Here is a 144,179-nt window from a genome sequence, read left to right on the forward strand (position 1 = left end):
CTGCTGTCATACGAAATCGCACCCCAGACAATAACAGCAGATATAGACTCAGTGTGTTGCAGGCAGAAAGGTTCGCTGCACTCCCTCAGCTGGCTTCAACAACCACTGGCTTCGAGAAAAAAACAGCTTTCATCATAAAACACAACAGATCTCCACCCTGCTCTCCAATGAGCTCTCGCTTGACACCACTGAATTACCAAATGGCGGTGGTTTGGGGTCAGTAGAGTATACGCTACAGAGCGTCTGGATCGGAGCTGTGCTTGAAGTAATACATTTGTAAACGTTCGTTGTGTCACTGTGGTGACAACTGCTTCTCAAATTGCTGCTGCAGTAACTTTGCTCAACTAATTATTTGTTTCAGCGACGAACTGAAAGGAAAATGTTACGTACCTTATATTTTTTATGACTATGTGTAACATTATAATTCCGTTGACAATTATGTCTATGGTGTAAATAAGCCGCTAGCTCATACATGAACAGGGCTTATTTCCTCGTTGTGTTACAATGTCTGCCCTTACGCTAACATTTTGCTTCATATAATGTGATAAGGCAAAACTGTTGTAATTACAGATTGTCATGACGAGTTGTATGTGTGCTATGAAAAACTTCCATTTCTGTTTCAAAGTTGTAAGCAAAAGTTCAGGTGTCTCGTTCTACCTGACAATATAACTATTGCAACATTACTAGTATATTTGGATTCTTGGTATCAAAACTGACGGCGTTACATTGAGTCTAATGCGTGCTATACATCACCTCAGAAGCGGATTTGAGTTCAAGTTCACGTCAACATCTGGGTTTTAGGAGACGGAACACGCTCTTCAATTCAATAAACTTTACCAACAGCCGTAAACTTTAAGATATTTTATTTTATTTTGAAAGCAACCAGTTTCGGCATTTCATATTGTCATCTTCAGGCCCCACAAGCTTTTTTCAAATCGACAAGCTTTTCGTATAGCGACATAACCAGGATATCATGAATTCCAATCATTGTGCAACTACTTCATACGAAAGAATGACAGCAAATATGCGAACCAGAACAGACAATGAGTTAGTGTCACGCTTTCAGCTGCACAACGATTAGAATTCATGATATCAAGTTTTATGGCGTTATACGGTAAGTTTATTGATTTGAAAAAAGCGTATGGGCTTGTTGTTGTTGTGGTCTTCAGTCCTGAGACTGGTTTGATGCAGCTCTCCATGCTACTCTATCCTGTGCAAGCTTCTTCATCTCCCAGTACCCACTGTAGCCTACATCCTTCTCTATCTGTTTAGTGTATTCATCTCTTGGTCTCCCTCTACGATTTTTACCCTCCACGCTGCCCTCCAATACTAAATTGGTGATCCCTTGATGCCTCATAACATGTCCTACCAACCGATCCCTTCTTCTGGTCAAGTTGTGCCACAACCTTCTCTTCTCCCCAATCCTATTCAATACTTCTCATTAGTTATGTGATCTACCCATCTAATCTTCAGCATTCTTCTATAGCACCACATTTCGAAAGCTTCTATTCTCTTCTTGTCCAAACTATTTATCGTCCATGTTTCACTTCCATACATGGCTACACTCCATACAAATACTCTCAGAAACGACTTCCTGACACTCAAATCAATACTCGATGTTAACAAATTTCTCTTCTTCAGAAACGCTTTCCTTGCCATTGCCAGTCTACTTTGTATATCCTAGCTACTTCGACCATCATCAGTTATTTTGCTTCCCAAGTAGCAAAACTCCTTGACTACTTTAAGCGTCTCATTTCCTAATCTAATACCCTCAGCATCACCCGACTTAATTCGACTACATTCCATTATCCTTGTTTCGCTTTTGTTGATGTTCATCTTATATCCTCCTTTCAAGACACTATCCATTCCATTCAACTGATCTTCCAAGTCCTTTGCTGTCTCTGAGAGAATTACAATGTCATCGACGAACCTCAAAGTTTTTATTTCTTCTCCATGGATTTTAATACCTATTCCGAATTTTTCTTTTGTTTCCTTTACTGCTTGCTCAATATACAGATTGAACAACATCGGGGAGAGGCTACTACCCTGTCTCACTGCGCCCCTTGAAGATGGCAAAATTAACTGCTGAAACTGACTGCTTTCAGAATGAAATAAATTATCTTAATGTGTAAGGCAGTTGGTAATGTTTATTGAATTGAAAAGTACGTACCAGCCGATGTCTCATGGCCGTAATGGACCAACAGAGATTGAACACTAGTACAGTTGTACAGGAAGGGAAGAGTAAATTGCTTGCCGAGTCGTTAAAGGAACTATTCGAGCGTGAAGTTATTTGACGAAATCATGAAAACGTCAATCCGCGGTGGGGGACGGGGTTGGGGGCACTTTGGTCCTCCCGAATAGGAGTGCAGTGCCACGTATACTGCGCTACCTCAGTCGATGGTTCAGCCATTGCTATAGAGTAGGAAATGTGAAGCCATGAATGACATATTACACCTTACGTTACCTTTGCCACACCTGTAGTGCTTGGTCAGTAGTTCATTATGCCTCAGAGTAGGTGCATTGTCTGTTTTTATAATAATTGGAAGTATACATCACAAACGCTGATCAGACTATTGGTAGCATTGCCTTCATGGAAAACAAATATAGAATGTTACGTATTATTTATTGGTTACTTTTCCCAACGTCAGAAAATTTGCGGGTAATAAGTAGAAGAATTCTTTGGATACGTTCTTGAACGCAAAAGCTTGAGACTTATGCAGATCCATGGTGGATAAATCTACTGTGAATTAACTTTCTTATCAACAAACCTGCAGATAGCCCGTAAGATTATAGTGGTTCTCTACAACTGGCTGTAAGCATTCCTTTTCTTCGGAATAATCCGTCAGAATTGGAAGAGATTAGTCGTAAAAGTAAGTGTGTGTGGAAGCTAGTGCCGAGTTGTAGAAGTTTTAGCTGCATCAGCACGAGCAGCTCTTAGCGCCACATGTCGTTATCGATTACGTCAGAGGTATGAGAGGCTCTGACAGAGCTCTATCATATTTCTGCCCCCTCCTAACATTACACGCGCAGATGGTGAACGCACAGAAGGCTTTTTATATTCTGCCGTACACTGTTCCTGATGTAATAAATATTGCCTGCCTCTTCTTTACACAGATGGAGGCCAGACTGTCACCGAGGATGGGTGGGGGGAGGGGGAGAGGTATTTACTCTCCAAGCTTCTTATTCTGCACGACAAGTGAACGGACAATAAGACCAATGCGACATAACGTTACATGACGGGGAAACGCACCGGCAAAAGCAAGAGTTTTGTCCCCTTCTTTTCCATGCGTCTTGTCGATCGGAAAATTGCGGACGATTCTACAGATATTTGTTCCGTTCATTTATAAGTACATGCAGTATGCCTTATGTTCTAACAAACCATCACGCTTCTGGATCTAAGCAAAGTGAATTTAGATGTCGCAGATCGCTGCAACAAAAAATCCACTAAGCGTTCACTCTCTTTTTTTCGCTGTCTTTCTTCGGCAGTTCGACGTAGTGGATCCGAGCCAATAATAACATCTTTATTTTTACTCACGGCACGTAAAACTGATTCCTCGAGAGCTAAATGTGTCCAGATTAAAAGCCGTTCTGGAAGCTTGCCACGGCATCTATGCAACAGTGAACCTGCTACTAATTATTTGGCTGTGTTCTGCAATATACCACGCGACAGAGCATTCAACCAAAACCCAATGCCCTGGAGGCTACCAATAGAAATACAAAAATGTGATGACTATGTATTTCCAGTAAACTTACCCTTTGGGACAGAAACATTTGTCGCAAAACAGGGTTGATAGTTTTTACCTTCCTTCGACCTCCACCTTTTTCATCCTCGCGCCCTATAGTCAATGTAGGAAGACATAAAATAGTTTCGTATTGAATGTCACCTTTTTGTCGATTAGTCTCGAAACTATAATGGACTGTAACAGATCTTGATTCGGTATAAGAAGTAAATGTAATGGGTAGCTACTAGTTCACCTTTATACTTGTACTTCCTGCAAGAGGATGTTGTTGTTTAATTGTCGTTGGAGGCGTGTATGATCTCCAGTAAAACGATCCAGATGATCTAACGAACGAGAGAGGTGTAGTAATTCTACGTTTAGTTGATAGAAGTTGACCCTGAAACCAGTACTACAGACCAGTCATTTGCATTCATGAGAAACTGTTATTTAGACCAATATACAGTAAGGCTTGCGTGCCTCAACGATAGAGATAGCCGTACCGTAGGTGCAACCACAACGGGGGGGGGGGGGGGGGGGGGTATCTGTTGAGAGGCCAGACAAACGTGTGGTTCCTGAAGAGGGGCAGCAGCATTTTCAGTAGTTGCAGGGGCAACAGTCTGGATGATTGACTGAACTGGCCTTGTAACACTAACCAAAATGGCATTGCTGTTCTGGTACTGAAAGCAAGGGGAAACTACAGCCGTAATTTTTCCCGAGGGCATGCAGCTTTACTGTATGATTAAATGATGATGACGTCCTCTTGGGTAAAATATTCCGGAGGTAAAATAGTCCTCCATTCGGATCTCCGGGCGGGGACTACTCAAGAGGACGTCGTTATCAGGAGAAAGAAAACCGGCGATCTACGGATCGGAGCGTGGATTGTCAGATCCCTTAAACGGGCAGGTAGGTTAGAAAATTTTAAAATGGAAATGGATAGGTTAAAGTTAGATATAGTGGTAATTAGTGAAGTTCGGTGGCAGGAGAAACAAGACTTTTGGTCAGGTGAATACAGGGTTATAAATACAAAATCAAATAGGGGTAATGCAGGAGTAGGTTTAATAATGAATAAAAAAAATAGGAGTACGGGTAAGCTACTACAAACAGCATAGTGAACTCATTATTGTGGCCAAGATAGACACGAAGCCCAAGCCTACCACAGTAGTACAAGTTTATAAGCCAACTAGTTCTGCAGATGATGAAGAAATTTGTGAAATGTATGATGAGATAAAAGAAATTATTCAGGTAGTGAAGGGAGCCGAAAATTTAAGTCATGGGTGACTGGAATTCGAGAGTAAGAAAAGGGAGAGAAGAAAACATATTACGTCAATATGGATTGGGGCTAAGAAATGAAAGAGGAAGACGCCTGGTAGAATTTTGTGCAGAGCATAACTTAATCATACCCAACACTTGGTTCAAGAATCATGAAAGAAGGTTGTATACATGGAAGAACCCTGGAGATACTAAATGGTATCAGATAGATTATATAATGGTAAGACAGAGATTTAGGAACCAGGTTTTAAATTGTAAGACATTTCCAGGTGCAGATGTGGACTCTAACCACAATCTATTGGTTATGAACTGTAGATTAAAACTGAAGTAACTGCAAAAAGGTGGGAATTTAAGGAGATGGGACCTGGATAAACTGAAAGAACCAGAGGTTGTACAAAGTTTCAGGGAGACCATAAGGAAACAATTCACAGGAATGGGGGAAAGAAATACAGTAGAAGAAGAATGAGTAGCTTCGAGGGATGAAATAGTGAAGGCAGCAGAGGATCAAACAGATAAAGAGACGAGGGCTAGTAGAAACCCTTGGGTAACAGAAGAAATATTGAATTTAATTGATGAAAGGAGAAAATATAAAAATGCAATAAATGAAGCAGGCAAAAAGAAATACAAACTTCTCAAAAATGATATCGACAGGAAGTGCAAAATGGCTAAGTAGGGATGGCTAGAGGACAAATGTAAGGATGTAGAGGCTTATCTCATTAGCGGTAAAATAGATACTGCCTACAGGAAAATTAAAGAGACCTTTGGAGAAAAGAGAACCACTTGCACGAATATCAAGAGCTCAGATGGAAACCCAGTTCTAAGCAAAGAAGGGAAAGAAGAGTTTGACAGAGCACTGAAAGACCTGAATCGAAACAAGGCCCCCGGAGTAGACAACATTTCATTAGAACTACTGACAGCCATGGGAGAGCCAGTCCTGACAAAACTCTACTGTCTGGTGAGCAAGATGTATGAGACAGGCGAAATACCGTCAGACTACAAGAAGAATATAATAATTCCAATCCCTAAGAAAGCAGGTGTTGACAGATGTGAAAATTACCGAACTATCAGTTTAATAAGTCACAGCTGCAAAATACTAACACGAATTCTTTACAGACGAATGGAAAAACTGGAAGGAGCCGACCTCGGGGAATATCAGTTTGGATTCCGTAGAAATGTTGGAACACGTGAGACAATATTGACCCTACGACTTATTTAAGGAAAGGCAAACCTACGTTTCTAGCATTTGTAGACTTAGAGAAAGCTTTTGACAATGTTGATTGGAATACTTTCTTTCAAATTCTGAAGGTGGCAGGGGTAAAACACAGGGAGCGAAAGGCTATTTACAATTTGTACAGAAACCAGATGGCGGTTATAAAGGTCGCGGGACATGAAAGGGAAGCAGTGGTTTGGAAGGGAGTGAGACAGGGTTGTAGCCTATCCCCGATGTTATTCAATCTGTATAATGAGCAAGCAATAAAGGAAACAAAAGAAAAGTTCGGAGTAAGTATTACAATCCATGGAGAAGAAATAAAAACCTTGAGGTTCACTGATGACATTATAATTCTGTCAGAGACAGCAAGGGACTTAGAAGAGCAGTTGAACGGATTGGACAGTGTCTTGGAAGGAGGGTATAAGATCAACATTAACAAAAGCAAAACTAGGATAATCGAATGTAGTCGAATTAAGTCGGGTGATGCTGAGGGAATTAGATTAGGAAATGAGACACTTAAAGTAGTAAAGGAGCTATTTGGGGAGCAAAATAAGTGATGATGGTCGAAGTAGAGAGGATATAAAATGTAGACTGGCAATAGCAAGGAAAGCGTTTCAGAAGAAGAAAAATTTATTAACATCGAGTATAGATTTAAATGTCAGGAAGTCGTTTCTGAAAGTATTTGTATGGAGTGTATCCACGTATGGAAGTGAAACGTGGACGATAAATAGTTTAGACAAGAAGAGAATAGAAGCTTTCGAAATGTGGTTCTACAGAAGAATGCTGAAGATTAGATGGGTAGATCGCATAACTAATGAGGAAGTATTGAATAGAATTGGGGAGAAGAGGAGCTTGTGGCACAACTTGACTAGAAGAAGGGATCGGTTGGTAGGACATGTTCTGAGACATCGAGGGATCACCATTTTAGTATTGGAGGGCCACGTGGAGGGTAAAAATCGTAGAGGGAGACCAAGAGATGAATACACTAAGCAGATTCAGAAGGATGTAGGCTGCAGTCGGTACTGGGAGATGAAGAAGCTTGCACAGGATAGAGTAGCATGGAGAGCTGCATCAAACCAGTCTCTGGACTGAAGAACCCAACAACAACAACATACAGTAAGTACTGAAGCCTTTAGAAAACGCAGTCCGTCAACTGGCCGGTAGCTGTTCGTGTATGAAGCAGATCGAACGTATTCAATTGTACTTACTTGAGTCACTTTTTATCGAAAGTCAGAGCCCTCTCATTCCTTCGTAAGACAAACGTTACATAATTCTCTCCCAGAGAGAAAGTGTTAACAAGCATCGGTCTATGGCGGGCCTCAGGATATTCTCTATGCGTAAGGGAGCCCAGATTCGTGAAGTATGTGTATTTCGCAGCAACGTCGACACTAACACGCATATTGATAACACAACAAATAAACAGTAAGAAATACTAAATTAAAATTCCTACAGTTTTGTGATATAGCTGAGTTTGAAGCTAATACCCACGTGAACAGCACCAGAATTGGAGAAGTTCAGAGGTCAGCTGTGCCTCTTTATATATGTGTATTTGTCCAATGGCTGTAAAGTTAAATCTAGTTGAGTTAATTTTGATAATTTTATTGTAAGAAGATTTACTTAAAGCACGTCATGCAAAAAACAGAACTGTTTAAGCTAGTTACTTTCACTTCAGACAGCTTGCTCTTCATTTGTAAGTCGCACTCAGCAAACTTTATACATATATTCGTGCCACAACTAAAACATGCCTTGAAATATTATTGGTATCTCTGGTTCTGAAATCATATCATATCTGCCTCGATGCACTTCATATTCATCAGCGCTCCTGATGCTCTGTTTAGAATAATTTTGTTTCTGTCATGAATGCTGCTTGCATGCATGTGTTACTTTAGCTTCCTCGTTTGAAATGAGTGGACACAATCGTCAGTTCTACGATATTTATTGTAACTAAAGTCACCAAAAAATTACCATTTTCTTAATTACAATTAACTACATGGCTGTAAACAAATAGGCGTACTATCTTTTCCTATGGATCTCTTTTCTTCTGTCTCAAAATTGCTCTCTGCCAAAATAATGGAATAATTTCTGACTGCAAGTAGAAAGCTCTTCTCCTTTCTTGAAAATAATCATGCGTATTATCTCTACTCTTTTTTTTTTACCAGTACACAACTCTAAATAGATTTTCTCTGGAAATCCTTTGCTATCGCTTGCGACTGTCTCTCTCTCTCTCTCTCTCTCTCTCTCTCTCTCTCTCTCGCTCGCTCGCTCTTTCTCTCTCTCTCTCTATCTCTCTCTCTCTCTCTCTCTCTCTCTCTCTCTCTCACACACACACACACACAACACGCACACACACACACACACACACACACACACACACTTTCTCTCTTCTCTCTCCCTTTCACTTGTTCCATAAATTATGCCTTACACGTCTCCTTCCTTCGACAATAATCGGTTTCCAAGACCTTTTATTCACATGTATGTTTACAAATAAATTAAAAAACGAAACAAGAAAAATTATTTCCATCTAGTTACGTTCTGTGACAGTAGGAAAAAAACGTAAGTTAAACAACGTTACACACCTTTCTATACACTCGAGAAAATCGCTTCTCCAGATGCACAGTCATGCTCAATACAACCTTCTGGCAACTGTTTGAGGAATATTTGGAAACAGTAAATAGACTATATTTTCACAAAGACTAGTGAGTTCTTGTCATGTTCGCTCGCTGGAGTTGAGGGTTTTTGCTTGTGTATCAAAATTTGCTGATTAGACTAAGAGCAATCCGATGCAAACCGCTTTATTTAAAGAGGTAACCAGGTATCATACCAGAGACTCGCCAGTAGCCAACGACACAGATCACCGCCATTTAGGGTGTAGTGAAGTAACCTCCAACCGATACGGGCCACTTATATACTGTTACATATCCCTCCTTACTGGCAGAGTAAATACTGGCAAAAATATTTAGCTGTAACCAAAATGTATGGGATGCAGTTAAGAAAGGTAAGTATCGGGGAAGACACGTCACAATTACGATGACACGATGCTGTTATTTATTTAACGTTCATCACAAAACCTATTCTCATTTGGTTAACTTTCACCGATTTCAGCATCTTACATCTGTCATCGGTACTGTGATGTTGATATTGACTTCCGTGTACAAAGTTGCAAAAAGTATGAAATAGGATTTCACAAAAAGATAATGCAAAGGTTTGACTTTGTACGTACTGAATGCTAAAATGACCCGATGTCATAAGATATCACACACATTAGTAAGAAACTGCCATGTTATTCATCAGTAATTACAAATTACACAGAGCAATTACACGTACCTCTGTTCGCTAATGCAACACAAGAATAAATGAAGATCAGAAGAGCAAGCACACACTTCCTTACTCAGATATTGTCTTTGCTGGTTTTCGCTGTAACTTACACAGTCTGTGAGCTAAATAATCCTCTGATAGACATTAAATTTATCTTTGAAATTAACAAAAAAAATGTAAACATTTACGTTCTCCTTATAAAATATGCTTCAGTACTCACCAGTAAGTAGAAAATTTCTGAACATGTGAGGAGCGTAACTTATCGCGCCAATAGCAATCTATCAAATATGTAACGTCAAATATGTAAAAATACAGTAATGTAACATTACTGTATTGCTGTATAATAGTAACACGTACGTCGAAAAAATTAGAAAAGTTACAGAAATATGGTTCGCATTCGGTAGGAGTACACTACTTATTGTGAAATTAGTAGTTATAATTGGCGCTGAGCCCACATATTACAAACAGCTATATGAGGGAACAACTGAGCATTCAAAGCAACGATACACATAACTTAAGTCAGGAAGAAGAATGCTGAAGATTAGATGGGTAGATCACATAACTAATGAAGAGGTATTGAATAGAATTGAGAAGAAGAGGAGCTTAGCGCACAACTTGACTAGAAGAAGGGATCGGTTGGGAGGGTGTGTTCTGAGACATCGAGGGATCACCAATTTAGTATTGGAGGGTAGCGTGGAGGGTAAAAATCGAAGAGGGAGACCAAGAGATGAATACACTAAGCAGATTCAGAAGGATGTAGACTGCAGTAGGTACTGGGAGATGAAGAAGCTTGCACGGGATAGAGTAGCATGGAGAGCTGCATCAAACCAGTCTCAGAACTGAAAACCAAACCACAACATCTGAATCGCTCTGTTAAAGAAACTCTTCACATTACGTTAGTGTATCAGACAGATTTAAAATATGTGCCTTGGCAACGGTGTCACTGTAGTTGCAATAAAGTGCAATAAAGTCGAAAACAGCTGGGTTGGATTGGTTGACAAATATCACCACGAGTCATGAGTGGCTAGATCCTTTCAAACAGGACCTGTCAGGTGACTATGAAGGCTTCACCGAAGGGCTTGAGCGGCCAACAAAAAAACATCAGGAAGTGAATTGGTCGTGTTAGGCACTGAAATTTAGAAGTACTCATATACGAACTGGACTGCTATGAGCATAGATCTGAATTCCTCTCCTGTGCCAACCTCTTCATCTCAGAGTAGCACTTGCAACCTACGCCCTCCTCTACCTTCCTCTACATTTTTGCCTTCTACAGCTCCTTCTAGTACCATGGGAGTCATTCCTTCACGTGTTAACAGATGTCCTATCATCCTGTCCCTTCTTCTTGCCATTGTTTTTCACATATTCTTTTCCTCTCCGATTCTGCGCACAATCTCTTCGTTTCTTACCTCATTAGTCCACCTAATTTTCATTATTGCTCTGTAACACCACATCTCAACTGCTTCGAATCGCCTCAGTTCAGGTTTTCCCACTGTTCATGTTTCACACCCATACAATGCTGTGCTCAAAACGTACATTCTCAAAAAAATTTTTTTTTAAATTAAGGCCTATATTTGAGACTAGTAAACCCCTCATGGCCAGAAATGCCCTTTTTTCCAGTGTTATTCTGCTTTTGATGTCCTCATTACTCTCCCCGGCTTCGGTAATTTTCCTCCCTAGGTAGCCGAATTCCTTAACTTCATCTACTTCGTAACCATCAATCCTGATGTTAAGTTTCATGCAGTTCTTATTTTTGCTACTTTTCATTACTACTATCACCGTTCTTCGATTTACTCTCAATGTATGAACTGTACTATTAGCCATTCAGCAGATCATGCAGTTCTTCTTCACTGTAACTCAGGATAGCAATTTCATCAGCAAATCGCATCAATGATATCCTTTCAACTTGAATTTTAATCCCACTCCTGAGCCTCTTTTTTTCCATCATTGCATCTTCGAGATACAGATTGAACAGTAGGGGTAAAAGATTACAGCCCTGTCTTATGTACGTACTGTATATTATCTGTCTGTCCCTATACTTACCCCTATTTTTCTCAGAATTCCTAACATCTTGCACCATTTTATATTGTCAAACAACAAAATGTGATCACACACAATATGGATACCAAAAACGACATGAACGCACAAAAAGGTCACACTGAAAAATCATAACAATCTTTAAAAGACGAGATAGCACATCACCCAAAACGGGAAACTACACCAAGAGATAAACACCATGACACAATCATACAGAGTTATAAAACCATGAAGAAAGAAAAAAAAAATAGACTACGATAACATCGAAGAGAACTTGTGCCTAGGTCAACTGGAAATGAAAGCAGTTTTTCAAACTGCTTTAAGACTGGCAACAAGACTGAATCACCCATTGGGCGACACTATATGCTACCCGACGGACTGAACAGACAGAATGATTCTACGGACCGAAAACCTACCAGCAGATAAACTCGATCTCTGCAGCCTGTTTCATAAATCGTGTGAACGTAGAAATGAAAACCTTAACCTTGACAATGTCTACAAGGATCTGGTAAGGGCACATGGATGCGTTCAAAATGGTTCAAATGACTCTGAGGACTATGGGACTTAACATCTGAGGTCATCAGTCCCCTAGACTTAGAACTATTTAAACCTAACTAACCTAAGGACATCACATACGTCCATGCCCGAGGCAGGATTCAAACCTGCGACCGTAGCAGCAGTTCGGTTCCGGACTGAAGCGCCTAGAACCGCTCGGTCACAGCGGCCGGCTATGGACGCGTGTACCTCGATTACAACCATAGTGAAACCATAGTGAAAATCTTGCAGCTAAACTATATGGGTAGCACGACGGTGGCCGCAGAGCTTGGTAGGCTCATTAACGAGGTGTGCGCGGGCATGTTGTTCAAAAATGGTTCAAATGGCTCTGAGCACTATGGGACTTGACATCTGAGGTCATTAGTCCCCTAGAACTTAGAACTACTTAAAGCTAAGGACATCACACACATCCATGCCCGAGGCAGGATTCGAACCTGCGACTGTAGCGGTCACGTGGTTCCAGACTAAAGCGCCTAGAACCGCACTGCCACACCGGCCGGCCGGGCATATCGTGTTTGCAAGAACCGTACATACGAGATGGAAGAATTCCAGGCCTTTCGAGGCAGTACATGTCAATCACAGGCACGGAAAAGGCCAAGGATGCAATCATTGTAGTAAACGATACAGTTATCCACGCAACATGCTTTCTCTGCCCGGAGACTGGGTGTTTGTATTGTTCTAATCATTTTATTATCATCATTCGTGACAGTGGCTAGACTGGATTATGTAAAAATTGGACTGTGTGGAAACAGGGACTTTGTACGGGTGCTGATGACTACGACGGTGAGCGCCCCAAAAACCAAACATCATCCTCACAGCATGTAAACTATCTGAAGATTTGATATTTCTTCTTCTTTTACTGCATCAAGTGAACTGGCTCGACGTTTTACCGAGCCGTCGCACCTGATGCTGCTGACTTGACATTTTAAATCAACCCCCAATCTCAACTGTTACGGAACTACATCATAACGTAACTAATCTATACAATAAATTATTACCACTGTCAAGACAACGCCTGTAACAGATGTAACCATACAGTCAGAAGGTATAAAGGGAAGAACTGTCACACCATATCCAAGTCAAATTACCATCTCTTGTTTCGCCCTTTAAATACACTTTAAATTTTAATTTAAAATACATCCACAATCTACACTCCTGGAAATTGAAATAAGAACACCGTGAATTCATTGTCCCAGGAAGGGGAAACTTTATTGACACATTCCTGGCGTCAGATACATCACATGATCACACTGACAGAACCACAGGCACATAGATACAGGCAACAGAGCATGCACAATGTCGGCACTAGTACAGTGTATATCCACCTTTCGCAGCAATGCAGGCTGCTATTCTCCCATGGAGACGATCGTAGAGATGCTGGATGTAGTCCTGTGGAACGGCTTGCCATGCCATTTCCACCTGGCGCCTCAGTGGGACCAGCGTTCGTGCTGGACGTGCAGACCGCGTGAGACGACGCTTCATCCAGTCCCAAACATGCTCAATGGCGGACAGATCCGGAGATCTTGCTGGTCAGGATAGTTGACTTACACCTTCTAGAGCACGTTGGGTGGCACGGGATACATGCGGACGTGCATTGTCCTGTTGGAACAGCAAGTTCCCTTGCCGGTCTAGGAATGGTAGAACGATGGGTTCGATGACGGTTTGGATGTACCGTGCACTATTCAGTGTCCCCTCGACGATCACCAGTGGTGTACGGCCAGTGTAGGAGATCGCTCCCCACACCATGATGCCGGGTGTTGGCCCTGTGTGCCTCGGTCGTATGCAGTCCTGATTGTGGCGCTCACCTGCACGGCGCCAAACACGCATACGACCATCATTGGCACCAAGGCAGAAGCGACTCTCATCGCTGAAGACGACACGTCTCCATTCGTCCCTCCATTCACGCCTGTCGCGACACCACTGGAGGCGGGCTGCACGATGTTGGGGCGTGAGCGGAAGACGGCCTAACGGTGTGCGGGACCGTAGCCCAGCTTCATGGAGACGGTTGCGAATGGTCCTCGCCGATACCCCATGAGCAACAGTGTCCCTAATTTGCTGGGAAGTGGCGGTGCGGTCCCCTACGGCACTGCGTAGGATCCTACGGTCTTGGCGTGCATCCGTGCGTCGCTGCGGTCCGGTCCCAGGTCGACGGGCACGTGCACCTTCCGCCGACCACTGGCGACAACATCGATGTACTGTGGAGACCTCACGCCCCACGTGTTGAGCAATTCGGCGGTACGTCCACCCGGCCTCCCGCATGCCCACTATACACCCTCGCTCAAAGTCCGTCAACTGCACATACGGTTCACGTCCACGCTGTCGCGGCATGCTACCAGTGTTAAAGACTGCGATGGAGCTCTGTATGCCACGGCAAACTGGCTGACACTGACGGCGGCGGTGCACAAATGCTGCGCAGCTAGCGCCATTCGACGGCCAACACCGCGGTTCTTGGTGTGTCCGCTGTGCCGTGCGTGTGATCATTGCTTGTCCAGACCTCTCGCAGTGTGCGGAGCAAGTATGGTGGGTCTGACACACCGGTGTCAATGTGTTCTTTTTTTCCATTTCCAGGAGTGTATTTTGTATCTTATTTATTATAATTATCCAAGTTAGCACCAAGTTTGAACTAAGTTGTGTATATGCATTTCTATATAGTAATAAAACTGAATTTGTATGATATATCATCTAGAATCACACAGTGTACGACCTTTTATATAACTCCTATGAACTTGTCTCGATTTTTCTTTATTCGTGCTTCCATTATTAACTGCAATGTCAGAATTGCCTCTCTGGTGCCTTTACCTTTCCTAAAGCCAAACTGATCGTCATGTAACACAGTCTCAATTTTCTTTTCCATTCTTCTGTATATTATTCTTCTCAGCAACTTGGATATCGTTACGGCACTGGGCAGATTCAGTTACTCCTGCGTCCACATTTTTATGCGGTAACTTTACCTAAATAAATTCAGCAGATATCTTGTAAACTCAACTGCTTTTAAAATGAGTTATATTGTGTCAATAATATGCGGAACGTTCAAAAGTGACCCAGACTAGTAGTGCTAGAAGATAAATAACATCAAGTGGATTTTTGTTCTACCACAAAAGCAGCAAAAAAGGTAACACAAAGTCGAAATAATATTCAACGTTAGTTTCTTTCAAATAAAACATCAGGACAAAAAAAATTCAAAGAACAGACTTTACCGTAAACGAGAAAATTAAAAGCAATAGTAAAGATGTTAAAAGAATCTCAGAAAGACCAGTGTTTGAAAATTAAAAAAATAGTGCATAGAGATCATTTACTTCTGTATAACAATGTGCTCACATTCTTATGAAGAGACAGATTACGAACAGTTACAAAACATAAGGCAGAGTTTTAATGCGATAACAGGAAAACAACTAAAAAATAGTTCTCTACTAGGAGACTTAGGACTCGATTCCAGAAAAGACAGATATCTTTGCCCGTAACACATGTTCACCTAAGGAAACCAATGGAAAATAAACTTTCCAATAACTAAATGAAACTAAAAACTGATTAAATTTTACGAGCACAGTAAAGAATATCCATGTTGTTTGGCGTTCCTAAACCATTTAATAATTTCAGATAATCGTAAATTAGCAGAGACAGAATCGAAGTAGATGCAAAGTTAGAAATATACTCATTAGGCAGGAGTTCAGAACGTTGAATATGAGTACTTAGGAATGAAGAAGTATGCCAAGTCAAATTTGGCAACAACTTCAAAAAACAATAAATGTACAGGCATAGACGAATTATTCAAAAGGATATTGAGGGAAACAACAAAATATGTAGCTGTGAAGAAAGCGAAAGAAAATAAAATGTCAAACAAGGCAACTAAGAGACGACGAGAGATTCAAATTGACTATAAGAGGGAGGTGAAATAATAGGGAACATCACCAAAAACTATATAGAATTGTAAGAGAGCAACTGAAGGCCATAAGAGTATAAGAGAAAAAAATCAGAAACATATGTTGGATAAAGATCATATTTCACGTTAAAATGGCAGGTGAAAACTGAGAGAAAATTGTGTAAATATTACGAAGTTTGTTAAACGGTTGAATGGTTCAAGACATGAGACATAAAAATAATTAACAATGACAATATTAAAGAAGGAACAACATGTGAACTGAATGAAGTCATTATTCATGTCAGACGAAACAAAAGGCGCCTGCAGTTGGCGGTGTTTCCGGAGCAATGATTAAAGCTAGAGGAAAAGTGATACAAAAAATCTTTCAAAACTATTTTCTAAAAGTCTTATAAAGAAAAATGACAAAACATGTATACCAATTCCCATTAAACTAGGCAAACAAGAGAAAAGAAACTATAGACCCATCAGTCATCTTTCCGTAATTTAGAAGATATTCACCCAACTTTTCATCAACCGCGTGAGAACAACATTAGATTTTTAAACAACCAACGCAACGAGCTAACAGAAGAAGTACATGTAGCACAGTGGATGGTTTGTAACTTCTGAACGAAATTATAATACATAGGAACCACCTCACCAATTTGCCTGGGGTTCATTGATACTGAGCAAAATACTGAATCAGTTTCAACACATATGTACAAACAGTTCTTGACAAACAAGACTTAGATAGATTAAACGACGAATATTTATATCAGCTGCATAACTTCTATTAGTCTTGAACAGAACAGTATAGAAAGAAGAGTCGAACAAAAAGTTCCACATCAGCATAAATGATCATAGTAGCCCCAAAAACGTGTTCATATTCCTCAGTTGAAAACACGGAGACGTGCGTGACGCTGAAACTCGCCTGAGGCACCCTCGTTTTACTTATGACATTGTACTGTTCCCTACTACTACAGATAAATTGCAACAAAGAACGAGAGAAAATCAATTTTAAGTAGAGTAAAGTAATTTATGAACACCACATCTAAGAGTAAATACTACGATTTACCAATGAGGTGCTGCAATAGTTTGATGAATATCTGTTTTAAGGGCAGTTGTAAACAACAAATGATTGGACAACATTACTTGGTACGAGAGCAAAAATGGCGTGGACTAATTTTAGTAAACAGAGTTTTCTACGTTAAAGTTCAGACGTGTTTGGTAAAAGATGTTCACAATCAATGTATTTACATCAGTTTTTACTAATGGCAGTGTGGCAGACTTTCAGTGCGAATTCCATTCAAAGACTGAATTTTGTTTCGCAAGCAGAGGAGAGATGCTTCCCGAAAATTACTAGAATAACAGGACAGACTGGAGAGGAAGATCTAACTACAGCTAAATGGGTGGAACACGTAGCCAGTGGAAGATAAATTGCCGGAAAAAATTAATACATCCTTTTACATGTTTCTGATTCGCTCAAGATTTATTGTTGCAACCGTGCATGTGCAGTACATGAAATGATTACATTTACATATCACTGGCACAAGTAGTTCTGAGGTACCAGGTATCTAGGTACGAGGTATCGACACATGTTGTAATACCAACATTAACACATGGAGCAACCTCCACGGGTGACAATGCAGGCGCTGACTATGGCATCCAGTCGACTGTACAGACGGCGAATACTGTTTTGGGATACGTTACGCTACGCCTGTTCGACCTGTTCACATAATTCTGTAATGGTTTACGTCCCACAGAGCTCTACTGGAGACAGGTCCGGACATCGTGCTCACCAGGGAAGTTGCTGCACGTATCGCAGAGCACGTTGAGTTTCAAAGGCAGTGTGTGGGTGAGCATTATGCTGGTGTAACAACACATCACCTTCCTGTGGTAAGAACGGCAAAAGCACTGGTCTAACAACATTCTACTTTTTACTGACCCCTCCACAAACACCAAAGGTGAACGAGAGTTTTAGCTGATCGCGCTCTAGACCATAAGGCCTGGAATGAGGCTAGCGTTTCTTGGAACGAATGCACTCTACGAGACAGCGCTCATCAGGTCGGGTTCGTACACGCAGACCATCACTTGCGTTCAGGCAGAATCTTCTTTCATGGCTGAAGACCATGGCGCGTCATTCCATCTCACAAGTGATCCTCTGACGACCCCATTAGAGTCGTGCACGTCGAAGCAGTAGCACGAGAGACAGGGGTGTGCGTGCCCTTTGTCCAACTGCTAATGACCGGTTCGCAACAGTTCCTACTGACACATCTGGGCTCGCAACAACTCTTATTTGTGCTGTGTTGGCTGTACGCTCTGCCACTGCTGCCCTTACAACACGACATCCTGGCGGGCGTTCGTGCTGCGTCGGCGTCCAAACCACGTCGACTGGTGAGAGTACGTTCACATGATCACCGATACCAGCATTGTTGCACAACTGGCGAAACATGTCCGACTTGTGTGGCAACTCTGCGAAAGGACCTTCCCACCAATCGGAAGACCACAGTAGGCTGCAGGAAGCACAAGTTCGTCTCCGTTGGATGGTCGACTGTTTGCTTCACACATTTGCACCACAGTGAGCCTTCTGGCCGTGAGGATTCTCTGTTAAAGGGTAGATACAGATGGCGCTCTGGTAGCTATTCCAGCATACTATCTGTTGACGGAAGACGTAGAAACTATTAGCAGTACATGTGCTATACCCCAGGTGGCATATGGCATCATGGGTCCGAAATCTAAATAGTCTTTGCAGGTGTGCTAACATTTTCCGCCGGTGTAATGGATCCTGTACAGCATCCCAATAGACAACAAATGTATGAGGCGGAGATCTATTCGAAGATGAATAGGTGTAATTACGAAACATAAATGAATGAATATAACTGAAGACCATAAGGATACCCGTAATATATGGAAGTCTGCACCCTGTACGCACCTGTGTTTGTAAAGTGGTAGGTAAAGATTACGACGACGTCAAATGTGATTAGCGTGGGTCTCCGAAGTGTCATTTGACTTCCATGCATTCAAATGGCTCTGAGCACTATGGGACTTAACATCTGAGGTCATCAGTTGCCTAGAACTTAGAACTTTTTAAACCTTACTAACCTGAGGACATCACATCCACGCCCGAGGCGGAATTCGAACCTGCGACCGTAGCGGTCGCGCGGTTCCAGACTGAAGCGCCTAGAACCGCACGGCCACAGCGGCAGGCCGTGTTTCTTGACGTGATGCACTTTTCATAAGGTGCTGTGTAATATAGCAGCTCCGCAAATCTGTCAGGGTCCCACGAAGGTAGCTCTTGTGGTTGGAAAGGTTTCCTCGCTCAAAAGTCCAATGAATAAGATTGTTATCGGGCTCTTTCCATACGGTATTACGCCTGCGCAGTAGATCAGGTAGGCAATTACAAAGTTGAATTATTGCAGCCCAGATAAACAGTATCTGACACACTCGCTGGTCGACATTTGGCGTTGCCAGTCACCGCTTTTATCAGTTATGCAACGTGCGCGATAGCGGAAGTGCGAAGTTCCGCACAAACAACACTGCCGTTGAGCGCGGAACGCAAACGAGCTTGCTGATAGGGCAGACGGCGGTCGTTACGTCAGTGATCGGAGGCGGGGCCACGGAAGCGCCGAGGCCACAGCGGCCAGCAGTGTTCGTGGAGGCGGCGGCAGCGCTGCAGCTGAGCTGAGGCGAGGTGAGTGGCACGCATCCCGCCGCTGGCATTTCGATGAAGCCAGTCCTGTGCGCGAATTGGGTCGCTCTGATGTAATCGCTGGGCAGCCTATCAAGGCCCGCCAAATGCCTCCCCCAGCCGGTCCCAATATCGTGTCCCACGTCTCCAACAGTGTACAGGACGTACCCTATACTACATTCTTCTCTGTGTTTCGCGCACAGCGAGCGTTTACATTGGGGCGTGGGATTACAACCTTTAAGTAAACTATAACTGACAGGTGTGACAAGATGTTCAGGACGTTTGATAACTTTGAGACTAAGAAGATGTGCGAATATTCGGAATAAGACTTGTGTTTTTATGTTTACGCCGCGCTATTTTATGTTCTGATTTTTAGCAGTGTTATTGCCATGTTCCAAGGAATGTGAAAGTGATGGCGTAAAATCAAGTCATTGTATCTCGCATGAAAGAATTTTGCAACTGCCAACATCGACTAGGTTAACAGACTTCCATTTGTAGTTCATATATCTGTAGTGCCTAACTACACTCAGGAAGAAATTAACCAAAAAGTAATTACCTTAGACAAATGAAATTTCAGGAAAACATTTAACTAGGTAATGTATTAAAGTGATTAACATTGCCAGACCACAGTTTGATGTAAACGGGAGATAAGCCACATAAATGTGAAATGCTGCTACGTTAATAACCTGTGTAACCGTTAGAATATTGAGTGCATTGTGTTCTACAAGTGTCGGATGTCAGTTTCTGGGCTGAATTTCCATGCCTGTTGCACTTGGTCGGTCAATACAGGCACGGCCAATGCTACTTGTGGATGACGCTCGACTTGTCGTCAATGTGTACTCTATTAGAGATAGATCTGGCGATCGAGCACCTCAATACAACATGTCGCCGCTCTGTAGAGCATGCTGGGTTTGAAAAGCGGTATGTGGGCTAGTGTTATCTTGTTGGAAAACACCCCCTGAAATTGCTGTTCATGAATGGCAGCATGACAGGTCCAGTCACAAGACTGTCGTACAGCTTTGCAGTCTGGGTGAGAGGGATAACCACGAGAGTGCTCTGCTGTCGCACGAAATCGCACCACAGATCATAGCTGCAGGTACAAGTCCACTGTTTCTAGCGTCTGCAGCTCGTGGTGTAGTGGCTAGCGTTGCTAGCACTGCATCACGGGGCCCCGGGTTCGATTCCCAGGCGGGTTGGGGATTTTCTCTTCCTAGGGACTGGATGTTTATGTTGTTCATCATCATTATTCCTGACAGTGACTAGATTGGGTTGTGTAAAAAATTGGACTGAAACAATTGGGAGTTTGTACGGGCGCTGAAGACCGCGCAGTTGAGCGCCCCACAAACCAAACTGTTTCCAGCATTCAGACAGGTTGCCTGCAAGCCCTCAACTGGCCTCCTTCTAACCAACAAACGGCCATCGCTGCCACCAAGGCAGAAACAGCTATCATCAGAAATCACTATAGACATCTACCGTGCCCTCCAATGAGTTGTCGCGTGACACTACTGTAGAGCAAATGGCGGTGGTTTGAGGTTAGTAGAATGCACGCTACAGGGCGCCTGGGTCGGAGCTGTGCTTGAAGTAAGTGATTTGTAACAGTTCGTTGTGTCATTGCTGCTGCTCAAATTGATGCTGCAGATGCCACAATCCGTCCGAAACGCAGTCATCTTGGGACTGTACCGTCTCGTGACCACCGCTGCCAGCAACCACGTTCCTGCTAAACCTTTCAGCAGTATCGCAGGAGAAACACCCAGCTTCTCCTACCACTACTACAAGACCTCGTTCAAAGTGAGTGAGGCCTTGAAAATGGCGTTTTTGTCGACTTACAGGCAACCTTGACGACATCAGCTCACCACTTTCAGTCTCAAAGATAATTACAGTCTTGACTGAGATCAACTCACCACATCCAGTCTCAAAGATTATTAACGCTCACGACAGTTACATCATCTATTTAAAGCAAACCTGATTTGTATCTTTCATAGTGGCGCAGCTAGCGCCACTCTTATGCGACTCGCGCGAAATTTGAATAGTCATCATGTTTCAGATGTAGAAACATGGCTACTAACTTTTGTTTATGTCGCACAACTCCTTCTTGGTGTTGCGACTTGTTTTCGTTGATGTTTAACGTTATGTGGCGGTAACGTGACTTTAACATTGAAATTTGAATTTTTGACGAGTTTCACGAAAGAGATACAAAGATAATGGAACCGAATTTAATCAGTCGCTGCTGAGACCATCAAATTAAGATATTAGGCACTAAAAATAGTAGACGAAGTTTGCTATTTTGGCAGCAAAGTAACTGACGACCGTCGTTTTATAGAGGATAAAAGCTGAGGTCCGCCTAGATATAAAATCATTTCAGTAAGAGACTTATTTCTTAACAATGAATATAAATTGGCTTATTAGAATCTCGTTTCTGGAAGTATTTGTCTGAAGTGTAGCCTTGTATGGAAGTAAAATATGGACAGTAAACGCTGTAAACAAGAAGAGAATGGAAGATTTAGAAATGCGGTATTACAGAATAACGCTGGGTGTTAGTGTTTTGCATCGACTAATGAAGAGGTACTAAATCGAATCGAAGAGAAAACAGCTTTATGACACAACTTAGTTAAAATAAGTAATAGGATAATAGAACACATTCTGAAGCTTCAAGGAAGAGGTAATTTAGTATTTGAGGCAAATTTCGATGGTACAAACTGAAGGGAAGGAACGCGGCTTCAGTACAGCAAATGGGTTCAAGTCGATGTGGGCTGCAGTAGATGTGCACAAACGGAAACTTGCACAGGATAAACTAACATGAGCAACTGCATATAAACAGTTTGCGGAAGGAAGGCGGCCACATAAACAACAACAACATTTACAAATAGCAATGATACTTTATAAGTGCTCACCACCTTTATCTAGATTAATGATTGGCATATTATTGTAATTGACTAATGTATTAGACTAGAGACGTACGGTACCTCCGCCATTGGTAGAATATTTGTTTACCTTTCGGCTGTATGTTTTAAAAGAGCCCGGCACAGTTCACTTGTAGCTGATGCCCCCTATTTACTATCGAAAAGCTCACACTGCGCTTTTGCGATACTGCACCTGCCTTATCTAATTGTATCAAATTGCTATATCGCCGAATTTAAGCAAAATCCTGTACAAAATTAAAAGTAAATAAAAACTGATTATAAATCAGTCCAAGTCGCTATTTATTTGTATCTTTTGTAATGATTTTCAGTTAAATAACTGTCTTTAGAGCAAACTGTCCACGGTGAAGAGGTATCGTTGGCAGTACTGATCAAGTAAAGAAGTTATGTAAAGCACACATTGCCGAAACTTAGTGTGAGGTATTCCTTCATGAATGCAGCCAACATTACGTTTCCATCTTATGAAAAATTGTCCTGAGGATGGTCATTTAACTGAAATCCGTCTTCAAGTATAAATAAAAAGTGAGTTGCGTTATTTTTTATTAGTTTTTGTTAATCAGTTGCTGTGGATCCGCAGACTATGTCAAAATTATGAAAACGTAAAAAAAAAAAATCACGTGATGCTCAGTCAGTTACGCAACATTAGCTTGCCACAAATAATATCTACAGTAGGTCTCTCGAGATACTCGTAACTTTAGAGAGTTTTTCTAAATTGCTTCATTGTGTTACCCGAAACGGTGGATCAGAATGAACATCCTTTCTGTCCGAACGTGAAGTGGTGATGGCTGCATATTTGCATACATTGCTGACACATATACTAATCCAAACCAAACTGCATTATCCATTGTATTCCCATTCACTATTAACTTAAAATAACCACACCTTGAGATATTACGTATTGTTATTGTATATTTGCATATAATAAGCGAGGCGGCGCTCTCATGAACGCTAGAACTCCAAAGGGGGGATATGTTACACTGCTGCTGAGCCGTTTTATTCAAAGGAAGACATAATTTACAGATTATGCATTATTAGATCTCCAATGTTATGTTACATACCAAGTCAAGTAGAATATTTCTTGTTTTATAGTCAAATGTGATCGTAAAATTTTACGAGGGTTTAGGAATCTAGGGTTAAGATACTCTATTCGGATTCGGAAGCGACAAGATTTAAGTCACCGTCTGGCTATCATCGTTTAAGTTTCTCGTGGCTACGGCTGATGAGTGCCAAAACGATTTATGGAGTGAGGTCACAGTCGTTTCTACTACCCCCCCCCCCCCAACTCAGCGTGGACCGAGCATAAGATTCTTTGCTAACGTCACCATCCTGATATTACTTCCTTCTCTTTGACGTATTTTGCTGATGCAGCTTCGCTACTCGCGTCTGGTTCGGAATCAGTGAAATACCAAATGCTGCCACTTTCCTTGCAGTATTTTAAGTACTGAGATCGCCAGCGGCCGTTATTTGTAGTGCGAATACACAGAGTGATTCAGCCATCCCTACCGATGTCGTTTTAAGCAGCCCGCTATGTTATATCTGGCCTCCAAAAGCCGTGCTCGAGATTTTCGTATTCCCTCACTCGCTATGCGAAAACTGTTGGTTGTATAGGAGAAATGAACAGGACCTTCCCGTGGGAAATTTAATGTAGTTAGCTTTTGCACTGCGATGCGTTTTCGTTAGAGGCCACAGTTTTCAGGTTATTCAAGAAAAACATACAAAAGTGACCTTTAAACGCACCTAAATCCCCACATTCATCCCTCAACAGTCAGAATTTCTAGTATGTTGTTCGTGACATTGCGTCATACCAATGTACCAACATTTCCCACTACACGAACTGTTCCCGATATTCGGCCTTTTCTGGTCTGAGTTGACTGGAATTGTACGCCACCAGCTACTTCGTTAACATTATTAATTGAAATGTGGCTACGAGGGTAATAAAAGAAAACGACTTTTGTTAAGGTAACGCTGAACCTAGCGACCTTGACAATTCGATCCAAAGGTAAGCATTATAGGTACAGTACTTCCATAATTCCTGCAGCCGTAATTTTTTCCACAGTGGTAGAAGTGAGAAAATGATTCAAATGGGTCTGAGCACTATGGGACTTAACATCTGAGGTCATCAGTCCCCTAGACTTAGAACTACTTAAACCTAACCTAAGTACATTACACACATCCATGCCCGAGGCAGGATTCGAACCTCTGATCGTAGCAGCAGCGCGGTTCTGGACTGAAGCGCCTAGAACCGCTCGGCCACAGCGGCCGGCGGCAGGGGCGACAGCCATCAACATTATACTAGTTAACCTGACCGGTGGGAACTAAGTATGGGAGCGGGGCGTGCATTTAAGGTCACTTTTGTTCGTTTTTGTCGTATAACTGGAAAACTACAGCCTCCAGCGAAAATGTTTGACAGTATAAAATTGAACTACGTTAAATTCCCTACAAAAATATCCTGTTCATTTCTCCTGTAGGACTAATAGCTCGCGCAAAGAGAGCAGAGAATATGAAAATATCGCGCGTAGTTTTTTTGATACGAGATATAACATTGCGGTTTGCATAAAACGACACGGTAGGGGCAGCTGTATCAGTCTGTTTCCTCGGTAAGACATGAGGAGCTGTTGCTGCTATTCAGACCAGGTGAGTGCACGCAAGGCTGTTAGCCGGGCCACCGCTGCGCCGCGCCGCGCCGCGCTGTGTGCGGTTTCGTTGCGGCACCTCTACCGGACGCTGGGAGCCGCGGAGCGGCGCTGCCGTGGCGGCCTTGGGCGCGAGGCCGCCGGCTGACCACGGTCGCGCTCATCTGCGTCTCACACGTGGCGGCAGCCCGCAGCCGCGGTCCGGTGAAGAACGCGGATGCAGCTTCCCCTGCTGGAGCTGCTTACACTGCTTGCTGGCTGTACGATGCTCGCTTTAATCCTTCTTGTGGTGTCACCGCCAGACACCACACTTGCTAGGTGGTAGCTTTTAAATCGGCTGCGGTCCGCTAGTATACGACGGACCCGCGTGTCGCCACTGTCAGTAATTGCAGACCGAGCGCCACCACGAGGCAGGTCTAGAGAGACGTACTAGCCCTCGCCCCAGTTGTACAGCCGCCGTTGCTAGCCATGCTTCACTGAGAATTACGCTCTCATTTGCCGAGACGATAGTTAACATAGCCTTCAGCTACAGTTGCTACGACCTAGCAAGGCGCCGTATTCAATTGCTATAATACTACTGTATCATCAAGAGCAATGTTCTACAAATGTGGATTAAAGTTAAGTATTCCAGAAGCTACGTACTTTTCTTTATAGCATTCATTACGTATCCTGTTTCAGACCTCACGCCAGACTGCTTGAGTTTAACGCGTGCATTTCGGCCTTCTCTAGCTATACAACACTTCTCGTACAGAATTTTTTTTCTTTTCTACAATCACAACATATCCGCTACCAGTCACAACATCTACATCTAACCCTACATGATTACTCTGCAATTCACATTTAAGTGCTTGGCAGAGGGTTCATCGAATCACAATCATACTATCTCCCTATCATTCCACTCCCGAACAGCGCGTGGGAAAAACGAACACCTAAACCTTTCTGTTCGAGCTCTGATTTCTCTTATTTTATTTTTACGATCATTCCTACCTATGTAGGGTGGGCTCAACAAAATATTTTCGCATTCGGAAGAGAAAGTTGGTGACTGAAATTTCGTAAATAGATCTCGCCGCGACGAAAAACGTCTTTGCTTTAATGACTTCCATCCCAACTCGCGTATCATATCTGCCACACTCTCTTCCTTATTACGTGATAATACAAAACGAGCTGCCCTTTTTTGCACCCTTTCGATGTCCTCCGTCAATCCCACCTGGTAAGGATCCCACACCGCGCAGCAATATTCTAACAGGGGACGAACGAGTGTAGTGTAAGCTGTCTCTTTAGTGGACTTGTTGCATCTTCTAAGTGTCCTGCCAATGAAACGCACCCTTTGGGTCGCCTTCCCCAGAATATTATCTATGTGGTCTTTCCAACTGAAATTGTTCGTAATTTTTACACCCAGGTACTTAGTTGAATTGGCAGCCTTGAGAATTGTACTATTTATCGAGTAATCGAATTCCAACGGATTTCTTTTGGAACTCATGTGGATCACCTCACACTTTTCGTTATTTAGCGTCAACTGCCACCTGCCACACCATACAGCAATCTTTTCTAAATCGCTTTGCAACTGATACTGGTCTTCGGATGACCTTACTAGACGGTAAATTACAGCATCATCTGCGAACAACCTAAGAGAACTGCTCAGATTGTCACCCAGGTCATTTATATAGATCAGGAACAGCAGAGGTCCCAGGACGCTTCCCTGGGGAACACCTGATATCACTTCAGTTTTACTCGATGATTTGCCGTCTATTACTACGAACTGCGACCTTCCTGACAGGAAATCACGAATCCACTCGCACAACTGAGACGATACCCCATAGGCCCGCAGCTTGATTAGAAGTCGCTTGTGAGGAACGGTGTCAAAAGCTTTCCGGAAATCTAGAAATACGGAATCAACTTGAGATCCCCTGTCTATAGCGGCCATTACTTCGTGCGAATAAAGAGCTAGCTGCGTTGCACAAGAACGATGTTTTCTGAAACCATGCTGATTACGTATCAATAGATCGTTCCCTTCGAGGTTATCCATAATGTTTGAATACAGTATATGCTCCAAAACCCTACTGCAAACCGCGGTCAATGATATAGGTCTGTAGTTCGATGGATTACTCCTGCTACCCTTCTTAAACACTGGTGTGACCTGCGCAATTTTCCAATCTGTAGGTACAGATCTATCGGTTATTTATTTGTCACACGGCCGGTTTCGGACTTGCGCCTACCTTCAGGTGTTTATACATTCATGTACATGTTTATACTGTTGGAGATCATTGTATAAATACAAAAAAAATTATTTGCTGGTGACCACACAGATACAGGTCGGACAATTGTAAGTGGTAAGGCAGCATTTGACGAAAATACATCTGAACTTACATAAAGACAACGCACCATTATTACAGTTATGCTGTGGTGATAGTTTTGCCACTTAGTTACACACTTATTGTCATTTTCACTTTCATATTTCAGTTTTACCAAGTATAGCTTCATATTACACAATTATGATGTGCACTCGTGAAATACGCTATGTTTACATACAAACATGCGGGCTGTGGTCAAAGAACTTAGATGTAGCAGATGTAAAGAAGTTGCTCATACAGAATCTTGTAGGTTATGGTCAAAGAACATAGCCACAGGTTTTTTTTCATTCTTGTGAGTCTGATTTAGTAGGTGTGTACTGTTTCTTTTGATTTTGCTGTTAAGTTTATCAATCACATCTGGTTTGTATCCATTTCTCCGTGCAATTTCTTTTATAATGTTTATTTCTTTTTGTTCATCAGGGCGGCTGAGTGGGATTTTATGTATACGATTAAAATGTGTATCTGAAGAATGCCATCTTGTGTTGTGCTGGATGACATGAGGAGTTCTTAATGACAACGTCACTTCAGATTCACACTTCATAATCTTTTATTGTGGCTGGTAGCGCATTTTTTCTACACCCCATAAAGGAACAGTCACGGTGTTCGACAGCATCCACTATAGATAAAATTCATGAAATATGAAAACTTCGCAAGAGAAGCACACTGACAAAAATGGCAAGTGTTCCCTCATGAAGCACCAGTCCTGTATTTTTCAAACTTTGCAGAATTATGCAACAATAACGGGTATTCAAAGGGTTCAAATGGCTCTGAGCACTATGGGACTTAACTTCTGAGGTCACCAGTCCCCTAGAACTACTTAAACCTAACTAACCTAAGGACATCACACACATCCATGCCCGAGGCAGGATTCGAACTTGCTACCGTAGTTGTCGCGCAGTTCCAGACTGTTGCTCCTAGAAGCGCTCGGCCAACCCGGCCGGCTAACGAGTATTCAGTGCTTAAGTTTCATTCCGTTCGTAACAGATCCATCATCGATATCGTCCATCAATAATATCAGTACGAATTTATGTTATTTATTTATCGTGTGGTCTTTGCAGCACAATATTAAATGTATCGCACACAAATAATACATGTAATTTAGAAACAGACATAAATTTTTGATATAATCAATGGCGTCAGCATGGAAAGTACCGCATTAGGCCCTCATGGTGTATTCTCTAACAATGTGACGAACGGTTTGCCTGGCGGCTCCACAGTTGCAGTTTGAAGATGGAACCTTATCCCGTCTTTGAAGAGAGTCCATTCTTACGCCGTGACTGGTGCGTGTTCTGTTAAACATTGTCCACGTTCTGCGAGACAGGTCAAATGCAGGGTGTTTCTTTCTGATGCAGAGCAAGTTCTGGCAATGTGGAGGGCAAGCCTATCTGTCCAACCTCGGTCTCGTGAGTGTGTTACATCGAACTGAGAAGTGTGCAGTTCCATTGCTGATTTCGTTGACAGTTTTCTTGATCGAAGTCGGTTTCTTTCTAGGGTAATCATATCTTCAGGGACAAGAGTTGCATGTTGCCCTGTAAGCGTTTAAACGCGCGGAATAAAGCTGCTTTTCGTTGAAGTGCAGAATGCGGCTCTGTATGGACAACCGTTCGACGGGGGTTGATCTTACAAGGGGAGGCCACGACGTTCAGATCACAGATTTGCTTCAAACATTATATATCTTTAGTAGGCCATCAAAGCAACACAATGTGCAAGAAGTATGGTTCACTTCTTTGGCAATTCCGCGAAAATCGCAAGAGAAATTTTACTCGTCTATTATATAACTGATGTGCCTGTGCGTATGTGTCACGCTTTAAGATTTCACGGTGATCAAGTGGTGCTTGCACAGTAACTCAGCGTGTTCGGTCAGAGTGTTATCTGACCTCTGCAACTAAATACTGAGAGAATGGATCATCGATGAACTTGGATGGGTGACATGGGACGTCAGCCCCGAAAAAAATCCAGCCAACAGGTAGTGGCATATATACATGTGGGTGTGGGTGTGATTTCGTTGACAGTTTTCTTGATCGGAGTCGGTTTATTTCTAGGGTAATCACATCTTGAGGGACAAGAGTTGCATGTTGCCCTGTAATCGTTTAAACGCGCTGAATACAAATGCTTTTCGTTGAAGTCCAGGAGGCAGAATGCGGCTCAGTATGGACACATATATATATTCAGGCCGCCAAGTCGGGGCTTGTGTCAGTGCATTCCATGCATAGCTTCCACCACCCAGATCACACAATTTTCCCTTGACTAAGAAATCATTGTCACTCATTGAGTAACTAGAAACTTATTCCGTCTGCGAATACTTTTACGTGAAAACTCGAAAAAAATAGAGGAAACTGATACCGATGTTGGTGATGTAACAGATTTCAAACCAACCTTATAATTTACAAAGTCAACTAAGGTGTTCCTTATGTCTAGAGAACCTGCAAACGTGTCCTCATTGCAAGTTGTATCACCATACAGCGAAATCTTCAGAGGAATTGGTCCGGACTTCTGTACACACCGGTATCTCTAATACCCAGTAGAACGTCCTCTTTGCATTGACACATGCCTGTATTTGCCGTGGCATACTATCCACAAGTTCATCAAGGCACTGTTGGTCCAGATTGTCCCACTCCTCAACGGTGATTCGGTGTAGATCCCACAGAGTGTTTCGTGGGTCACGTCTTCCATAAACAGAACTTTTCAATCTGTCCCAGGCATGTCCGATAGGATTCACGTCTGGAGAACATGCTGGCCACTCTAGTCGAGCGATGTCGTTATCCTGAAGGAAGCCATTCACAAGATGCGCGGGGCGCGAATCATCGTCCATGAAGACGAATGCCTCGTCAGTATGCTGCCTATATGGTTGCACTATTGGTCAGAGGATGGCATCCACGTATCGTACAGCCGTTACGGCGTCTTCTATGACCACCAGCGGCATACGTCGGCCCCACATAATGCCACCACAAAACATCAGGGAACCTCCACCTTGTTGCACTCGCTGGACAGAGTGTCTAAGGCGTTCAGCCTGACCGGGTTGACTAGAAACACGTCTCCGACGATTGTCTGATAGTAGATATATGCGACACTGCGACACACACCGGTGAAGAGAAGGTGATGCCAATCGTGAGCGGTCCATTAGGCATGTTGTTGGGCCCATCTGAACAGCGTTGCATGGTGTCGTGGTTGCAAAGACGGACCTCGCCATGGACGTCGGGAGTGAAGTTGCACATCATGCAGCCTATTGCGCACAGTCTGAGTCGTAACATGACGTCCTGTGGCTGCACGAAAAGCATTATTCAACATGGTGGCGTTGCTGTCAGGATTCCTCTGAGCCAGGATCCGTAGCTAGCGGTCGTCCACTGCAGTAGTAGCCCTTGGCGGGCCTGAGCGAGGCATGCGATCGACAGTTCCTGTCAGTATGTGTCTCCTCCATGTCCTAACAACATTCCGAGAGCCCTTCCTGGCACGAAGTAACAATGCGGACGTGATAGAACCCCGATATTGACCATCTAGGCATGGTTCTACTACAGACAACCCGAGCTGTGTACCTCCTTCCTGGTGGAATGACTGGAACTGATCGGCTGTCGGACCCCCACTGCCTAATGGACGCTGCTCATGCATGGGTTTAGCGATATCTCTGAACAGTCAAAGGCACTGTGTCTGTGATACAACATCCACAGTCAACGTCTATCTTCAGGAGTTCTGGGAACCGGGGTGATGTAAAAGTTTTTTTGACGTTTGTAGTAAGGTGCTCTACTCTGGCAGTTCCGAGAAAATCGCAAGACATGTTTTAAGCGTCTATTGTAGTTGTTCGCAGACATTTTAAGACACCAAGGAAGAACTAATTTTGGAATAGAGAATTGCAAAGCGTAAAGTTGTAGAGAAAGATCAATGATTGAATACTGTAAGCAGACTAATGTAGATTTACTCTGGAGGGCATTAAAATTGTATCACCCTAAAAACGGAGTGCAACAAACGTCAAATTGGTGATACCTGTGACACATTTTTGGATATTTAAATGATTAGTATTTTAGTGCAACCGCAAGAAATGGATAGAAGTAACCACGTCTGCGATCTGTAATACAAGAATAGATTACACAGCGGAATTCTCATTTAGGATTCCATTTGAATGTTGATTGTGAGAAGATCGTGTAATGCCACGTGTAATAGAAATTCGACAGGGGCATAATTGTGGTTTATCGCTTTGATCGGAGTGCCACGACTGCCATGCAGTTATGGAATCGACGGGTACAGGAGGGTCATACTAAACGACAGGATATCAACGAACCTAACTGGCTGTAGCCCATGAGGACAGATGTCATGCTCACTGGGCCATCACGAACAATGATGTTACATTCTGTGTCAGGACATGAGCTTGTTCGTAGCAAGACAAGTATCCACACCGACCCTACGACAGCGATTGCACAATCACTATCTGTCAACGAAATGTTCGTTGATGTGGCTTCACGAGGCGGCAACAGAGGGAGGGCCAACTCGACAGCGCCATTTCCAGCGACAAAATTGGACACGAGGCTGTCACCACGTCATCTTTACAGGCGAGTTCCCATCCTGGTGCAGCAATGCGTTGGATTTATGTTTGTGTGGACGGTTCAGCGAGAACGAGCCTTGCCAGATTGCATTCGTCATACAGATCCATCATCAGCGGTGAAGATATGGGGTGCCGTTGTGTAAACAATACAGTCACCTCAGGTTCACATAACTCGTAATTTCAGCATCATCTGTTACATTAACGACGTGTTAAGGCAGGTGGATGTGCCAATGTTCGTGGCCTTTTCTTTCAATAAGATAGCACAAGATCGCGTGTTACCAGTGCTGCCTTGACCTACCTCGATATTCGAGTGTTGCCCTTGCCAGTAAATTCTCCAAATTTCTCACCCACTGAGACCAACTAGTCATGGTGCTCTCGCGACTGCAAACTCGTAACTGAACTGAACTCTCGCGCGGTCAAGCGCAGACTAGCAACGATAAATAACTCTCTGGTCAGAGATTCTGTCATGCCTCGCCATCGCTGCTACTGAATACATACGTGTTTCAAATGGTGTAGCAATATTTCTTATCACACTGCAGTCCGTCTTGGCGTCCAGACAGGTTAGAAGCATTGTTTCTGAGAGAGGTTTCAGCTCTGTGTTCGAAGTTTTACTCCCTGCACACGCGCAACCCAACTGAAAATCAGCAATGTGGTCTTTGCTGCTGTCATGTATACATACAACAAGAAAATTTCGTTATTTGCTATTGTTCCTAATGTAGCAATTTTAGTAACCAGCAGTGAATGTGGCAGCAGTCTGCAGATACGAGTGGTGTTCAGTAAGAAATGGAATTTCGGTAGAAAAAAATGCGCATCGGCCCCTATAATATCATGAAGTTCCCAAAGATGACGTGCAATACATGGGCTTCAAAATGTCGTCTGTAACGGAGGCGCGTTCCAAGCAGGGACTTGTCATCGAGTTTCTTTTGGAGGAAAATCAGAGCAACTCACATATTCATAGGACGTTGCAGAGTGTCTGCTGAGACCTAGCAGTGAACAAAAGCACGGTGAGTCGTTGCGCGAGGCGTCTGTCATCATCTCAACAATCTTTGATGATCCACTGCGGAACCGCGACAGCGAACCGGGACAGCGATCAGTCAAATATTTAGCATGGGAAATCGCCGAACAGCCGTATGCTTTGAGAAGTTATTTCATTTAGACAACCATTTTCGGCATCTCAGTAATGCCATCGTTAGGCTTCTATGCATTCCATGTATAGACTATCAGATAAATCGATACTTGCATACTGGAGCCATCAATATCTGGATTTAGCGAATTCACGTAATGCAAATATTCATGGCTCCAGCGTGCAACCATCGAAATGACTGATTGTCTGTACGTAGCGCCCTAACGATAGCATTATTGAGATGCCGAAACTCGTTGTCTAAATAAAATAACTTCTTAAAACACATGCCTGTTTGGCGATTTTCCTTGGTAGGTAATCATCTCAACAAGGTCGCGCAAGCCAGTCCGATCTCCCGCTTGCTGGCAGGCCGCACGCAGCTGTGCTACCCTCAGGAAATTGAAGAAACGACTGCAACGTATTCGTCGCCACAGAACTGCAAACAAACTTCTCCATGACGCTTCACACAAGTCTGCGCTCCCGAGGGCAGCTCACCAAACTTCATCCGACTGCTCTTTCTCACCCACACTATAGCCTGGATGGCGCACATTTGGATTTCCATTTTTTGTCCCAATGAAGGCTGCACTCCGCTTGAGGTAGTAGGAAGGGTAGAAGTACCTGCTGCAGCAAGACGTTGGCTCCGACGTCGACCACTACAGTGGTACCACTCGAGCATACAGGCCCTCCCAAAAAGATGGCGTAAGAGGGTCATATTGAACGGAGGTTATGTTAAAAATGCCGTTTTGTAGTCAAAAGAGTGGGGAATACGTATATTTTCAATATAGAGTGGGGAATATTATGGGGCATATTTTCAGAATATTACTACAAGAGGCCGCGAAATGTTGTCATAAGGGGTGGGGCACTTTCATTTAAAATACGTTTTTGACACTTTTAGGATATTTTTGATCTGTTTTCACCTACGGACACAAATACATCAACTTTGTTTCTTTTTTAAAGCGAACCATTCATTCCTGAAAAAAAAACGCACTGAATGAATCTCTGTGGTGTACCTCGTAAAGTAGATCTACATAATGGCTCCCTGGCGCATAATTATCTTAAAATCCGAATGACAATACACAGCCACTCACGTACCTCTTATATCGGAAGTAAAAGTTACAATCTTGAATGAGATAAACTTTCCTGTAGTGCTTCAATCAAACTGTAGCAAGAACGACAGAACAGGCCTTAATTCTAAATGAATTTTACTTTGTTGTGTTCCGTAAGACTTACAAAATGTTTTCAGGCAACTGGTATTACTAATGACTACTTATTTTATTTTAATTAATGTAATTCAGTACCGTCGCAGAAAACAGAATGATTCACTAATCAAAATTTAGTTGCATAACTTATTTAACTGAGCGCCAGAGACGACTGTGAAAGAATTATCCATAATGAACAGTAAATGAATGTATTAAGTAAATTGAAGGGGGAGGAGAGAGAAAAGACAACGAAGGAAAGCAACTATTGATGTCAGTTACATCTGGGACTGTATGCAAAATCAGCGCTAACGAGTGAAAATGTTTGCCGAACAGGGATTAGAACCCAGGATCGCCTGTTTACCAGGCAGTTCCGTTAGCGATCTTTCCTTCGTTGGGGCCTACAGTCATGTAGAATTTTTTGAAAGAAATTTTCTTCACTTGACTGTTAATTGTTCATTTACTTTTTACATCCATGATTTCGGCTTAGTAGCCAGCCATTCTCAAGTGCATATTCAAATGTTAAAGTACAAGGGTTAAAACTTAAGTAGTGGCAACTTTTTATTCAAACCGATACAAAAGAGTTACATGTTTGGTTGCTGTCATTCAAAGTAGTCACCAGCGTTGTGTAGAACCCGTTGCCAGCAATGGGGAAGGCATAGCACACTGTTAGCAGAGCGTGTTCTGTTGATGGTGCTAATGGAGCGGTCTACTGCCGTCGAAACTGAAACAGTTCTGAAGCGAATGCCAAGAAGTGGTTCCTTCATCTTCGGAATCGAATCAAAGTCACAAGGACTTAAGTCCGGGGACTATGGTGGATGGTACAGCACTTCCCAGTCCCATCGACCGAGAGCCAGAGCAGCCACAGCTGGCGCTGTATGCGCAGAAAGTGTCGCCGCTTCTTTCGCAAAGCCGTTCGCAGATGATGCTCCAGAAACGAACAGTAATAAAATAAATGTCATGTTACTAGGGCCTCCAGCCAGGTAGACCGTTCGCCGGGTGCAAGTCTTTCGATCTGACGCTACTTCGGCGACTTGCGTGTTGATGGGGATGAAATGATGATGATTAAGACAACACAACACCCAGCCGGGAATCGAACCCGGGCCCTTAGGATTGACATTCTGTCGCGCTGACCACTCGGCTAACGGGGGCAGATTACGAACAGTAATACTGACGGTCTGTCGTGGATGGACGTAATGCGTTAGGATAACACTATCACAGTCGTACACGAGAACCACCATAACTTTCACCATAGTGGGGCTCTGGCGCACTTCCGACTTTCGCGGCGACCCATAATGACGCCATTCCTTGGATTGGCGTTTCAGTTTTGGCTCGTACGATGTGGTCCAGGTCTCATCCAGTGTTACGATAAGGCCTTCGCGCTGATAGCGCTCCAAGTCTGTCGGAGCAGCGTCGTAACGCATCCATTTCTGCATTTTTGTCAAGCCATGCGGAACCCATCCAGGCGTCCCTTCAAGATGCGAAGCACAGTCGTATGAGCTTATCCGGTTTCGTGGGCGATCACTGACCACTGACGCAGCAACAGCATGCACTTCTTCTTCAGAGACTCTAGGACGACCTGCCAGACGCATGTCTGCCGCAGATTTCCGACCCTCGTTGAAGGTTATGTAAGGGAATGCCGATTCCCCGCACACCTCTTGAAGACCTTGATGACACTTTCGTGCTGTACGACCTCTGGCACATTCAGTCTTGATCCAGTTCCGTTGTTCCTGTTTCGAAAACATAGTGACACCGTTACGTTAGACCGCTCGCTCACAAGTGACTGTGTGTTCCTCGACTGTGCGCTCGCCTGTGACGTGGGACGGGCGAGTCCATTTGCTCGGAGGTAAGGTAGGTATGTCAAGAACGTGTGCTATCAGAGACAATAGTAGATTCCATTGCGTAGTGTCTCCACAGCAGTGTTGCCACTATTTAAGTTCCAACCTACGTATGTCATCGTCACAGACCAGTTAGACGTATTTCAACATTTCAATGTGCACTTGAGAATGGCTACTAAGCCGAAACCACAATTGTGCAAAGTAAATGAACAGTTAACAGTTAAATTGTGGAAATTTCTTTTACAAAAAGTTGCGTTAACCATTGCCCCATCCAGAGAAAGTGTTTATCACACCTGCGCGGACTATCCCGACTGGCCTCCGGGCGACTTGCCCACCCAGCGCCACCTACCCGCCGTCCCCGTCCATGTCCTCCACGCTCGCTTCTTTGAGATTCCCATATGTGGCCGAACGTAACTGTGCATCTGCACTGAAGCTGGTGGATTCATTGCCCAACGACGCGAATCAATTATCTAATAAATGAACAATTTAAAGAAGCTGCCGATTGTCCGCAGCTCGTGGTCGTGCGGTAGCGTTCTCACTTCCCACGCCCGGGTTCCCGGGTTCGATTGCCGGCGGGGTCAGGGATTTTCTCTGCCTCGTGATGACTGGGTGTTGTGTGCTCTACGTAGGTTGGTTAGATTTAAGTAGTTCTAAGTTCTAGGGGACTTATGACCATAGATGTTAAGTTCCATAGTGCTCAGAGCCATTTGAACCATTTTGAACCAACCGATTGTTTGAGTTCATCGTCCTGACTTGAATTTCGTCTGACACGCAGTCGTTATGGCTTTGTCATAAGACTATTAGTTACCGTTCCAACGGCTGCTCGGTAACTTCGCAAAGTTTGCCAAGTAACGTGTACACTAAAGTGGGGCATCGGCAGCTCCAAATGCAGCTGCTCACAGCAGACAACGCTCACGTGGCCTCAGACGACGTTCCATCCGGTCAGCAGTATAAGACCCCCACTTCGTGCACACAACGCTTCCTTTTAGCTTCCGGGAAGTTACTCAGGGGATAACATAAGTTTATGTACGGATAGCATCTCACTGCCTCTAATTGTTCATTCCAAAGCCGTTGGTGTGTTTATCAAATGGCTCTGAGCACTATGCGACTTAACGTCTGAGGTCGTCAGTCGCCTAGAACTTAGAACTAATTAAACCTAACTAACCTAAGGACATCACACACATCCATGCCCGAAGCAGGATTCGAACCTGCGACCGTAGCGGTCGCTCGGCTCCAGACTGTAGCGCCCAGAACCGCACGGCCACTCCGGCCGGCGGTGTGTTTATCAGGCAACCGAGAAAATTTCCATATGTAAGGAAAATAAAGGGCACAGCACAAGAAAAGTTGTCTCATTTGTTTTAGCCACACCTTTTCTACGTAGCCCACATGTTGTCACCTACAAAATATGATGCCGTAGTCTCTTTCTGATATTAGTTCATGCCCATACATGGTCTACTACAAAGTACTTCATTGAATTTCTGTCCAGCGTATAACAAGTAAATAAACTGAACTAGAAACAATTGCAAGAGATGTGACAGTCAGTGATATGGAAACAGCGTATTGTTTAACTAAGATAATCCACTAGCTACAAGAAATGCGTCTCTAGAAATACGAAACTAAAACACTATACCACAGTCGTAAGACCAGAATTTTATATGTGAGTGCTTAGCAGTGAAATATAAGCTGGCCAGACACATTAAATACTTTAAATACTGACATTAGAAAACTAACTTCTGCAATAAAAACTACAATTGGTTAGAAAATGAAAGTAATGACGAGATCTACCAATGAAATATAAGAAATAATAGGAACAAAAGACAACAGGTTACCGAAATAAATATTCTTGTGTGTCTGGAAAAAGAAATCAAAAATAGGATGGGTTAAGAAAAGAAATAATATCAAAAAATCGGAAATAATAGAAGAAAACTTTTTAAAGAATGAAATACTAAATTTAGAACTTTTTCAGGACAGTAAAAAAAATAAGACATCTGGAACAACATGAACACAGGAAAGTAAAAGACAACAGGAGGAGAAGGTGATGATGCACTAGAAAACTGGAAGCAGCAAAGAAAGATGAAGTTATTTAGACAGCTTAGTTAAAGAAGACAGCAGATGCAGCGTGGAAGCCAGAAGAATAAATGCAATAGCTAAATGCGCTTTCTGTGTTGCTACTGAACAGTCGTTTCCTGCAGAAATGACCTTTATCTGTAGCTTGCTTCCATGTGCCTGTGAAAGGTGAACACTGTTGAAAGTAGAAAGCACTTGGAAGCATTGGAAATGTGGCTTTGGAGAAAAATAACGAGGACTAGCGAGACAGAAAAAAAAGCCAGTGAAGATGTCCAAAGAGGTCAATGTGCAAAGAATGGTCGTAGCAACTGCTAAAAAAAGCAAATAAACTTTTTGGCGTGTTTATTGAAACTCAAAAGTTTTTGACAGACATATTTGAAGGAAAAATTCTGGGAAGGGAAATCAAGTAGTCGAAGAGCTATTAGGAGTATCAAGACATCGAAACTAACAAAAAATGGAGATGATAGCACAAAATGGGGGAGTCGCAGAGACCTCTTACTCAACTTTTTTCTCAAAACATACTGCCAACAGGCAGGTCGTTAAATACACAGCATCATTTATCGCCCTGATAAGTTGTTGGGCGCGATAAGGGGACGAATTGTTTCGTAAAATTACATGATATGATACTAGGCACGTGCTGTTTCGCTTGTAATGCTGCAGTCACAATACGCACACACGTACTTAAGCAAGCAAAGATCATTCATGTCTGTGTGAGAGAGAGAGAGAGAGAGTGTGTTTGTGTGTGTCCGGCAGCCTTGTCTGAGGCGTGCATGGAGATCTCTTGTACACTGCTCCCGTGGGCCAGTCTCTTGAAGGACTCAGTTACGAGGACACAAGAACTGTGTAATGAGCCTTAATTGAAGTCACGAGAGAGCTTGTTTTGCTTCCGCTTGCCTTTCCTGCAACTTGCGTATCATTTATTTCCTGCCTGTAATACAGACAAGCAATACCTCCTCAAAAATACGACATTCTAGACAATATACAAAATGAGTGATACGAATAGTTGCGTAAATCGCTTGAGTGGCGTATTTGTGCTCCATTATTTCTTCAGAACTGTTCATTAGCTTGATTTTTTCACTTCAACATGTTTGAGACAGCTGGACGATCATGCACCGTCTTATAGGAATATTTAATCAGTATGTTGATACTAATGGTAATTACGATTACAAGGAAAAAAATTAATTACCCGTCACTGTGGTATGTGACACAGAAAATTTAAGGCTACTGAGAATTAGGTTCGTGCGTCTTTCATAACTGAATAATCTACAGACACCACAATAAGAACGAGAAAAACAAACGGATCGGAATTTTGGGAGGAAACCTCCCAGCTTCGCCTCGTGTAGTTTTGGTGCATCGCAAAACCATAAAGGCCCCACTTCGCATACTAATGATGTGGTAGTAGAATCACTAACTAACACAGCAGCAATACGAGAAGAACTATAATCAGCAATGAACGATTTTTCTTGTATTTCAGCGGAAATAACTTCTTAGTGTTTCTCTTGAGTACAGTTATTTCATCTTAAAAATTGGTTCTGCCCCTACAGTATGGGCTTTGATACATTATTTTCACTCGTCACCGCTATTCCGCAAAATGTTCCGATGCAGTTAACATCTATAATCCCTTCCCTTTGCTTTCCTTCCTCCCCTTTCCACCTTCAATATACACTATATATAGGATGTGGTAAATAAAAGTGGCCCAGAGAACAGAAGTCCATGGTATAAAGATACACAGCAGAGGAAAGGATATACAGTACTAAACTGACTACAGAATATACTGACAGTGATCACGATTCATCTCTTGGCACTTTTAGGCCCTGGTCAGAAAGTTTCTGAAGGTGGGTCGAAGCTGGACTGTTGGAATTGCTGCAATATCATCCGAAATGTTCTGTTGCAGCTCTTGAAGACTATGAGGGTTGTTGCGATACACCTTAGACTTGGACGCTGCCCACACAAAGTAATCGCACGCTGACAGGTCAGGCGACACGTGTGGCCAGCTAGGGCCGTGACCAGACTGATCTCTGCTAGAAACTCTGACAGACGTGAAAATTGTGTGAATGTGCTCCAAGGTTCGGCCAGTTACTCCATGCTGCTGGAAGTAACTGTGGGTGTCTTCCTCCTTCGTCAGCGCTGCGTCCATTTCCGAAAGAACAGACACAGCACATCCACATAACTCTAGCTAGGTTCATTTACTTATATTTCAGTTAAAAAGTCTGTAAATAACTCAAAAATGTGCAATTTTTCGGACAGGAGTTGTTTTGCAGCAGTGTGTAATCGATCTGTAGACTTCATCAGGTGGGCCAAATCAGTTCAGGTAAATCAGATCGTACATTTATATTTCCCTTCCACGTCTGTGACACATGTCTCTTTAACTGCGTGTGTAAACTAAGGTGAAACTGAACACTTAATTATCGCTCCTTTTTACATGCAAACGACTTTAAAACGAAAGTCATATAATCAACGCAAGATGTTATCATGTCATAGTAATTTTTTATTTTCTTAACAGGCATGGAATGTAAGAATCTTGATGACATCCAAAATGTTGAAACGGGGTATATTAATTTGACGTAAGGTACGGCTCTGCATTTCCCGTTGCTGATAGAAGCAGACTCGCTACATGAAAAGGGGGCTTCTTAATTTTGTCCTCAGTTACGACTGATAATAAAGAAAGCCTAATTGTTCAATTGTAAGTTTTGTTGTCACGTTAATAGGAGAGAAAAACTAAATAAATTGGCAGACTGGGCAAAGTTTCACTTCCGTATCTCACGTCGTGGGAGGATAAATAGTCCACATCATGTGCAAGGATCGTACAGGATCCTGACCTGTTAAGGCAAAATCTCTAAGCCCAACAATTTCTGACTGATATGACAAAAGGAAAGACAACAAACAAATGCAATAGACATGCTAAGATCCTGCACGACCTTGCAGTGAAGAAGCTGTATACTTTCACTCAGCTTGAGTTTTCTTTGACAGTTTGCTAATATCATACCAGAACTCTCTGAAGGAAAAGGGAGGTGGACTAATCTTAAATGGCAGTTAACCTACGTTCATAAATACTGCTATTTATTACAAAGCTCGGTACCAAGATTGGACAGAATTATGCAAAACATAAAAAATCTTACTTTACGTTAATGCCTTACTTACCTACAAAATAAGGCGGTTTTGATCATTTAGCACGGTCATTCAGCGCAGAAAATTCCTCTAGAAAGAATTTACAGACACCTACTCACATAGAGAACCCAGGAAAACAAATTAGAAAGAGCTTTGGAATATTCATTTGATACGAGGACTAATGATACTCGATAGACGCGCGGACTTGAGTTCCCTCCACCTAAGGAGGTTACAGTCAAAGCTGAAATAGCCGACGTCAACACCATGGTACGAATAATCATAAGACTCGCTCAGTGCTGAATTTAGAACAAACGGAATTAACGCTTCGCCCACCTAGTTGCATCTGAGGATCGTGAGGCAGGACTAGTGCAAAATTAATCACCTCGCCGACTTCTAGCGCGACCACGGGACTTAGTACAGGCCAATGCAACACCATAACTTCATGATTTTACATTATAAGTGAAGCAAAAAAAAAAAAAAAAAAAAAAAGATGAAGCGAATCGCATTATACTACTGATGGTGCTGAAACCAGCAATGTTGAAAGTGATCAAATAGAATCTCTACATGACTTAATATCTAACTCCACGTTCCATCAGAACATATATACTGACTGGCTGCTCGGGTCAGAACACCTCACGAAAATTTACCAGTGTCCCCCTGGACGCTGTGCGCAGTCAGTTCTGCATTGGGAGGGAGGGGGGGGGGGGGGCGGTTGTTCATCCCAGACCCCTGTTAAAGTGCATGGACCCCTGAACCTACCAGAGAGGCTGGAAACGTGTGGACGGCAATTGTCCCTAGTTCTTTCTGAACAGAGAAAGGTTCCACAACTTGTCCACTCGATTCTACTGGGCCAGTCAAAGGGCTCGAGTTTAAAAACTACGGGAGGGTCGCTTCTGTCGTTGAGACTTGTTACCGCCAGTCAGGCGTGAAGAAAGCCAACAAACTCTCCCACGGCTTCCCGTGTTGTACAACTTCGTACACAATAGTAAGGAGAGGTGGGCTACAGAGTGGAGCAGCAACTGTCGTCGTAGGATAGCTGGACAGAGGCAGAAATGATTAACACAGTAAGCAGAAGATTTACTGAAGTTGTATCTGTCCAAGAATATGAAGATTCATAACGAATAATGCATCAAGAAACAGAGTCCAACTATCACAGTGTCAACAAGGAAGAGGCTCTCTGAACAAATGCACGAATGATGATTTCAGAGCCACGACTAGATGGCGTCTGAGTAGCAACACATAGCGACGAGGCACCAACTACATGAGGGCAATGTGTCTACCGTTGGCTGTTGTTGTTGTTGTGGTCTTCAGTCCTGAGACTGGTTTGATGCACCTCTCCATGCTACTCTATCCTGTGCAAGCTTCTTCATCTCCCAGTACCTACTGCAGCCTGCATACTTCTGAATCTGCTTAGTGTATTCATCTCTTGGTCTCCCTCTACGATTTTTACCCTCCACGCTGCCCTCCAATACCAAATTGGTGATCCCTCGATGTCTCAGAACATGTCCTACCAACCGATCCCTTCTTCTAGTCATGTTGTGCCACAAGCTCCGCTTCTCCCCAATTCTATTCAATACCTCCTCATTAGTTATGTGATCTACCCATCTAATCTTCAGCATTCTTCTGTAGCACCACATTTCGAAAGCTTCTATTCTCTTCTTACCTAAACTATATATCGTCCACGTTTCACATCCATACATGGCTACACTCCATACAAATACTTTCAGAAACGACTTCCTGACATTTAAATCTATACTCGATGTTAACAAATTTTTCTTCTTCAGAAACTCTTTCCTTGCCATTGGCAGTCTACATTTTATATCCTCTCTACTTCGACCATCATCAGTTATTTTGCTCCCCAAATAGCAAAACTCCTTTACTACTTTAAGTGTCTCATTTCCTAATCTAATTCCCTCAGCATCACCTGACTTAATTCGACTACATTCCATTATCCTCGTTTTGCTTTTGTTGATGTTCATCTTATACCCTCTTTTCAAGACACTATCCATTCCGTTCAACTGCTCTTCCAAGTCCTTTGCTGTCTCTGACAGAATTACAATGTCATCGCCGAACCTCAAAGTTTTTATTTCTTCTCCATCGATTTTAATACCTGCTCTGAAATTTTCTTTTGTTTCCTTTATTGCTTGCTCAATATACAGATTGAATAACATCGAGGATAGGCTACAACCCTGTCTCACTCCCTTCCCAACCACTGCTTCCCTTTCATACCCCTCGACTCCTATAACTGCCATCTGCTTTCTGTAGAAATTGTAAATATCCTTTCGCTCCCTGTATTTTACCCCTGCCACCTTTAGAACTTGAAAGAGAGTATTCCAATCAACATTGTCAAAAGCTTTCTCTAAGTCTACAAATGCTAGAAACGTAGGTTTGCCTGTCCTTAGTCTGTTTTCGAAGATAAGTCGTAGGGTCAGTATTGCCTCACGTGTTCCAACATTTCTACGGAATCCAAACTGATCTTCCCCGTGTCGGCTTCTATCAGTTTTTCCATTCGTCTGTAAAGAATTCGCGTTAGTATTTTGCAGCTGTGACTTATTAAACTGATCGGTAATTTTCACATCTGTCAACACCTGCTTTCTTTGGGATTGGAATTATTATATTCTGCTTGAAGTCTGAGGGTATTTCGCCTGTCTCATATATCTTGCTCACCAGATGGTAGAGTTTTATCAGGACTGGCTCTCCCAAGGCTGTCAGTAGTTCTAATGGAATGTTGTCTACTCCGGGGGCCTTGTTTCGACTCAGGTCTTTCAGTGCTCTGTCAAACTCTTCACGCAGTATCATATCTCCCATTTCATCTTCATCTACATCCTCTTCCATTTCCATAATATTGTCCTCAAGTACATCTCCCTTGTATAGACCCTCTATATACTTCTTCCACCTTTCTGCTTTCTCTTCTTTGCTTAGAACTGGGTTTTCATCTGAGCTCTTGATATTCATACAAGTGGCTCTCTTTTCTCCAAAGGTCTCTTTAATTTTCCTGTAGGCAATATCTATCTTACCCCTAGTGAGATAAGCCTCTACATCCTTACATTTGTCCTCTAGCCATGGCTGCTTAGCCATTTTGCGCTTCCTGTAGATCTCATTTTTGAGACGTTTGTATTCCTTTTTACCTGCTTCATTTACTGCATTTTTATATTTTCTCCTTTCATCAATTAAATTCAATATTTCTTCTGTTACCCAAGGATTTCTAGCAGCCCTCGTCTTTTTACCTACTTTATCCTCTGCTGCCTTCACTACTTCATCCCTCAAAGCTACCCATTCCTCTTCTACTCTCTTTCCCTCATTCCTGTCAATTGTTCCCTTATGCTCTCCTTCAAACTCTGTACAACCTCTGGTTCTTTCAGTTTATCCAGGTCCCATATCCTTAAATTCCCACCTTTTTGCAGTTTCTTCAGTTTTAATCTACAGGTCATAACCAATAGATTGTGGTCAGAGTCCACATCTGCCCCTGGAAATGTCTTACAATTTAAAACCTGGTTACTAAATCTCTGTCTTACCATTATATAATCTATCTGAAACCTGTCAGTATCTCCAGGCTTCTTCCATGTATACAACCTTCTTTCATGATTCTTGAACCAAGTGCTAGGCATGATTAAGTTATGCTCTGCACAACATTCTACCAGGCGTCTTCCTCTTTCATTTCTTAGCCCCAATCAATATTCACCTACTACGTTTCCTTCTCTCCCTTTTCCTACTCTTGAATTCCAGTCACCCATGACTATTAAATTTGCGTCTCCCTTCACTACCTGAATCTCATCATACATTTCATCAATTTCTTCATCATCTGCAGAACTAGTTGGCATATAAACTTGTACTACTGTAGTAGGCGTGGGGTTCGTGTCTATCTTGGCCACAATAATGCGTTCACTGTGCTGTTTGTAGTAGCTTACCCGTACTCCTATTTTTTTATTCATTATTAAACCTACTCCTGCATTACCCGTATTTGATTTTGTATTTGTAACCCTGTATTCACCTGACCAAAAGTCTTGTTCCTCCTGCCACCGAACTTCACTAATTCCCACTATATCTAACTTTGACCTAACCATTTCCCTTTTTAAATTACGGCTGTAGTTTCCCCTTGCTTTCAGCCGTTCGCAGTACCAGAACAGCAAGGCCATTTTGGTTAGTGTTACAAGGCCAGATCAGTCAATCATCCAGACTGCTGCCCCTGCAACTACTGAAAAGGCTGCTGGCCCTCTTCAGGAACCACACGTTTGTCTGGCCTCTCAACAGATACCCCTCCGTTGTGGTTGCACCTACGGTACGGCTACCTGTATCGTTGAGGCACGCAAGCCTCCCCACCAACAGCAAGTTCCATGGTCCATGGTTGGCTGTCGTACACTATTTGCCCAAAAGTATCGGGACACTTGGCTGAAAAGTTCGTGGCTCCCTCCATCGGTAATGGTGGAATTCAGTACGGTGCTGGCCCACCATTAGCCTCGATGACAGCTTCTACTCTCGCAGACATACGTGCTGGAAGGTTTCTTGGGGAATGGCAGCCCATTCTTCAAGGAGTTCTGTACTGAGGAGAGGTATCGATGTTGGTCGTTGAGGCCCGGCAGAAGTCGGCCTTCCAAAACATCTCAAATGTGTTCTATAGGATTCAGGTCAGGACTCTGTGCAGGCCAGTCCATTACAGGGATGTTATTGTCGTGTAACCACTCCTCCACAGGCCGTGCATTATGAACAGGTGCTCGATCGTGCTGAAAGATGAAATCGTCGTCCCCGCATTGCTCTTCAACATTGGGAAGCAAGAAGGTACTTAAAACATCATTGTAGGCCTGTGCTGTGATAGTACCACGCAAAACAACAAGGGGTACAAGCCCCCTCCATGAAAAACACGAACACAACATAACACCACCGCCTCAGAATTTTACCGCTGGCACTACACACGCTGGCAGATGACGTTCACCGGGCACTCGTCATACCCTCACCCCGCCATCGGATCGCCACATTGTGTACCGTGATTCGTCACTCGACACAACGTTTTTCCACTGTTCAATTGTCCAATGTCTACGCTCCTTACACCAAGCGAGTCGTTGTTTCGCATTTACTAGCGTGATGTGTGTCTTATGAGCAGCCGCTCGACCAAGAAGTCCAAGTTTTCTCACCTCCCGTATAACTGTCTTGCAGTGAATCCAGATGTAGTTTGGAATTCCTGTGTGATGACTTGGATAGATGTCTGCCTATCACACATTATGACCCTCTTTCAGTGTTCGGCCTGTACGCTTTAGTGGTGTACGTGTCCCTTCACGTTTCCTCTTCACTATCACATCGGAGACAGTGGACCTAGCGATGTTTAGGAGTATGGAAATCTCGCGTGCAGACGTATGACACAAGTGACACTCAATCACCTGACCACGTTCGAAGTCCATGAGTTCCGCGGAGTGCCCCATTCTGCTCTCTCATGATGTCTAATGACTACTGAGGTAACTGATATGGAGTACCTGGCAGTAGGTGGCAGCACAAGGCGCCTAATATGAGAAACGTATGTTTTTTGGGGGTGTCCGGATACTTTTGATCACATAGCTTATATTGTGGTGGCTTAGGCGCTAGTAGTACAGAGCTGCTGGCGGTGTGGCTCAGCAGGTGTGCTCACTTGCGTCCGCTGGATCCTGCATGACAATTATCAGCTTCTGACCAAACTTCCGGTTCCGTTGCCCCCGTGGGATAATGCTGATACGTGGTACCACACCCAAAGAGAGAATGAAAGTGACTGGTATCTCACCATGTACACATCTCATGCAAACGGCTACACTGGAACTTGGCACATGGAAAGGAATGAGGTTGTTGAGCCTCATAACCAAATGGAAGATAAGGTAAACTGAAATGTCCAGTAGAAAATCCTGCTCCAAGCTTCAGCATGTGACAAACAAAAATGTCACTAACAGAAATACTGAACAAAACAGTAGAATGTCATAGAAAAACAAAATTATGGACGAGCTACAAAAATAACGGCGTGTATCAAACTGACTATATCACGTGTGCACCGTGAATATCAGGAATCCGGTAAAACATCAAATCTCCGACATCGCTGCGACCGGGAAAAGATCCTGCAAGAGCAGGGCCAGCGACGAGTGAAGAGAACCGTTCAACGTAACAGAAATGCAACGTTTCCGCAAATTGTTGCAGATGTCAGTGCTGTGCCATCAACAAGTGTCAGTGTGCAACCATTCAAGGAAACATCATCGATATGGGCTTTCGGAGCCGAAGACTCCTCGTGTAACCTTGCCGACTGGAGGACACAAAGCTTTACGCCTCACCTGAACCAGTCAACACCGACGTTGGACTGTTGCTGATTGGAAACATATTGCTTGGTCTCGTTTCAAATTGTATCGAGCGAATGGACCTGTACGTGTATGGTGGCAACCTCATGAATCCATGGACTCTCCATGTCAGCAGAGAACTATTCGAGGTGATGGGGGCTTTCTAATGGTGAGGGGCGTGTGCAGTTGCAGAGATATGGGATCCCTAACAGGTGACACGTTCGTAGGCATCCTGTCTGATCACCTGCATCCATTCATATCCATTGTGCATTCCAGCGGACTTGGGTAATTCCAGCCGGACACCTCCTGTATTGCTACAGAGCGCCTCCAGGGACTCTCTTTTGAGTTTACACACTTCCGCTGGCCACCAAATTCCCCAGACATGAACATTATTGAGCATATCTGGTATGCTTTGCAACGTGCAGTTCAGAAGAGGTCTCCACCCCCTCGTACTCTTACCGGTTTATGAACAGCCCTGCAGGATTCATGGTGTCAATTTCCTCCAGCACTACTTCAGACATTAGTCGAGTCCCTGTCACGCCGTGTTGCTCCAAGGAACCCTACACGATATTAGGCAGGTGTACCAGTTTCTTTGACTCTTCAATTTGTTGTTGTAAATCCGGTCCTGTCGCACCTAATGGTCAAAATGTGAGCTACTACGGCCATCACACATTCGTCAGTCGTGAAGCGTGCCGGAAAACACATTTCAGCGGCTGCAAAAGCTGCGCCGATACCGGCCAGGGGTGCCGTCCACTCGGGCCGATACAAGAGCGCCCCGATGGCTTATGGACATAATGCTGCATGTATTGAACTTTGTTTTTTCGTCTTTTCGTAATCCCATGTCGTTTCCTCAGCTGGTTCTTGGCGGCGTGGTTTTCAGGAGGAGATGGTGGGCCCCGGGCTGGAGTACCGCGTGGTGCGCGGCGGCGCGGCCGACTGCTCGCGCGTGGAGAGCTTCCTGCGGCGTGTCTTCTACCCGCGCGAGCCGCTGTGCGCCGCACTGGGCTTCACGGCGGGTCCCGCGGACGCGGCGGACATGCCCGCGCTGGACGACCTGCGCGCCGGCTGGTCGCTGCTCGCCGAGCGCCGCCAGGACGGCGCGCTCGTCGCCGCCTGCATCTGCGCGCTGCTGCAGCCGGACGAGGGCGGCGGCGCCGCCGGGCACCACCGGCAGGTCACTCCGCGCTCTCTCCTCACGAGCCAGTTACCGGGCGTAGTCGTGGAGTTTTACTTAACTTTATCAGTGTATATCGAGTATTGTTTGACACCCGCCAGGTTAGCCGAGAGCGCTAACGCGCTGCTTCCTGGACTCGGGTAAGCGCGCCGGCCCCGGATCGAATCCGCCCGGCGGGTTACCGACGGCGGCCGGTGTGCCGGCCAGCCTGGGTGTGGTTTTTAGGCGATTTTCCACATCCCACTAGGTGAATACCGGGCTGGTCCCCACGTTCCGCCTCAGTTACACGACTCGCAGACATTCGAACACGTTCGCACTATTTCACGGATTACACTAGACGCAGACAGCTGGGGTACACTACAGGGCTATTACAAATGATTGAAGCGATTTCATACATTCACTGTAGCTCCATTCATTGACATATGGTCACGACACACTACAGATACGTAGAAAAACTCATAACGTTTTGTTCGACTGAAGCCGCACTTCAGGTTTCTGCCGCCAGAGCGCTCGAGAGCGCAGTGAGACAAAATGGCGACAGGAGCCGAGAAAGCGTATGTCGTGCTTGAAATGCACTCACATCAGTCAGTCATAACAGTGCAACGACACTTCAGGACGAAGTTCAACAAAGATCCACCAACTGCTAACTCCATTCGGCGATGGTATGCGCAGTTTAAAGCTTCTGGATACCTCTGTAAGGGGAAATCAACGGGTCGGCCTGCAATGAGCGAAGAAACGGCTGAACGCGTGCGGGCAAGTTTCACGCATAGTGATGTGAAAGATTCAGTGTTTAAACCTCCTCTACCAAGAAACGTGCCAGAACTGCGAGCTCGCATCAACAATGCTTTCGAACTCATTGATGGGGACATGTTGCGCCGAGTGTGAGAGGAACTTGATTATCGGCTTGATGTCTGCCGAATCACTAAAGGGACACATATCGAACATTTGTGAATGCCTAAAAAAATTTTTTGAGTTTTTGTATGTGTGTGCAAAGCATTGTGAAAATATCTCAAATAATAAAGTTATTGTAGAGCTGTGAAATCGCTTCAATCATTTATAATAACCCTGTAATTCAGTCCTGGGGGCTACAGGTTGGCGGCAGGAAGGGCATCTGGCCACCCCTTAAAAACTAACCTTGCCAAATCCGTTCCTAACCGTGCCAACCCTGCGACACCGCGGGACACGGCACCAGCAGAAGAAAGAAAAGAAAGAAAGAATGGAGTATTGTTTCATGTCTGTGACTGTAAATTTATGAAATAATTTCTACCGCTTCAGTCACTTTCTACGAATTTTACAAGCTGCTACACTGTCGCGAGTAAAACAGTGACCCGAACACAGAATAAATTTCCTTTACTTTACGACTATGGTCACAAACTTTTTGTTAACAGATTACCGGTTTCGGTCTATAACGACCATCTTCAGATCTGCAGCAAAATATGGGAAAACATACACTAGCAGATTGTCTACAGCCTAAAACAATAAAATGGAGCATAATGAAAAGTGCTACTGGCATACATATACATTTGTGCGCTTTAAGTATGAAGAGGCATACCTGTTTTATAAAAACAATGTCCTAATGTACTGCAACCATAGCGGCATCGTCAAATGTTAAATGCAAAATCAACACCAGCATCGTCAAATGTATATAAATAACAGTATATGCAAGTGTCATTATGTTAGCAGCACTACAGTTCAAAACAAACTGCTGTACAGTAGCCTCTAGATGTTTGTGTTGTAAGTTCACCAAATGTCGCTTCTGTAGGCATACACAAGTCTTCAATGAAAAATTCAACAACGTAAAATAAAAGGGGGATACAATCGGTAAAGACTGTAATGTAATAAAAAGCAATGCAATAAAACACGACAAAAATTAGATTGTTAAAAAGAGGAAGAGTTAAGACACAGTAATTGACATATGTTCACGTGTCAATATTACACATAATGACATAAATGATAAACAGCTTTCATAGTGCCCAGAATAGTATTAAAACTATAAAAAAGAAGCAACAATGAAAGAAAACTTACTGCTGCACATAATCAGCGCCCTGTTTTAGCACTAACGCCAGAAAAGTATGATAAAATTCCGTACTAGTGCATGAACAACATTACTAGTTCATGCAGTATATTATATAAACAGGGACGGAACAAGAAAATACTAGTTACGCGTACAACGTACCAAAATGAAGTAAATATGTAAGGCACTCTATACTAGGTGAAACTGTCAACAAACTATATGTAACAGAGGCCTTCAGTTGTCAGACAAAGAGCCCGCCCCTGAAGGGGAATGGAAATGAAAATAAAGGGAAAAAAATTGTCAAACAAAGCAAAGTAGGCATTAGACACGAAGTTGCTCTGCCAGTTAAATAGTTTTTTTCGTTCTTTTTCTTTGTCTTATAAATTTCAAGCTCGTATAACAAATTGAGAGTATGGCCTTTTCCGCTGTGTGGAGAATACGCATACAATTATCAGTGCTCGCTGTAGAAAGACAAGTTTGAAATAAATGCTGTCCCAAAGCAGTTTTGTTCCGTGGCTGTGAATGTTCTTTAAACCTTAAGTTAAAAAATCGGCCGGTTTGACCGATATAATTTTTGTCACAGTTACTGTAGTCAATCCAGTATACTCCAGACCCATCAAATTTGTCATACTTTCTTTTCACTGTCGTCTATTTTATTGTTTTAAGCTGTAGAAAATCTGCGATTGTAATTATGTTTTCCCATATTTTGCTGCATATCTGAAGACGATCATTATAGACCGAAACCGGTAATCTGTTGACAAAAAGTTTGTGACCATAGACGTAAAGTAGAGGAAACTTTCTACTAATATTTATTAGTACGAAAATTTCGGCAGTATACTACAATCACCTGCTGTGTTACAGTTTCGTGTACTTTATAGTAATTTGAAGTGTGATGAGTATTATTTTCTGGGTGTGTCAGTGAGGTTATATATCGTAACTCAATCCCGTATAGAAATAAGAGTTTATTTCAGAGTGTACCCTAAATGAGTTGTATGTTTACATTGTTTCATTAGTGTATTACTTCAATTTTTTGTGGAAAATTATTTCTCTGACTCAGTTAATATTCCGAAGTTTACATCGTTCCAGAGACTGTTAACTGTAACAGAAACTTATTGCAATTGCGAAGATACGACAATCAAGATCGAATCTTTTTTATACAGGGCCATTGAAAAGTAACTGTACACAGTTCGTAGGTGTAATTCGTGATTCAAAATAAGAGTAAAATGTTAAATAAAGTAAAGAGCAAAATGATCTGTGGTAGGCATTACATCATGGACTTCTACTAGAGGTGCACAAATTTCGCTTGACTATTAGCTAGGCAGGCAATCTCCCGCACATTACAGGCCGAACCGGCAGGCTGCTTTCCTCCCCTCCAAGTAAAGCTACGCCCTACCCAAGTAGACTACTCGGTGCTACGCTATTTAGCAGTTTATTCTGTACGCTTTCGTTGTATTGTTATACGTACAGTTCAAACTTTTTTAGCAGAGTATCACAAGACGAGGCCCAATGTAATATATATTCATTCTTAGTCATTGTAACCCTGAAAATTATGGATTTTTTGTCCTTTTTTCCTTTTTCGGCGTATTGCGGGCTTATTTATTTCCATATGAGCGGTTAACTCTGTAACTTGAAAGTAGAGGTACTTTGGACTTAACAGCTTAAATATGTATATTATGCTGTAACACTAACCAAAATAAAGTTTTGTATGCCTAATTTCAGCAGCCTTAGTGTGTTTCAGCCAAATACAAACCCAGTTTCACGAATTTTAATTACTTGTGCCAGGATGTGTATTGCAGGTTTGCTGAATTCTTCCTAAGATGACAAAATAGTTCATTGTAAATTCCCCAAATGCATTTCGTCAAACACGAAGTTCCTTTCTCATATTATGCTAACGTAAAACGTACATGTCTGAAGGAAGAAGCATTCCTTTCATAATAAGATTTCTTCGCTCTGTGATGCGTACCACGAAAACGTGTCTTTTCTTGTATCCACTGAGGCATTTTTTCTATTTCACTCAATGTTCGCCCTAAATTTAGGAAGCCTATGTACTTCTAAATGGCCTCAAATCCTTGCCAGATGGTTTTACACACCTGTCAGCCACTAACACTTTGACCTCTTTCAGAATACTTGTAGAGTGAGGTAAGTGATGGTGAAATTTACAAACATGTCGTAACATGCCCAAGGTTCCCCAATTAGAGTTTAGTAACTTTTTACAGAATTTTCATAGCAAGACATCCCTCGATTTATCTGAAGCTGCGTCGTGAACACGCGAAAGCTTCTCCCAAGCAGGGACTTTGGTTCTGTTTCGTGATTTATATATACTCCGTAATTCTCAATTTCTCCTCAATCTCCTTTCAGCTAGATTTGATCATCTTGCTGCTCCCATCTTTAGATGAGCTGCAGCGAAACGACATACGCAAATGTATACCTGCCTATACTGTAGTCACGGTGCATTGTCAGTTCCACTTGTTGTCAGGTGTAGCGGGCTGGACGGGTCCTGCGAAGCTTTCCAGGCTTGCAGAAAACCAAGTTGGCCGGCTTTAACCTTTGTGTTGTTGCAGCAGGTTGAAGTGCTTCAACGGTTGCGAAGGAGGCAGTGACAGGCAAGCTGGAAGGAGAATTTGTGCATCTCTAGGTAGTACAAGCGTTTTGGTGTGTTGTGGTCTGCATATCGACTGATGTTGCTTTGCATACCACTCTATATAGCTACGTTATATCTGGCGCTAGATGCCTTTGTTTACTCGACTTCGGTGTGTTGCTTTGTACTCTACGGCGTTGCTGTAGTGTAGCGGCTCCAGACGTACTACGTACATTTATTCTCTTGGTAGTTCATAGACTTCATTGGTGTGCACGGTACGATGGCGTACCACTGTGGACAGGCGTACCACTGTGGACAGGCGTTTAAAGGGTTGTGGCATTCGCTGAGCACCATCATTAGATCGCCCTCAGCTGGTTGGAGTGGGTGTTGAGAACATACTGGAAATTGTAGACGGAGATCTGACCATAAATACCCGCCGTATAGATGCCACTGCAGGGGTTCATCAATCAGGTATAGAGCGCCTGCTTCGGAGGCAGCAACTCCACCCACTTCACCTGCCCCCCCTGCGGGTCCGGGGATTAGAATAGGCCCAAGGTATTCCTGCCTGTCGTAAGAGGCGACTAAAAGGAGTCCATCCCCCTCACGGGGGTAGTTAGCGCCTGCGTCCGGAGACGGACGGTTCCACGACCTATAATTGTGGTCTTTCTGGTTTTTTCACTTCTCGTTTCTTCCTTCCTTTTGTTGGTTCCTTTCTTTGCTCTTCTCCACCTCACTGTCTTCCTTACCCTTTCCCTTGACTTCTCCTTGCCTTCTCATTGCCTTTTTCTCCTTGCCTTCTCATTGCCTTTTTCTCCTTGCCTTCTCATTGCCTTCTTCTCCTTGCCTTCTCATTCCCTTCTTCTCCTTGCTTTCTCAAGGCCTTCTTCTCCTTGCCTTCTCTGCTCTCCGCCTCGGCGTTTGAGACAGTCTGTCCTCTTTCTCCCTCTCTCTCTTCTTTTTCCTCTTCTTCCTTCCTCCCTGTGCGTGCCTGAAGGCCGACACACGCGTTCGCACGCGTAGCCGGTGAAGGGGTAACGCGTAAGTCCCCGCCCTGGGTAGACATGGAAGGAACGCGCGTACCCCCTGGTAAAGGCCAGGCCCGGGGAGGGGTGATTGCCTGAGCTGATACCTTCTGACCATGCCGATTGGTCCCTCCGTCTGTTTCTCGGGAGGTGTGACCTGAGGTGTAAACATTCACCTAAGGCGGGAGTGCCCTCTGAGAGGGTCCCCACAAGGAAGGAGCGCGCCATCGGAGACGCTGGCAATCATGGGGGATTCCTCCGCAATGGATTCTACTCCATCGCTTTCGACTTCTGCCCAAAAACGGAAACGTGACCAGCCACCAGTGACAAAAGTACTACCACCTGCCCCACAGTTCCTCGTCGTTTCTCGATCTGAGGACGGAAAGGATTTTTCCTCTGTCAACCCTTTCGTTATCCAGAAGGGCGTAGATGCCATAGCCGGATCTGTCAAATCTTGTACCAGGTTGCGTAACGGTACCTTATTACTAGAAACTGAGAGTGCCTTTCAGGCACAAAAACTGCTTCGGGCCACACTCCTGTACACGTTCCCTGTCCGGGTGGAGGCCCACCGAACTTTGAATTCGTCTCGTGGTGTAGTCTATACTAGCTCCCTCGACGGATTGACTGACGAGGAGATTCAATCTTTCCTCGCTGAGCAGGGCGTGACGGCTGTCCATAGGGTCATGAAAAAGGTCAACAATGACCTTGTACCGACCCGGACACTTTTCTTGACCTTCGATAGTGTTAAGCTGCCATCGCGCATCAAGGCGGGCTACGAGGTTATTTCTGTTCGCCCCTATGTCCCGACACCTACGCGCTGCTACCAGTGTCAGCGTTTCAATCACACTCGACAGTCTTGTTCCAATGCGGCTAAATGTGTCACTTGTGGCAGGGATGCCCATGAGGGTGACTGTCCACCTCCGTCTCCTCGTTGTGTGAACTGTCAGGGTGACCATGCCGCATCCTCCCGCGACTGTCCTGTCTATAAGGAGGAACGCTGTATCCAGGAAATTCGGGTCAAAGAGAAAGTGTCCACCTCGGCTGCTCGCAAGCTATTGGCTAGTAGGAAGCCCGCGCTGCTCCCAGCGGGGAAATACAGTACTGTCCTCGCCTCTCCTCGGACTACCAGGGAGGTAGCAACCCAGACATGAGATCTGACCTTCAGCACCACGGTTGTCCGTTCGGCCAGTGCTAAGATCGCGCGGTCGACGTCTCCTCTTCCTCCCATCACCCCACAGACACCAGCCCCTTCATCAGCTTCTGCTAAGACGAAGACCCCGAAGTCAGATGCACGGGCCTTTAAGAAGGAACCATCCCGTGCAGACTTCCTACGTTCCTCGACCTCCCAGCCTTCGACCGGTACTTCCACCAAACGTCCTTCCAAAAAGGCTCATAGGAAGCACAGTTCTCCTTCTCCGCCACGGCGCATTTCTTCTCCTGCGCCACCCAGCGGTTGCCGCCCCAGGCCGTCATCCGTTTCGCCTGGCCGCACCGCTGGTAGCCGTACATCTGGCCGTTCACCGGCGGAGGAAGCTCCCCCTCCCGGCCATCCTCCCGAGATGGCCGATGAACCTATGGACCCAATGGACGATGACTGTCCGCCTACTGATAGCGGCGGCGGTGCTCGCTCGAAGCCATGCCCTCAGCGGCCTTCGAGGTGACCCCTTTTTTCATCTTCCTTTTCTTACGATGGCACTTATTCACTGGAATATTCGCAGCATTCGCTCCAACCGAGAGGACTTGAAGTTGCTGCTCCGCTTGCACTGTCCGCTCGTCGTAGCCCTCCAGGAAACGAAGCTACGCCCATGCGATCAAATTGCCTTGGCACACTACACCTCTGTGCGTTTTGACCTACCCCCTGTGGTAGGTATCCCAGCTCATGGAGGGGTTATGTTGCTGGCCCGGGATGATATTTACTACGATCCCATCACCGTGCACACCGGCCTGCAGTCAGTTGCCATCCGCATTACTCTCCCCACTTTTACGTTTTCCTTTTGTACCGTTTACACTCCATCGTCATCTGCCGTTACCAGGGCAGACATGATGCAACTTATTGCTCAGCTACCTGCACCATTTTTGTTAACTGGAGACTTCAATGCCCACCATCCCCTTTGGGGCTCTCCAGCATCCTGCCCAAGGGGCTCCTTGTTAGCAGACCTTTTCAACCAGCTCAATCTTGTCTGCCTCAATACTGGCGCCCCTACTTTTCTTTCGGACACATCTCACACCTATTCCCATTTAGACCTCTCTATATGTACTCCCCAACTTGCACGTCGGTTTGAGTGGTATGCACTTGCTGATACATATTCGAGCGACCACTTCCCGGGTGTTATCCATCTCCTGCAGCATACTCCCTCTCCGTGCTCCTCTAGTTGGACCATCTCCAAGGGAGACTGGGGGCTCTTCTCTTCCAGGGCGACCTTTCAGGATCAAACCTTCACAAGCTGCGATCGTCAGGTCGCACACCTCACGGAAGTCACTCTCGCTGCTGTTGAATATTCCATCCCTCACCCTACTTCTTCTCCACGTCGCGTACCGGTCCCCTGGTGGACCGCAGCATGTAGAGACGCTTTACGTGCTCGTCGACGTGCTTTACGCACCTTTAAACGCCACCCTACAGTGGAGAATTGTATTAATTAGAAACGATTACGTGCTCAGTGTCGTCGTATTATTAAAGAAAGCAAGAAAGCCAGCTGGGCTGCTTTCACAAGCACCTTCAACAGTTTTACTCCTTCTTCTGTTGTCTGGGGTAGCCTCCGCCGGCTATCTGGCACTAAGGTCCACTCCCCAGTTTCTGGCTTGAAGGTCGCGAATGACGTCCTTGTGGCCCCTGAGGCTGTCTCCAATGCCTTCGGCCGCTTTTTCGCAGAGGTTTCGAGCTCCGCTCATTACCACCCTGCCTTCCTCCCCCGTAAACAGGCAGAGGAGGCTAGGCCACCTGACTTCCGCTCCTCGAATTGTGAAAGTTATAATGCCCCATTCACCATGCGGGAACTCGAAAACGCACTTGGCCGATCACGGTCCTCCGCTCCAGGGCCTGATTCTATTCATATTCAGATGCTGAAGAACCTTTCTCCTGCGGGTAAAGGTTTTCTTCTTCGTACATACAATCGCATCTGGATTGAGGGACATGTTCCCGCATGCTGGCGCGAGTCTATTGTTGTCCCGATTCCTAAGCCGGGGAAGGACAAGCACTTGCCTTCCAGTTATCGACCTATCTCGCTTACCAGCTGTGTCTGTAAAGTGATGGAGCGAATGGTTAACTCTCGATTGGTTTGGCTGCTCGAGTCTCGACGCCTACTTACCAATGTACAATGTGGATTTCGTAGGCGCCGCTCTGCTGTTGACCATCTGGTTACCTTGTCGACCTTCATTATGAATAACTTCTTGCGGAAGCGCCCGACCGCGGCTGTGTTCTTTGATTTGGAGAAGGCTTACGACACCTGTTGGAGGGCGGGCATTCTCCGCACCATGCATACATGGGGCCTTCGCGGTCGCCTCCCTCTTTTTATTCGTTCCTTTTTAATGGATCGACAGTTCAGGGTACGTGTGGGTTCTGTCCTGTCCGACACCTTTCGCCAGGAGAATGGGGTACCACAGGGCTCAGTTTTGAGCGTCGCTCTCTTCGCCATCGCGATCAATCCAATAATGGATTGCCTCCCAGCTGATGTGTCAGGCTCCCTTTTCGTGGACGATTTTACCATCTATTGCAGCGCGCAGTGTACACGTGTCCTGGAGCGCTGTCTTCAGCGTTCTCTTGACCGTCTTTACTCCTGGAGTGTCGCCAATGGCTTCCGTTTTTCTGCCGAGAAGACGGTCTGTATTAACTTCTGGCGCTACAAAGAGTTTCTCCCACCGTCCTTACGACTCGGTCCCGTTGCTCTCCCAATCGTGGAGACAACCAAATTTTTAGGCCTTACATTTGACAGGAAACTTAGCTGGTCACCACATGTGTCATATTTGGCCGCCCGTTGTACCCGTTCTTTAAATGTCCTCCGTGTTCTCAGTGGTATGTCGTGGGGAGCGGATCGAACCGTCCTACTTCGTCTATATCGGTCGATCGTCCGCTCCAAGCTGGATTATGGGAGCTTCGTATACTCCTCTGCACGGCCATCCATCTTACGCCGCCTCAACTCCATACAACATCGGGGTTTACGACTTGCGATCGGAGCATTTTATACTAGTCCCGTAGAGAGTCTTCAAGCTGACGCTGGCGAATTGCCACTCACCTACCGGCGCGATATACTGCTTTGTCGGTATGCCTGTCGGCTACTGTCAATGCCCGACCATCCGTCTTATCGTTCTTTTTTTGACGACTCTCTTGACCGTCAATACGGGTTGTATGTCTCTGCCCTGCTACCCCCTGGAGTTCGGTTTCGTCGCCTCCTTCAACACCTTAATTTTTCACTCCCTGCAACCTTTCGAGTGAGCGAGAGCCACACGCCACCTTGGCTCCAGGCTCAGGTCCGCGTTCACCTTGACCTCAGCTCGCTCCCAAAAGAGGTCACCCCCGATTCGGTCTACCACTCCCGTTTTTTGGAACTTCGTTCGAAGTTCATCAACATGACTTTCATTTATACAGATGGCTCTAAGACCAATGACGGGGTCGGGTGTTCCTTTATTGTCAATGCACAAAGTTTCAAATACCGGCTCCATGGCCATTGTTCGGTCTTCACAGCTGAGCTCTTTGCCCTCTATCAGGCTGTTCTTTACATCTGCCGCCACCGACATTCTGCTTATGTCATCTGCTCAGATTCCCTGAGCGCCATCCAGAGCCTCAGTGATCCGTACCCGGTTCACCCTTTCGTACACCGGATCCAACGCTCTCTTCAGCAGCTGGTGGACGTCGGTTCTCCGGTTAGCTTTATGTGGGTTCCTGGCCATGTCGGTATCCCTGGGAACGAAGCTGCAGATGCCGCGGCCAAGGCTGCGGTCCTCCAGCCTCGGACAGCTTCTTGTTGTGTCCCTTTGTCCGATTTTAGCAGGGTCATTTGTCGACGCATTTTATCGCTGTGGCATGCCGATTGGGCTGCACTTACCGACAACAAGCTTCGGGCCTTAAAACCTCTTCCCGTGGCTTGGACGTCCTCCTCACGCCCTTCTCGGCGGGAGGAGGTCGTTTTACCCCGGTTAAGAATTGGACACTGCCGGTTCAGCCATCGCCATCTGCTGACGGCTGCGCCGTCGCCGTTCTGCCCATGTGGGCACTTGCTGACGGTTAGACACATTTTAATGTCCTGTCCAGATCTTAACATACTGCGCCTAGATCTTAACCTGCCAAGTACTTTCGATGCCATTTTAGCGGATGACCCACGAGCAGCTGCTCGTGTTCTTCGTTTTATCAATTTGACAAACCTCGCTAAGGACATTTGATGATGCTGTTTTTTAATCCTATGCCTGTCAGTCTGTCTTTTATCGTGTTTTCCCTTTTAGTTGTTGTTGTCAACTTGTGCCTCGCGGTGCATTCTTAGAGTAGTCAGGGCGCTAATGACCATTGAAGTTGTGCGCCCTAAAACCACAAAAAAAAACCACTTCACCTGCAGAAAGTATAGCGAGCTGACACCTGCAGATTACCCCACATGTCACAGCTTCTGACAGTAGTTACTCGAGCGCCAAGCTATTAATCCACTGCTGGTTACTCTTCACGTATGAGAGGCTCTTTACCCTTGCGTGTATCATGAACGCTCATAACATGAACGTGTGGCCATATGAGAATCCTTGCTCAACTTCACTACGAGGATATCGACATCGTTTCGCGCTGAACATTTATTGTAGTGGACAGTCAACTACTTGGACCGCATGTTCTTCCAAGCGCCTACCTTAGGAACACGAACTGAGTGATCTGCCTCATGATATCCCACTGCCCACAAGAACCAACTTATGGTTTACGCACGACGGTGCTCCTGCACATTTGAGTCGGTACGCGAGAGTGTACCTCACTGTTTCTTATCCCGGTAAGTGGATAAGTCGTGCAGGACCAGTTGCTTAAACCGCTGAATCTTAACCCCCTGGACTTTTATCTTTGGGGCCGTCTCAAGTAGCTTGTGTATGGTGATGCACTTGAAAAAGTACCACAGCTACAGCAAAGAATAGAAAATGGCTGAGCAGCTGTGCAAAATAAGATAAACGGGACTTGCAACATGCCGAGAGCGGTAAGATGTCGAGGACGTTATTGTATTCGTTAAACAGACATCATTTTGAACATGTTCTGTGTTAAATATACAGTACGTCATTGTGTTGAACTTTCGGGTCCCTTCGTGTCGTCGCTTTCTGAGAAGAATTAATTTTATGTTGAGTATTTTTCAATTGTGATCCCTACTTTACTGCTCAACTATGGAGTAAAAAAGTTTCAGAGAAAATTCTGTTTATCATTTTACGCTTATTTTTATGGTTGCGTTACATCCACGAAGTATGTGCAGTGCGTTTTGAATCACCCCGTATGAGCTTGTTTATGCCATGACAAAAATTAAATGGTTCAAATGGCTCTGAGCACTATGGGACTTAGCATCTGAGGTCATGAGTCCCCTAGACTTAGAACTACTTAAACCTAACTAACCTAAGGACATCACACTCGTCCATGCCCGAGGCAGGAGTCGAACCTGCAACCGCAGCAGCAGCGCGGCTCCGGATTCAAGCGCCTAGAACCGCTCCGCCACAGCGGCCGGCCACAAAAATTAAATAATATCATTATGTATTGTTTGTTTGGTATAATTTTAATGTACGTACAACAGACGTTCCATACTTGACTAATTTTTAAAGAAATTTGCTTTGTTACTTTCTAGCTTAGCATTTAGAAACCTGTTACCACGCATTGCCCAATGAATCAAAATTTCCAATTCTTAATATGAGATTACATTTGGTGTCACTTGGACCAGTAAACTAATGAAGTAATGTAAAAATACAATTCACTTGAAGTACATACTAAAATAAATGCATCAAACTGTAAAGGGTTAAATTGCGACACATAACCTCAATGGCATACCTAGCAAATAATACTCAATAAACTTGAGATTAATGCAATGTACATATAATTGCAATGTACCGGATGGTGGTAGCATGCTGCTGAAACTCGTCATGCCAGTAAATATCAGTAAAAAGTGACTAATCCAGTAGAAATAATTTCATAAACGGTAAGTTTTAAATGATCACCTCGGATCAACTTCACCTTATAGGCGTATTCCTGGGCGTGACGGCGATCAGCTTCCTACATAGACTTGGTATTCACGAAATCGCCATGTTGACAGAAATTTGTATTTTTGATGCCAGTAGGTAATGATTAGCAAAATGCAGGGAAAAGTACTTTTTTGTATAAATGTATCATCGGCGTATGTATCTCTCGGCTGCCTTCGCATCACAAAAAATGGTTCAAATGGTTCTAAGCACTGAGGTCATCAGTCCCCTACACTTAGAACTATTTAAACTACTTAAACGTCACACACATCCATGCCCGAGGCAGGATTCGAACCTGCGACCGTAGCAGAAGCTCGGTTCTGGACGGAAGCACCTAGAACCGCTCGGTCACAGCGGCCGGCTTCGCATCACACATAAAGTTGATATTCAGTTTTATTGTCAAAGTTTCTGAATTAATTTGTAGCCTTGATTGATTCATATTCCTTAAGCTAAGTAATGATAAAGTTGTACTGCCGTCTCTTGTGGTTTCCACAGTGAAGCATAAACAACGATTCTGCCTTCTGTACTGAGAGACAGTGTACGCTGTCCGCCAGCTGCCGTCTTCAACGGACACGAGCTAGGCGAAACTGGCATCTACTGATAACAGTGACCGACGCCCTTAAATTTTTGCTCTGTAATACCGTCCACACCATCCTCTATAGCCAAGGTCGCTAACTCACGCCAGGGTGAAGGCGCTCTACTAGGAGGTTAGCTGCATCGAAACCTGGCGATGGAAAATTTTAACTGGCAGTATTTCGCCGGGATGGGGAGGAAAGGTAATGTCGTCAAGTTCCTGATCACTGGTCTCTGCACCAACGTCGTGGTTTAAATTCCAAATCTCTCCGCAGCCAATGCAGTTGGCACTGCTGATGGCGATTCGCTAAGCTCGGTGGCACCTTTGGCGCTACTCGAGAGCGGTGGGCTGTGTGTCAGCACCGAACTTCACCCTACCCCTTCCCGTAAACTATAACAAACAAACAAAACACTGCACTGTACATGCACGCATTACAAACCTCCACACAAGACAGATACACACTTAACACTTCATAACACGTCGGAGGAAGGCAACGGCAGACCACCTCCATTAGGACGTTGCATCCGATGAATGATTTCTGCATGTGCCTCCCTGCTCTCATTTCCTGGGTATGAGGCCACTTTGATGGTGCATATAGTCCACATTATGTAGTCACTACAGTAATGTGTTTTGTCATGATACAGCCTGCTTAGTCATTAATGAAACTGGTAGTATAATGCGGTAAATGTAAAGGAACCAGTTAAATATTTCAAATCAAATATAGAACCTAATGCCAGCAAATAGCACAAAAATGTTCTAACATGGAAAGCGACTCATTAAACAACGCAGTCCTTCCTTTACTTAGATGTAATTTACGCTGGAACGAATGCCGGGAAAAGCAGATTTGACAGTCATATGCGCTCCGGCCAATTCCCTAAACTTTGCGAGGTGGCGTATCGATTTATCCATACGCGGGAATTATTCCGAGAAAAATGTTTTGCCTTTTAGGAACCCAAACTGGAGTGTCTGCAGCATCGGCTGACAATACTACACACGCTCTAACTGAAATGGTAGTGAATCGACTGACCAATTTAGAAATTGTTACAGCAGTAGAGCCGGCCACTGTGACCGAGCGGTTCTAGACGCTTCAGTCCGGAACCGCGCTGCTGCTGCGCTCGCAGGTTAGAATCGTGCCTCGGGCATGGATGTGTGTGATGTCCTTAGTTTAGTTAGGTTTAAACAGTGTGCAGCCTAGGGGACTGATGACCTCAGATGTTAAGTCTCATAGTGCTCAGAGCCATTTGACCCATTTGAACAGCAGTACAACTGACTATTGAAGTCTGTTCACGATCGAGAGGCCTTTGGATGAGGTATGGCTGTAGTTATCGACGTACCAGAATGTACAGGACAAACGCCATTATAGTTCTGAAAATCCTCATCAGTTACGTTAAGAGCCTCGCACTGGTGAGGAAATGGGTTCATGGAATGCAATTAGTGCTACACAAATTATTGGACCGATCTTTTCCCACCAAACAATACGTTCTGATAGCTGCAGACTGCGTTTTCTGCATTCGCAGCTGGATCGCCGCCGATGCCTGTCGATGTTTATAAAACTACTCACGTGTCTGACTTCCCTAATACACAAGAAAGGAAACTATACAACTTGGCATGTGTGTGTGGGTAGTCTAAAGAAAGTATACCAGAAAATCAAGGATTTATCTACATCAATTACTTCACGCTTTGTAATATATACTATGTGAGTGACGCTGTGTTGTACTATGCCAGTGTGATTAACATGTTTTTTATCAGTCAAAAATTGAATTTATTCCACGTAACATTAATATACCCTACAGTCATTTTACATAAAATACTCATATTCATTATACTACATTAAAAACTAAACTCTTCCCGAACAGACCATGAAGGCCCAACAGTACAGACCGGCCGCAGTGTCATCTCATGCCCACAGGTATCACTGGATACGGATATCGTGGGTCATGTGGTCAGCACACCGCTCTCGCGGCCGTATGTCAGTTTACGAGACGGGAGCCACTACTTCTAAATCAAGCAGCTCCACAGTTTGCCTCACAAGGGCTGAATGCACCCCGTTTGCTCCGCAGACTGGATGGTCACCCATTCAAATGCTAGCCCAGGCCGACAGCGCTTAACTTCGGTTATCTGACGGGAACCGTTAATAATACATTAGAATACGAAAACTGAACCTGTAAGAGTGAAAGAAAATCATGTGAAGGTCCCTAGCACTACCTCCAGCGTGGTTGGCGTAAATCCGTGGGGGTCCCGCCCGAGGGTGTCGAACCTACCAAGGACCTCACCACATCGAAACAGGAATGTATGATATCAGCGGAAAAATGCTCCTCTCAGAGCACAAATGGTGCGAATACGTTCTTATTTATTTCAAAAACTCTAACAAGCAGGATACCAACTGCCTTATTCTATCTTCCTCAGCACCTCCAAAAATTTTCGCAAAAATATTGTCATTCGAGCGTATTCGTGCTCTTTTCAAAGTGCAAGACACCTCTCACTCCCACAAGCTGTCCTAATTGTAACTCTCGTATACCCACTAGCCCATCGCTCTCTCAAACCCACCACTTCCATTTCCTCATCCTCTCTCTCACTCATTCACCCCAACTCATCGTCATTATCCCTTTGTGTCTGTCATTGTCTCCTATCTCTCAGCCACAGTCCCCTTAGTTCTGTCCTACTACTGTCTCCTCTCAGTGTAACTCTGCCACTGTCTCGCTCCAGCGCCCTCTTAATGCCACTCCTTCACACCTTCCCACTGCTGCTGTCTCTTCTCACTGTCATTATCTCTCTCATCCTCGTGGTCATTGTCGTAAACTCTGTCTCTCATTATTCCTCTGTCACTGGCACTCTCTCCTTCATTCTTTTCCTGGCATTGCGCTGCCACTGTCAGCTATCTTCTAGTGCCACTGTGTCCCTCTTTCTCTCACACATGTACATACGGTCTTTGTCTTTTTCGCTCTTTCTATACCACAATAAATTTTAAAATATAAAATAAGAATATTACAATATTTCCTAAAGGTGGGCATAACGACCCCCTCCCCCCTTTGGAAATACTTACTTTCACCGCTAACAGCTCATACACAGTCCCTAACTGATCCCTAATAACTCTAGCAGATAAAGTCATCACCAGAAAACAGCAAACCATTGCAGTGTCAATAAAGAAAAAAGTCTCACACAGACACCACACGCAGTTTTGCATGGCAACAAATGAAATTTATTGGCAAGAATTTACCCTGGCTGTACTTTTACTCAACAATACCTCCGGCTAGATAATGGCTCCACGATCTGCTTTGACGTCTATTTTGACAGAACTAGTACATGCTCACTAATCCACAAGATTCGGTGAGAAAAGGAAGTACCGTACCTAAGCAGAATTGGACGCGCACAGAACGCACTTTCGAATGCTTCGCAAGCTTACCATACTGGAAAAGTAATTTCGCTGATCACGGAACATCACTAATTCCACAACCCCAAATTGAAATTTTGAAGCACCAACTCCTTCGCAGAGCGTCACCACCTGCCACTTTAAACCAACGACGGTTGCCTGTCGACTCCACGATTTCGAGAGCTCGATACCGCTCCGCGAAACTGTTTGAAGTTTCAGCCAATCGGGATCAGGAGCATATCGTAGGCGTTCTCACTGCCCATTTCCTGCTACTGCTCTCCCAGCTTCTGCAAAGTGCTGCCTCCTCACATAATATTAAGAACCTTTTCAGCAATGGGTGGTGGAGACACCGAGAGAACTGTGAAAATACTCGCTCTTACAAAATGCCATTTACTATGAGGGAAACTACTTCGCCACACACTTCCGTGGCCATGGTCTCTAACGTACTCTTGTGCGGTGGCGTTGGATCTGGTGTAAACCGGTTCGAATCCTGGTCGTGGCGAAAGTTCTCACTGTCACAGTCCTGGTTTAAATACCAAGCTTCTCTGTATTGTCTAATGAAGTGAAGCCATTGTTGACGGTGATCCATCCGTCAGATGGGAACGTTCAACTTGGTGGCCCTCTTGGTGCAATTCGCGAGGAGCAGGCTGTGTGCCGCCGCTGGGAATCACCCCCACCCTTTTCTCCTCATAATCTTCATCCCCCTCATCATCATCATCGTACAATATAAACATTACACTGCATTTCGCACAAAAAACACACTCACAATACATACATGTAATGTTACAAATATTGTCATGGAGCATGATGCAAAAAAATAAACAAAACAAGAAAAACTCTTCCCATCCAGCCGGAAACTTGTTGAGAGGACAACAAACACGAACGAAGCTAGCACACACGATTGGCTAGAAAGTGATATGTTACAAGATCCTACTGACATACTAGTTCTGAAGTGGTAAATAGTGCAAAGATGTTCTTGGATTTCGTTTCAAAGTCGCTCTTAAGGGGCTCCGGAAAGGCTCAAAATCATGAAAAGTTCAATTTTTACTTTTTGCGTTTTCTGAATCTGCAGACTATTACCTTTTAATAGATATATAATTTATTCAATTCCGAAGACTACAACTATTTTTAAATTTTTTTTGGAATGTGGTCTACATGGGCGTGACCCACTGTGGCGCTGTTAAACTGGTGTCAAATGGTGTTATTATTAACGTCCGTGTTCATCAGGTACATTTTAGTGATGTGAGATAAAGTATGTGTTGTGGCTAACCTGTGATGGTTCAATATATATCGCTGGTGTGATTGTCGATTGTTTCATGTTTATTTACTCTGTCGTTATCTCGAAAATATTCGTAATTAATTCTGTTTCTTGAGTCTCTGTTTTGTTGAAGTATAATAATGAGTAAAAGTAAAGTTGCTGTTGCTACTTTCAATGATGGCAACATTGTAACGTGCAAGGTATTTAGAAATATGGGAATGAAGATAGGTTCTAACATGGTACGAGCGATGCTTGCTTTAGACAAGGAACGCCTTCGGGCTGCAGACAGGGCTGCAAAGAGTCTAGAAATACAAGCAAGAGTAAACAGGAGGAGGAACAAGAGGAAGCTGGAGGAGGAGTTTGCAGAGGATGAAGATAATCCATCCTATGGACCTGGAATGCACTAAAAAGTTAATCCAATCTTTGTCGCTCGATTCCCAAAACTTTTATTTTCTCATACTAATTACATATCTTCTAAGGCTCTTCCAAACATATTTGTTTCAAACTTTCAGTAAATGTTACACAGTACCTTCTGCATAATTTAACACAGCCTTTTTCCAAAAAAACTGTATATTTTTGAATATATAAATAAAAAATTGCAAAAAAATGTTGTGAATTTTCATTACAATTGAAAAAAATCATCTTTAATAACTGAACTAAAATTTTGTAAAATCCCTGTGTTAAGTTGTAGCCCATATTCCAATAAATAATCTGTAAAAAGTTCAACTTCCTACCTCAAATACTTTGTGAGGAAAGATGTAATTTATAAGCGTTATTTTAACATTGCAAGTATAGGGCGTTCCGGAGCCCCTTAACTCTTTCGGTCTAGCTAAAGTCGACACGCCATCTGACTCCTACCAGGGTCTGAGGGACGGGTCAGGGTGTACGCAGTGATAGGATCCTGCCTCCCCAGAAGTAGTTCCCGTGGAACGCGCCGTACGTTCGAGAGGCTGTACTGTGACGAGCTGGAACAAGGACGGCTCTCGCCCGCAGTTTGGGGACGAGCGCATGGCGGAGATCTGGCGCGTCGTGGGCGGCGCGCACGCGGCGGCCGGGCTGCAGGGGCGTCTGGCGCTGGACGTGTCGGTGCTGGCGGTGGACCCCTCGCTGAGGGGCGCCGGCCTGGGCCTCGAGCTGCTGCGGCGCGCCGCCGACGTGGGCCGCGAGGCCGGCGCCCCGCTGCTCACCGTGGTCTGCACCAGCGCCTACTCGGCGCGCCTCGCCCACAAGCTGGGCATGCGCTGCCTGCACAGCCTGCCCTACCAACAGGCCGGCCTCGCCCACCTGCCCCAGGAGCCGCACACGCACGTCCACGTCTACGCACTGGACCTCTAACAGGTACACTGCAAAGCGCCACTAGGGTAAGGAAGGATCTAGTCGATCTGTTTTGCCACACATATGCACTGAATATCCCACTATGGTCCACGTATACGTAAAGGAATTGTGTGCACGGAAATGGAAGAAAAGGCTTGGCCCTAACACGTCAACTGTAGTTGTGTGCCCTGATTAAACATTAACAATCTTACTAAGTAGGCTTGGGAACTATTCTTTCTTTCGCTTACGCCATAGTCCCACAACTGTCGCAGGGTGGGCGTGGTTATAACGGATTTGGCAATGTTAGTGTTAGGGGTGGCCGGATGCCCTTCCTGCCGCTACCCCGTACCCCCCAAGACGGAATCAGTGTACCCCAGCTGTCTGCGTCTAGTGTAAATCGGGAAATGGTGCGGACGTGTTTCAAATGTCTGCGACGCGTGTAACTGAGGCGGAACCTGGGGACCAGCCCGGTATTCACCTAACGGGATGTGGAAATCCGTCTAAAAACCACATCCACGCTGGCCGGCACACCGGCCCTCGTCGTTAATCCGCCGGGCGGATTCGATCCGGGGCCGGCGCGCCTACCCGAGTCCAGGAAGCTACACTGCTGGGTTAGGCATGGGAACTATCAGTTACTATAATAAAACAAGTGCTAAAAATTACTTTTTGTTGTGGACTGGCAAGACAGCCAATCCACTATGAAGGAAGCCGAAAGGCACGCGTTTAAGCTCACTCAGCCTGGCGTGAGGTCTGGAACAGGACACGGAAATGAGACTAGTAGAAAACGTACGTATTTTCTGGAATACTTAACTTTAATCCATAATTGGTGAACATCGCTCTTGACGGTACATGTTTTACAGCATCAATAGTAACGTAATGGTGCCTTGCTAGGTCGTAGGAAATGACGTAGCTGAAGGCTATGCTAACTATCGTCTCGGCAAATGAGAGCGTAATTTGTCAGTGAATCATCGCTAGCAAAGTCGACTGTACAACTGGGGCGAGTGCTAGGAAGTGTCTCTAGACCTGCCGTGTGGCGGCCCTCGGTCTGCTACCACTGATAGTGGCGACACGCGGGTCCGACGTATACTAACGGACAGCGGCCGATTTAAAGGCTACCACCTAGCAAGTGTGGTGTCTGGCGGTGACACCACACTTTGATTTATTATTATGACTTCAGTGACTGCTCAGCAGAAGAGTCGAATACTCTTCACTGGGGAATGAGTGCGTATACACATATGAAACTGTGACAACTGTGGATGTTCAAAGAGAAAGGACTGGAAAACTATTCATAAAATAGAATCGTGTTAACTGACTGCTAATCGTGGAACTGAGTTGTCGGTGTTGAGCGCATCGGAAACAGAATCTCAAAGAGTAAAATCATTACCGAAATGTTAACACACAGTGACTGATTAATCGATCTAAACTAACGCACGTATCATCCAGTATGAATTTCGTACTTCGTTGCTGTAACAATTACATCATTTTCGGGAGACGATGTGCTATGACGCCGCATGCTGGAGTCGGACGCTAGCGTTGCGCTCCTAGTCTGCGCTCCTAGTCACATTGAAAAAACATTTCCTTCGCCTTTCTACTTCGGTTTTACGTCTGGTCCTTTAGACCATATATACGAATGACATCCCTAGGCAGACTGGCGGAGAAATTGCTCTCTATGCGGATGACACTCCTATATACAGAAGTGGTCGCAGCCTTGTCCTTACACACCGCCACCTCCGGCAACATCTCGATAAGATAAGCCAGTGGTGCAACCACTCAAAATAATGGTCAGTCCTATCAAGTGCCAGGCGATCTATTTCATCTCTAAAATCAAGCTCCCTGACGGCAGTGAGTTAACTTGGAGAAGTTCAGTTACTCACCTGGACCTCGAAATAGGTCGACGCCTAACGTGGAACAGGCACCTCACCGCCGCAGCAAAGGCTGCGCCCTCTTCTGTAGGTTATATCCTCTGCTGAAACGCAACGGAATAGCCATTCAGTGCAAACTTCTCCTCCGGCGCCAGCTCACACTTCCAGTCATGCAATATGGCTCGGAGGTTTCGTCTATGGTGTCAGACACAGCACAACCCGACTGCAGCTTCTCCAGAACAAAGATTTCCGTGTCATCTCAGGCGCTGGCAGATACGTTCCCAGCACACACGTAAGAGGAAACTTTCTAGGCCTTCCTACCATATACACACTAATTCAAGATAAATCCACAAAGTTTTACCAAACAACACAAACTTCACTCCACTTCCTCTGACAAAATTTAGGAAACGAACCATCAGAAGCTTCTCACTAACGTCCAGAACTAATCCTTACACGCCTCTTTAGGGCGTAAGCCTGCAAGATTGCCATTTGGCCAATCACAGACCGCGTACTTTATTCCGCCAATCCAAAACCTCTCAAGAACTTTGTTCTGGAAGGTGCGGCATCGATTCTTTTGGGAGATTCCGAATGCCGACCTACCCGAACTCGTATTTCCAGCTTCTTGCCACTGCCGCCATATGCAAAGATTCTGAATTCAGCTCCATCAAACGGCGACCCGCCAAAAACTTCCCGTGACTTTCTCTTCTCATTGTTAACACTCAGAGAGTCAGTGTCCCGTAAATGACATTTCAACTGTCACAGGGGTACAAACTGCACAGTTTGCCGATGCTACGGCTTTTATGGCCAGCGGAAGACACATTCGCGCCAACATTCGACGCCTGCAATATCAACTAGATGCACAGCCCCTTGGTGTAAGACCAATAAAGTGCAATTAAAGCCTGCCAAGACTGCAGCCATCTGTTCTAGCAAGAAACACCCCTCGATGCCTACCAACTTGAGACTGCATGGGTGGAATACCCCTTGGGAAGGGGTAACGGTGTCTTATATGAGGTCACTTAGGGCAAACCTTTCTCCATAAACATACTCTCTGAGGATGAAAGCTTTTGGTGTGGATATGGTATGCAATCTCGGTCTGAGATCTTGCCAGTCCCACACAAAAGTTTTACAAAATACTCATATGAATACTTCGCGCCAGCCACTATAGGCCTACTCGCATCGTAGAATTCTACGATTCCCTCCATATGGATAAAGTACTTGAAGCAGTTCGCAAACGGAAGACCATCCTGCACAACAAAGTAGACACTTTTCGTAATTCGCATGGCATTCGTATAAGGTACCACGTTCCTTGGTTTTATGACATCCTAACCCATTCCGCCAACTGGCGGTATCTTACGGACTGATCTACATGCCCTGAGAAGTTGACCCCAAAAGTTTATTCATAATAACCATGAAGCCTAGATCGTCGTCGACAATGGCACTTCGATTTACAGCGTTTCAACGAAAAAAAAACTATCTAAAGCAAGGACGAAGTAAGTTGGCCGCCGGCTCCATTTGAAACATTTCATGTCTCCATTTCCGTTCGAAAACATCCCAACGTTGAATGTTATACATATCCCTTTCTGTCAGGCAACAATCACTATGGGAGCAACAACACGTTCCGGTCATAGTTCAGGTGATATGGGATCATAAACAACAACACGCGTAAAAAATGCCGCTTCATGCGACCTTTAAATTTATTACTTCTGGGTCGTTTCGCAACACAAATTGCAGGCAGTATCTATATGCGCTGCTGAATGTACATTATGTGATCAAAAGTATCCAGACACCTGGCTAGAAATGCCTTTAAGTTCATGGCACACCCTCCATCGGTAATGCCGGAATTCAATATGGTGTTGGCCCACCCTTAGCCTTGATGACACTTCCACTTTCGCAGGCATTCGTTCAATCAGGTGCACGAATGTTTCTTGGGGAATGGCAGCAAATTCTTCACGGAGTGCTGCACCGAGGATACGAATCGATGTTGGTCGGTGAGGCCTGGCACGAAGTCAGCGTTCTAAAACATCCCAAACGTGTCCTGTATGAATCAGGTCAGGACTCTATACAGGCCAGTCCATTACAGGGATGTCATTATCGTGTAACGACTGCGCCACAGGCCATGCATTATGAACAGGTGCTGGGTCGTGTTGAAAGATGTAATCGCCATCCCCGAATTGCTCTTCAAAGGTGGGAAGCAAGAAGGTGCTTAAAACATCAATGTGCTGTGATAGTGCCGCGCAAAACAACAAGGGGTGCAAGCCCCCTCGATGAAAAATACTACCACACTATGACACCACCGCCTCCGAATTTTACTGTTGGCACTACACACGCTGGCAGATTACGTCCGCCGGGCATTCGCCATACCCTCACCATGCCATCGGATCGCCAACTTGTGTACCGTGATTCCTCTCTCTACACAACGTTTCTCCACTGTTCAGTCGTCCAATGTATACGCTCCTTACACCAAGCGAGGCGTCGTTAGGCATTTACCTGCATGATATGTGGCTTATGAGCAGACGCTCGATCATGAGCTCAAACTTTTCTCACATCCCACCTGTCATAGTACTTGAAGTGGATCCTGAAGCAGTTTGGAATTCCTGTGTGATGGTCTGGATAGATGTCTGCCTATTAAACATTACGACCTTCTTCAACTATCGGCAGTCTCTGTCAGTCAACAGACGACGTCGGCCTGTACGCTTTTGTGCTGTATGTGTCACTTCACGTTTCTACTTCAAAAATGGTTCAAATGGCTCTGAGCACTATGGGACTTAACTTCTGAGGTCATCAGTCCCCTAGAAATTAGAACTACCTAAACCTAACTAACCTACGGACATCACACACATCCATGCTCGAGGTAGCATTCGAACCTGCGTCCGTAACAGTCGCGCGGTTCCAGACTGTAGCGCCTAGAACCGCTCGGCCACTCCGGCCGGCTGTTTCTACTTCACTATCACATCGGAATCAGTAGGTCTACGAATGTCTGGATGTTTAGGAGTGCGGAAATCTCGCGTACAGAGGTGTGACACAAGTGACACCCAATCACCTGACCACATTCGAAGCCCGTGAGTTCCGCGGAGCCCCCCATTGTGATCTCACGATGTCTAATGACTACTGACGGCGCCACATTTGTTTGTATTAACACTTAAACATAACGTGTTTACATTTTTCCAGAACAAAAAAGAATCCAGCATATTGTTAAGCAAAATTACCAATTGCAAACAGGCTCGCCTTTAATAATTACAGCTTCAGTTAAGTAAAATTAAATAGAAAACAGCCAGGCCTTGAATAATAACAGCTTCAGTTAAGTAAAATTACCTAATTCCAACAGGCAGACCTTCTTTAGTAACAGCTTCAGTTGAAGAAGGCTACCAAATAGAAAACAGATAGCCCCTCATGAATAATAGCTTCCAAGTGTGTGAATTGCTCCCTCACAAGCGGTGCACCAGAAGGCTTAAAAGTAAGGAGCACAAGACTACACCAAATAGGAAGGCCAAGAATGTTACAAGAGGACCGGCCTTTCAAAGCCCTTTTCGTTGGGTACAGATTGGCAAAAGAAATATTAACACATCAAGGTCAATTCCGCGTAAACAACAATAACTAGACATCGGTATACCCACGTCACTGCAAGATACCGCCTCTACAATGACAGCGAAACGCTCGAAAGGAAACTAGGCTGCCAAAACCAATTACATAGCTTCAGCAATTGCAAATTTTGAGACGCAGCCGTCTCTTAAGCCAATATAATTAACAGAGCGTTGACGTCGGCAGTGCCCGAAGGTATCACGAAACCGGTAAACGGCCTTATTACAAGTTACAAGAGAATGGTACTTATCCGGTGTTCGAAGACGTTTGGCCTGGAGGTCGGCTAAAACCCAATCATCTAGGTATTGCGTGACGACGGGAGAGAGGGAGGGGAGGTTGTGGGAGGAAACACTATCGGCTCACACCCTATAAGATACCCTGTTAACAAACAAGCAAGGCTTGTACCGACTCAGGAAAAGCAACAACAGACACAATTCAACGAACCAACTGGTGGTGAAATACACTCCTGGAAATTGAAATAAGAACACCGTGAATTCATTGTCCCAGGAAGGGGAAACTTTATTGACACATTCCTGGGGTCAGATACATCACATGATCACACTGACAGAACCACAGGCACATAGACACAGGCAACAGAGCATGCACAATGTCGGCACTAGTACAGTGTATATCCACCTTTCGCAGCAATGCAGGCTGCTATTCTCCCATGGAGACGATGGTAGAGATGCTGGATGTAGTCCTGTGGAACGGCTTGCCATGCCATTTCCACCTGGCGCCTCAGTTGGACCAGCGTTCGTGCTGGACGTGCAGACCGCGTGAGATGACGCTTCATCCAGTCCCAAATATGCTCAATGGGGGACAGATCCGGAGATCTTGCTGGCCAGGGTAGTTGACTTACACCTTCTAGAGCACGTTGGGTGGCACGGGATACATGCGGACGTGCATTGACCTGTTGGAACAGCAAGTTCCGTTGCCGGTCTAGGAATGGTAGAAAGATGGGTTCGATGACGGTTTGGATGTACCGTGCACTATTCAGTGTCCCCTCGACGATCACCAGTGGTGTACGGCCAGTGTAGGAGATCGCTCCCCACACCATGATGCCGGGTGTTGGCCCTGTGTGCCTCGGTCGTATGCAGTCCTGATTGTGGCGCTCACCTGCACGGCGCCAAACACGCATACGACCATCATTGGCACCAAGGCAGAAGCGACTCTCATCGCTGAAGACGACACGTCTCCATTCGTCCCTCCATTCACACCTGTCGCGACGCCACTGGAGGCGGGCTGCACGATGTTAGGACGTGAGCGGAAGACGGCCTAACGGTGTGCGGGACCGTAGCCCAGCTTCATGGAGACGGTTGCGAATGGTCCTTGCCGATACCCCAGGAGCAACAGTGTCCCTAATTTGCTGGGAAGTGGCGGTGCGGTCCCCTACGGCACTGCGTAGGATCCTACGGTCTTGGCGTGCATCCGTGCGTCGCTGCGGTCCGGTCCCAGGTCGACGGGCACGTGCACCTTCCACCGAACACTGGCGACAACATCGATGTACTGTGGAAACCTCACGCCCCACGTGTTGAGCAATTCGGCGGTACGTCCACCCGGCCTCCCGCATGCCCACTATACGCCCTCGCTCAAAGTCCGTCAACTGCACATACGGTTCACGTCCACGCTGTCGCGGCATCCTACCAGTGTTAAAGACTGCGATGGAGCTCCGTATGCCACGGCAAACTGGCTGACACTGACGGCGGCGGTGGACAAATGCTGCGCAGCTAGCGCCATTCGACGGCCAACACCGCGGTTCCTGGTGTGTCCGCTGTGCCGTGCGTGTGATCATTGCTTGTACAGCCCTCTCGTAGTGTCCGGAGCAAGTATGGTGGGTCTGACACACCGGTGTCAATGTGTTCTTTTTTCCATTTCCAGGAGTGTAGATCAGCTAAGAAATCGCAATGATCGCAACAGACCCATCAATAAGAAAATAACAGTTAAGACCTCAAAGCGCTGTCAGGCTGGGTTAGCACTTGGATAGGTGACGATCGGTCTGCCGAGCGCTATTGGCAATCGGGGTGCACTCAGCCCTTATGAGGCAAACTGAGTGGCTAGTTGATTGAGAAATTGCGGCTCTGCTCTCGTAAACTGACATACGGCCGGGAGAGCGGAGTGCTGACAACATGCCCCTCCAAATACTCTCTCAGTGACACCTGTGTGCTGATGATGACACGGTGGCCGGTCGGTATCGTTGGGCCTTCATGGCCTGTTCAGGCGGAGTTTAGTTTTTAAGACCTCAAAATCCAAAACTTAACCGAAGTTCACGAAGCGATCTGGTAACTTTGCCACTATGCTCTGTTGGCCGACGACGGTGAAACCATTATCAGTACATCTTCTCTCACTTAGATGGCATATGCCATCATCCTATCAAAACCGACGGCGTCTTTCCAGGTGTACTAATTTTTTTCGTAGTGTATTATGTTCAAGAGATGAAAGGTCCATCGATCCCGGCAGCCCACGTGGATGTTAGCACTTTACGTTCCGCAGCATCAGTATTTTCTCGATGGGTGCAGAATATTACTTTCTTCCTGTGCACTATTTACGAATAGAATGTGCCACGCGCCGAAGCCGCGTGGTCTAGGGCGCCTTGCCACAGTTCGCGCGGCTTGCCCCGTAGGAGGTTCCACCCTCGGGCATGGGTGTGTGTTATCCTTAGCGTAAGTTAGATTAAGTAGTGTGTAAGCCTTGCGGCCGGTGACCTCAGCAGTTTGATCCTACAGAAACTTTCCATAATTTTAAGAATAGAAGAAACCGGGTGAGAGAGAATCAGAAGTGGTGGAAATGATAGTGATACCACGTAAATACTGTAAGGGGGTTTGTGCAGTTTAGCTATAAGAGTTACTGCAAAGCCACAAGCGGGCGTAAAGACACTTGAGTGAATGAGGAATCCTCAAAAGTGTCCCTTGCTGTGATTCTCTCAGTACCTTACTGACTTTGCAGCGTATATATCTACAGAGGAAAACAAATTACACAAAGGACTCGAACAATGGACGGTCGGTTTCGTTCCTCAGGAGGAGAGGAAAGTTGTATCATTGTGCTGGGCACCAGTGCATGTGGGAATCTGGGGAAATGAACGGGCAGACCAAGCAGCCAAGCAGGCTTGCAGAGAATTGGTATTACACTATGTACTACTCACTTACAGACCGTCTAATCACTGTGTAACTCTTATGTTTTATAACGCTCTGTGTGTCTAGCGTAAACTAAATACTGAAAAATGTGATTACTTGAGCCCTGCATTGCGCAGTCGTGTGAACAATGGTGTGTTGCCTGACGTCACAATCGACAGTTCTCAGCATCTGAATTATATGTCAAAATATAACCAATAAACATTGCACAGCAGATGAATTACAAAATTTTGTCTGAATATATTACACAAATTACTTAAATTGAAGTCCACTGCACACTTACGTAGCTAAGTTGCAAAACAAATTATGTATATGAAAAATGTTTCACACACGGTTGTAGCACACTATCAACTGAAATGTACTTTTTGTATTGAGAAAATAACTTCCAAACTTAATGTAAGCTATCTGACCTAATCATAACTAACTGTATGTATAGTGTATCTGTATAACTATGGCCCTGAACTATTACCGCACTTACCTCGGTACAGCAAATGTTCTCTCGAAAGTAGAGATCCGCAAGCAGCGCCGCAGCGAAAGTAATTGAAAATGGTAAACTAGAAATGTCATTCAAAAGGGTATGTACCGCCACGTATAATGTCGACACAAGTAACATAGTATTTCTCGTATTGAAATATAAATCATGGGTGCCAATGTTCTATAAATGCCTTTTCCACAACAATTTTATAGCAGTGTATTAATTTACAACTTCCCTTTCAAGGTCTGAACAATATGTGCGAAAATGACTAGTTTTAGGAACAATCTGAACAGGTTGATTATTCAAAATTTTACTTTACACAGAAGATTAAGCTACCCAAAACGATCTCTGTTCTTTCACAAAATGTGTGTGTGAGGGAGGAGAACTAACTTCTCTTGCTATGAGCAATCCATGAGATAAATGGCTCAAACAGATATCGGTAGGACAACTAATTTTATAAGCGAGTGCTTTCCACGCGCATGTATACAAAGCTGTGGATTTACCTAGGATGACAATTATTCACAATTTTCTAAATCCATAAATACTCCCATCATCATCCTATTCAGTCATTTCCAGTAAATGTCCGGCCCTGGTAGCTGAATGGTCATCGCAACGGCATGTCATACGTAACGGCCCGGTTTCGATTCTCGACTGGGTCGGAGATTTTCTCCGCTCAGGGACTGGGTGTTATGTTGTCCTTTTGTCCTTATCATCATCATTTCATCCCCGTCGACACGCAAGTCGCCAAAATGGCGTCAACTCGAAAGACTTGAACCAGGCAAACGGTCTACCCGACGGGAGGCCCTAGCCACACGGCATTTCCATTTCCAGTAAATCTGCATACTGTATTTAGCAGTTCAATTCCAGAAAAAACTTCCACATGTATATTCCAATATACCTCGACTAATAATAACTCTGTAAGCGCCCTCAGGCAGAGATGTCTAAGAGCACATCCAAAGACCGCGGATCAGTATGGCTCGCTCTCAGATGTCTGCATATCGATATATGAAAGTAAGAAGTTAACAATTCTGTAACAGTCCAGATGACATGCACACCTCGCAGCTGTTGAGCCAGGGAGCCATGCAACTGTGGAAGGACTCGTTTCCAGAGGACGACACCAAACTGTGGTCAGTCAAGCCGACTATCCGGCCGAAGGATACCTAACACCAGTCACTCCAAATAGGGCGCTGTCTCCCAACACATAGCTTCATACCCCTGTTATTTTACTTATTGTTGAAGTTTTATAATTTTTTCCATTTTATCCGCATTCGTCTCATAAAATTTTAGTATGAGTGGGGAGGACCTTGCTGTCATACACCTGAACTAATACATTATCTCGATTATCATCGTCATCAGGTGCAAAAGTACATATAGAATTTCAGTGGTGCCTTGATACCACAGTGTGCAACCCTGGCATCATGTTCAAAGGAGGCAGGTCTTCATATTTATCCACCTTTTAATAGGCCTCCAGTACAGACGCTATCAATTTCCTTGCCGACTGTAGAACTATGAGGATATCACATGTGGGTAAGCCACGGAATGGTGCGTAGCATTCACTGTTGTGGAATGATGAACACCAAACTCTATTTGATTTCATATATAGCATTACTGTTCCTTGTGATAATGTACCACGGTGCCAACTCAGTTAATGTGGCACAATGTTCTACGTTGATTTCAACTAATATCACATAGACCTGAAATAACACTTTGCAGACGCAACCAAACGTTCAAAGTCGGACGGGAGAATGTTCACAGCGAAGAGGAAAGTTGGAACATGAAAACTGGCGAAGCAGTGTATGGGAATATTGTTTTTCTTTTTGTTTTGTTTTCATTAATACAGAACAAATGATTTATGGAGATAATATTTTCGTTTCAAAGAAATAAACTGTGAGATACAGTCACTGGCGGCAATTTATCACGAAGAACCTCTACATAAAATATGGTTTCACGAAGATAAAACTCTCAAAATAGGAGGCAAAGGATTGGAAACATAATGAACACATTTTCCTTCACAGTAAATGCTGCTGATATTTATAATTTTGTTTAAGGGTATTTGTTTATCTTCTTTCTGTCCTCTTTTTTTCTTAATAAATCAGAACTTTCTACCATTCGACCCTATCCGGTCTGTCAACTTCCTGAATTAGGGAGGAAAAAATTTATTTTGTTGCAGGCATCCCACTGAAACTTCTCTTACCCTGGATGAAAGCGAAGTAGTGGAGGTGGAGGGACGCCATCACCTGCAACACACAGGCCGGGCTGCTGATCACAAGCCTAAGGGAAGGTGCGACAGCTGACGGCCACAACTTCGGGGAAAGTGTTTCCTGTCTTTCAGCAAAGGTGTATTTGTGTCTGTCAGCGAAATAACGGTACTGACTTCCAGATGTGATGTGAAAAGACCATTTTCTACCGTTTTCCATCGCGCAAGGACAGTGCAGAAATGTCTAATGTTCTTTAATATATTGACAATAAATATAAACATTAATAAGAGAGAAGATACGATAAAACAGGAAAATATATAATAATCTGAATATATCTATTTTGAACAATGTATATATGCTCTCCTCTCTTGTGGAGCTGTTTTATTTATTATTTGGTAGAATTAAAAGGGAAGACCAGACAGCCTCGACATCGACGTCCAGGTGCAGGTGGAGGAGGCCGCTAAACTCAGGACTGGCTCTAGGCTCTTAGTCAATTGTAAATCAGAATCCAAAGTTATGTCAAGCGAAAATCTACGAAGTAGCTCCACAGTTTGTTCTTGTTATTGTTGATTGAAACAGACCATTGACTCCGAAGGAACACTTCCACGTTGCCTTGTCTTGTAGCTTCTTCCATGTATTACGGCTACCACGAAAGGAATACGATTTTCAACGTCCGATCTAGAAATATTACTTTCAGTGTGATTCCGACTGGTGTACAAAAATCCTAACTTACGGGGCCGTTACTCTGCTAAAACACAGAGGAGGCAACGTTGCAAGACGAGCAGCAGGTAATCGACCCAAATGCTAGGCATCAGGTACCAAAAAAAGAGTTCCCCAGTAACTATCATTTTCTAGATACATCAGCATAATATTCAGAAAACGGGTTGGGTGGGGGGTCACAAATGTAACCTTATCTACCTGGGATTTCAGATTGTTGTTTGAGATGAGATAGTTAACAAATATGTTTCACAACAGAAGGCAATTCAAAAATTGTGTAAGTATTTTCTCATTTCATTTAAATATTTTTGTCAAAAGTTCTGTTTTAACTCTTACTGTGCTATCACAAGCAATCGTACCGTGGCCGGAGCGGCTAAAGGGGAATCCACCATCTTCCAAGGCCAGTGAAAAAGTCCACCACAGCAAATAAGAAAGTGGTCTACCCGTAGCGTGGTTCGCTGTTGATTCTCGGTCCTGGGCTCGATCATAAGCTGTTCATAAATTTTGAATAAAAAAACATCAGCAATTGTGCCCGAAAGATTCTGGCCTGAGGAGTCACCCTCATTCTGCCAAAGGCCTTGTCGAAGAGGCCAAAGAAGCGGAGAGAGGTTCGGGGCATGCTCTTACCCTTGGGTTGGAAAACCGTTCCTAAAAGGTGGAAGAAGCATTAATGACCAATGGTCTAAGGACGTAGAAGGCAATGCAAAAAATTACATTAAATACACTTAATGTGTGTCTACAGAACTTATGGACTGTAAATGAAAAATTTCGTGCTCGCTATATGGAAAACGATAACGAATTAGTTCAGCATTTGGATCTCACACAGAGGATTGCCAAGACACTTGCAATTGCGTTTTAGACTGCGTTTAACATTTTGGAAACTTGGGTAATGTTTCCTGTCAACATTTTCAATTATTTACTGTGACTTTAGCTGTGTTCAAGTTTAATATTCGTTGTTCAATAAGATAGTCAATGCATTTGATCCAGAATCAGGTTTTCATTAATATATTAGTAGGCATGTTGAAAACACCACATTTCGTTTACATGCGAATAAATTATTTCAGGATTTCCTAATATGTGTAGACTTCTTCAATTCCTTCTTAGGTGGTGGCCTTGTATGCCATGTGGAGCAAGTATTGACAGTTTCTTTCTTGCTTGCACCCAAGATTAAGTTTTCATTCGCAGAAATTATACACGGCATTGAAGCTTCCTTGATTTATTTACATTCCCACGTAACCGATAAATTCATGGTAAAAGGTACTATTATTTGTGCAGCATTTTATATATTTTACGCACTTGACTTAACTATGAGTATAAACTCTAAACTATACTCTGCCTTCAGCAGGAATGTTAATGTTGGGCAACTGCAATCAGTATAAACTTTATTCAGAACAGCAGTAATCAGAAACCTTTAGATATCTTATTGCTGCTCAGGTTGGATAGTAAGTGACAGTGTGGGGATTCTGAGACTGCTAGCTGATGGTCGTTTCTTGTTCAACGTGATTGTTTTGGGTCTTTATATTTCAGGTTTTGTACGGAAAGATGTCATCAGACGAAGCCGCACATACTCATTGCACATGCTTCACCTACAACGTGGACCTATATGTCTTCTTAGAATCAGGCAATGAGACTGGCTCCTATAAATTTACACATTTAGGCCCCTAATTCTTTCCGTTGCACAAAGTAAGCAGTACCTGCTCTTTAACCTGCCGTTAAAATATGGTCAGATCGCGTTATAAATCATTTCCTGGATCAAAATTTCGTATAAAAGAGGGCCACTTACACAGGTCATTTTTGTGAAGACATACTTTCAAGTATCTGACGATACATGTACATTATTACTCTGCATTTCACAATTAAGTGCCCGGCAGAGAGTTGAACGAGCCACCTTCAAGCTATTTCTCTACTGTTCCTCTTTCGAACAGCGCGTGAGAAAACCAATACGTACATCTTTCTGTGCGAGTTCTCATTTCTCTTATTTTGTTATGATGATCACTGCTACTTTTGCAAGTGGGCGTCAACAAAATATTTTCACACTCTGTGGAGAAAGTTCGAAATTTCATAACAAGATCCTACCTCAACGATCAACGTCTTCGTTTTATTGATTGCCATCCCAATTCACGTATCATATCCGCGCTCTGTTACCGATTTCGCGACAGTAGAAAATGAGCTTCCCTTATTTGAACTTTTTCCATGTCCCCCGTCGATCCAATACGATGAGATTCCCGCACTGCACAGTAATACTACCGAGAGAGGTGGTGCAGTGGTTAGCACACTGGACACGCTTTTGGGAGGACGATTGATCAAACCCTCGTCCGGCCATCCTGATTTAGCTTTTCCGTGATTTCTCTAAATCGCTTCAGGCAAATTCCTGGATGGTTCCATTGAAAGGGCACTGCCAACTTCCGTACCCATCATTCCCCAATCCGATGGGACCGATGACCCCGCTGTTTAGTCCTCTCTCCCAAATCAACCGACCAACCAATAGTAATATTCCAGAGGAGGACGTATAGCCGTAGGGCAGGCAGACTCTTTAATACACCTGTTGAATCTCTCGTCTTCTGCCAGTAAGTTGTAATCTTTGCTTTGCTTCAGCCACAACATTATATACGCGATGGTTGCAACTTAAATTATTCGTAAATGTAGTTCCTAAGTGTTTAGTCGAATTTACAGCCTTTAAACTTGTGTAATTTATCAGGTAACCAAAATTTAGAGGATTCCTTTTGGTACTCATGTGGATGACTTCAGATGACTTCACAGTTTTCATTATTTAGTACCAGTTGTCACTTTTCGCACCATACAGACGTCTTGTATAAATCGTTTTGCAGTTTGTTTTGGTTATCTGATGACTTTATGAGACAGAAACTGATAGCATATCTGCAAACAATCTAAGAGTGCTACTCAGATTGTCTCCTGAATATTTTATGTAGATCAGGAACACAGAGGGCCTATAACACTTCCTTGGGACCACCAGATATTGTTTCTGTTTTACGCGATGACTGTCCATCAATTACTACGGTCTGTGACCTTTCTGACAGGAAATCACGAATCCAGTCACACAATTGAGAAGGTACGCACGCAGTTTGGTTGGAAGTCGCTTATGAGGAACGGTGTCAATAGCCTTCTGAAAACCTAAAAATATGGAAACAATTGGACATCCCCTGTCAATATCACTCATTACTTCGTGAGAATTTAGGTAAGTCATAATGTTCGAATACAGTATATCACAATATTACTGATATTTTGAAAAAAATAGTATTATAAAACTTTTTAATCACTTCTGCTAGTGGCAAAGCTCGTGAAATTGTAGAATGGTGCATGGAAATTTTTTTCTTGTTAATAATGAAATTTCAATCTGTCATCCAGCATCAGACTCCCTTCAGACCGAAGAGAACGTTGACCGACGGCATTGTTTGAGTAATTACATTAACCGGGTACTGACAGAAAAGAACGCTAAAAGGGCTCTCAGGGACGCTGAAATAAAAGTTTGATAAAGTAAATGCCAATTGTACAGGAGTAGCGTTCAGTTGTGGCCACCAAACAATTCGTCGGCAACTTTCCTTCTGTGCAGCCTGAAAAGGTTCTAAAATACAACATACTAAATTGATATGTAACATTAACCTAAGAGGAAAGTAGGTTTCTTGATACAAACACGGCTATTATAATTAAATTCTAAAAATGCATCCTCTATATTAAATGACGACCTTTCCTCCTCACTTTACAGATTTATTTATACAGCGAAAATGTATTCTTAATGTATTTTTGCCTTAATTAAACGTTTGGAGTGTATTCTACTAATTATTCACAGAGCAATATTTCAATATTTTCCAAAATCCTACTGCAAATCGAAGTTAGTAGTATGGATCTGTAATTCAGCGGATTACTCCCTATTTCCTATTTTGGGTATTGGTGTGACTTGTGCAACTCTCCAGTCTTTAGGTACGGATCTTTCAACGAACGATCGGTTATATATGATTGCTAAATATGGAACAATTATATCAGCATACACTGGGAGGAACCTGATCCTGCCTTCATTAAGTCGTTAAAGCTGCTTTGCTACATAAAGGATATCTACTTCTAAGTTACTCATGTTGGCAGTTGTTCTCGGTATCTAAATTTGGGATATTTACTTCGTCTTCTTTGGTGATGGAAATTGGAAAAACCATGTTGAGTACCTCTGCTTTCACGGCACTGTCACCAGTAGAATAACAACTGTTATCGCGCAGGGAAGGTACCGTTGTGTCTTTCCACTGGTGTACTTTAAATACTTTAATAATTTTTCTTTTCTAATTTCTACCCCTTACTATTCTCTGCAGTAATAATATGTCTAAATACTTAACTCTAAAAGGTGATTACGTAAAATTTAATGAGTTCGGACCCAGATCAACTCGTTTTACTACCAAAGTCATTGTAATGATCAATTAATAATTTAGTAAACAAAACCAAAAGCGTCATGTCAGTAATTTTGAAAAAAATAATGAGCAAACAAATTGTAATATCACTCCCTGGTATCTGCATTTTCTGCCAGATTTCGAGAGAGAGTTTCATTATGGAAAGTATTAAAAGCTTTTCGCGTTAAAGTTCGCGCTATATTTCGAGCTTCTGAAAAACATCGACAGTCTTGTAAGTTTTGGGTTCTTTTAAATTCAGCATGATACTTAGATCAATAGACAAAAGAATGGTTGGCTTACACCATGAAAAAAAAATCGAATATCTAATGAAAGGGTAACTTTCTACGAGTCACAGTGTGTAATGCCAGAAATCTGAATGTGGCACTGAAACTATAGAAAGATGAAAATAATTACAGTATCAGTTCTACAACTGTTACGAAGAAGGTATGAGGCTGGAAAGAATGGAAAATGAGTAAAATGTGGTTGCACTCTAGCGGCAAAATTCCACCAAGTCGACGCACAAGTTCCCTAACTTAATTAAAATTGTCTAGCACTCTGAAGTTAACATTAATTTACCTCAAAGATATGCTTTTCCCACTGTTATAAGAAAGGATAGCGTCGTTCAACGAAATTAAACTCTTAGTGAAAATTCTACTTTTACCGTATTTCACGTACATTGTTCGGTAACTCAGTTGTTAGATCGTCGAATTATACAAAACAATATTCAAACATCGCAGGTTCAATGCTGCCCGGAAGAACATTCAAAGTTATTTGTTAAATGACTCGTAAGTCCTCTCATATGAAAACCAAATCACAATTACAAAGCTTCACCACAGTAATCAGAAAAAGAGTATTATTTTGTTTTCCTTTCCGTTTATGTGCGCTCACATTTGCAATCGCTGTTCACGCACTTCACATTCAAAAAGATATTTGCTAGTTAATGTAGCCACACTTTTCACTAAGTTAGAAATAAAGTCTTTTTATCTTCGTACTGTCCAGCTAGTATCCTTATTGCTTAAGCTTTTGAAATTTCATCATCTTACATAAAGATGAAGTAAGTCTGCTCTAGACACTAATGTTAGTTTACACTCACGAAAATCACAACACTTACATCTGTGTGACCTGCATGTTTACATCTCTCCTCATACAAAACCTCATCATCCTACACCTCGTTGCACTGTGGGCGTGTGGTAATATCTTCACTTCTAGCAATGCTTTCCAACAAAGTGAATTGTTTATACACAAAATAAATGCATTTACCCTCAGCTGTACATTGATTAATTTGAATCTACACTCCTGGAAATTGAAATAAGAACACCGTGAATTCATTGTCCCAGGAAGGGGAAACTTTATTGACACATTCCTGGGGTCAGATACATCACATGATCACACTGACAGAACCACAGGCACATAGACACAGGCAACAGAGCATGCACAATGTCGGCACTAGTACAGTGTATATCCACCTTTCGCAGCAATGCAGGCTGCTATTCTCCCATGGAGACGATCGTAGAGATGCTGGATGTAGTCCTGTGGAACGGCTTGCCATGCCATTTCCACCTGGCGCCTCAGTTGGACCAGCGTTCGTGCTGGACGTGCACACCGCGTGAGACGACGCTTCATCCAGTCCCAAACATGCTCAATGGGGGACAGATCCGGAGATCTTGCTGGCCAGGCTAGTTGACTTACACCTTCTAGAGCACGTTGGGTGGCACAGGATACATGCGGACGTGCATTGTCCTGTTGGAACAGCAAGTTCCCTTGCCGGTCTAGGAATGGTAGAACGATGGGTTCGATGACGGTTTGGATGTACCGTGCACTATTCAGTGTCCCCTCGACGATCACCAGTGGTTTACGGCCAGTGTAGGAGATCGCTCCCCACACCATGATGCCGGGTGTTGGCCCTGTGTGCCTCGGTCGTATGCAGTCCTGATTGTGGCGCTCACCTGCACGGCGCCAAACACGCATACGACCATCATTGGCCCCAAGGCAGAAGCGACTCTCATCGCTGAAGACGACACGTCTCCATTCGTCCCTCCATTCACGCCTGTCGCGACACCACTGGAGGCGGGCTGCACGATGTTGGGGCTTGAGCGGAAGACGGCCTAACGGTGTGCGGGACCGTAGCCCAGCTTCATGGAGACGGTTGCGAATGGTCCTCGCCGATACCCCAGGAGCAACAGTGTCCCTAATTTGCTGGGAAGTGGCGGTGTGGTCCCCTACGGCACTGCGTAGGATCCTACGGTCTTGGCTTGCATCCGTGCGTCGCTGCGGTCCGGTCCCAGGTCCTGGCGACAACATCGATGTACTGTGGAGACCTCACGCCCCACGTGTTGAGCAATTCGGCGGTACGTCCACCCGGCCTCCCGCATGCCCACTATACGCCCTCGCTCAAAGTCCGTCAACTGCACATACGGTTCACGTCCACGCTGTCGCGGCATGCTACCAGTGTTAAAGACTGCGATGGAGCTCCGTATGCCACGGCAAACTGGCTGACACTGACGGCGGCGGTGCACAAATGCTGCGCAGCTAGCGCCATTCGACGGCCAACACCGCGGTTCCTGGTGTGTCCGCTGTGCCGTGCGTGTGATCATTGCTTGTACAGCCCTATCGCAGTGTCCGGAGCAAGTATGGTGGGTCTGACACACCGGTGTCAATGTGTTCTTTTTTCCATTTCCAGGAGTGTATATTTTACACGTCCTACCATTTAAACAACTGCTGCAATGAGTTCTTGCTAACGGTATTTTCTTATTTCTTGTAAAACTTTTGAAGATATACTATTGCTCCAAGATTGGAGCCTGGGTCCTCTTGACCTGCAATCACATGCGCTATACGTCGCGCCACAGAATGCCTGCTGAGAGCTGTCTCCCCACCGAGTGTCTTTGGCGCGAAGATTTGCCAACAGAAATTTTATTGTGTTTCGGGTCGTAGTTCACGACTAATAGTCGGGGCAGTCTAGTTATAAGATACGTATCCATTTGCAAAAGTTTTACAATTCTTTAGTTTTGAGCGAGTTTATTGATGTTGCAGGTAGCAGGGAAACGAATGTCCGTCGTTGGATATCTGACAGCTCTAAATGAATGGAGCATAAACGCATTACCTTTCGGAAGTTTTCCACTATCAGCGTTCATAAAATTCGTTTCTATTGTTACTTAAAACAAGTAACTGCGCTATCGAAGACTAAATACCAAAGCTGTTGGCAGAAAAAGTGCGTAAACACCTAGTCTTCGGCTAACACTCCTATGACAGATGAATAGCTTCGTCTTACTCCTAGTCCGTGACATCACCAGAGCTTCGGCCAATCACAGAGCGTTTTCGATCACGTGACCAAAACTTGAATGCTTTTTAAGCTTTAGTTACATAAAAATAACTGACCATTTGTGAGAATGTTTACCGTAAATGATGCTTGAATATTATAATCGCTCAGAATAATAACAACCCGAACCATATTTTAAACACAGGAAATTGCCTGTTGGCTGGGAGAGTCACCAGTGTTGCGTACGATTTCGTACACAGTGGTAAGGAGCGGTGGGCCTCAGAATAGTGTGGCAACAGTCGTTGAAGGAAAACTGGACAGAAGCAGAAATGATTAGCGAACAAGTTAACACATTAAACAGAATACTTTTATTTCTCCAAGCATACGAAGACTCATTACAAATACAACAGCAAAGACATAAGTCTAGCTATCGACGTCAATGAGGATGAGATTCTATGTGCTAAGTATTCACGATGGGGTCGGGCCGCGACTAAGCGGCGTCTGCGTAGCATCACTTAGCGAAGAGGCTCCATGCCCGAGTGTGCTTCTGGCTGCCGCCCGCCGTCCTATATCGTGGCGGCAGAGGCGCCAAAGGAGTGGACCAGCGGGCGTGCGTCACCGACTCTGCCAGATCCTGCATTACTCCTGTCGTCGTCAGACGGGAACACGCAGATCTGTTGCCAGCTGTGAGCCGCCAGTGTGGTGATATCTATATGCGATACGTCAAGCTGCACCGGTACAGTGGCACAGATTGCGGGTGCTTTTTGGTCAGCTTTCTACATATGATATGTAAGTCTGGGACCTATATTCCTGCATGCCACGAATCTCTCCAAATTTACTCACGCTGCTAATGTCTTTTTCTCGTCTACCTGTAGATGGTCTATGCTGTGGAGAGTCCCACCACAGTTCCTTCCAAACGTATTGTCCTATGTCGGCCGCCCATCCACACAAAATACAATCCTGCCACTTCCTCCCTGCTATGAGTTCACGGCTCAGCTCTTGAAAAGACACCCTTGCGTGCGTTCCAAGGGAGTGACGGTTGCAGCAGCCCTTCGCTGCCTTGTTCTCGTTTGCTCCAAAAGGCCCAGTGACTGACTTTTACACTTCTAGTTACAGAATCACGATAAAGAAAGAGCAAGCGTATACAGTTTGTAACATGTTTGCAATCACTTCCATATCCAACCTTATGATTCTAAGTGCAATTGATACATCCTGTCTGTCATTAGCATCTTCATGAGTTGTATTTCCACCTAAGTGTGAAACATGGCTGGCCAGAAATGGTAGCCAACTCTTAAATGCTGTATGCGTGTTTAGCGTATGGCTGAAATGTATCTGTACTGATGCGAGTGAATGGATAAATGAAACTTTTTCTGACTTTCGTCCTCTCTGATACCTTTCTTTTGCTGATATATCGCTGTGCTGTCCGTGAATCGACGTTGTGAGAGGTTTGCAAACACTGATGCTCATAAAACGTTGCTTATAATAAAAGTTCTTCAGTAATTGTATCTTCTGAGTTTGTGTTTATATGTTTTGTGTACATTAAAATGAGTTATTTTTATACAGTTTTTTTCTTGTTTTGCGAAGCATAATGATAGTGTAAGCTAAAACCTGTCTTAGTAACAAGTAATTACTAACGAAAGTTAGTTTACCACAGGGTAATGAAAGTCTAAAAATGGTTCAAATGGCTCTGAGCACTATGGGACTCAACTGCTGTGGTCATAAGTCCCCTAGAACTTAGAACTTGAAAGTCTAGAGTGTGTGGAGCTGGAAGCAGTAGTTGTCAAAAAATCTTTCAATTTGAGACCAGCGGTGCACTAAAAACATAAAATCTCTGCAATACTTTTCTCGTCACAAATACAGACAACACTCACGTGCTTCGGCGGCACTAAAATAATATTATCAAAACGTAAATTGATGCACACGAAGTACAATAAGCAGCTGGTCTTGGTCACCATGTCTTGAGCACATTACACTGGGTGTACAGGTTTGCTGCAACATTTGAAACACTCTTATGAAACACGTAAGCTAAAGCATACACTCAATTAAGGTCCACACGTTAGAGTGGTAAACAGGAAGTTCAGAACGTTCCCATCAAAACGCCCCTCACCATTTAAATTTCTTCATCGGTGTTCCATTCGTAGTGCAGTGAACGAAGGAAGCCACGGTAGTGTTGTGCGGTTAGATTAGTCTGTGACTACCTGGGTGGACAACAACGTTTTTGGGGTTGGAGTCTCCTCAGTTGCAGTGACCTGAGTACATCTTCCTCAGTGGTGCCTCATGTTCACAGAAAACAAACAAAACATCAGTGCCGGCCGGGGTGGCGGAGCGGTTCTAGGCGCTACAGTCTGGAACCGCGCGGCCGCTACGGTCGCAGGTTCGAATCCTGCCTCGGGCATGGGTGTGTGTGATGTCCTTAGGTTAGCTAGGTTTAAGTAGTTCTAAGTTCTAGGGGACTGATGACCTCAGAAGTTAAGTCCCATAGTGCTCAGAGCCATTTGAACCATTTGAACCAAAACATCAGTCCTTGGTATCAAACACAAGGCACATACTACTCTGTGTGAATGGCACCACTAGGCTCCCTGCGGCTATGGACTGAAGCCGCTACGAGGAAATACACTGAGTGCCCGAGACTTTAAACACAGAGCTCGCAACTTGGACAGGCGGAGCCTGTTGCTCTCTCTAGTGGGATGCCATAGTACTGGTTGCTAGGTAATGACGTCCAAAGACCGCATAAAGGGAAAGCCTCTATCGATAATCGTTCCTTGAGCTGATAAGTGGCTGAGACAGTGTAAGGTGCACTGTAGTATGTTACGTTTTCGACTCATATGTGGTGGCAATAGATCGTGATACAATACAGTGTCGAATAACCGAACTATTGGGGGGGAGCCGTTTTGGATAACAATTTTTTTTCTGTTAAGCCATGAACAGCAGCTAATAAGTGCTACAGTATTTTCTTTCGTAATTACACTACGTAGCTTTGAAAGGTTTTTTCTACTTTCTTGGTACGTAATTTCTTGTAAATAGCTGCGACGACCTATTCATCCACCTTGCTCGTATCAGAGTCTTCGCCTCCCAGAATTCTTTTTACCATTTCTGTTGAGATTTCAAACTTTTCCAAGTCGTCTCCTTCAAGAGCATCACACAGGTTTTTTTTTTCGAGTACCTTTGAAGAGTACCTATTTTCACATAATTCCAGGCTTAGTCAAACCAGTAAATTACGCGTTTCATATTTATTGCCTTGAGCGCTTTATTCATGTTTTTGTTCAGCATGTCACTATCTTGCAGCATGGTTCTCAAAAATAGCCCACAGTAGTGCCTTTTAAATGTCGCTATTACGCCATGATCCAGTGGCTGAATTATACCAGTAAAGTTTGGCGGGAGAAAACATACAATAAACCAACTCCCATGGATGTGTAGGTTCACTGTCATTAATTTTTAATAAATGAGATTTCTTTAGGGAGAATTTTCGGTACAACTGACCACTAAACCGTTCGGTAAAGAATTCAAAAGTCGTGTAAGAAGATTTCTGGGCTCCATAAAAACCTGGTAGTGTATTTCTGGATCATTCTACAACGCTCAAGACTTTTCAACTTCTTGATGCGTATTGGGAATAATCTATGTGTACCGTGAAGAAAGCTAAGGATCTTGTTGGCAACACCCGTTTCATCGGCACTGTAAATATGGTTCCTTAGCGTAGCCTCGGCTGTAATCTTCAAACTTGGTCTCAAAACATCAAGTGCATCTGGGTCTGCAGATACCTTTTCTCCGCCCACATTAAATTGCCGAATGCTATATTTGTTTTTAAACTTAACCACTCAGAGATAGAAAACAGAATCTTCTCATTCCCCATCTAACAACTCAGTTACCATTTTAGCTCTTCCTTCCATTATAAAGCCAGAGCCAGGCATGCCTTTTTCTCACTGTTGTGCCTACTTTTTCAAAGTCACATGTTTTCAGCGCGTTTCTGCGACGATTTTACAGAGCTTGACCTAGAATTTTAGACTTAACCGGTTCCGAAACGGTAGAAACACCTACTCCGTAATTAGCAGCAACGATTTTCAATAAATTTCCTTTTTCACGTTTTAATTTGTCAGTGAAAACAATCGTAACGCACTTACGCCATAGCACAAAAAAACCACACGCAACGCCAAGTAAACAATCTGCTGAATGCGCTTTTGGTGGCAGTATACTGGTGAGAGGATGGCTGGAGAAGCAAGGTTGGGCGCCCACCTGTCCCCACTAGCTATACCACAGAACACTCTCGCCCTCGAATTATTTCCGTTCTGTACAATATTAATTTTTGGGTATATGGTTTTCGGAGGTGTTTCGGATAACCCGAGTTTCGGTTGGCCCGAATTCGGTTAACTGGGGCTTTACTGTATTTCCATTTGAGCTAGATTAGCAAGTCATTAATACAGTCACTCTTCTGTTGCGTGTACTGAAGATAAACGCCATTTTTGGTAAAAGATTTGCAGTAAAGCTACGGGAACGTTTCAGGTTTTGGACACAAGTGTCACATTCAATTTTTTGCAGCGAAGTGGAAGTCAACGGCACAAATCGCACCTGCCCGGAGAGCATCCAGAACGGTTTTACATGAGCACAACGTTACCCTTCTGCCAAGTTCTGAGCGTAAGAGCAAATAGCACCAGTAACCTGCCGTCTCTACGCCAGCTGGCCCGCTCAAGTTAGTTTGCTAGCACTTCCCTCGCACTCCTATTATGGCCAACTGCCTTCGTGCGCTAGTAGAGCATTAACTCAGTTTAAAATGTCTATCACGCTCGGTCCCTGACGATGCCGTAATAATTGAGAGGCCCGCACAGCTCATCGGGTATTCCGGAAGCCTGCGGGCCGTATACACGGCTAATCAGCGCGCCGCGCGCAAATATTGAGTGACTGCGGCCCGCCTCGGCTGCACTGCTAACGCCGCCGGAATTTTCCCTCCAGCCGCGGGGCGCGACGAGGTGTCTGGAGCGTGAGGGTGGGTGGCGCGTCGGGGAGCCCGGCTCGTGGTGAAGGAAGAAAGAGAAGCGACAGTGCGGGCGCGAAGCAAAAAAGAAAAATATTTTCTCGCTCGGCGGCGCTTTACTCTGTCTTCTTCCCCCGTCCTACTCGAAGTTCTCCCTCTCTTTCTCCTTTTTTCTTTTATTTTCTTTTTTTTTCCTGTACGGGCTACCCTCCCCGCCTCCTCTGCGCGGCACGCACATCTCTCGCCGTTTATTTCGCCTGCGTTCCTCCCGGTCCTATTTCCCCCTCGACAGGCCTGGCGAGGGCTATCTGTGCGTCCAGAAGAGTATTCGGGAGAGCCGGTGTTAACGCGGGATTTAGCCCGGCCGCCCCCCGAGGGCTGCCGCCTCCGTCTTAATGAGCCGCCAGCCGCCACCTCCGCCGCCTCCTTCCGCCATTGGCATTCGCGTCAGGCGCGCGCCTTCGTTAGAGGGCCCCTGGCTGGCGGAGGGCGCGAGCCGCTCTCAGAAGACGCCGACTGCAGCGCCGCCGTATGTAAAATTCATAAACGGTCCCTGGCGGCGCGGCGTCACAGCCGCTCTGGCGTAACAAGTTGTTTAGCCGGGCGAGTCGCCGAGGTCGCGCGCGCCCTGATGAATAGCGCCTCCCTTACACAGCTCCCAGCTCCCTTTCCTTCCTCTTTCCCTTTCTTTCTTTGCCGTCTTCCCGGAGAGCAGCCACTGTCGCTGCGGTCCTTTCCTGTCGCGTCCCGTACCTCACCTCGCTCTTTCAGTCTTCTCGCTCCCTCACCTTCTCTCTCCGTCTATGCCTTTCCCTTTCTCTATTTCATCGCGGTGGGAAATCTCTCTCTCCCGAGGGAAACGGGATTTAGTCACGTGTCTCGTGTAGAAGACGTTGTTGAATGTGGCGGAATTATCATCTTTTACAGCTGACGGCTTCTTTTTTCCCCCTCCTATTTTCCGTCCTGTGCGGGGACGCGGCGCGCCCGGGTACCCATACAGCGAGACAGCCCCCGTGGTTCCTCCTCAAAAGCTCACAGACTTGCTGTCTGTCCGCCGTGATGCTATGACGCAAGTGTGCAAAGCTCCCTCTTTTCGGTACCAGCCATCTCATTTCGTGAGCTGAGTCTGTACAGCGTGTGTCAACTGGCCGTATCTCGGTACAACACACGAAGGGAGGCCGTGATATCTGGGTGACGGATTTACTACGAACTTTCACGTCTAGTAGTCTATTAGGACCGCTACGGTCGCAGGTTCGAATCCTGCATCGGTCATGGATGTGTGTGATGTCCTTAGGTTAGTTAGGTTTAAGTAGTTCTAAGTTCTAGGGGACTGATGACCTCAGTTGTTAAGTCCCATAGTGCTCAGAGCCATTTATTCCCTAAGGAGCCATGGGACTGCGACATGTATACGTACAGATGACGCTAGTATCCCGCGCCATGGTATAAAAGGGCAGTACATTGGCGATAATTTGTATTCAGGTGATTAATGTGGACAGGTTCACGACATTACTACGGCCGCACGACGGGACTTAACAGGCATTGAACGCGGAATGGTAGTTAGCTAGACGAGTAGTGACATGCCCTGCTTAACCCGCAGGGTAGGACAGATAGAATAAATCATGGAAAGGGGCCAAAATAAGAGGCAGTCAGTTACACTCGTACATTCAACTTTATTATTTGATCAAACACTACAAGAGCCCAAAAATATTTAAACACACAGCATTTATCTTTGGGAATTCATTACCGGCTGAAAGCCACTTTAATTTAAAAACGGCTGAAGGCCAATAACTTAAAACACAAGCATAATCAGAAATTTAAAAGGCAAGCCTTATCTTAAAACAGTTCTTTCGTTAGGCTGAAGTAAACAAGTGAAATTTAAATCGCCTGAAGGCCGAAGACTTAAAAATTCAAAATTTTTAAAAATGCCAAAGGGCTTACGTGAAACAGTACTTTAAACTAGGCCGAAGGCCTTAGGAGTAAAACAACTCTAATTCAAAACACACAAGTATCAACAACAAGAACAATTAAAAATAATTAGGCAGTTCACACAAGGGCGCCCAGATATTCGAGGGTCGTCCTGTAATTCAAACACTAACGCTCGCTTTGGTGAGACAGGCAGTTGGGCCAACCATTCACGATCCGATGACAACCTAACCGACCGACAGTCAGCGGACCCACCGACAAGATAACTTCCACTTCACCCGGCCAGGGTGTAACAGGGAGTTAAACGGAATAACGTAGAAGATATTGGCGCCCACAACCAAACATACACGGAGCTGTTAAACTACACAGCGTGCTGGACAGCAACAACACGATGGGGAAACCACACTGCTTGAAATTTACGTCAACGCCCAGGGCGGGTAACCGGAAAGTTGACGGCCACAAGGCAGAAGATTCCGCTGGTGCACTTCAATTCAAATAACCAAATACAATGAAACTCCGTCGGAGGGTGGCTAGAATTTTCCAACCTGAAAATTACGTTGTTGCTCGTGGAAATATCCCAACAGCCGACAACGAACTCCAAACGACACAATGTGAACAGTCTTGATTTGCTGGTAGGTTAAATCTACACTCAACTTTCGTGTCCAGCGTCGGTGAGCCACGGACCTCGTAGCAATGGGAAAAGCGCCACACTCTCCGAAACCGCATAGAGACGGCCAGCGGGCCCTTGCCAAACTACGCCCCGCCGAGAATTCCTCATTGACAACCGACCGACTGGTCGCACACCAGCCGGAAACTATAAGCGCCAGGTCGAAGATAGTCCAAGGTGCGAACATCGATACACACCGCTGCTGCCACGCGCGGAAGGAGAGGATAACAACATAATCGCGATAACCGCGGGAGACTAAACATACACTCCTGGAAATGGAAAAAAGAACACATTGACACCGGTGTGTCAGACCCACCATACTTGCTCCGGACACTGCGAGAGGTCTGTACAAGCAATGATCACACGCACGGCACAGCGGACACACCAGGAACCGCGGTGTTGGCCGTCGAATGGCGCTAGCTGCGCAGCATTTGTGCACCGCCGCCGTCAGTGTCAGCCAGTTTGCCGTGGCATACGGAGCTCCATCGCAGTCTTTAACACTGGTAGCATGCCGCGACAGCGTGGACGTGAACCGTATGTGCAGTTGACGGACTTTGAGCGAGGGCGTATAGTGGGCATGCGGGAGGCCGGGTGGACGTACCGCCGAATTGCTCAACACGTGGGGCGTGAGGTCTCCACAGTACATCGATGTTGTCGCCAGTGGTCGGCGGAAGGTGCACGTGCCCGTCGACCTGGGACCGGACCGCAGCGACGCACGGATGCACGCCAAGACCGTAGGATCCTACGCAGTGCCGTAGGGGACCGCACCGCCACTTCCCAGCAAATTAGGGACACTGTTGCTCCTGGGGTATCGGCGAGGACCATTCGCAACCGTCTCCATGAAGCTGGGCTACGGTCCCGCACACCGTTAGGCCGTCTTCCGCTCACGCCCCAACATCGTGCAGCCCGCCTCCAGTGGTGTCGCGACAGGCGTGAATGGAGGGACGAATGGAGACGTGTCGTCTTCAGCGATGAGAGTCGCTTCTGCCTTGGTGCCAATGATGGTCGTATGCGTGTTTGGCGCCGTGCAGGTGAGCGCCACAATCAGGACTGCATACGACCGAGGCACACAGGGCCAACACCCGGCATCATGGTGTGGGGAGCGATCTCCTACACTGGCCGTACACCACTGGTGATCGTCGAGGGGACACTGAATAGTGCACGGTACATCCAAACCGTCATCGAACCCATCGTTCTACCATTCCTAGACCGGCAAGGGAACTTGCTGATCCAATAGGACAATGCACGTCCGCATGTATCCCGTGCCACCCAACGTGCTCTAGAAGGTGTAAGTCAACTACCCTGGCCAGCAAGATCTCCGGATCTGTCCCCCAATGAGCATGTTTGGGACTGGATGAAGCGTCATCTCACGCGGTCTGCACGTCCAGCACGAACGCTGGTCCAACTGAGGCGCCAGGTGGAAATGGCATGGCAAGCCGTTCCACAGGACTTACTTCCAGCATCTCTACGATCGTCTCCATGGGAGAATAGCAGCCTGCATTGCTGCGAAAGGTGGATATACACTGTACTAGTGCCGACATTGTGCATGCTCTGTTGCCTGTGTCTATGTGCCTGTGGTTCTGTCAGTGTGATCATGTGATGTATCCGACCCCAGGAATGTGTCAATAAAGTTTCCCCTTCCTGGGACAATGAATTCACGGTGTTCTTATTTCAATTTCCAGGAGTGTAGAATCGCAATGCGGGTTCAATCCAGCGCATAACATGAGCCAGCCACGGCTCAAGTAGGACATTCCATTTCGTAAATCGTTTGGGAATTCAGTATTCCGAGATCAACAGTGTCAAGGGCGTACCGAGAAAACCAAATTTCAGGCATTTTTTCTCACCAACGACAACGAAGTGGCAGACGGCCTTCACTTAACGACTGAGAGCAGAGCGTTTGCGTAGAGTTCTCAGTGCCAACAGACAAGCAACCTTGCGTGAAATAATCGCAGCTTATACGTTGGGTCAGTAATGATAAATTTGGCGTTAACGGGCTATGGTAGTAAACGACCCTTGCTAACAACACGACGCAACCTGCAGCGCCTCTCCTCGTCTCGTGACCATAGCGGTTGGCCCCTAGACGACTGGCAAACATTGGCCTGGTCAGATGAGTCCTAATTTCAATTGTCAAAATCCCACGGTAGGGTTCGAATGTGGCACACACTCCATGAAGCCTAGGACCCAGGCTGTCAAAAGGTCACAGTGCAAGTTGGTGGTGATTCCAGATTGGTGTCGGCTGTGTCTGTGTGGAAGGCTCAAATGGCTCTGAGCACTATGGGACAACATCTGAGGTCACCAGTCCCCTAGACTTAGAACTGCTCAAACCTGACTAACCTAAGGACATCACACACATCCATGCCCGAGGCAGGATTCGAATCTGGGACCGTAGCGGTCGCGCGCGGTTCCAAGCGCCTAGAACCCCTCGGTCGCAGAGGCGGCTTACGTGGAAGGGACTGGGCCTTCTGGTCTAACTAAGCCGGTCATTCACTAGAAATGGTTATTTTCGACCAGTTGGGGACAGTTTTCAGCGATTCATGGTCTTCATGCTATGGATGACAATGCGCCATGTCACCTTGCCACAATTGTTCGCGACTAGTTTGAAGAACATTCTGGACAACTAGAGCGAATCTTTTGACTACCCGGATAGACCGACATGAATAGCATCGATCACTTATGGGGTGTAATCGAGAGGTCAGTTGGTGCACAGAGTCCTGCATCGGCAACACTTTCGCAATTATGGACAGCACAGTCCAGTATTTCGGCAGCGAACTTCCCACAACGTGAGGCCATGCCAAATGAAGTTGCTGCACTACACCGGGCAAAAGGAGGTCTGACACAGTACTGAGTCCTCTCATGACTGTTGTCACCTCAGTACATGCTCCCTGTGTTACTGGAGGATTAATCAAGACCTGAAGTTGATTTCGAGTTAGTAAGGTATCTGGGCTCTTAGAAATATTTGGGAGTTGCAGTTAACGAAGATGGATCCAGTAACAGCGGAACCGAGAAGCACTGGCTAAGCAAGAAAGAAATGGAGGTTTCTAGCGCTCACATATTAGATCAGAAACGAAAATAAGGACACTTAAAACTACCGTAGAAACATGGGAAATAACTGAAAGAATTAAGAGGAATTTATTGTCAATGAAGAGGGGATTTTGGAGGTATTGCTGTAGGTTGACACTCATCATCACCACTGCGAGTATGCTACGGCTGGCGTCGTTTCCACATCTTCCAATCGTGCCAGTATTCTTCTTGTTGTGCTCTGGCATCAATCGCCACCCGGACATCCCGACCCAGCTCCCCCTAGATCGTCCACGAGTTCTCATTTCCGCTGGGTCCACTGCCACACTTTCTTTGGTCATCGGCTATCAACCATCCTTTGTAGATGTTCATTTGTTTTAGATATTTCATACTTGTGGGGTTTGTTGTGATTCATCGACACCCATTGCATCTCATATGTTGGAATTCAGTACACGGTCCAGCACAAGCAGTTCGTTTATTTGACGCTTGTTTGCTACTCATTTTTTACACTACACATAGCAATATTTTGAACAGTTGAGCGATGTATCAAGTGTTGGATGCTTTTGTTATTCCAAAGGCCGAGTTCACTTGTTGCACGGCCTTTTGCCCTCCCGTTATATTATTTATTCATTTTTTGTTTGATGATGTCATAATCCCCAGATACCAAAAATGCTTACATCCCCTCATCCATCTGGTCCAATTTCCAGATACCCTAAAGTGCTGTCACCAGCCTTCACACATTCCCTTTTTTGTTTGTTTGTTTTTTTTTTTTTTTTTCAAGTTGATTGTGAGGCCTCTTTGTTCCGTATTCCTCTTTTAGCTTCCGAAAAGTGCCAGCTTTATCCTGGTCTCCTGCTACGATGACCTAGTCATCAGCAAAGAGAAGTGTGTACAAGATTTCGTCCTCCACAGGGAGTCCCATGACTTCACATCTGCTCATCCAGGCTTTAAGCACTTCCGCCGCTTAGATTTTAAATAGTGTCGATGCTATAGCACACACAAGATGCAAACTTGTTGTAACAGAAAACCCCGATGACAGAGAATTTCGTACTTTGACACCATTCGTGCTGTTTGGATGTAAATGGATGACACGCCATAACACTTCGTACTTTTCCACAAATACTGTCATGGTACCGTGGCGTTGGGCTACTGCAAATCCACGCTTCTCTAATATATTCCATAATGCGTGTATTCCATCAGTATATGAGAATCTTGATCTAAATCAGTTCTGTTCTTCAGATGTTTTGACCCCCGTCTCTGTTCTTTCTTATCTGATACCCCCGTGTAATCGGGCTAGTGATGGCGTCTCTGTAATTTACGAAGTCCTGTCTACTCCCCTTGTTATAGATTGAAGTAATGACGCACTGTGGGTACCTGATCTTCATCCAAATATATAACTGGGGCAAGATATCATACACAACCTTAAGAGCTGTTTCATTAACGCTATCTTAATTCCCCCAGATCAAGTGATTTCCCATTTCGCATGTGCTTCATAGCTTTATAAATGTCTTACGAGGTTATTTGATGTGTACATGAATGTTCGTCTTCCTCCGCCAAACTTAGCATTCCTCGCCTAAATGTCTTTCTCTTCTCCATGAGCAAGTTCACTCTTCCCTGCTTAGTAGAGTAATCACAGTACTATCTTTGTTTTCAGCTCTCATCGTTTTTAGTTCTTCCACACTGTGTTTGGTCAAATAATACCAAAGTTGTCTTCTATAACCTCTACAACTTTCTGGAACGCCTTATTTTTAGCCTTAGTACTGTCCCTTTGCTTTTCTTTCCTCTACCTTCACATGCTTCATGGCCCTCATCAAGCCGAGTGCTCGAACGTTGAAAGAAGCCCTCCTTTTTCACTTTCATCAATCCCTCCACTTCCTCTATCCGCCAAGGATTTCTCCTTCCTTTTTCCAATTTTGTTTTCTCCCTCAGGGCTTCATACGTCATTGCTTCAGCTGACTGACACATATTCTTTACAATACTCTATCCCTGATACGTTATGCCTTTGCTGCCAGTCTAGGTTGACAGAGAAAGTGTGTCTCTCGCAAACTTAATATTTACTACCAGATCTTCGAAGACTTAACACTTCCGAACTCTTCACCTACTACTCCTTTTCATCAAAGGAGAAATTAGATTCTTGAAACCAATAAGTTATCGGTTGATCTACATTCGGGGCTCCGTAAAACTCTTATGCCCCTTGATTTCTGCCGTGTTACCACAAACTTAATTGTTGACCTGAACTTACGATTTGGTTGTTCTCATATGTATTTATGTGTTGATATATTATGTCTAAGCCATACATTCATTATTTTCAAAACATTTTGCTCACAAAAGTCTATCAGCCTATCCGCATTGGTGTTTAATACATTTTCCTGTGCTGACCAAGAACGGGATAATTAGTTGTCCACCCAATACGTGCACACAGATCCCCAAAAAGCAAAATTTCTTTTCGATCACTTAACTCCTCCAGTGATCCCGTCAGTTACTCATTTTTTCTTTTCCTCTCTCTCGGCGTTGTTAACTGGGCCGTGATCCCAACTGAGTGGCAAAATAATTTCATTTGCACCTGGACGATCCTTTCTCTAATCTTATATCAGGATTTTATATCCCGACGCTACGGGATAAAATTAAAAATATAGACGTGCACAAAGGAATGAATTTCATATCTTGACGTTACTGGATAAAATTAAACTTGAAGACATAAGTAAAAGAATGGAACTGGGCACTTCAGTAATGAACAAAATGGAATCACAATGGTTGAGACGGTAGGAATATGTATCCGTTTGGATGAGGAAAGATGATGTAAGAAGATGATGGAATGGGTTCCAGCTAACAGAAGAAAAAGAGAAAGCCCGTAAACAACGTGGAAAGAGGAAGTCAGAAGAGCTATAGCAGAGAGAATTTGCAAGCGGACTATTGGAAAGATAAGAGACTTTCGAAGCTAGGATGTGGGAAACAACTACAATGTATAAAACGGATTTTTCAACTACATGTCTCTGTGCGTGTCCTAATTCCTCTTATTCTCACGATCCCAGCTTGAGCCTTCTTAGCTGGCTCTTCTTAGAATACATTTCGCTAAAATTTCCCATCGCTGTTTCGCGATAATTACATCTTTTTCCAGACGGTTCCAGTTTTACTTCCCCGAGCATCGCTGTTTCGTGTTGGCTATACCGACCTCTTACAAACCTAGCAGCTCATTACAACGTTGGTGGCGAACGTCGGGACACGTCACGGCATGTTGCAAGTGTAATATTGAGAAATGATATGAAAATCGATGACCACGTAAAATCAGTAGTGAGGAACACGAAAGGGAGTCTTAGCTTTGTTCTAGGGATTCTAGAAAAATGTGGTGCATGTATAAATAAAATGGTATATAATACTAGAGCTTTGCTAGAGCGTTTGGAGTCCTCACGCAAAAGACGTGGTAGTGGAAATCTAATTTAGAGGTTCCCTGCTAGAATCGTAACAAGAACGTGTAACAGCGACGGTCCAGGAACTAAAATATGAATCTTTGGAGAAAGTTGAGATTGTTTCCATGAACTGCAATTGAATAAATTTAAAGAACCAGTATTTGTGAAATACTGTGCGGCAGTTCTGCTGAAACAATGATACATATCGCTTCGAAACCCTGAGAATAAGGGAGATTAGTGTCCATACGTACAGACAACAATTTTTCCCACACTCATCGCGACAATAGAACTGCACAGACATCTGTCGTACTGGTGGGAAGTACGTACTTACTGCCAAGCACTGTGGGGTGATCTGTGGAGTGTATACGTATATTTCGCAGCTAACAAGACTGTCATTCGTGCCTGTTTGGAAGTAGTTTGAGGTCAGCGTCTTGAGCAACAAAATACAGTCTTCCTTTATCTTTCTTTCTAATGTGGTACGGAAATAGAGTGACTTCTTGATGCGTGGTGATTATAGCAGTTAATATAAACATCCTGCCACAAAGTTTGAACTACAAATGTAGGGACGTTTCTGCTATTTTTCTATTTTGCACTATCACATGCAGAGGAAGTGCTCCAGTTTCCTGTGGGATGGTGGATGTGAGTTGCGACTACGATGGATAATGTTATGAGACATTGTTCTCATATGAGACCAATCATGTGTGAAAATACGAATAATAAATGTTGAATGGAGGAACTACAAATTGTTGCTTCCACAAATAATTGTTAGGTCAACAGCTTGTGAGCATCAACATGCTACTGCACGAATAACAAATTGTAAATCACAGTGCTTCTGAAATGCGTGGTATGGTTTTTATGTGTCGTATAATCTGCAATCTAAGGGCAAAACAACGCATCTGTTGCGTTAACCCTAAATAAAGTGAGTCACAAGTTCAGATAAATGCCGGCAGGAATTTATGGTGAAAATAATGTTCGTTACTCACAGCGCTCTAAATTTTAACAAACGTGAGTTTATTTCAAAAAAAGTACCATTTATCATAGTTAATAATCGTTCATCACTAAATAATAACACTGTCAGTGAGGGCTTAAATGAAACAGAACAATAACTCAAGCTCGGCTAAGCTGCTGGACAAATCACGAGAAAATAATTATGGTTTGTTTGGTGCAACTCTAAAGTTAAAGTGCCACAACCTCAAAGTATCCAAATTCCAAGTGCAGGTGACTCTTCCCACAGTAAAGTTTTGAAATTCAGACTAGATGCCCTAATGTGCAACATTCAAAGTGCGCAATTTGAAAATATTATATTCACCAGCGACATATGCGTATGTCACATGTCTACGAGTCAACCTGTTCACCCGATGCGAAGTAATCTAAGTCCCCATATCTCAGAGTGTACACTATTGCCACACAGGATTATCATAATTCACGACTAAATGCTCATAAATATTTCAAATCACTCAAGTGTGACTTGCTGCCGCCCATTCGTCGTGTCTGTTCATCATACGCTGATTCATTTTGAATGTCTCATCTACCTAGCTGCACGTAACACATAGACTTTACGTATACGCATCTTGACAAGAAAGCTTAAGCGTCCATAAAGAGAAAAGAAAACAAAATGAAACTTCACCGTTTGAGGGCTTTATAATGTTATTTCAATCTCGTAAAACAGCGCCTCTGAGGCAAGTTGGCCTAAAACTGTAGTAACTAGTACTTGATATCTTGCACATTGGCACTGGGTTAGAGTTAACGTCCTGAGCTGGTCCCACACACGTTCCAACAGGAGGACATCTGAGGATCTTGCCGACCGCAGGAGTACCACAACATTACACATACAGTACATTAACACACGTGCCATCTGTGGATGACTACTGTCCTGCTGAAATATGGCATAGTGATACTGTTGCATGAGGCATAACGCATGCAGATGCAGGTTAACTGTTATGTATCGTTGTGTCCTTATAGTTCCCTCCATCAATATAAGCTGTGATGGTCAAGTTATACATTATGGCTCTCGACACCATGAAGACAAGAGTATTACCACTGTCGCTCTCCAGAACTTTGGAAAAATGGGTTGTTCACCAGTTCGACGCCAACCTCACCAATGATGGTCGTATGGGTTAGTGAAGAACCATATTTCAAGACTGAACACAGCGCAATGTCATCCATCAGCAGACCATTTATCCCAATCGTAGCATAACTACAAATGTAGCCATGTGGGCTTGTGGTGTTGATAGCAGCCTACGTATAAGACAGACTTTATCTAGTTTGGCTGTTGCTAACCTCTCACTAATGCTGTGTGAGGACACAGAACTTTGCAGGGGGTCCATCACATGTTCTCAGATGGCAGGTGCACATGTGAAGTGGGCGCATTGTATTTGGAGCACAGTATGGCATTCTTGTCCTGTGGTGCTCAGACCTGGTTGACCAGATTATGCCACAAGTTGCCATACAGTTCACCATCGGGTCAGTCACAGTCAAATGCCCTACAAATTTACCAATCGGTCAAATGGAGACGCACAATAAGGTCCATTTCAATCTCGTTGAGGTGCTGATAATAGTATCCCACATGTTCATATTGCATTTCCATGTCCTTCACAGTGGCCGTATAACATATGCTGCTGTTCACGCTGCTAATTTATCTTGCCAGGCGTGGCAACAATTCTAAATATCAACAACACTAATGCACTCTGGTGGCCATGCCACCTGTCGCAGGGAATTATAACTCTATTGATTTAAACACTCACCAGTGATGTTTGTGTGTGTATACGAAGTTACTTTTATATTTAACCAGTCTTTCTGAGTGTTTCACTATGTCAGGATAGGATATAGTGGTGTCTCTGGGACAAATTTAACCTTCGGCTTTGTGTTGCCTACATCCAGGGCAGCAATCAATGTCCTCTGAAATATACCTTGACACTGACTTTCAACACGTTATGTCATGCTGCACCTTCTGTCCTCATTCCCCCTCCCCTCCCCCCCTCCTCACCATCTCAAACCAATCACAGTGTTGTGTTAAAACTACAAAAACCAGTTAAAAACTCCAAGATGGCAGAACTATCCAATTTTGTTAGTGGGAATTTAAACCCTTTACCCCACCCCTCTCCTCCATACCCTCTACTTCTACGCGTTCATAGTGCAATATAAGAATGAAACAGCCAATAAAAAATGCAAGCTTACAGAAATAGCTCAATTGACTAATGGAAGACTGAAAACGCTTCCGCCCTACACTTCACTCCTTATCTCCAACCAATCATTCCCAACTATTAAAAATCAAACACCCTATCAAAAAATTCATGATGGTGGAAATTTAAAACACCTCTCCCCTTCTCTTTTCAATCAAGCACAGTGAGCTATTAAATATGATCAGAAACTAGTTTCAATAAATAGATTAAAAAATCCAAGGTGACATAACTAATACATAAACTTGATGTAGCTGGGATTCACAGTCATAAAGAATTTTTTGAGGGACATCATCTTTCCGCCAGTGATTTATGTTTTTGTTACACTATTGCAATTTCGGCCTTGGGCCATTATCAAGTGCTGATATTATAGCTTTAAGCCATGTCAACGTAATGTAAGCTGACACATTTGTATGTCGTTGTCAATACTATTAAATACACTCGTAATGTTGTTACACAGTGCCAATATATAACAAATTTTTATATTTTTAAATGAATTTAATGTCTGGTACTTATATCAAACTGCTGTTGTGTATTAAACTTTAATTCATTTAAGTAGTGCCAATAATCAAACTGTCTTTTGACAAGAACTACAGATAATTTAGGTAAGGGAACATCTAGTTCGAAGTACTTGGCTCTTCCATTTTAATGGTGGAGGAGAGGGAAAGGGAATGGTACATTATGCAATGCATCTTTATGCAGTTTTACGTAATAATCACTAAAATAGTGCTACTTAGTGCTGTTTTTACGCATCGTTTTTATAATACATTCTTATTTGTTGGAGACGACGGGGAGGGGTCATAGGAGTATAAAACACAATTGAAATATTTGGTTTTTGTAGAATTTATTTGCTAAAATGAATTCTGTTTCTATGCATTATTTTAATACATCGCTGAGATTTATTGTTAAGAGGGGGTGGGACATAAGATACAGTTGAGCTATTTCTGCACCTTGAATTTTTTGATTAGGTAGAAATGAGGAGGGGAGGGGGGGAAAGGTTTTTATTTTCCACTAGCACAACTGGGTTAATTCTGCCACCTTGGATGTTTTGACTGGCTCTTTCATTTTTCACACTATACTGTGATTGTTTGGTGTCAGGGGTGATGGGAAAAGCTGGGACAGGGAGAGGAAGAGGAGGGGCATACTTACATAATGAATTGAAAGTCGAAGCTCAAAGTCAAAGATCATTGACTCCTGCACCTGAATGTTCATAAAGGTGAAATTTGTCCCAAGGTGACCAGTCTCATCCTATTGTCAGTGAGTGTAATCTGATTAGCTGTTGTCACACATGAGTGTACAAACAGTAATAGGTCAAGTGAAACTCAGACCCATTTCCACAGATGAGACACCACTTAATGAGACAGTGATGCGACTAGAGACTATGCGGGACAGAGGATATTATCTTTGGATCTGAGCATACGATTCACTGGAAACTGCGCAAATCACGACAAAATCACTTTCTTTCTACTGATTTTCCAAACCTCCATATTAGTTGCAAAGGATAAGACAATTTCAACTTATACCTAGGCTTAGTGTCATGTTAAGTGATATGTGAGCCACGTGAGTTCATAGCAGTAACAGATCCCAACATCTCACTTCGTCGACTATTACCCGTATTAGCGACCTCAGTAGTCATTAAATATTGTGAGAGAGCAGAATGGGGCGCTCCGCAGACCTCAAGGGCTTAGAACTTTTGTCAGATGATTGGGTGTCACTTGTGTCATACGTCTGTACACGGGACTCCCACACTCCTAAACATCACTAGGTTCACTGTTTCCAACGTGATAGTAAAGTGGAAACATGAAGGGACACGTACAGCACAAAAGCTACAGACCGACCTCATCTGTTGACTGACAGAGACCGCCCACAGTTGAAGAGGGTCGTAATGTGTAATAGGCAGACATCTATCCAGACCATCAGACAGGAATTCCAAATTGCATCAGGATCCACTGCAAGTGCTATGACAGTTAATCGGGAGGTGAGAAAACTTGGATTTCATGATCGAACGGCTGCTCATTAGCCATACATCACGCCGGTAAATGCCAAACAACGCCTCGCTTGGTGTAAGGAGCGTAAACGTTGGACGAGTTAACTGTGGAAAAATGTTGTGTGGAGTGACGAATCACGGTACACAATGTGGCGACCTGATGGCAGGATCTGGGTATGGCGAATGCGGTGAACGTCATGTGCCAGCGTGTGTAATGCCAACAGTAAAATTTGGAGGCAGTGGTGTTACGGTGCGGTCGTGTTTTCATGGAGGGGGCTTGCACCGCTTGTTGTTTTGCGTGGCACTATCACAGCACAGGACTACATTGATGTTTTAAGTACCATCTTGCTTCACACTGCTGAAGAGCAATTCGGGGATGGCGACTGCATCTTCCAACACGATCGAGCACCTGTTCCTAATGCACGGACTGTGGTGGAGTGGTAGCCCAGAGTCCTGACCTATAGAAGACCTTTCGGATGTTTTGGAACGGTGATTTCGTGCCAGGCTTCACCGACCGACATCCGATACCTCTCCTCAGTGCAGCACTCCGTGAAGAATGGTCTGCCATTCCCAAAGAAACCTTTTAGCACCTGACTGAACGTATCCATGGGAGAGTGGAAGCTGTCATCAAGGCTAAGGGTGGGCCAACACCATACTGAATTCTAGTTTTACCGACGGAGACGCCATTAACTTGTAAGTCATTTTGAGCCAGGTGTACAGATACTTTTGATCACATAGTGTATTTGTTATATAAATGCGTAAGATCGTATGGTTTATCAAAAAAGTGGCACATGCACATTTCACTATTAACTTGCACAATCTGTGGCATAGCCATGAGTAAAAACAGTGACCCAGGGAGTGTGGAACTTGTTTCTTGGCCCACGCCCTGCGGATGAGAGGTAGGCGACCAATTCACGGTCCTCCGGCGTCTTCTGTGTCGTGTGTCTGCAGTGGCGACATCTGAGTACATAAATCGAGCGTCAAGACAGCATTGCGGTGTCTGGCGTCAGCAGTCACCCTATGGATCGTCGGGTGGAAGGTGCTCAGATCACCTCTCAGCCTGTCGATGTAAAGACTAAACCCCAAGTAGGTGGTTTCATACGACAGCGGTCGCCGATTCGGTGCCACTTGCCGGTTAGACGGCCAGAATTTATTTGCATCAGGTCCGGTTTGTTGAAGAGCCGAATCAACAGACGTCACATTATCCACTTGTCATAATGCTAGAGAAGTGTTCTGGTTTTGGAAATGTCGTTGGTCATTGACCAACTGGTTGTGCCAGTGTACCGTGATGGGCACAGTGGAGAAATGTCGCGCTACCTGACTGCGAGAAGAAACGAGATTACGGCGCCACTACATCTATATAAATAGAAACATAGGTCCAGAATGAAATATAGGTGTTCGTTTGTTCAAAATCGTATATATCTGAAAGTTCTAGAACGATTGCTTTGAAATTTGGCACAGAGTTGAATTCTAATTCAGATGCGTTTTTAGATACCTAATTCTTTAATATATGAGGATTTACGTACACATAACTTTTCGAGAATTTTTGTAACAACTTTTCCCTATTATTAAATTGGTGTACATGTTTGTAACATATATACTTATTAATGTATAAACAAGACACTAGCGTATACCAGCGGAACTTTTGTCAAAATTTCAAAAAAGAAAATGTTCAAATGTGTGTGTAATCTTATGGGACTTAACTGCTAAGGTCATCAGTCCCTAAGCTTACACACTACTTAACCTAAATTATCCTAAGGACAAAGACACATACACGCATGCCCGAGGAAGGACTCGAACCTCCGCCGGGAACAGCCGCACAGTCCATGACTTCAGCGCCTTAGAGCGCTCAGCTAATCCCGCGCGGCGTCAAAATTTCGAAGCAATCGGTCAAAGACTTTCGGATAATTGCGATTAGGTACATCTGCGTTTCTATACAAACACAAATGTTGATGTTCGTTCCTTCAAAAAATCTCAAACGTCAGTGCCGGCCGGAGAGGCCTAGCGGTTCTAGGCTCTACAATCTGGGACCGCGCGACCGCTACGGTCGCAGGTTCGAATCTTGCCTCGGGCATGGATCTGTGTGATGTCCTTCGGTTTGTTAGGTTTAAGTAGTTCTAAGTTCTAGGGGACTGATGACCTCTGACGTTAAGTCCCATAGTGCTCAGAGTCATTTCAACCAATTTTTTCAAACGTCCGTACGTTCTTCATGGTTTGCTTTGAAATTTTGACACAACGTTCCATTCGAATACTCAAGTGTTATTGTAAAGCTACTGGAACGCCATCTGATATGTATGTAATATATATCTGTAATAAAAGGGAAAACATTATAAAAATGTAAATGAAGGTTTGTTCAAAACGTAAATCTCCATAAGTTCATGACCGACTGCCTTCAAATTCTGATACAATGTTGAATCCTAACACAGGCGCGTTTTAGGTACCTGAAGTGAAAGTGTTATTACCAAAAATCTCAAGGTGTACGTTTCTGAGTTACTTAAGCTTTTCACATAGGGACTATATACCTTTAATATATAAATATATATATACAAAATATACATAGTGAAACGTTGTTACCAAACATGGAAGTTGTACTTACGGACCATTTCTTTACGATTAAAATACTAGAATCAGAATTTGCCGTAAAAATAAACAAAGCTCAAGGTCTGAGACGAGCAAAAGGGAAAGTGGACAGAGGGGTCGGAGGAAACGGACACGGAAAACGGGAAGGAGGGGAGGCCAGAGAAGCAAGGGGAGTAGAAAATGGCCTCACAAAGGTGGAAGAAGTGATGGACTAAGAGAGGAGGAGAGAGGTGGCAGGAGGAGATGAGAGAAGGGGAGGGGGGTGAGAAGATGGAGGTGACGAACAGAGAGAGGGGAGAAGGTGGAGGAGATGGACACAGAAACGAGGAGTGGGAGACGGACAGAGGCAGTGGAGACAAGGAGATTAGGACGTATATCCAGTTCCCATACATATTAGAAAGGAGTGTTTTCTCTTTTCTTTATTTTCCATTGAAGCACACCGAGTCACAGCTAAGCATGGCTGCGTACAGCTGGTATGGCATAGAAATGTAATAAATTATAGACTGTTCTGTACGAAACCACAAAAGAAGTTGCGTTATATTAGAAGAGCAATTCTGACTTCAAAAGCAGCTGCGCGTGCTGGTTCAGGAAGCCATCACGTGAAAGGGGCCTATGAGCGAAATATGTGAGCCGGCCAGATGTGTGGCGGCCTTAACGTGTCAGAGCCCAGCGCTGATGACGCCAAGCCAGCCCGCTCAGGGAGGCGCGCCGCCCTAACTCAGAGCGACAGCTGAGCAGCCGCCATGAGGGAAGCCACTGCCCCACCAGGAAGGAAAAAAACAAATGTATGTGTATGGAAAACCTCCAGGGACAGCACTGCGACTCACAGTCCCGTATGAATGCCGTCACCGAGACTGAACTCCCGCATGGACACTATTGACTTCGTACGTACTGCAAATAATGGCCTTAATTGCACAGGTAATTCTCAGATAAATTATGTTTAATATTTCTGTGCATACCAGGGACCATTTATAACCTCTACATCGGGTAATGCAATAAGAACGCACTAAAATGATTGTGTGTAATTCGACACAATGCAACACACGGGAGTACTTCCTGCAAGCCTTCCCTGTCTTTTCCTCTGTAATGGATTCCCTGCAGATGTTGTTCTGAGCTGCTCTTACTGAAATGGGTGCTCGCCTTATAGTTTCCTGTTCTGACAGTGACCCAAGCATTAGTTTCCTTTCGTACCTCTAGGAAAACCCTCGCTTCCCGCTTATTTGCTGTAATTATTATCAAGCTAGCGATAGAAATTAAGGACAAGTTTTGAGACTACAACGTTACTTAACTGAGACGCCTAGGCAGACTCAAATAAACAGATACATTGCACAACGCCCTCAGTTACACATACGAGAAGTTCACTTAATCATTTAATGTGGTAGCACTGAAATTAGTGGCAAAGTGTACTTCAAGTGTTAAATTTTGACAGTCGCTACTCGGTCAGCAGAGCAAACTCATGTAAGCAGTATTTAAATATACATAAGACTGAAGGCGAGCAGAGGAGAGATTCTGTTAAATTGTGATACGCTGGCAGCACATTGTTACTTCAGCAGCGGAATGAGTGACTTCCTGGTTAAGCTGCAATCGCATTTTTCAGGTAACATCATAATATCTATCTACTGAGTTCATCAGCATACAACGAAACGGTTAAGAGGTTTCCTGGTCGAAAAACGGCAGCCTTCCCTAACTTGTGATCCTTCAGCGTTACTTAAAAGTGGCACATAAGCTGTTTGTCCATGTGGTCTGCAATCTGAATGCTCCTGTCAAAGAAGCGCCTGTTGCTGTCTACAAGACCGCCCAAAAATAGAGAACCACTAATGGCCTTCGATGTTACTTAAAACGCTGTTCCCAAAATAAACTGTCGACAGACCAAACTGTCACTATATTTTATGAACAACAGTAGTTCTACAAGGGCCACTCAAGATCGTTAGCTCGCACGGCACACCTCGTAATGGCCAACTTCATCTCATAGATATCTCAGCATGTGAAAGTGTTCAAGTTTATGTTACACAAAGACTTGATTTTTATGGAAATTGCCATACCTACAATATCTATCTACATCCATACTCCGCAAGCGGAGGATACCTTGAGTACCTCTATCGCTTCTCCCTTCTACTCCGGTCTTGTATTGTTCGTGGAAAGAAAGATTGTCGGTATGCCTCTGCGTGGGCTCTAATCTCTCTGATTTTATCCTCATGGTCTCTGCGCGAGATATTCGTAGGAGGGAGCAATATACTGCTTGACTCCTCGGTGAAGGTATGTTCTCGAAACTTCAACAAAAGCCGTACCGAGCTACTGAGCGTCTCTCTTGCAGAGTCTTCCACTGGAGTTTATGTATCATCTCTGTAACCCCGCTTTCGCGATTACTAAATGATCCTGTAACGTAGAGCGCTGCTCTCCGTTGGATCTTCTGTATCTCTTCTATCAATCCTATCTGGTACAGATCCCACAGCGCTGGGCAGTATTCAAGCAATGGGCGAACAAGTGTGCTGTAACCCTTGTTTTCGGACTGCATTTCTTTAGGATTCTTCCAATGAATCTCAGTGTGGCATCTGATTTACCGACGATTAATTTTATATGGCCACTCCATTTTAAATCACTCCTAACGCCTACTCTCAGATACTTAATGGAATTAACTGCTTCCAGTTGGTGACCTGCTATATTGTAGCTAAATGATAAAGGATCTTTCTTTCTATGTATTCGCAGCACATTACACGTGTCTACATTGAGATTCAATTGCCATTTCCTGCGCCATGCGTCAATTCGTTGCAAATCCTCCTGAATTCCAGTACAATTTTCCATTGCTACAACCTCTCGATATACTACAGCATCATCCGCAAAAAGCCTCAGTGAACTTCAGATGTTATCCACAAGGTCATTTATATATATTGTGAATAGCAACGGTCCTACGACACTCCCCTGCGGCACACATGAAATCACTTCGGAAGACTTCTCTCCATTTAGAATGACATGCTGCCTTCGGTTATCTAGGATCTCTTCAATCCAATCACACAATTAGTCTGATAGTCCATATGCTCTTACTTTGTTCATTAAACGACTGTGGGAAACTGTATCAAACGCCTTGCAGAAGTGAAGAAACACGGCATCTACCTGGGAGCCATTGCCATATTGGCAACAACTATCAATATTTAAACGCAATTAAGCATCGACTCCCAAAATTCATGGAGTAATAGCTCTATACCTATGCGTCATAGTCATCTGTTTACCATGTCTCAGCTATCCACACATCACACAATGAATATTTGCAAATTTGCACATTCTTCAATTATCGAAGGTTTAACTTCAGTTGCTTCATTTGCTTTAATCCAAACAATCGTAACTATTTATTTGCACCCTTTTAGGGGGTGACGTGTCCTTCCCCCCCCCCCCACGTTTTACGTCGCGCCATCTCACCCCACTCCCTCCCCCAACTCCCCCCCCCCCGCCACTAACGTGCCTTCCCCGTTCCTCCTCCATCTGAGCCAGCCCACTTCCTCACCGCTAAAAAAAAAAGCTCAAGGCCATTTGTCTAGCTGTTTCTATGTCAAATTCCAGTTACTATCTGAGCAACATTGTTAGGGGAAGTTCTCGCTCATTCAGTCATGGGTATTTTATTCGTAACTTTCGCTAATAATACACAAGAACTGTAGGAAGCAGAACACTTCCTGCTACAGATTATAATCATACGGTAACTATGTCTGCGATTTCATCTGCGTGATTTTCATTATTCGTCCAACTTTCATGCTGAAAAATGTGCTTTAGCTGAAGTGGACAACAAAGTAGAACTGGACGGGTAATAACGGGCATTACTGCAAAGATTATCTATAAAAAGTGTTTGAGGTTGTGGAGTAAACGAAAAGACGTGTGAGAAACCAACATATTGCCCCCTCGTAAAAAGTGTCTAACGCTGATGTCCACGTCTTTAGCATGTAGTGTCTATCCAAATGCCTTTTAAATTCTCATGCTTAAATAGATACGTACTTGAAATACTATAGAACAGGAAAAGCTTTCAAGGATTAGAGGGCGGCGGAAGGGGGCAAGGTTAGAACACAAACACTACATCTTGTGTCATACGGTGCAAGAAGGTAGGAAATGCTGATAGACTGAAAGAACTAGAGGCTGATGAGAATGTCTGAAGAAGTATTGGGCAACGGTTGACTAGAACAGGGGACTAGAAGACGAGCGAGTAGCTTTAAGAGCTTAAATAGTAAACGCAGCAAGATATGAAATAGATAAAATAAGAGACCTACTAGAAATCCTTGGTCAATACAGGTGACATTTAATTTAATTGATAAAAGGAGAAAATAAAAAATGCAGTGAATGAAGCATGCGAAAGGGTATATAAACGTCCAAAAATGAGATTAAAGAGGCCTTTGGAAAAAAGCGAATCAGATCCATAAATAACAAGAGCTCAGATGGAAAACGGGTCCTAAGAAAAGAAGGGAAAGCTGAAAGGTGGAAGCAGTATATAGAGGAGATGATATTGAAGGCAGTATTATAAAAATGGAAGAGGATGTAGTTGAAGATGAGATGGGAGATGTAATACAGCGAGAAGAATGTGACAGAGCGCTGAGAGACATAACTCGGAACAAGGCCCTGGTTGTAGACGACATTCCATCAGAACTACTGATAGCCTTGGGGGAGCCAGCCATGACGAAACTCTTACATCTGGCGTGCACTTCAAGAAGCATGTAAGAATTCCAGTTCCAAATACAGCACTTGCTAACAGGCGTGAAAATTACCGAACTACTACTTTACGTCTACATCCAAATGGCTGCCCTGGGAATCACACATAACTGCCTCGCAGAGGGTTCATCGAACTACCTTCACAATATGTAGACGTGGTATTCCGCGGCCGTTGTCACCGTCGACAAAATTCTTCTAGGCTGTTGACCGTGCGGTCAACATAGAAAATTGTTCGACTTTCCAGCCACTACTGCAAGTGACCTTCCTCAGGGCTTTGTGCTGAGCTGATTGCAGAATGAGGGACTTTAGGTCTCATATAGTAACGGAGGAATCTGTTTACCTACTCCACACATTCTGTGACACTTTTAACGGAAAAGTGTGTGTTAGCTATGGATCAGCTGGTTAGTTTTGACTTGAAGTTTCTGTTCACGAATGTATCAGTGTTAATCTTAGAGAAACGTGTGGCACCTGACATCTGCGAAGCAGTGAGTCACTGTTTAACGACCGCCTACTTCAGGTGGAAAGGAGAATTTTATGAACAGACAGACGGTGTAGCTATGGGTTCCCCTCTCGCCTATTGCAGCAGACATGTTCATGGAGGCATCTGAAGAAACAGCATTCCAGTCCACACCATTATGCCCTGATTGATGGCTCCGATATGTTGAGGATACTTTCGTCATCTGGCCACACGGAAAGGAGGAACTACAGGAGTTCCGCCATCATTTCAGTCAACACCATAGCAAAACTCGATTTACTTTGGAGATGTAAAATAAGGAGGTGCTGCCTTTCCTCGAAGTTGCAGCCTGATGGTAAACTTGGCCGCACTGTATACAGAAAGGCCGCCAGCGCGGGCAGGTACCTGCTCGCCTACTCCCACCATCATCATACGCAGAAGAAGTCTGCCCTTGACGCTTTAATCAGGAGGGCCCACAGGATCATTGATGACGAACAGCTGAGAGTAGAGCTACGAAACCTCATATTTTTGGAGCCAATGGTCATGGCAAGGAAAAAAATGATTCAAATGGCTCTAAGCACTATGGGACAACATCTGAGGTCATCAGTCCCCTAGACTTAGAACTACTTAAACCTAATTAACCTAAGGACATCACACACATACATGCCCGAGGCAGGATTCGAACTTGCGACCGTAGCAGCAGCGCGGTTTCGGACTGAATCGTCTAGAACTGCTCGGTCACAGTGGCCGGCTCATGGCAAGAATACTATAGATAAAACTATGACGTTGAAGCATGAAAAAAATGGTTCAAATGGCTCTGAGCACTATGGGACTTAACATCTTATGTCATCAGTCACCTAGAACTTAGAACTACTTAAACCTAACTAACCTAAGGACATCACACAACACCCAGCCATCACGAGGCAGAGAAAATCCCTGACCCCGCCGGGAATCGAACCCGGGAACCCGGGCGTGGGAAGCGAGAACGCTACCGCACGACCACGAGATGCGGACTTGAAGCATGAAGACAATAGGGAAGAACAGAAGGAAGCACAGAACATAGCCCTATTGCCATGTGTGCAAAGGTCACTGAACGTGTGGGCAAAGTTCTCCACTGAGAAATAACAAAATAAAAGACGTTCTAGGCTCAACGCAAGTTCCGGTCGACAAGCTAAACACCGAAGGAGTCTACGAAATCGGTTGCGACTGTGGACTGCTGTAGGTAGGCGAGACGGGGTGGCCGACCAGCACACGAATTGCAGAGCATGAAAGATATAGAGTATCCATCTGGGACAATGTACAAGTCAGCTGTGGCGAAACACCAGGATGAGTGCGATAAAGAGATAATATTCCGTGAAGTCCGCGTACTGGCGGAACAAAAATTTACTTTGAGGAGGAAGATTGGAGAGGCGATATAAATAGCCAAGCGACCCGCCAACAAGAATAGAGAGGACGAATATAGGCTCCGGCGTTCTGAGTGCCAGCAGTGACAACGCTACGGGATGACGGCACGCGCAAAGCAACTCACACAGGCGCGCGAGACACCGCGGTAGCCGTACGTACACAAAGCGCAGGTACGCCGCAGCCCGCACCCGGCAAGAAGTAAACAGCACTACGTCACAGCTACCGCCCGTTTCTAATTCACCTGTTTACACCAATGGCAATAAATAATGTTGACACCAATCAAGCACGTCTTTATCCACTAACGAGAAGGAAGAATGCAAAGACCAATAAAGATCACCTAGTACTCCTCCTCCTGTACCATCCTATCAAATTACGTAAATAGCTACTTCCGCGACTAGTTGTAAAGTCTCTCTCATTCAGCACTCAGCTCAGCTTCGGCACAAAGCGCTGAGGATTGTCACTTGTAATAGTGGCGAAACGTCGGACGGTTTTATTTATTGACAATGGGGTCAGCAGCCCAGAAGAATTTTATTGACACCTTCACAATAGTTCTCTATTATTCCACTCTCCAACAGCGTGCGGAAGAAACGAACACCTCTAACATTCCGTGCGAGCTCTTATTTCCCTTATTTTATTATGGTGATCACCCTATGAAGGTCGGCGTCAGCAGAATATTTCCGCATTCGGAGGAGAAAGTTGGTGATTGAAATTTCGTGAGAAGATCCTGCCGCAACGAAAAACGCCTTTCTTTGAACGATGTCTACCCCAAATCCTGTATCATGTCCATGTCACTTTCTCGTCTATTCCTCGATAGTACAAAACGTACTACCCTTCTTTGAACTTTCTCGATTTACTCCGTCAGTCTTTTCTGGTAAGGACCTAATACCGCGCAGCAGTACTCCAAAAGAGGACGAACAAGCGTAGTGTAGGCGGTCTCATTAGTAGATCTGTTGCATCTTCTAAGCGTTCTGCCAAAGGAACACAGTCTTTCGTTCGGCTTCACTCCAAAATTTTCTACGTGTTATTTCCAATTTAAGTTGTTGGTAGTTGTAATTCCTAGTCCGGCCGAGCGGTTCTAGGCGCTTCAGTCTGGAACCGCGCGACCACTACGGTCGCAGGTACGAATCCTGCTTCGGGCGTGGATGTGTGTGAGGTCCTTAGGTTAGTTAGGTTTAAGTAGTTCTGAGTTCTAGGGGACTGATGACCTCAGATGTTAAGTCCCATAGTGCTCAGAGCCATTTGAACCATTTTGTAATTCCTAGGCATTTAGCTGAATTTACTTACAGCCTTTGGCTTTGATTGATTTGTCGTACAACCGAATTTTAGCGGATTCCTTTTAGCACTCGTATGGGGAACCTCACACTTTTCATTATTCAAGACCAATTGCAATATTTCGCACCTATCCGATATCTTATCTAAATCCTTTTACAGTTGGTTTTGATCATCTGATGATTTTCCTGGACGATAAACAACAGCATTATCTGCAAATAACCTAAGACAGCTGTTCAGATTGTGTCCTAAATCGCTTTTACAGATAAGGAACAATAGAGGGCTTACCTTGGGGAAAGCCAGAAATCTCTTCAGTTTTATTTGATGACTTTGCTTCAGTTACTACAAACTGTGACCTCTCTGACAGGAAATCACGAACCCCGTCGCATATCTGAGACGATATCCCACAAGAACGAAATTTGATTACAAACCGCTTATGACGTACTCTGTCAAAAGCCGTTTGGAAATCCAGAAATACAGAATCAGTTTGAGATACCCTCTCGATAAAACTCACTTCTTCATGAGAATAAGAAGACGTGTTTCAGAAGGATGAAATTTTCTGGCTCCTTGGTATGTGTCAATATACCGTTCTCTTAGAGGTAATTCATAATGTTCGAACACAATATACGTATGTTCCAAGATCCTGCTGCATATCCACCTTAATGACACGGGCCTGTAATTTAGTGGACTAGTCCTACTACCTTTCTTGAACGTTGGTGAGTCCCGTGCAGCTTTTCAGTCTTTGGGTACAAAAGGTTGTATATGATTATTAAGAATGGAACTATTGCATCAGCATACCCTGAAAGGAGACTAATTGATATACAATCTGGACAGGAAGACTTGCTTTTATTACGTGCTTTAAGTTGTTTCTTTACTCTACTTCTGACTTACTCACGTGGGCAGTTGTTCTTGATTCGAATTCTGAAATATTTACTTCGACTTCTTTGGTGAAGAAATTTCGGAAACCTGTGTTTAGTAACTCTGCTTTAGCAGCTCTGTCATCAATAGTATTTCCATTGCTATCGAACAGAGAATACACTGATTGGTTGTATCCATTAGCATACTATAGACACGACAAGAATCTCTTTAGATTTTCTTCCAGACTTCGAGACAAAGTTTCGTTGTGGCAGATATAAGTACCTCACATTGAATTCCGCACTAAATTTAGAGCTTCCGTAAAAGACCGACAGTCTTGGGGGATTTCGTGTTTTTTAAATTTGGCATGCTTTTTCATTGTTTCCGCAACCCCGTTGTTTGTTAATTTATTTGGTATAAGTCTCTCAATTGCTGTCGATACTATTTCTTTTAATTCAAGATCATCTGGTCTACACTTACATTTTTGCTTGGGAAGGAGCGGAAATTGTCTCTCAGGAAGCGGACAAACGCATTTTTATCTGATTTTTTGAACAGTTATAGTTGTCGTTTATTTTGGTGGATTTCGGAGTTACGATATTCAGTCCCGCAACGACGACCCTGAGTTCGCTAATCGCTATAACTGTTTTGATGCTCGTTATTAGCTAAGGATTATTTGCTTAGTGTGTTTCCACAACCCTTTACTATTCTAGTGGGCCTGTAAATTAATTGCTCGAAATATATTTCAGAGAATGCATTTAGTATAATTTCGAATCATGTTTCATTCGTATCACCGCATTTAAACAAGTATTTTCTACAAAATGTCGAGGTTAAATTAAAGTCACCACTAACTATAATTGTATGAGTCGGGTATGTGTTTGAAATTAAACTATAACTATGCATTTACTATGTTTTGCACAGCACACTTTTTTGTATACCACCGTTATTTTTTATTGTTTATACTAAGTGTGTACCGTGTTTTGTATTGCACTTATTTGTCTTTGACCATTACTTTCTTCTTTTAGTTAATTATATTTGAGCTTTTCTATTTGATTATATTGTTGTGTATTTATATACTTTGTAAGAGTTACGAAGGAATAATGTTGGAGTTTTTTTTGTGTGTGGGGGAGGGAGAAGCAGACATAAGTGCATATTAGCGTGATGGAGAAGTCCACAGTTCGAGGTCTCGAGGTAGCGTTCTCGCTTTTCTTTGTTATTATGTCATCAAATATTAATTTTTCTATACGATTCACGAAAATGTTACCTAATTTTCCTGAAATAGGCGCACCCAAGTATAAACCTTCTTCTTGTATGTAGTATACTTGGCTGAATTCAAAATAATTTTGTTGTATTATTAACTGCAACAATTTTATTGTTTCATCTGTGTGTTCGTGAGATAGCTGGTTGTGTATTTTCGGGTTCTCTCCAGTTAGTTTTATGGATGCAAGTGTACATACTTTCAATGTCAAAGGAGAGCATCGATGCTGTGCTAGGGATTTAAATTTTTCGTATATGTTCTATTGGCTGAGAGGTATTTCTTGTTGTTCCATCATTTTCTAGTTTATAAAACTGGGTGAGCTGTGACTGTATTTGTTTTGCTAGTAGGTATATGGGAGCTGCTCTGAAATTCACTGTTGCACAGATATGGTGTTTTTGTTTCTCTCTGTCTGTAAATGTATATTCTACTTTTTTTAGTGTGGTTTTAATGTGTGTTTGAAATATGTTACTTGGGTTTGATTTTAACTTCTTTTATGTTTTCTTTGCTGATCAGTTCTTCTATTTTTATACACTAATTCGTTTTCATGAGGACAACACTATTACATTTCCAGAATGACATTTTCACTCTGCATCGGAGTGTCCGGCACACAGTTTTAATCTGCGAGGAAGTTTCATATCAGCGCACAACAAAGAAAAGCTGCATCATCTACTGGTGTAGGTATACGGACAGCATCTACACAAGGACATAAACACTGTACACAAAAAAATTTACAATAAAAGTACAACAAGAAAATTCACCTAACTTTCTAAACATAACCATAAGAAAAGACGATAACAAGCATATATTTTACATACAAAGAAAACTCAAAATAAGTGACACTATCTTAAGTGCAACCTCAAACCCCCGAAGGAATCAGAAAAAGCTGGCAGTCAGGCACGTGTTAAACAGACTGAATGGGATCCACATGAACAGTTCTAATAACCAAAACGAGCTGGCCACTATAAAACAAGTATCATTAAAATTGGGCTCAAAGAGACAATGGTAGACAAACTAAAGAGAAAAACAAAGATACAAAAACGAAAAAAAACACTAACACATATAACAGCACTATCACAAAAATGGCATAAAATGACCTATCACAGCATATTCATACACAAAATAGGTAACATATTCAAAAAACGGCATAAACATTGCTTACGAAACAAGCAACTCAATACAAAATTACATCCCAAAATTGAAATCAAAACAAGAGATATATCAATAATCTGGTATCTGTCAGCTCAGTTGCAGAGATTGTGAAGAAATATACATTGAAATGACTGACAGGACATTAACACAAGATATAAAGAACACATCAGTGCACTGAAATACAGTACAAATCATTCAACATTTGCTGATCATCAAAAACAGGAATATCCCAGACGAAGCAATATTTAAGAAAGAGATTAATATCATAAGAATCATTAAGGACAGATACTTCCTCCCTTTCCAAGAAAATTTCCACTAACACAAAGCATTAACACAAAATATATAGTTGCTCAATGACCAAATAAAAACTGGAAACCAGACACTGTATAAAATGATTGAAAAAAATCACATGGAAAAAGAGCCTTTTCCATCCTTCGCCCTCTCCCACCAACCCAAACAGAAATACACACACATAATTAACTAAATAAGAAAATAAAGGTCAAAAGAAAACTAGTGGCTATGTTATGTTGGCAACACTACAAAACACGATGTACACCTATATGTATAAAAAATAAACACTAAACAGTGGTGTACAAAAAAGTGTGCTATGCACTGCGTAAGAAATACATAGTTCTACAGAGAAAGAAAAATAGGACTACAAGTATCAATGTCTAATGAAGAAAGACACCAAACACGTGATAGCGGAAGGCATTTCCTGATTTAGGTGAAAACCCAAGCATAACTCACCATAAGTAAACACAAGCAAAATGTTAACGAACTATTTTTCGATCTTAAAAACAAATCAAGTAGTATATATCTTCAGTTACTGACCACTGATGATGCTTCACCTTAATAAAGCGAAACGCTTCTGGTGAGGGGAACAGCCATTTTCTTGCAGTTGTGACGAAAATACCCATAAGGAATTCTCCCTTGTGTTCACTACTGCAGTGATATTAGGTATTTCCAGGCCAGAATCACTCCTACACGTTTTAGGCATCCGTTTTAACTGTTTCTAATGAACTGGTCAGTGAATGGCATGATTATCTCACTGAGGAGCTGACAAGATCCATGAAAAAAGAGGCGTCTGTTTTCGACACGTATCGACTCTCTCAAAAACTATACTTGTCAATGCAGCCGTGTCTTTTATTCCCCTCCCCAGAATTGGAATTACAAGTTGATTACCGCTATAGTAGGTTTGTATTCCACATAAAATATAATTGGCACCCCGTTGTTTCATTTTAATTTGTTTTGCGGCTGGAAAACCCATAAGCTGTTTCTAATATAGTATATAGAAGGACACCTGGAACCGCAGTAGAGTTAAATGAAATAAAAATTACATTTCCCCAAAGACGTGGATCACTACACCAATGATAGTAGCCGTAAAGTGGATAGTCTGTGATATTAACACGGCTTCCCTAAAATTCCACGATTTCTCACTGATTTGCTCTATCGCACCAAACATGGAAATAATGGTGTCTTAAAGTGAAGTATTTATTGCAAATAAACGGTACCACAGGATAACATTTCCTTCTCGTTTGGATTTTTGAATGCTTGTGTAGATTTATTTCATTGTTCTGACTAAAAAGCAAAGACGATCCTGCCACAGCATCATATTGTTGATCGTATATTATCTTAAGTCGTCAGTCCTTTGACTGGTTTCACGTCATCACGAATGTGTCCTCCAGGATTGACAGGATTTCCTGTCACTACGTATTTTCCCTTCCCTCACTCCAAGCAAATGTCACATCAATGTTCTTCTCAAAAGAGTTTTTCTTTGATTTATTTCCCCGTTTTTCTTTGTAGAAACTCTTCTCTTCATACTTCATCTGTTCTCTTACTTTTGAGTATGCTAATGTAGAATCAGCAATGAAGTGTTTCTTGTTTTTTCTGTGCCTTTCCGATATTCACATTTCACCTCTGTGGTTTGTTCCACACGTACTCTTTGATGAATTTATTTCTTAGCTTACGTCAATACTTAATGTTAACAGAAATGCTGTTAAGAAACCATTCTTTGTTTGTTCCATTCTACTCACAAATCATGTAAGCTTCGTACATTTTGTGTAATCTAGCTATCTAGAGGGGAGATTTCTTTCCCTTCTTCTACTGTGTCTTGCCAGTGTTGATGCTAAGGATGTCATTATTCTTCTTTGCACTACAGTTCATTACTGTTGTCTTAGTTTGTATTCTCGGTTCATAGTTTGAACACAGAGCAAGTCTATTTCATTCTAGAAGCCTACGTCACCCTTCCATCAAGCCACAAGGGCACTATCTTTAGTAAAAAGCTGTAGTGTTCTATTCATCTGATAGTTCATAGATTCTTCTGTGCACCAGTTATACGGCATTGGTAATAAATTGCAACCAATCCTTACGCGCATGTCCCTATACCGCAGGTATCGCGACCCATTCTTGGCTTCCGAAAATATTATTCAGCGTTGCATTGTCCGAGTGTTTTTAGGTTTAAAATACTGGTAAAGTGATGTCATATTTCTTTGCGTTTCCTGCCGTTACTAAATATAATTTCACAGCTGCAGCCCTGTATATTTACAGAAATGGTTTTTGTCTAGCGTTTTGTTACTCTTCGGAATTCAGCACTTTATTTAGAATTCTTTGTATAACCAGGATATGGTTTACTTTATATCCTTATGTATCTCTCCAAAGTTAGCGTAGATGTACCATCTTTCATTATGAGTTTGGAAGAGGTTGGTGAATATAGCTCGTTGAAACTTACCTCAGAACTAAAAGCTTCTTTCTTCTTCTTTCCCTGTCTTTTCATAATACAATACAATTTTTCAGTGATCTGGATCATCACTTTTTCAGCATCCTACATATTTTGTAGAATTTCGTCATTTCCCTCAAGCATTCCATTCATTCTCTACAGCAACAATGAATTGAGCCGTGAACAAGTTAATATTTTCCTTACTTTCATTTAGGAAAAATATTGTGCAGACACTTTTTTAAGATCATACGCTTTATTGTCCATATCACAATATACAATATTTCCAACGCTCATTGTCCAATTCACTGATTAAGTTTTGGTATCCTATAATCATCTCACAACAAGTCTGTGACTTATTTCAAACTCATATCACTAATCACTAGTAAGAATAATTTCAAAGGTGGAGTATGTTAAGCTCACTCACAAGATCTTTACTGGCAACATTTCTATTTCAAACTTTTCAAAAATCTAGTGCTGGAATGTTACGTTTAACCGTTTTACCACCAACTCTATCGTGAGTTGACACCGTTATTTTCGAAAGACTAGGTCATCATGAGAAGTTCAGACTCTGTGATACACATTTTGTTTCTTTAATTCAGTCATTTCCTGTACCATCTAAGTCCTCTGCCGTTAACCAGAGCTAATTCCTACCCACTTAGAAGAAATTTATCTCTACCCTCTTTTTGACAAGGCAACCGCTTGAAAGAGGAAGACTTCTTAACCACAAGTCTTCTTGTGATATCATTCGCAAAATAATCGGTGGTTGATATCTTACTATGATAATTAGATTAGTAAAGCTCGCTAACAAGTAGCCCACAAAATAGACGATAACCAACAAAGAATGGTGGCAAACTTTGTTTTTAAGGTAAAATGCTGTTCTGAATTTCAGACTATCATGTGGTTCATGCATCACCAGTACGAAGTACGCCACAGAACTGATTCGGCGTTGTTAGCATGAGGTTATTAAAATACACGTTCTCCAGGGCTGTCTCAGGAGCCAACAGTTCAGTCGCACAGTCCGAGAGCGCATCAACTTTCTGTGGAGAATCGTGTGACAGTTCACGTCACGTGATCTTCTATGTCATTCTCAGTTGTGTTTGCAACGACTACTTCCACACGCCAATCGAAGACCTCCTTTCACCTTCCGCAGAAACCAAGGCCATCACTACTGTGGTGATATGTATTTCCGTTGCACACATTTTGCTTTATTACTACTCTAATTACCGTTCCGTGCTCTTTTCTTAACAAAAACATAAGATCTCTTCATTTGGAATTATTTGTTGTAACGCTCAAGTAGTTCAACTGTCAATGTAAAATATTCTTACTCTGTAAGTCACATTACACCCTCCCAGGTGAGACCATCGCATCGAAGGCACTTTCAGTACTGGGCGGGAGCATTTGCAAGTTTTAATGAAACCGTAGGCTGTATCTGTGGTAGTTTAGCAACCAGAATCGTCACTCAAGCCGGAGTGGTCTCGTCAGGGGAACCAAAGTGTGTCCTACAACACAGGAGAAGGAGGGTGCTAGAGGCGTGGCGGAGCAAGCTTCCCAGAGGAGACAGAAGTCCAGCAGAAAGCATATCAAAAGGAGAGGTAGATCTCTTAAGCAATGAAAGGCAACCTAACAAGGAGAAGGTACTCCCATTTAAAATGCAGTCTCACAAGGTGGGGGCTGTGCGATAGGCTGGTTATCCATCATGTACTATATATGTATAGAGAGAAATACACAGGGTGGTACATTGATCGTGACCTGGCCAAATATCTCACGAAATAAGCATCAAACGAAAAAACTACAAAGAACGAAACTTGTCTAGCTTGAAGGGGGGAACCACGTGGCGCTATGGTTACCTCGCTAGGTGGCGCTGCCATAGGTCAAACGGATATCAACTGCGTTTTTTTTTAATAGGAACCCCAATTTTTTATTACATATTCGTCTAGTACGTAAAGAAATATGAATGTTTTAGTTGGAGCGCTTTTTTCGCTTTGTGACAGATGGCGCTGTAATAGTTACAAACGTATGGCTCACAATTTTAGACGAACAGATGGTAACAGGTAGGTTTTTTTAAATTAAAATACAGAACGTAGGTACGTTTGAAAATTTTATTTCGGATGTTCCAATCTGATACAAGTACCTTTGTGGACTTATCAATTCTGATAACGCATGCAGTTACCGCGTGATTACCTGTAAATACCACATTAATGCAATAAATGCTCAAAATGGTGTCCGTCAACCTCAATGCATTTGGCAATACGTGTAACGACATTCCTCTCAACAGCGAGTAGTTCACCTTCCGTATTGTTCGCACATGCATTGACAATGCGCTGACGCATGGTGTCAGACGTTGTCGGTGGATCACGATAGCTAATACCCTTCACCTTTCCCCACAGAAAGAAATCCGGGGATGTCATACCTGGTGAACGTGTGGCCATGGTATGGTGCTTCGAGGACCGATCCACCTGTCATGAAATATGCTATTCAATACCCCTTCAACCTCACGCGAGCTATTTGCCGGACATTCATCATGTTGGAAGTACATCGCCATTCTGTCATGCAGTGTAACATCTTGTAGCAACAACGGTAGAACATTACGTAGGAAATCAGCATACATTGCACCATTTAGATTGCCATCGATAAAATGGGGGACAGTTATTCTTCCTCCCATAGTGCCGCACCATACATTAACCCTCCAAGGTCACTGATTTCTCACTTGTCGCAGCCGTCGTGGATTTTCCGTTCGCCCAATAGTGAATATTATGCCGGTTTACGTTACCGCTGTCGATGAATGACGCTTCGTCGCTAAATAGAACGCGTGCAAAAAATCTGTCATCGTCCCGTAATTTCTCTTGTGCCCAGTGGCAGAACTGTACACGACGTTCAAAGTCGTCGCCATGCAATTCCTGGTGCATAGAAATATGGTACGGGTGCAATCGATGTTGATGTAGCATTCTCAACACCGACGTTTTTGAGATCCCGGTTCTGTCGCAATTTGTCTGCTACTGATGTGCGGATTAGCCATGACAGCAGCTAAAACACCTACTGGGGCATCATCATTTGTTGCAGGTCGTGCGTGACATTTCACATGGCTGAACACTTCCTGTTTCCGTAAATAACGTAACTATCCGGCGAACGGCCCGGACACTTGGATGATGTTGTCCAGGATACCGAGTAGCATACATAGCACACGCCCGTTGGACATTTTGATCACAACAGTCATACATCAACACGATATCGACCTTTTCCGCAATTGGTAAACGGTCCATTTTCACACGCGTGATGTATCACGAGGTATATACGGTCCGCAGTGGCGGAATGTTACGTGATACCACGTACTTATACGTTTGTGACTATTACAACGCCATCTTTCACAAAGCGAAAAAAGTGGTCCAACTAAAACATTCATATTTCTCTACGTACTACTCGAATATGTAATAAAAAATGGGGGTTCCTATTTAAAAAACGCAGTTGATATCCGTTTGACCTATGGCAGCGCCATAGCGTCATCAGGCTTCCCCCTTCAAGCTAAACAAGTTTCGTTCTTTGTAGTTTTTTTCGTTTGATGCTTATTTCGTGAGATATTTGGCTTGGTCTCTATGAATGGACCACCCTGTATATACACTCCTGGAAATTGAAATAAGAACACCGTGAATTCAATTTCCCAGGAAGGGGAAACTTTATTGACACATTCCTGGGGTCAGATACATCACATGATCACACTGACAGAACCACAGGCACATAGACACAGGCAACAGAGCATGCACAATGTCGGCACTAGTACAGTGTATATCCACCTTTCGCAGCAATGCAGGCTGCTATTCTCCCATGGAGACGATCGTAGAGATGCTGGATGTAGTCCTGTGGAACGGCTTGCCATGCCATTTCCACCTGGCGCCTCAGTTGGACCAGCGTTCGTGCTGGACGTGCAGACCGCGTGAGACGACGCTTCATCCAGTCCCAAACATGCTCAATGGGGGACAGATCCGGAGATCTTGCTGGCCAGGGTAGTTGACTTAAACCTTCTAGAGCACGTTGGGTGGCACGGGATACATGCGGACGTGCATTGTCCTGTTGGAACAGCAAGTTCCCTTGCCGGTCTAGGAATGGTAGAACGATGGGTTCGATGACGGTTTGGATGTACCGTGCACTATTCAGTCTCCCCTCGACGATCACCAGTGGTGTACGGCCAGTGTAGGAGATCGCTCCCCACACCATGATGCCGGGTGTTGGCCCTGTGTGCCTCGGTCATATGCAGTCCCGATTGTGGCGCTCACCTGCACGGCGCCAAACACGCATACGACCATCATTGGCACCAAAGCAGAAGCGACTCTCATCGCTGAAGACGACACGTCTCCATTCGTCCCTCCATTCACGCCTGTCGCGACACCACTGGAGGCGGGCTGCACGATGTTGGGGCGTGAGCGGAAGACGGCCTAACGGTGTGCGGGACCGTAGCCCAGCTTCATGGAGACGGTTGCGAATGGTCCTCGCCGATACCCCAGGAGCAACAGTGTCCCTAATTTGCTGGGAAGTGGCGGTGCGGTCCGGTCCGGTCCCAGGTCGACGGGCACGTGCACCTTCCGCCGACCACTGGCGACAACATCGATGTACTGTGGAGACCCCACGCCCCACGTGTTGAGCAATTCGGCGGTACGTCCACCCGGCCTCCCGCATGCCCACTATACGCCCTCGCTCAAAGTCCGTCAACTGCACATACGGTTCACGTCCACGCTGTTGCGGCATGCTACCAGTGTTAAAGACTGCGATGGAGCTCCGTATGCCACGGCAAACTGGCTGACACTGACGGCGGCGGTGCACAAATGCTGCGCAGCTAGCGCCATTCGACGGCCAACACCGCGGTTCCTGGTGTGTCCACTGTGCCGTGCGTGTGATCATTGCTTGTACAACCCTCTCGCAGTGTCCGGAGCAAGTATGGTGGGTCTGACACACCGGTGTCAATGTGTTCTTTTTTCCATTTCCAGGAGTGTATATATCAAGGATGACGACAAGGCTATGATAAAGGAAAATGAGTTCGTGTTAAAAACATTTTATGTACAGGAACTTGTAATATAACGGAAGTTTATAATGAAGAGGAAAGCTGTAGAAAATTTGAAACGAAAAGTACAAATATAATAACAGAAACAAAGAAAAAACTAAGAGAAACAAAGGATTTAAGAAATTTCACATCAGTTTAGAGTGGAGTCTGGCGACTGCAATGAGCAGTGAGTGGAATAGATATTCTACAGGTGAAAAAAGGAAAACAATGATTTTTTGTGACTAAGTAAACGAAAGAATGCTAGCTTTAGAACTGATATAGGGCATCTACGTACACGAAGGAAAAGGCTAAGATTCTGAAATATTTTACGAACAACTGAAAAAACAAGTAAAGAAATATAACAAAATTGAGCCATTCTTAATATTAGGAAACTTAAGTGCGGGAATAGGAAAAGGAACAATAGTAAATGCAATAGCCACATTTGGTGAAATAATTTTCAATGAAAATTTTATGAAATTGAGTAAGTTTGCTACGTTTCGTCAGTTAAATACTAAAGTACCTTTTTTTTTAGAAAGGAAGACATAAATAAATACACCTCAAACACAAAATGTCCATACTCAGCAGTAGGTTATGTACTAGCTAACAAAAAAAAACTCTCAAATTTTGATACATTTGTATTTAGAGCTAATAATAGAGGCTATGATCGCTGGAGAAAGCAAACAAATGTAAAGAAGACCCATAGCCAGACACTGATATTTTATATTCGTCCCACACAAGAAAGCATCTTAGAGAATTTATATAAAAACAGACTCACACACAAACGGCAAAGGGCTGAAACTAGAGACAATATTGTAGAAGAATAAAAAGACTAAAATCAGCAATGTTGAAAATAGTTACATGGATACTAGGCAAAAGCGAAACATCAAACTGTGAAAGGCAATTGAAAATATGGAATACAGAAATAGCCAACAATATTAAAGAGAAAAAATGCTTATAATGGCTATTTATAAATATAGATGAATGAAGCCTGAGAAATACAGAAACAGAAAAGAAATAAAACAAAAATTAGTAACAAGATACAAAACAGAATACTGGAAATATTCATTGCTAATATTGAACACGACATTCATGGAAGACAGAGTATATGGTTTAAATTTATGAAACATATGAATAAAACTGAGAAATATTCTGAAAAAATTAAGATAATAACAGAAAATAATGAATACAACATTACAGGAATTTACGATATGATGAAAACAATAATGAAAATTATTATACAAAAACTGATAATAACTTAGTAGATAAAATAGAAATAATTCAAAGCAGCCATAAAAGAAACAAAAAATAGAAAAACTTCTGGTCTAGATGGAATTAAAGCTGAGTTAATCAAGTATAGAAGGATAATTTTAGGATTTTTCTTTCTCCATCTTTTAAATATATTGGAAGAACTCTTCTGTGCCTTAAAAATTGAAGAAAGCGTACGTTATTTCTATATTTAAAAAACGTAATAGGAAAGACACAGAAAATTCATGAAGAATACATATACTAAACCCAAGATTTAAAAGATACGGGGAAATTCTGAATCAAGTATACTAAACTATCGCTGATGCAATAAGTTCAGAAGAACAGTCAGATGTCAGGTAGGGATTTTTGTGTAATTATATTTACAATAAGAAAAATTGTTAAAAAATATCATGATTTTGGTTTAGAATCACTCATGGCATTTATTGTGTATGAGAAAGACTTTGATAACATAAAATGAGCCGTTTTCTGGAAAATATTAGAAATAAGAATTTTTTTCTATACACTTTATTTATACATTCAGGCTCAAAAATGTGAGGTGTGCTGATGACGTAGTTATAAAGTGGAAAGATGAAATATAGTCACGAATTAAAATAAGATCATACCATTAAATACTCTATTACATGTTGATGACCAGATACTTGGGCAGCAAACAGAAAGTAATGTACACAGAGGAGTATACAGTTTGAGCCAAAATGCAGTGTACTAGAGTTTAAGGTAGTATATGGTAATAAGATAAAACTAACGGCTTTCAAAGGAAAGAATCCAGTCAGATCGCAAAACAGTAAATGAGAAAATTTTATAATAATTACACTACTGGCCATTAAAATTGCTACACCACGAAGATGACGTGCTACAGACGCGAAATTTAACCGACAGGAAGAAGATGCTGTGATATGCAAATGATTAGCTTTTCAGAGCATTCACACAGGGTTGGCGTCGGTGGCGACACCTACAACGTGCTGACTTGAGGAAAGTTTCCAACCGATTTCTCATACACAAACAGCAGTTGACTGGCGTTGCCTGGTGAAACGTTGTTGTGATGTCTCGTGTAAGGAAGGGAAATGCGTACCATCACATTTCCGACTTTAATAAAGGTCGGATTGTAGCCTATCGCGTTTGCGGTTTATCGTATCGCAACATTGCTGCTCGCGTTGGACTAGTTCCAATGATTGTTAGCAGAATACGGAATCGGTGGGTTCAGGAGGGTAACACAGAACGCCATACTGGATCCCGACGGCCTCGTATCACTAGCAGTCGAGATGACAGGTATCCGCATGGCTGTAACGGATCGTGCAGCCACGTCTCGATCCCGGAGTCAACAGATGGAGACATTTGCAAGACAACAACCATCTGCACGAACAGTTCGACGACGTTTGCAGCAGCATGAACTATTAGCTCGGAGACGAATGATTGCGGTTACCCCAGACGCTGCATCACAGACAGGAGCGCCTGCGATGGTGTACTCAACGACGAACCTGGGTGCACGAATGGCAAAATATTTTTTGGATGAATCCAGGTTCTGTTTACAGCATCGTGTTGGTCGCATCCGTGTTTGGCGACATCGCGGTGAACTCACATTGTAAGCGTGTATTCGTCATCGCCATACTGGCGTATCACCCGGCGTGATGGTATGGGGTCCCATTGGTTACACGTCTCGGTCACCTCTTGTTCGCATTGACGGCACTTTGAACAACGGACGTTACATTTCAGATGTGTTACGACCCATGGCTCTCCCTTCATTCGATCCCTGCGAAACCCTACATTTCAGCAGGATAATGCACGACCGCATGTTGCAGGTCCTGTACGGGCCTTTCTGGATACAGAAAATGTTCGACTGCTGCCCTAGCCAGCACATTCTCCAAATCTCTTCCCAATTGAAAACGTCTGGTCAATGGTGGCCGAGCAACTGGCTCCTCTCAATACGCCACTCACTACTCTTGATGTACTGTGGTATCGTGTTGAAGCTGCATGGGCAGCTGTACCTGTACACGCCACTCAATGCCCGGGCGTATCAAGGCCGTTATTATGGCCAGAGGTGGTTGTTCTGGGTACTGATTTCTCATGATCTATGCACCCAAATTGCGTGAAAATGTTATCACATGTCAGTTCTAGTATAATATATTTGTCCAGTGAATACCCGTTTATCATCTGCATTTATCTTCTGCATTTTAATGTCCAGTAATGTATCCCTAGAAGAATATAATAATTCCAATCCCAAAGAAAGCAGGTGTTGACAGATGTGAAAATTACCGAACAATCAGTTTAATAAGCCACAGCTGCAAAATACTAACATGAATTCTTTACAGACGAATGGAAAAACTAGTAGAAGCCGACCTCAGGGAAGATCAGTTTGGATTCCGTAGAAATACTAGAACACATGAGGCAATACTGACCTTACGACTTATCTTAGAAGAAAGATTAAGGAATGGCAAACCTACGTTTCTAGCATTTGTAGACTTAGAGAAAGCTTTTGACAATATTGACTGGAATACTCTCTTTCAAATTCTAAAGGTCGCAGGGGTAAAATACAGGGAGCGAAAGGCTATTTATAATTTGTACAGAAACCAGATGGCAGTTATAAGAGTCGAGGGACATGAAGGGGAAGCAGTTGTTGGGAAGGGAGTAAGACAGGGTTGTAGCCTCTCCACGATGTTATTCAATCTGTATATTGAGCAAGCAGTAAAGGAAACAAAAGAAAAATTAGGAGTAGGTATTAAAATCCATGGAGAAGAAATAAAAACTTTGAGGTTCCCCGATGACATTGTAATTCTGTCAGGGACAGCAAAGGACTTGGAAGAGCAGTTGTATGGAATGGATAGCGTCTTGAAAGGAGGATATAAGATGAACATCAACAAAAGCAAAACGAGGATAATGGAATGTAGTCGAATTAAGTCGGGTGATGCTGAGGGAATTAGATTAGGAAATGAGACACTTAAAGTAGTAAATGAGTTTTGCTACTTGGGGAGCAAAATAACTGATGATGGTCGAAGTAGAGAGGATATAAAATGTAGACTGGCAATGGCAAGGACAGCGTTTCTGAAGAAGAAAAATTTGTTAACATCGAGTATACATTTAAGTGTCAGGAAGTCATTTTTGAAAGTATTTGTATGGAGTGTAGCCATGTATGGAAGTGAAACATAGACGATAAATAGTTTGGACAAGAAGAGAATAGAAGCTTTCGAAATGTGGTGCTACAGAAGAATGCTGAAGATTAGATGGATAGATCACATAACTAATGAGGAAGTACTGAATAGGATTGGGGAGAAGAGAAGTTTGTGGCACAACTTGACCAGAAGAAGGGATCGGTTGGTAGGACATGTTCTGAGGCATCAAGGGATCACCAATTTAGTATTGGTGGGCAGCGTGGAGGGTAAAAATCGTAGAGGGAGACCAAGAGATGAATACACTAAGCAGATTCAGAAGGATGTAGGTTGCAGTAGGTACTGGGAGATGAAGAAGCTTGCACAGGATAGAGTAACATGGAGAGCTTGCATCAAACCAGTCTCAGGACTGAAGACCACAACAACAACAGTGTATCCCTCTTCAGTTACCTAGAACGTGATATTAGTTTCAACTATGACAATGATACCGAGGAGAACGTTAATAAATTTGAAGCTGTCTGCGGAACAACTGGAAGAACTTTGGAAAGAAAAACATAAAAAGGAAATACTAATGAAATTGTATGAAGTTATGGTTGTAACCACTCTTGTGTATGGTTCCAAATAATAGACACTACCAAAAAAAAAAAAAAACCACACATACAGGCAGCAGAGATGAAAGCAATGAAATATGTAAGAGACTCTTATAAAATGTATAAAATAAGAAATGAAACAATAAATTCAGTTTTTAAAATATTTTCAGCTAATGATAAGGCAGAACAGAATAGAATAAAACGGAACAGTCACGTTGATAGAATGAAGAAAACACTTCACCAAAAACTAAAACTAAATATCAGCAACAGGAAACAAAGTAGTGGGGAGACTTCGTAGGAGGTGAATGGATGATAAAAATCGGAACAGGTGACAATAATTAAAATGATGATGATGAAATGATGTGATGATGATGATGATGAAGCCACCTTACGATATTAGACACAGAAACAAATATTACGTATACACCTGTCTCGATCTCAAAACTAAGGGAAATATGTTGCATGTAATAACTATTTCTGTAGGAAAGTTGGGAATCAGTAGATTCTTCCCTCCATTAGGTCAGGTAATCTAGAGGGAGAACGTCTTTCCAGTAAAGTGTTAGTGGAACTGGAGTATAGAAGGGAGCTATATTATATATTGTAAGTATTGCGATAGGAGAGAGAATCGCATTTATCCGTGGAATACCAAACACAATCGGTATTGTTTTTTTTACAGGTATTAGAATCAGGAACTAATAATAAACTGCTATTTTTCCAGATTTTATGATGAAAGTGTTAGATATTTCAATTTCTTTATACCAGAATCAGCCTTATTCCTTGTTTTAGCGCAGGCCGGAGTGGCCGTGCGGTTCTAGGCGCTACAGTCTGGAGCCGGGCGACCGCTACGGTCGCAGATTCGAATCCTGCCTCGGGCATGGATGTGTGTGATGTCCTTAGGTTAGTTAGGTTTAATTAGTTCTAAGTTCTAGGCGACTGATAACCTCAGAAGTTAAGTCGCAAAGTGCTCAGAGCCATTTGAACCATTTGAACCTTCCAGAATGAGATTTTCACTCTGCAGCGGAGTGTGCGCTGATATGAAACTTCCTGGCAGATTAAAACTGTGTGCCCGACCGAGACTCGAACTCGGGACCTTTGCCTTTCGCGGGCAAGTGCTCTACCATCTGAGCTACCGAAGCACGACTCACGCCCGGTACTCACAGCTTTACTTCTGCCAGTATCTCGTCTCCTACCTCCTAAGGTAGGAGACGAGATACTGGCAGAAGCTGTGAGTACCGGGCGTGAGTCGTGCATCGGTAGCTCAGATGAGAGCACTTGCCCGCGAAAGGCAAAGGTCCCGAGTTCGAGTCTCGGTCGGGAAAACAGTTTTAATCTGCCAGGAAGTTTCATTTGAACCTTGTTTTAGCCAAACCAGTCAAGTTTAAGTAAATCTCTCACCTACGCTCTACCATCGCTTTGTCGCTGCAACCTTTGTACTGTGTAAGCACATTTTTTCTTATCAAATTACCGGAACCAGCTATTTCCCTAGATATATTATGTGATGATCATAAAGTTCAGCTTTCACGTCTTTCCTGCATTATCAATAGGAACCCGGTCAGTGTAAACACATTACGATCTTGCTGCCAAGCAATGTGGTTCCAGATGCGGGTATGTTTCCTTGCTGTCATTATTTTCTTCTCAGATGGAGAGAGTGTCTCGGACTGCTTGACTTTGTAGGTACTAAATTATAAAGTAAATCCAATACAGCAAGTTTACTGATAATTAGAAACGAATATCGTGTCCTTTGAAAGTGAACTCCGTAGCTATAGCGAACGCTATGCGCTGTCCTGTTACTGCAACCTTCCGTCGTCTGGTTGCTGAAAGATGTCCCCGGACAGTCCTGTATTGTGGTAGGATGCTGCCTCCTGGGTCTCTGCCTGCAGTGCTGGCCTCCGTCATGACCTTTGCGGCGCTTATGTTGCTCTAGGGCATTTCGCGACTTTACCTCGAACAGTGATTCACAACAGGCTTTCCCTGCTGGGAAGAGTGACCGTTTGTCACCAGTCTCTCTACGACACTGTCGCTCATCACTCCAAGACCAGCCGAGCGAAATGGCACAGTGGTAAGACATGGGATTCGTACTCCGGAAGGCACCAGCTGACCATCCACAGTTTCCGTGACTTCCTTGTATCTCTTAAGCCGAACCATTCCTACGAAAGAGCATGCCTATTTCCTTCCATACCCTTGTCCTATCTTAGCTTGTGCTCCGTCGTTCACGCGGTCTTAAACCCTAATCTTATAAGAAATACTTAAAGGTAGCCCTTAGCCAGCCGTGATCTTTTGGTTCGAACTGACACATATATTGAGCTAAAACAATATGATGCTGTCAAGCTGTTCAACTTGAAGGCTCATCACGTTGTACGGTAAGTATACACTGAGGTGACAGAAATCATGAGATACCTCCTAATATCGTGTCGGACTTCCTTTGCGTAGTCCAGCAACTCGAAGTAGCATGGACTCAACAAGTCTTTGGTAAACTCCTGCAAAACTATTGAGCCATGCTGCCTCTACAGTTGTCCACAATTGCAAAAACATTGCCGGTGAAGTATTTCGTGCACGGACTGAGCTCTAGATTATGTCGTTGAGATCCATGTCTGGTGATCTGGATCGTCAAGTCATTCGCTCGAACTCTCCTGAATGTTGAAGGTTTCTCGGGTCTCCAGCCGGGTAGTAGCGATGTTTCGGGAAATGTCATACTACCCATCTTCTGGCGAAGTGTCGAGATTCGCGGAGAGCGGGCTATTTATATGCGCGGTCACCCCCTCCACTAGACCTCGGGTGGATGCGGTAGACTAGCGGTGTGCGCGCGGTGGCGGGGATGGCGCTCGACCCCAGCGGCCGCGTTCGGTTCTCGGTGTAAGCATTTTGTCTGCGTCCGCGGCAGAGGACGTTCACGGGCGCGCTCTCGACGGATTGCCGCAGGGTTCCATGCTGCGCTGAGTTGGTATCTCCCTCATCTCTGTTGACCAGATTGTCGTGAATCCTTATTTCTGTGGATACTTCGATAACGCTTTCCCAGAAGCCAGATGCTCGGCACAGTACCGTCGTGTTTTCGAAGTTGAAGGTGTGCACTTCATTTATGCTGTGTTCTGCTATGTCTGATTTTTTGTGTGAACTAGTCGCACACATCGCGCATATATATAGCCCGCTCTCCGCGAATCTCGTCATCTCGCCAGAAGATGGGTAGTATGACACCTGCCGAAACGTCGCGAGATATCAACGCTACCACCCGGCTGGAGACCCGAGAAACCTTCATCAATAGTTTACGCCGGGAAAGCCTACAGTCTCCTAACGTTCTTCAAACCAGTCTTGAACAGCTGTGGCACGGTGAGTTGGCACATTGTTATTCATAAAAATTCGTCGTTGACTGCGAACGTGAAGTCCATGATAGTCTACAAATGGCCTCCGAGCCGAAAATGAACATTTCCAGTCAATGACCAGTTCAACTGGTCCACAGGACCCTTCCATTCCACGGAAACACAGCCCACAGCATTAAGCAGCAACCACCAGCTTCCAGACGGCCTTGTTACAACTTGGGTCCATGGCTTAGTGGGGTCTGTCCCACGCCCGAACCCTATCATCAGCTCTTACAACATGAAATCGGGATTCATCTAATGATGCCAGTCGTCTAGGATCCTACCGATATGGTAACGAGCTCAGGAGAGACGCTACGGGCGATGTTGCACAGTTATCAAGGGTATTCGCATCGGTCGCCTCCTGCCATAGTCCATTAACGCAAAATTTCGCCGCACTTTCGTAAAGGGTACGTTCGTAGTACGTTCCACATTGATTTCTGTGGTTGTTTCAAGCAGGCTGTTAGCACTGAGAAATCTATTCAAACGCCGCTTCTCTCGGTCATTAAGTGAAGGCCGACGGCCACTACGTTGTCCGTGGAGAGAGTTAGTGCCTGAAATTTCGTATCCTCTCTTGACACTGTGGATCGTGGAATATTTAATTACCTAACGATTTCCGAAATGGAATGTCCATGCGTCCAGTTCCAACTCCCATTCCATATTCAGACTCCGTTAATTCTCTTCCTGCGGCCATAATCAATCGGAAACCGTTTCCCGTGAATCACCTGTGTATAAATGACAGATTCGACAACGTACTTCCCTTTTATACAGAGTGTCGCGATCCTACGCCGTCTGCATATGGACACATCGCTATCCCACGGCTATAGTCACCTGAGTGCATACGCATAGCAGAGACGAACTGGAAATTACTCTCAAGGAGATACGGACTGCAAATGACGAAACAAACTAACAAAAGTGACTTTGACAAACGGAAGGGTGCTATGGCCCTGCGACTGTTGTGTACATCTAGGGAAAATGGTTGAAGGACGGTGAAGCCACAAATGAGCGACAAGGTGTTGGATGTCCATGCACCATTACAGGAAGTCCAGGTCCCGAGACTTGCTCAGTCCACGTATCTGCACGGCAGACGATATGTGGCAGTTCAGGCGACGGAGTACAATGCTGGTGCAGGCACTTGTTCCGGAGAAGACCGTTCAGTGCACATTCTTGAGCTTGTGACTACAGCAGACGGCCCCAACTTCTTACTGCATTCAGCCACCGAGATACGATTTTAGTGGGAATAAGATCATCTGGACTGGAAATTTGTCGACTGGTTTGTTGAATCACAATTCTTGTCGGGATATTCCATCATCCATCATCTGATTCGAACACTGACTGCCTCATGGATCCAAAACGGTGGGGACAGTCTTATGCTATGAGGGACATTCGCCTGAGTCTTCATGAGACTTGTAAAAATCGAAGGCACCATTACAGTTGTGAAGTATGTGAACATCACTGTAGACTACCTGCAGACTGTCAAGTATAGTTTCGTCCCCGACAGCGGTGGCGTCTTCCAGCAGGATAAAGATCTATGTCAAAACGCTAAAATCGTACTACAATAGTCTCAGGAGCATGATAATGAAATCACATTCATGTCTAGCACACCAAATTCACCTCTGCCGAACCTGACTGAACACTTGTAAGACACTATCCAGCGCCAGCTCTACATCTACATACCACCAGACACTAATTTATGGAAACTGCATATATTTTGCGTTAACATCTGGTTCCTCTGGAAACCTCCCAAAGATTTGTCGAATCCATGACACGTAAAGCCACTGCTATACTGTCTTCCAAAAGTGGACCAACGCGCTATTAAACTGTTTCGCACCATCAGTGTAGGATTTACTAATAATAATTTATCATACTGGTAGTATTACGTTAATTGTGCTATGATGCACAACAGCTTACAATGTTAGTGTCCTGTTTTTCACATTTATGCATCATGCACTTAAGTAATGTTTATGAAAACGCTAAAATACTATTAACTAAATTTCTCCACAGTTATTGCTCACTTACTTGAAATTTCTATGCGTATGTGCCCCAACATAGAAATTAAAATCATATTTTTTTTTCTTCCAAGAAGAATTTATACCGCGGAATAGGTAGGCTGAGATAGAATTTTTTCGCTTATGTAGTGCATAATTTTCCTAGGCAGCTGTGGTGGTCGAGGTCGACCACACGGTTTTCGTATCAATTGACACACTTGAGAGGCAGAAGCAGGGAGAGAGATATTTTAAGCACGTCATTTCGTTATATTACCACTTCTACAGATCGCTGCAAATGTATTATGCGGAGTAATTCGCTTACTGCACTAACTAATACGATACTTATATATCAAATTACAGCAGTATGTTGAAGTTTGAATCGTGAATTTTCTGCAACATCTCCAGCAGAAAACCCACAACTTGTCAAGAATGTGTCTTTGTTGTGTACGTGATGACTAAGAGGGTAGTTCTTACTTACCTCAGACGTTGCTCGTAGCACTAGCTGTTCCCCTTACGTTTCTTTCTACGGCAGTCGTTCTCGGAAAGTAAACGTTTTTCTGCCTACAGCAGAAACCTGTAGACGAGATGGTTGGATGAGAGAGGACGGAGTTTCCACTTTCATTTTGGGCCGTAGGTTTAGCCACCAAAGGGAGCGCTCCTAAACAGAAATACGTTTTATTATATCTGCTGCCAATATTTGTGAGCGACTCCGTCTACCCTTTCGCTCGCCTCCAAACACGCTGCGTAACGATTGCCAGAATTGCTTTATAATCTGTAGTCGGTAATACAGTGATGCTTAAAATCAGTATCTTTTAAACTATACATAAATCTTAATAAAATTCTTGGAAAGTCTTAGATAAAATTCTCCACAAGTATTATAAAAACGATCTGAACAGAATATCTCTATGATGTGATTCTTGAGTTTCTCCCGGCGTATTTGATAATCAAAATATCCACGGGTATGCTGCCGGTCTATAGTGTCCAACGGGCACAATATTTCGACGATCAAACATGTCGCCATCATCAGGTGAACTGACGGACTGAGCTCCTGTGAACGTACCGGCACGGAGATCCTTACGCTATGGCTGCTCAGAGGGAACTGGGTTCGGTCGCGGCGGCGGCCGATTTAAATACCCTCCGCCCGCGGCGCGCTCCCTCCGCCGTCCGCGCCCAGCGCCACGGTCGCGCGGTGGAACAGCTTGCGACGGCGTCTAAGATGACGTCGGTGTGATGGCTCTGTCCGCCGTGGTCGTCACAACTATACGTCTGCTCGATTTACTCTTGATTAACCCGATCGCTGGTTCCCAAGCCTTGCTAAGATTATAGCCACAGTCCCGGTTTATGAGGTCGTCATTGGTGCGAATTTCGATGGCCTCTCTAACAACGCTGTCCCAGTATCTCGACGTCTGTACCAGAATCCTCGTGCGGTCATACTCCATGGCGTGATTTTCCGACAAACAATGTTCAGCGACCGCCGACTTGCTCGGATACATCAGTCGAGTGTGCCTCTGGTGTTCACGGCATCGATCCTCGACGGTACGCATCGTCTGACCAATATACGACTTGCCACATTGACACGGAATGGGGTACTTAAAACTCTAGTACATAGGGCGCGCACTATCTCTGACGCAGAGAGTCTACCCCAGGAATTGGAACATCTGAGAACTGTATTTCGAAAAAATGGGTACTCAGAGTGGCAGATTCAACGTGCTCTCCGCCCAACCACTGCAGCACAACCTGTTGAGATGGATGAAGTCACGAGGGAGGAGGTAGGCACTGCATTTATTCCATACACAGGCGCACTCTCGGGGAAAATCGCCCGCATTCTGAAGAAACACCGGGTCGGAACTGTGTTTTGTCCTCCAAATAAAACTCGTGCACTGGTGGGGAGCGCCAAAGATGACCTCGGTTTGAGGAAGGCCGGCGTGTACCAGATTCCGTGTCAATGTGGCAAGTCGTATATTGGTCAGACGATGCGTACCGTCGAGGATCGATGCCGTGAACACCAGAGGCACACTCGACTGATGTATCCGAGCAAGTCGGCGGTCGCTGAACATTGTTTGTCGGAAAATCACGCCATGGAGTATGACCGCACGAGGATTCTGGTACAGACGTCGAGATACTGGGACAGCGTTGTTAGAGAGGCCATCGAAATTCGCACCAATGACGACCTCATAAACCGGGACTGTGGCTATAATCTTAGCAAGGCTTGGGAACCAGCGATCGGGTTAATCAAGAGTAAATCGAGCAGACGTATAGTTGTGACGACCACGGCGGACAGAGCCATCACACCGACGTCATCTCAGACGCCGTCGCAAGCTGTTCCACCGCGCGACCGTGGCGCTGGGCGCGGACGGCGGAGGGAGCGCGCCGCGGGCGGAGGGTATTTAAATCGGCCGCCGCCGCGACCGAACCCAGTTCCCTCTGAGCAGCCATAGCGTACGGATCTCCGTGCCGGTACGTTCACAGGAGCTCAGTCCGTCAGTTCACCTGATGATGGCGACATGTTTGATCGCCGAAATATTGTGCCCGTTGGACACTATAGACCGGCAGCATACCCGTGGATATTTTGAGAATATCTCTACTTTAATCCCAATGTCATACTTGTTCGATACACAATTGCCAGGTCGATTACACAGTTTGTTCGATTCGAGCAACTGCTACAGTCTGCCAACGAGCAATAGAATGGACAGCTACAACAGATGAACAAAAGTAGCGCTAATAAATCCAGGTTCCTGAATTCAGCAAAGTTATACTTAAACGTTCACAGGGGCATTTAATTATTTTTACTAACCATGTTATACTGACGTTGAAGTTAAGCAATGCCGCTTTCATTTTTAAGAGAAATGGATATTTTTAAAGTTTTTGAAATGGTACACAAACTTTACTTGCAAAGATTAACCTCTTCTACGGAACGACAACCAAAACAATTAAAGTTCAATCATTAATTTTGTTAAAGATTTCCTATTTAAGAAGTGACTTTAACATTGTATAACTGTCACATAGAACGAACAATTCCAGTAGGGCTAGAGAATCAGAGCACTCTAACATTCAGCACGAATCATCAAGTTGGTATACGTTTACTTAGCTTGGAGCAAGCATGTCTTTATAGCGCTAAACATGTCTTTCTTTTTGTTCTACAAGTATTTCGTAATAATAAACTCCATCCACGTCTCATGAATAACGCTGCTTCTGCTTCTGCTTATTACACGAAGCGGATATTGCTTTATGCGAGTCACTAGGTTTTCTTGGTGCCAGTCACACTCACTTGTCATAACTGCTTTTAGCCTTATGATGTCATGCTTTCGGTCCGCATAAGGGCCATTAGCAACTCTGCGTTCGTAGTGAACTACTACTCTTGTCACTCGTTACAATGTCGTACCGAATGCCACTAACCATACCATTACTCTTTCACTGTTTACCTCTTAACGTCGCGGCGTATTTATTTTTACTCCTATTGTCATGGGTTGTTTCAGAGCCTTAGAATATTTCTTTCCTGTCCTGATTTCAGATATCACAAAAATACATCTCTCTCTTCTAGCGTGTATTTCGCTCTATGCGCTAGAGAAACAGGGACTGTGGGAAAACCGGAACAGAAGACAATCGAAGCATTTGAGATGTGGTGCTACAGGCGAATGTTGAAATTTGAGTGGACTGATAAAGTAAAGAATAAAGAGGTTCTTCGCAGAATCAGCAAGGAAAGGAATATGTGGAAAACACTGACAAGAAGTAGGAACAGGATGATAGGACATCTGTTATGATATCAGGGTACATAGCCCGTGGTACTAGAGGGAGCTGCAGGGGATAAAATCTGTACAGCGAGACAGAGACTGGAATACATCCAGCAAATAATTGACCACGTGGGTGGCAGTTGGTGATCTGAAATTAAAAGGTCGGAACAGGAGTGATTTGTGGCGGGTCGCATCAGGCCAATGAGAAGACAAATGTCGCAAAAAACGTAGGACCAACTGTTTCTATGATTTCTCTTTTGTCTTTTATTTTTATCTTAGCTTTGTGGCCAGATACCTTTCTTGCCACCAAAGACGTCGGTCGGCCTACAAAGGGAAGTTGTGTAAACTTTGCCTGCAGCGTTTGTGACCGCGTTGTCAGTATGTAAAACTACCGACGTTTCGGTCACTGTTGCAAGCGATTTTCTTCAGAATTTTTTTTTTAAGACGGAAAAACCATGAAGAAGGTCACTTGCAACAGTGACCGAAAATTCGTAGTTTTACATATTGAGAATGCGGTCACAAATCCAGAAAAAAATTTATTGATTGTGACAATGGCCGCGGAAGCCTAGGTTTATATTTGCCTGAGACATGGCTACTTCTACAGAGTCAAAAACAAACAACGAATAACTTGCTCTGCGTGTTATGGTATTTTAACTGTTTATGTGTTTTATTTTGTGTGACAGAGATCATGAACTAGCTCAGTATTTTCGCAAAAGAGAATGGAAAATTTTCTATAAACCACAGTCTGGTTAATCTGAAATGCGGAGTAGATCCAGGTCCAGAAAAGATAGTACACTCTACTTTAAACTGTACAAAAAGTTTTATGTCACAAACACTTATATTATTAAGACAGTTATATTCTCACTCATCTTTTTTTTAGTAGGAAACGAAGGGTCACCACCTAACCGAAAAGTTTTCTTTTTTCCCACGAAGTGACTCCTATTGCTGCGATGTGTCAGTGCTGTGATCTAATTGTATTGAGTTCAGGTGAACAATATTGCGTCAGGTTGTATATGATAATGAGAGAAGATAGAGGGTGAAACCTGGTGGAGGCACATAGCCTACATCCCCGATGCGTGAGGTGACGCCTTGGCCACACTAGACTAATATTCGGAAGATGGTGGTTCGGATCCCCACCGTGCCATCCAGAAATAGGTTACCCCTAATCACCCCAAATCGTTTGAGGCCAGGGCACGGATGATTTCTTTGCAGGGACACAGATGATTTCTCTCCGTATCGTTTACTAAACCAAGACCGTGCTCCGCGCCAAATGACCTCAACATCGACAGAGATTTAAACCGCAGACTTCTTTCCTTTTCGAATAATACGAAATGGGCCGCTGAAATTAATGTCTCTGTCTCATAGTTTCACTCCATAAGGCACTGCGCAGAGTGAAAGTTACTTGTTAGAATGTCAGCTTTCCAAATGATTCTGTCTTCCATGAATTCTAAATCACAAGCATATTGCAAGAATGTGCTGTAGCAAGTGATTTATTACTGAAGTTAATTTTCCCACAGTCCTTGTTTCACTATCTTACAGGGCTAAATATACTTTAGTAAAGAGAGATGTATTTTTGTATCTAAAATCAGGATAGGAAAGAAATATTTTAAGGCTCTGAAACAACTTATGACAAAAATAGCTAAAGTAAAGACTAAAGCCATGTCTGCCAAAAGGTACTTCATGGAGTAAAGGGACCAATGGTAGGCCTCTATTGCTGCGTGATCTCTGTGTGAGCCCCATTTGAACGACACAATGCAGGAGAAACTGTACACATGTTCGATACACTCCCACATGACGTCAAAATGAGGTGAATGTGTCCAGGAGCACATTTAGA

General features: G+C 43.9%; 1 protein-coding gene across 1 annotated transcript; it reads left to right on the plus strand.

The window, feature by feature from the left end:
• The first annotated feature begins 19,581 nt into the window (after positions 1-19,581).
• LOC126173262 (uncharacterized) lies at positions 19,582-79,745 on the plus strand. Its single transcript, XM_049920943.1, has 4 exons — positions 19,582-19,649; positions 48,576-48,869; positions 67,849-68,193; positions 79,384-79,745. The coding sequence occupies exons 2-3, from the start codon at positions 48,582-48,584 to the stop codon at positions 68,188-68,190; spliced, it is 630 nt and encodes a 209-aa protein (XP_049776900.1). The 5' UTR covers positions 19,582-19,649; positions 48,576-48,581; the 3' UTR covers positions 68,191-68,193; positions 79,384-79,745.
• The last annotated feature ends 64,434 nt before the right edge of the window (positions 79,746-144,179 follow it).

Source organism: Schistocerca cancellata, chromosome 1 (assembly GCF_023864275.1).
Source record: "Schistocerca cancellata isolate TAMUIC-IGC-003103 chromosome 1, iqSchCanc2.1, whole genome shotgun sequence".
Taxonomy (NCBI): domain Eukaryota; kingdom Metazoa; phylum Arthropoda; class Insecta; order Orthoptera; family Acrididae; genus Schistocerca; species Schistocerca cancellata.

Bases quoted from the DNA above. Each gene is read 5' to 3' on its own strand.
- LOC126173262 (XM_049920943.1), top strand. From the start codon at position 48,582: ATGGTGGGCCCCGGGCTGGAGTACCGCGTGGTGCGCGGCGGCGCGGCC. The intron at 48,870-67,848 runs GTCACTCCGCGC...TCTCGCCCGCAG, and splicing joins CCGCCGGGCACCACCGGCAG to TTTGGGGACGAGCGCATGGC.